The sequence below is a fragment of the Aquarana catesbeiana genome, linkage group LG05, assembly GCF_042186555.1.
Source record: "Aquarana catesbeiana isolate 2022-GZ linkage group LG05, ASM4218655v1, whole genome shotgun sequence".
NCBI classification, from domain to species: Eukaryota; Metazoa; Chordata; class Amphibia; order Anura; family Ranidae; genus Aquarana; species Aquarana catesbeiana.
In genome coordinates this window covers 466,883,152-467,027,330 of record NC_133328.1, presented here as the reverse complement: position 1 = coordinate 467,027,330, position 144,179 = coordinate 466,883,152, and the positions used below count along the sequence as shown (strand labels likewise).

General features: G+C 42.3%; 1 protein-coding gene across 1 annotated transcript; it reads left to right on the top strand.

Moving 5' to 3' along the window:
* Window positions 1-23,002: 23,002 nt before the first annotated feature.
* Window positions 23,003-132,065, top strand: EMILIN2 (elastin microfibril interfacer 2). Its single transcript, XM_073631429.1, has 9 exons — window positions 23,003-23,707; window positions 29,199-29,321; window positions 94,992-95,164; window positions 99,558-101,435; window positions 105,887-106,273; window positions 109,591-109,620; window positions 113,265-113,300; window positions 115,029-115,154; window positions 131,267-132,065. Exons 1-9 carry the CDS (start codon window positions 23,577-23,579, stop codon window positions 131,602-131,604), a joined length of 3,222 nt encoding a protein of 1,073 aa, XP_073487530.1. The 5' UTR covers window positions 23,003-23,576; the 3' UTR covers window positions 131,605-132,065.
* The last annotated feature ends 12,114 nt before the right edge of the window (window positions 132,066-144,179 follow it).

Sequence of the window (144,179 nt, the reverse complement as noted above, 5' to 3'; positions counted from 1 at the left end):
CTGGTGATCAGACCAGTAACACATTTCCTAGGGTCTCCATTCGATTGCAGAAGCAACAGAGACGATGTTGGACAGCAGCATTGTTAATCTATGTAGACTGTAGTGTAATGCCACGTACACACGATCGGAATTTCTGTCAGAAAAACTTGGGTGGTTTTTCCGATGGAATTCCGCTCAAGCTTGCCTTGCATACACAAGGCCACACAAAAGTTCTCCGAACTTTCGACCGTCAAGAACGCGGTGACGTACAACACTACGACGAGCCGAGAAAATGAAGTTCAATGCTTCCGAGCATGCCTCAAATTGTTTCCGAGCATGCGTGATTTTTTTGCGCTTCCGAATTGCATACAGACGAACGCATTTTCGGATAGGAACTTTTGTTCGACTGAAAAATAGAGAACATGCTCTCAATCTTTTGCTGGCTGGAATTCCAGCAGCAAAAGACAGATGGAGCATATACATGGTCGTATTTTCTGTCAAAAGCTCTCATCTGAGTTTTGCTGGCGGCATTTACGATCGTGCGTACGCGGCATTAGATGCACTAGCAGAATTACATGGACTTGACTAACAAACTGAAGCTGAACGCTAGCTAACACTTTTTTTTTTACATTTTTTTATTTAGCATAAAAAATAATTCACATACAAAATGGCAGCTAAGTGAAAAAAAAACCAAAAAAAAACATAAGAGCAAAATACATTTCACAGTGAACCAGGAAATTATCAAAATTCCCTTTCACTCCCACAAAGACCCCCCAACCCCAGAAAGACCAAGGCACGTACTATCTCCCCCTTGCGTGACACAACTATATACATGGGCAAGTGCAGATGGAGTATGTTGCTCTAAAACCCCATCCTTTACAACAGTGTGCAGTATTTTCACCCCCAAACTTCAGTTAGGGCCTTTTGAAAAAAAAAACTTATCTTATCTCCTCACCCCTTAACCATTCAGTGCTCCATATCCTCCTCCAGCGTATCCTTCGAGTCCACCCACCGAAACCACACCTTCCTAAACTTCTTGAGGGAACCCTGGGCCTCGTACGTCATACAATATAGTAGAATGTCAGCGTTTACTACCTTAAACTACATCCCTAACGTTAGTTGTTCCATATATATCCACCTCCTTGCTATGAGCTTCCGAACCCCAAAATAGAGAATCCTAAGGAATAATTTGGTATACACATCCAACTCCTCTTGGTCAAAAATTCCCAAGAGGCAATGCAAGGGGGGGCATATATAAGGAAGATCAAATTTGTCAGCTATAAATTCAGTCACCATAGACCATAAAGGCCTTATCTTGGTACACTCCCACACCATGTGAAGAAAAGTCCCTTCCGCCCCCAGGCATTTGTTGACAAGTTGTAGAGTCTCTCTTACGCATGCAAAATAATCTAACCAGTGTGTAATACATCTGATGGAGGTACCTAAGCTGAATCAGTTCCGTTGAAGATATGACAGAGGTAAGGTAAGTATCCAGGACCTCCTGCCACAACTCTTCTGACAACTCCAGTGCAAAAGCTGTCCATCAGGACATTGCCCTGCCTATCAACCCAGGATCTCCAGGCCCCACCGCTAGATAATATTTGGAAATTTTCTTGGCTGGATCAGGGTCCAACAGAGCAGTCTCCAGAGAGGTATTTTGAACCTGAACCTCTCCACTACCAAACTGCGCTACTGCCACATTATTATTATTATTATTATACAGGATCTATATAGCGCCGACAGTTTACGCAGCGCTTTACAACATTAGGGCAGACAGTACAAGTACAATACAATTCAATACAGGAGGAATCAGAGGGCCCTGCTCGTGAGACCTTACAATCTAGGAGGGAGGGTCAAGTTATACAAAAGGGTAATAGCTGTGGGGGATGAGCTAATGGAGAAAATAGTGCAGTTGTTAGATGGAGGCAGGATAGGCTTCTCTGAAGAGGAAAGTTTTCAGGGATCGCCTAAAAGTGGATAAATTTGGAGACAGTCTGACAGATTGGGGTAGGGAATTCCAGAGGATGGGCGAGGCTCGGGAGAAGTCCTGGAGGCGGATATGGGAGGAGGTGATGAGGGAGCTAGAGAGCAGGAGATCTTGGGAGGAACGGAGATGGCGTTTAGGTTGGTATTTTGAGACTAAGTTAGTGATGTAGCTGGGGGCACAGTTGTGGATGGCTTTGTAACTTATTGTTAGTATTTTGAATTTAATTCGTCGGGCGAGTGGTAGCCAATGGAGGGATTGGCAGAGAGGGGTAGCAGACACTGAGCGGTTTGTAAGGTGGATGAGTCTGGCAGCAGCATTCATGATGGACTGAAGGGGGGATAGTCTATTTAAAGGTAAGCCAATGAGGAGGGAGTTGCAGTAGTCAAGGCGAGAGATAACCAGGGAGTGAATCAGGAGCTTTGTGGTTTCACTGGTTAGAAAGGGACGTAGTTTAGAGATGTTGCGGAGGTTGAGGCGGCAAGCTTTGGAAAGTGATTGGATGTGGGGCTGAAAGGAGAGTTCAGAATCTAGGATAACACCTAGCACCCTGACATGTGGGGACGGGTGGATGGTTTTGCCATTGCTCTTCACAGAGAAGCCAGGGGAAGAGGCACACGGGGGAGGAAATATTATAAGCTCGGTTTTGGACAAGTTGAGTTTGAGGAAGTGGTGTGACATCCATACAGATATGTCGGTTAGTAAGTTAGTGATGCGTGAGGAGACTGATGGAGTGAGTTGAGGGGTGGAGAGATAACTTTGTGTGTCATCAGCATAGAAATGATATTGAAAGCCGTGAGAGGCTATTAGCTGACCCAGGGAAGAGGTGTAGATTGAAAATAAAAGAGGTCCAAGAACAGAACCTTGGGGGACCCCGACAGAGAAGGGAAGAGGAGTGGAGGAAGTAGAATTGTAAGTGACACTGAAGGTGCGTTGGGATAGGTAGGATGAGAGCCACTGAAGAGCACAGTCACGGAGACTGAGGGAGTAAAGTTTTTCGAGGAGGAGGGGGTGGTCAACCGTGTCAAAGGCAGCTGAATGATCCAGAAGTAGGAGTACAGAATAGTGTCCGTTGGTTTTTGCAGTTAGTAGGTCATTAGTGAGTTTTAAAAGAGCAGTTTCTGTGGAGTGTTGAGGGCGAAATCCAGATTGAAGGGGATCAAGAAGGTTGTTTTTAATGAGGTGGTCACTCAGTTGGTTGTAAACCAGGCGTTCAAGGAGTTTAGAGGAAAAGAGCAAGGAGATAGGGCGTAGGTTGTTAAGATTGGTAGGGTCCAAGGACGGCTTTTTGAGAATGGGAGTGACCAGTGCATGTTTTAGAGCATCGGGGAAGACGCCAGAGGTGAGGGAGGGATTGAAGATGTGGGTTAGAGAGTGTAGGATGGGATCAGAGGGTGACCGTAGCATTTGAGAGAGAATAGGGTCCAGGGGACAGGTGGTTAGGTGGGCGATAGAAAGGAGTTTAGCAACTTCGTCTGGAGTAGTAGATTTGAATAGGGGGAGTGTCAGTTGTATCTGTTGACATGGGGTCTTAGCTGGGGGAGATACCTGTAGAGTGGAGATTTCATCACGGATTGTATCAATCTTGTTTTTGAAGTGATTAGCAATTTCCTGGGCAGTGAGTAAGTCAGTGGGGGGAGGCGGTGGAGGACAAAGTAGAGAGTTGAAGGTAGAGAAGAGTTTACGGGGATTGGATGAGAAGGTGTTAATAAGAGTTGTAAAATAAGTTTGCTTGGCAGTGTGGAGGAAAGAATAGTATTTTTGGAGGGCAGATTTGTATTGGTTGAAGTCTTTGAGAGACTTAGGCTTGTGCCACAGACGCTCAAGAGCGGGACTACGTTTTTTGAGAATTTTAGTGTCATCTGTTTGCCAGGGTTGTAGGGGTCGAGGCCTGATTCTGCGTGTAGTGAAGGGAGCGAGCTTGTCCAGGGTGGAGGACAGAGATTTATTGTAGATGGACATGGCTTGGTTGGGGCAGGACAGGGGAGAGATTTTGTCATAGAGGTGGTCGGTAGCAGAATAGAGGAGAGAGGAGTTGAAGTTGCAAAAGTTTCTACGGGTGATGGTTAGGTGAATGGAGGGAAAGGTGGTGGAAGACAGGGGGAGAGAGAAACTAATAAGGTGGTGGTCGGAGAGAGGAAAAGGATGCAGCATTGTTAATCTATGTAGACTGTAGTGTAATGCCACGTACACACGATCGGAATTTCCGTCAGAAAAACTTGGGTGGTTTTTCCGATGGAATTCCGCTCAAGCTTGCCTTGCATACACAAGGCCACACAAAAGTTCTCCGAACTTTCGACCGTCAAGAACGCGGTGACGTACAACACTACGACGAGCCGAGAAAATGAAGTTCAATGCTTCCGAGTGGATAGGAACTTTTGTTCGACTGAAAAATAGAGAACATGCTCTCAATCTTTTGCTGGCTGGAATTCCGCCAGCAAAAGACAGATGGAGCATATACATGGTCGTATTTTCTGTCAAAAGCTCTCATCGGAGTTTTGCTGGCGGCATTTCCGAACGTGCGTACGCGGCATTAGATGCACTAGCAGAATTACATGGACTTGACTAGGAAACTGAAGCTGAACGCTAGCTTTTTTTTTTTTATTTAGCATAAAAAATAATTCACATACAAAATGGCAGCTAAGTGAAAAAAAAAACAAAAAAAAACATAAGAGCAAAATACATTTCACAGTGAACCAGGAAATTATCAAAATTCCCTTTCACTCCCACAAAGACCCCCCAACCCCAGAAAGACCAAGGCACGTACTATCTCCCCCTTGCGTGACACAACTATATACATGGGCAAGTGCAGATGGAGTATGTTGCTCTAAAACCCCATCCTTTACAACAGTGTGCAGTATTTTCACCCCCAAACTTCAGTTAGGGCCTTTTGAAAAAAAAAACTTTATCTTATCTCCTCACCCCTTAACCATTCAGTGCTCCATATCCTCCTCCAGCGTATCCTTCGAGTCCACCCACCGAAACCACACCTTCCTAAACTTCTTGAGGGAACCCTGGGCCTCGTACGTCATACAATATAGTAGAATGTCAGCGTTTACTACCTTAAACTACATCCCTAACGTTACTTGTTCCATATATATCCACCTCCTTGCTATGAGCTTCCGAACCCCAAAATAGAGAATCCTAAGGAATAAGTTGGTATACACATCCAACTCCTCTTGGTCAAAAATTCCCAAGAGGCAATGCAAGGGGGGGCATATATTAGGAAGATCAAATTTGTCAGCTATAAATTCAGTCACCATAGACCATAAAGGCCTTATCTTGGTACACTCCCACACCATGTGAAGAAAAGTCCCTTCCACCCCCAGGCATTTGTTGACAAGTTGTAGAGTCTCTCTTACGCATGCAAAATAATCTAACCAGTGTGTAATACCTCTGATGGAGGTACCTAAGCTGAATCAGTTCCGTTGAAGATATGACAGAGGTAAGGTAAGTATCCAGGACCTCCTGCCACAACTCTTCTGACAACTCCAGTGCAAAAGCTGTCCATCAGGACATTGCCCTGCCTATCAACCCAGGATCTCCAGGCCCCACCGCTAGATAATATTTGGAAATTTTCTTGGCTGGATCAGGGTCCAACAGAGCAGTCTCCAGCAGAGGTATTTTGAACCTGAACCTCTCCACTACCAAACTGCGCTACTGCCACATGATACAGCTGAGCTTATCTGAAGTGCCAAGTCCTGGGCTACCCCAAACTGTTACCCTAGTTGATCAAAGGTGCATATCTTACCTTCCTGGTATATATGATTTACCCCAAATTTGGCCCACACATAGCCATCCTCTAGTTTAAAGAACTCTGTCAGAGACCTATTACACCATAGTAGACTATTAAGTGAGAGCCTCAAGGGCGCATATATGAAAAATCCTACCAAGGAGTGGCATCACAGAGCCCACCCTCCTACCCAGGACACCTCTTCTATTCACCATATTTAAAAGGGTCTCCTGTGACGTGACCACCGCAGTTTCCAGCAACGTTGTTGCATTGGGAATCTGGGGGGAAAATCACCAGTGTAGGAAAGACAATTGGGAGGCAAAATAATAGGAACGTGTCAGGGCTGGGCTCAGCCCTTCCTTCTCTGAGCTGGCCGCTCAGCTGTCGGCTAATTGCCAGCTCCCATCTCTCTCCACAGTTACCCAGCTGTTGTTGATTCTGCTCGTCAGTTCTGCCTACTTGAAGTCGTCCAGCTCACTTGATCTCTGCCTTCGCCTTTTCAACATCACAGAGGCTTTCTCCTGCGTTCCTGTTGAAGACTTACTCGGTTGACGGTCCTTCTGGCTCCTGATCCTGCTTGCTGTACTACTACGTTTATCTCTGGCTCTCTGACATTTTCTTGGCTGACTACCTGATCCAATTACTGAACTCTGGCTTGTTTTGACTACGCTTACTCTGTTTACCTTATTATTATTATTATTAAACACGTGTGATCTAACTATACTTCTGTCTTGGCCTGATTCATGGTTCCTGATAGTAGGCGAAGGCCATTAATTCAGAAGATACAGTTAATCCACTTGTTGGTAATATTTTTTCCAGATTGGATGAGCAAGATCACCGCATGGATCAGTCTGCCATAGCGTTACAAACGCTCCTGACTCACGCGGCTCACCTGGAAACTCCCACTGTGGCTGCTCCGGTACAACCTGAGTTGCAGGCCTTCCCTGCTGCTGCGCCAGTCTCTGTGCAGGCACCCGCCTCGAGTATTACCTCTATAAGATGTATGTCTGGTTCCACTCCGCTTCCCTAGCGATTTGGGGGCGATCCAGTTCAATGCAGAGGGTTTCTCAACCAGGTTGAGATATACTTTGAGATGCTGCCCCAGGCGTTTCCCACGGACAGAAGCAAAGTAGGTTTCGTGATATCTTTGCTTTCTGAGAGAGCCTTGGCAAACCCTCTATGGGAGACGCAAAAACCTGTTGTCTTGAGTTACCCTGACTTTGTGGCCTCCTTTAAAAGTGTATTTGACGTTCCCGCACGCTCCGCTTCTGCTGCCAAGTGCCTCATGTCCATCAAACAGAGTACGAGAACTGTTGCCGACTACGCCATTGAATTGAAATACTCTGGCAGCAGAGGTTGCTTGGAACAATGAGGCCCTTGTGGCTGCTTTTTCTCATGGTCTCTCAGATTCCATCAAGGATGATATAGCAGCCCGAGATATACCCACTGAGCTGGAAAGGTTCATCCTCATTGACTCCAGACTCAGAAAGACTCTCTTTTAAGGAGCCATTGCGGAAGCCTCCTGTACGTTTGCCTCTGAGCTTTGCAGTCCCACCCGTGCCTCCCTCACCTCCCATGCCTCCTGGTACCGAGTCGGTCCGTGAAGATGAACCCATGCACTTGGGCTTCACGCGTCTCTCTGCGGATGAGAGAGCCATTAGAAGGAGGGAGAGATTGTGCCTTTATTGTGGCCAGGCAGGTCACTTTTTGAAGTCTTGTCCTACCCGTCCAGGGAACGCCCGAACCTTGAGGGCCTGTCATGGACAGACCTTAGGTGGCGTTGTTTCGTCCCCAGTTATCCAGAAGGATAAGCCCCTGGTTTCAGTCATCCTTTCTTGGGCTGAGTGGTCCATCAAGATACAGGCTCTAATCGACTCTGGGGCTGCAGGCCTATTCATTGATGCTGCCTTTGTATCGCAGCACTCGATTCCTCTGCAGTTGCGTGATGCTCCACTTGCCATTGAGGCTCTTGACGGGAGACCTCTACAGCCTGCCCATGTAACTCATGACACGGTTCCATTGCTCTTCACCATGAGATAATCCAATTCCAAGTTATTTCCTCACCTAGGTTTCCGCTGGTTATTGGTTATCCTTGGTTACAGAGGCACAACCCCTTATTTGATTGGCTCCGTGCTGAGGTTCTCTCCTGGTCACCACAATGCAGTGAGACATGCTTCCAGAAGGTAGCCAAGGTCCTGTGCACCTCTTCACTCTCCTCCCTGCTGGAGGAGTACCGCGATTTTAGCGATGTCTTTGACAAAGGTCAAGCCAGTAGTTTGCCTCCACACCGGCCTTATGATTGTGCAATTGACCTGCAACCTGGTGCCATACCCCCTTGTGGCCGAGTTTACCCTTTGACGGTCTTGGAGGATAAGGCCATGGAGGAGAGTGTTGCAGACGCACTTTCTCAAGGTTTCATCCGCAAATCCTCGTTTCCTGCTGGTGCTGGTTTCTTCTTTGTGAAGAAGAAGAGCGGTGAACTGAGACCTTGTATTGATTATAGGGGTCTCAATCGTTTCACGATTAAGAATGCCTACCCGATTCCGTTGATTACAGAGTTATTTGACCGTCTCAAGGGAGCAACGGTTTTCACGAAGCTTGATTTGAGAGGGGCATACAATCTTGTGCGGATTAAGGAGGGCGACGAGTGGAAAACTGCGTTTAATACCAGAACAGGCCGTTATGAGTACCTCGTAATGCCTTTTGGCCTTTGTTACGCCCCGGCAGTTTTCCAGGAATTTATTAACGATGTCCTCCGAGATTTGTTGCAGTTATGTGTGGTGGTTTAGCTTGATGATATCCTCATATTTTCCAAATCCCTGGAGAGCCACCACACAGATGTCTGTCGTGTGCTTCAGAAACTAAGAGAGAACATTCTCTATTGTAAACTGGAGAAGTGCGAGTTCCATCGTGAACAGGTTAAATTCCTGGGCTATGTCATTTCCACTGCTTGTTTTTCGATGGACCCAGAGAAACGTTCGGCAGTGTTACAGTGGCCCCGACCCGTGGGTTTACGTCCTCTGCAGTGTTTCCTGGGCTTTGATAACTATTATCAGAAGTTTATTCGTAACTTCTCGTCTCTGGTCAAGCCCCTGACTGATATGAACAGAAAGGACAGTAACCCACAAATTTGGTCTCCGGAGTCCATTAAGGCCTTTGAGAGTCTCAAGGCTGTCTTTGTTTCTGCTCCTGTGTTGGCACATCCTGATCTAACGTTGCCTTTTATCCTAGAAGTTGATGCTTCTGAGACTGGAGTTGGCGCCCGTCTGTCTCAACGTCCTAATCTCACATTCTTGTCTGAGGCTAAGCACCTCTCTCCCAGAAGGGTGTGATGGGCTCTTTTCTTGTCGAGTTTTAATTACATTGTCTTATTCTTACCCGGTACTAAGAGTGTAAGGGCTGACGCCTTGTCACGACAATTTTCCTCCACTTCCAAGTTGGAGTTGGTTCCAGTTCCTGTGATTCCTCCTGATCGTATTCTGGCTACGGTTCGCACCAGTCTTACTTCTCCTTTGGGTGACAAAATTCTTGCTGCTCTGGTCCATGCTCCTCCTGAGAAACCTTGTGTCCGCAGCTTTGTCCCAGAGAGTCTCCGTACTGCCGTGCTCCAGATTTACCATTCTCCCAAGGCAGCTGGCCACAATGGGAAGAATTAACTCGTTTGGGCCATTTCCCAACAATTCTGGTGGCCTAGTCTATGGGCTGATGTAACTGCCTTCATAGCTGCCTGTTCCATGTGTGCTCAGAGTAAGACTCCATGACACCTTCCAGTGGGCCTCCTACAACCCATACCCAATGGAGAGAGGCCCTAGACCCACCTGTCTATGGATTTCATTGTGGAGTTACCCAACTTCCAAGGCAACACTGTTATCCTTATGGTGGTTGACCGGTTCTCAAAGATGTGTCATTGTATTTCACTTAAGAAGCTGCCCACTTCTAAGGAACTGGCTCCCATTTTTGCTCAGGAGATCTTTTGCTTACATGGGCTACCCAAGGTGATTGTCTCAGACAGGGGTAGTCAGTTTGTCTCCCGGTTCTGGCGAGCCTTTTGTGCACAGTTGGGAATTCAGCTTGCTTTCTCCTCTGCGCATCAACCGCAGTCTAATGGGGCCGCAGAACGAGCCAATCAGTCCTTGGAGCAATTCTTACGTTGCTGTATTTCTGACCATCATAACAACTGGTCAGACCTATTACCATGGGCAGAGTTTTCTCACAACAGTGCCTTGAATTTTGCTTCCCTCCTTGTATGTGCATCTCAAATCTGTTTCATGTCTCCTTATTGAAACCTTTGGTCTGCAATCGCTTTACCACCTCGGTGCCACGTCCTATACTGGTTGAGAACCATGAGGAGTATGAAGTACAATCCATTGTTAACTCCCGTAGGTTCCATGGGCGCATACAGTACCTGGTACATTGGAAGGGGTACGGTCCGGAGGAACGCACTTGGCTCTCATCCTCGGACGTACATGCCCCTGTCCTTCTCCCTGATTTCCATAGACGTTTTCCCCTCAAGCCCGGTGGTCCTCTGAGGGGGAGGGGTCGTTGAGGAGGGGGTACTGTCAGGGCTGGGATCAGCCCTTCCTTCTCTGAGCTGGCCACTCAGCTGTCGGCTAATTGCCAGCTCCCATCTCTCTCTCCACAGTTACCCAGCTGTTGTTGATTCTTCTTGTCAGTCCTGCCTACTTAAAGTCGTCCAGCTCACTTGATCTCTGCCTTCACCTTTTTCAACATCACAGAGACTTTCTCCTGCGTTCCTGTTGAAGACTTGCTCGGCTGACGGTCCTTTTGGCTCCTGATCCTGGTTGCTGTGCTACTACGTTTATCTCTGGCTCTCTGACATTTGCTTGGCTGACTACCCGATCCGGTTACTGAACTCTGGCTTGTTTTGACTACGCTTACTCTTATTATTATTATTATTATTATTATTATTATTATTAAACAAGTGTGATTTAACTATACTACTGTCTCGGTCTGAATTATGGTTCCTGATAGAACGTAAGTCCAGGAGGGCTAATCCTCCCATATTAATGGGCACCAGCTAAAACTTTTTAGGCAGCTGCAGCAAAAGTTTTTTTTTTCCTTTTGGAATAAAGGTTTTACATGTAGCACAGACCCCAGATCGGGCTGGCTGTTTGGTCCCGTGTTCAATTCCCTAATAGGAACATGGCAGCCAGTCACATGGTAGTTCACAGTCACTGGATACTGCACCACCTCCTGCTAGTACCAGCCAGGCTCTGTACTTGGTGCTTGCAGCCTGAATCCCCTGTAGAGCTTTCTGCACTGCTTCAGGATGATCTAGCCGAGGGTCCCCAAGCCCTAACTGGAGCTGGGATCCCAAAAAAGGATTTCTTCAGTGCTGCAGATGGTGCCTCAGCCCTCAGGCTGGGTCTTATTTCCGTAGAAAAAAGAATGTCTAGGCCCCTCCCAGCCCTTTACTGGTCACTCACTCTCCTGACCAGGGATTGGCTGGAAGGGCATAATAATGCAGGCCAGGGTTAAATCTCCCGCCCACTACATCCTAACATTCAATGGGATGCAAGGGAAAGTAGGTGAGCCTGCACCAGCAGAACCCAGAACAGAAACAAACAAAAGATCACTGCTCTCCATGGCTACAGGGAGGCCAAAAACTAAATTTACTTGATCTTTTTTTCTCTCTTCGCACACTTCTTCTTTTCACATTCACTTTTCCACCTGCAGTTTGGCATTGGGCTCTAGCTACTTCCCACAATATAGAGCATTTATAGTACACCCAATATATATATTTTTAGACATGAAGCCCACTCATACCACTACCTGGATTTCTGCCTTTTGTTTTTCCTGGGGATGATGTTTTGTGCACCCAGTTCCTCTCCTGTGGGCTCCCTCCACAGCTCCCGGTACAGAGAATTTGGACAGCCTCTGATTCCTTATCCCCCATTTTCCAGACTTATCATGATGTAAGTACTCAGAGGGATGAGCAACTCTCCCCTTTTCTCTTGTACACATACTCCCCGTTAAGGGGAATAACTTTTGACTATACTGGTCTACTCATGTTTTGTTGTTTTTTTATAGAGTTGCATGCATCTGCCCCTGAAGAGTGGTATTATCCATGAAACGCGTCAGTCTTTTAGGATGCATTCTCATGCATTCTGATAAGAACCTACATAGACTCATTATCTACAACCAAATGATCATACTGTGTTTCTTACCATTAATTACACTGCATAGTGCCATTTAGATGACGTGTACATATATGAATCTGCTTTAATTCATCTTATCCATATTAAATCTTTTGTCAATTTTATATGCCGTCCCTTTGATATGTATATATAATGTATTCATGAGGTCAATACCATGTATGTGTGTGTGTGTATACATATTAAACCTTTTTTACTATGTGCATCATTGTTATGTATTGTCAGACGCAATATGCCAATTAAATATACTTTTTAATTATCTCTCCCCCACAAATCAATAGCCTCATTTAAAATCCCACCTTCCTTTTTCTCATTGTTAGGGCTTACATACACTTAAAGCAGTACTTTTCTCCCGACCCACTTTCTAGCATTCCATTCCTACCTCTCCTCTCTCATAATTGAAATGTATTTATACCTTTTTTTGGGGAACACATCCTCATACTTCCTGGGTTCTCACCTGAGAATGATGTATCAGTTGTACCCGCAGCCTCCTGGATACTTACAGTATGTTGCACATCCCTAGAGGCCTCAGTATACTCCACAGCAAACAGGAGGTCAGTTTTTCCTCCCTGGTTCTTGCAGCCAGCCCCCTGGTGATATGCCATGGCATCTGTGTATCATCAGGGTGCTGGCTGCAGAGACAGCAGAGAAGAGTGAGCAGCAGCAGAGTGCGTTCTTTGTGGCTAACCCTGCAAAAAAAAAAAGTAACGGGGTGGGGGGGTTAAAGTTCCTCTTTAAAACGGAACTCTGGAAAAACCAAAAGTCTTCCCTAGCAGTGCAAACCAAAACTTTTTTTTATTTTAATTTTTGGTAGGGTAGAGAGTAGGACACCAGTCAGGTATTTATTCCTGTCTGTGCCCCAAATAGGTATATTTACCCTCTCTGTCCTGTTTATTCAAGATGTCATCACTGAGAGTGAATGTAAAAGAAAAAATATCTGGATTGTCCCCAGAACAGTAATAGCAGGGAAATCTTCCAGTGCAAACACATTAGTTCTGGGGACAACCAGGGATTCCCTCACTTTGGAGTGATTTCTTCTCACTTTTTGTTTTGGATATGGGACAGTAAGTGAATTCCAATCGCTTTAGACTCAGTTTAGATCATATTCAATCAAACTGCGGATGGAAAATTATCAGTTGTTTTGCACAGATTTGCAGCGCATGCTTTGGTCATAAATACGATTGTATTTCGATCAATCAGATTACAAGATCGCACAGTAAAAATAGAGATGTCATTGATAACTTACAATGGTATCTTCCAGCTATTGACTAAGGGAAGGGTAATCTCCCCAATGGGACAGGTGGCCAAAAAAAACCTGACCGGGGGTTATAATCCTCTATTATGCTTTCCAAAATGTTAAAAATAAAAAAGAGCCTTGCCCTTAGTTCTACTAAGCTTTCTCAACCTTTTTATCCCTGAGGAACCCTTGAAATAATTTTCAGTTTCCCTGCTATAAAAAGATTATACGTATAGCTCATGGCACATTAGTGTGATCATTAAGTTGGAGAACATTTGAAAGTGGCGTACCCTAACGTATTTGTCCAAAACAGATCGTTTTTATTACCAACCCCAACAAAATGATTTTCAGTAATGTTTTTGAAATGAATAGTAACTGCAGAAAAGAAAGGCAGACCATAAAAATTGCGGTGTGCTCTAACAGTAGTGGTCAATGTAGAATTGACCCCCTCATACTGGTGCTCAGTGGAAAATTGCTCCCTTGCCTTGGAGGTCAGTGAAAATGGAATATCAATTCACTATTGTTTTCTGATCAAGGAACACCTAGCCACCTCAGGTGGAATCCTGGTTGAGAATCACTGGTCTAAGGAGACCAGGTACAGCAGTTTTACTTACCTAAACCTCCACTCCTGCAGACCTTTCTCTAAGGTCCTCTGATGGTAAAACTGATGTTGCATTGTAGGTGAGGGCACGAAGGGACAGTCCACTGCCAGAGGAGCGGACCAGGTAAATAAAAGTGTTCTTACCATCCCATAGACTTGACCGATTGTCTGATTTTCCACGAATGTGTGTATCATCATGTAATCCAAAATGATTATTAATAAAGGAAAAATAAAAAAGCTATCATATGACAAATGCAAACATAAATACATACTAGCGTCTTCCGGGTCATTCTTTGCTTTTGACCATGCACAGTATTTTCTATTCGATTATTTCCATACAACTGTACACATTTAGCGAAAAACAGACGATTTGTTCACGTGTGAGAACCCTGTGTATGGCCCTAAAGGAGAAGTATAGCCAAAGCTATCCTATGTATCACAGGCGTGCAGTTAATTCTGCATTCCTGTGACCCGTTTTCAGCTAACAGTGGACTGAAATCACAGAGCCGGTCCAGGCTCTGAAAATAGTCGGGATCCACCTAGAACCGCCACCTGCCTCAGCCTCTTAGCGATCCACCCAGAGTCTGAGCCAGCCCCACCCACCCCCTTTACAGCTCAGAGCTCCAGTGAATGCTGGAGAGGAGATCAGAGAGCCTTTGACTGACAGGCATGGCTCTCTGCTCAGAGCGGAGGGGGAGAACTGAGCAATCAGCAGTGTATGATTGCTCAGTTCTCGCTACAGAGTAGGGATGCCGAACACCCCCCAGTTCGGTTCACACCAGAACATACGAACAGGCAAAAAGTTCTAGCGACCCTGTGAACACTATTAAAGTATATTCGACACGAACATGAAAAATCAAAAGTGCTCATTCTAAAGGCTTATATGCAAGTTATTGCCATAAAAAGTGTATGGGGACTGCCCTAGGGGACATGTATCATTGCAAAAAAAAGTTTTTAAAATTACCTTTTTTTCAGGAGCAGTGATTTTAATAATGCTTGAAGTGAAACAATAAAAATTAAATAATCCTTTAAATATCGTGCTTGGGGGGTCCCCTTAGTCTGCCTGTAAAGTGGCGCATCTGTGTGATGTGTAGAACAATGCCGCAGCAAAATGACATTTCAAAAGGAAAAAATGTAATTTAAACTTGCACACGGCTGTAATGTATTGTCGGCTCCCGCCAATATAGATAAGAAATCAGGGAAGAAAACGCCGTGCAGTCCCCCCCCCCTCCTGAACCATACTAGGCCACATGCCCTCCACCAATGGCCAGGGTTGTTGGGAAGAGGCTCTTGTCCCCATCAACATGGGGACAAGGTGCTTTGGGGGCACCCCAAAGCACCCTCCCTATGTTGAGGGCAAGTGGCCTGGTATGGTTCAGGAGGGGGGGGGGGGGGCACTTGCTTGCCCCCCCCCTTTTCCTGGCCTACCAGGCTGCTTGCTTGGATAAGGGTCTGGTATAGATTTTAAGGGGGACCCCGCGCCAATTTTTAAAAAAATGTTGGCGTGGAGTTTCACTTAAAATCTATGCCAGACCCGAAGGGCCTGGTATGGATTTTGGTGGGGTCCCCTTGCAGTTTTAAAAACAAATTTTGCAATGGAGTTCCCCTTAAAATCTATACCAGACCCAAAGGCCCTTTTTTTTTCTTAATTCTTTCCTCTTAACCACTTCAATACATTGTATTATATACCGTACATTGACTGCACTGTATACATATATGTATATATATATATATATATATATATATATATATGCATGACTGCCTGCACTGTATATATAGTCCACGCTGAATGCACTATATATGTATATATACTACACTGTATATACAGTATCTCACGAATGTGAGTACACCCCTCACATCTTTGTAAATATCTTATACTATCTTTTCATGTGACAGCACTGAAGAAATGACACTTTGCTACAATGTGTACAGCTTGTATAACAGTGTAAATTTGCTGTTCCCTCAAAATAACTCAAAAAACAGCCATTAATGTCTAAACTGCTGGCAACAAAAGTGAGTACACACCTAAGCGAAAATGTTCAAATTGGACCCAAAGTGTCAATATTTTGTGTGGCCGCCATTATTTTCCAGCACTGCCTTAACCCTCTTGGGCATGGAGTTCACCAGAGCTTCACAGGTTGCCACTGGAGTCCTCTTCCACTCCTCCATGACGACATCACGGACCTGGTGGATGTTAGAGACCTTGCGCTCCTCCACCTTCCGTTTGAGGATGCCCCACAGATGCTCAATAGGGTTTAGGTCTGGAGACATGCTTGGTCAGTCCATCACCTTTACCCTCAGCTTCTTTTGCAAGGCAGTGGTCGTCTTGGAGGTGTGTTTGGGTTCGTTATCATGTTGGAATACTGCCCTGTGGCCCAGTCTCCGAATGGAGGAGATCATGCTCTGCCTCAGTATGTCACAGTACATGTTGGCATTCATGGTTCCCTCAATGAACTGTATCTCCCCAGTGCCGGCAGCACTAATGCAGCCTCAGACCATGACACTGCCACCACCATGCTTGACTGTAGGCAAGACATACTTGTCTTTGTACTCCTCACCTGGTTGCCGCCACACACGCTTGATACCATCTGAACCAAATAAGTTTATCTTGGTCTCATGAGACCATAGGACATGATTCCAGTAATCCATGTCCTTAGTCTGCTTGTCTTCAGCAAACTGTTTGTGGGCTTTCTGGTGTATCATCTTCAGAAGAGGCTTCCTTCTGGGACGACAGCCATGCAGACCAATTTGATGCAGTATCCGGGTATGGTCTGAGTACTGACAGGCTAACCCCCACCCCTTCAACCTCTGCAGCAATGCTTGCAGCACCCATACATCTATTTCCCAAAGACAACCTCTGGATATGACGCTGAGCACGTGCACTCAACCTCTTTGGTCGGCCATGGGGAGGCCTGTTCTGAGTGGAACCTGTCCTGTTAAACCGTTCTATAGTCTTGGCCACCTTGCTTCAGCTTAGTTTCAGGGTCTTGGCAATCTTCCTGTAGCCTAGGCCAACTTTATGTAGAGCAACAATTCTTTTTTTCAGATCCTCAGAGAGTTCTTTGCCATGAGGTACCATGTTGAACACTTCCAGTGACCAATATGGGAGAATGAGAGTGATAACACCAAATTTAACACACCTGCTCCTCATTCACACCTGAGACCTTGTAACACTAACGAGTCACATGACACCGAGGAGGGAAAATGGCTAATTGGGCCCAATTTGGATGGTGTCAGTGTGTTTTTTTATTTTATTTTTTAAATATTTTTACAATTTAACCATAGTTACATAGTAGGTGAGGTTGAAAAAAGACACAAGTCCATCAAGTCCAACCTATGTGTGTGATTATGTGTCAGTATTGCATTGTATATCCCTGTATGTTGTGGTCATTCAGGTGCTTATCTAATAGTTTCTTGAAGCTATCAATGCTCCCCGCTGAGACCACCGCCTGTGGAAGGGAATTCCACATCCTTGCCGCTCTTACAGTAAAGAACCCTCTACGTAGTTTAAGATTAAACCTCTTTTCTTCTAATTTTAATGAGTGGCCACGAGTCTTGGTAAACTCTCTTCTGCGAAAAAGTTTTATCCCTATTGAGGGGTCACCAGTCCGGTATTTGTAAATTGAAATCATATCCCCTCTCAAGCGTCTCTTCTCCAGAGAGAATAAGTTCAGTGCTCGCAACCTTTCCTCATAACTAAGATCCTCCAGACCCTTTATTAGCTTTGTTGCCCTTCTTTGAACTCGCTCCATTTCCAGTACATCCTTCCTGAGGACTGGTGCCCAGAACTGGACCGCATACTCTAGGTGCGGCCGGACCAGAGTTTTGTAGAGCGGGAGAATTATCGTTTTATCTCTGGAGTTGATCCCCCTTTTAATGCATGCCAATATTCTGTTTGCTTTGTTAGCAGCAGCTTGGCATTGCCTGCCATTGCTGAGCCTATCATCCACTAGGACCCCCAGGTCCTTTTCCATCCTAGATTCCCCCAGAGGTTCTCCCCCCAGCGTATAGAATGCATTCATATTTTTGCCACCCAAATGCATTATTTTACATTTTTCTACATTGAACCTCATTTGCCATGTAGTCGCCCACCCCATTAATTTGTTCAGGTCTTTTTGCAAGGTTTCCACGTCCTGCGGAGAAGTTATTGCCCTGCTTAGCTTAGTATCATCTGCAAATACAGAGATTGAACTGTTTATCCCATCCTCCAGATCGTTTATGAACAAATTAAATAGGATTGGTCCCAGCACAGAACCCTGGGGCACCCCACTACCCACCCCTGACCATTCTGAGTACTCCCCATTTATCACCACCCTCTGAACTCGCCCTTGTAGCCAGTTTTCAATCCATGTACTCACCCTATGGTCCATGCCAACAGACCTTATTTTGTACAGTAAACGTTTATGGGGAACTGTGTCAAATGCTTTTGCAAAATCCAGATACACCACGTCTACAGGCCTTCCTTTATCTAGATGGCAACTCACCTCCTCATAGAAGGTTAATAGATTGGTTTGGCAAGAACGATTCTTCATGAATCCATGCTGATTACTGCTAATGATATCGTACGTATTACTAAAATCCTGTATATAGTCCCTTATCATCCCCTCCAAGAGTTTACATACTATCGATGTTAGGCTAACTGGTCTGTAATTCCCAGGGATGTATTTTGGGCCCTTTTTAAATATAGGTGCTACATTGGCTTTTCTCCAATCAGCTGGTACCATTCCAGTCAGTAGACTATCTGTAAAAATTAGGAACAACGGTCTGGCAATCACTTGACTGAGTTCCCTAAGTACCCTCGGATGCAAGCCATCTGGTCCCGGTGATTTATTAATGTTAAGTTTCTCAAGTCTAATTTTAATTCCGTCCTCTGTTAACCATGTAGGTGCTTCCTGTGTTGTGTCATGAGGATAAACACTGCAGTTTTGGTTACTGAAGCCCCCCGATTCACTCGTGAAGACTGAGGAGAAGAATAAATTCAATACCTTCGCCATCTCCCCATCCTTTGTAACCAGATGTCCTTCCTCATTCTTTATGGGGCCAATATGGTCTGTCCTCCCTTTTTTACTGTTTACATACTTAAAGAATTTCTTGGGATTTTTTTTGCTCTCCTCCGCTATGTGTCTTTCATGTTCTATCTTAGCTGTCCTAATTGCACGCTTACATTTCTTATTGCATTCTTTATAAAGTCTGAATGCTGAGGATGATCCCTCAACCTTGTATTTTTTGAAGGCCTTCTCCTTTGCTTTTATATGCATTTTTACATTGGAGTTAAGCCATCCAGGACTTTTGTTCGCTCTTTTAAATTTATTACCCAATGGGATACATTGGCTAATGCCCTTATTTAATATGCTCTTAAAGCAAACCCATCTCTCCTCCGTATTCTTTGTTTCTAATATTTTATCCCAGTTTATGCCTTTTAGCAAGGTTTGTAGTTTAGGGAAGTTGGCTCTTTTGAAATTCAGTGTCTTTGTATTCCCTTTATGTTTCCTATTTGTGTGATTTATACTGAAACTAATTGACCTGTGATCACTGTTACCTAAATTGCCCCGCATTTCCACATCCGTGATCAGGTCTGTATTGTTGGTAATCAGTAGATCCAGTAATGTTTTATTTCTAGTTGGTGCGTCTACCATCTGACCCATAAAATTGTCCTGCAAGACATTAAGGAACTGGCGAGCCTTAAATGAATGTGCGGTTCCCTCCGCCCAGTCTATGTCTGGATAATTAAAATCCCCCATTATGATAACACTTCCCATTCTTGCTGCTAATCCAATTTGTGATAGGAGATCCGTCTCCACTTCCTCCCTCAGGTTTGGGGGCCTATAGCATACTCCCAGTATTATTTTCCCCTTAGCTTTATCCCTTTGGAGCTCTACCCATAAGGATTCCACCTCCTCTCTAGCTCCCTCAGTGATGTCATCTCTCACATTCACTTGTACATTATTCTTGATATATAGGCATACCCCTCCCCCTTTTTTACCCTCTCTATCCTTGCGGTATAGGGTATACCCTTGAATGTTTGCCAGCCAATCATGAGAGCTGTTGAACCAGGTCTCTGAAATTCCCACAAAATCCAAATCCTCCTCGTACAACAGTATCTCTAGTTCACCCATCTTCACCCAACCTTTTCAATATTTATTCATTACAATTCTTTATTTTTTATTTGTATTAGCCCTGTTGGGGGGTGGCTTTGGTGAGATATCAGGGGTCTTAACAGACCCCTGACATCTCCCTTTTGAGACAAGAAAAGGGAATGAGGACTCAGATTCCACCGGTCCCTTTCTCAGCAGCCTCTGCTGCACTGAATATGAATGGAAGGTGTAAACACAGTTTACGATGCTCAGTGACAGTTATGAATGAACAGAGTCAGTGATCACTGACTCTGTTCATTCAGAAAAGGAAGGAGCCGGCTCCTTCCTCCGCTCTCCATCCTGACAGATCGAAGACAGAGGGGGACTGAGGAACATGGAGGGGGACTGGAGCATGGAGGGGGACCAAGGCATAGAGGGGGATCAGAAGAGCACAGAGGGGGACTGGAGAAGCACAGTGGGGGACTGGAGCTACAGTGACCACGTGTCCCGGATTGCCCGGGACAGTCCCGAATTTTGCAGGTCTGTCCCGGGTACCTTCATTCCAGGACAATACAGTGTCCCGGAATAAAACTGACACAGCCACCCCCCGGGCCAATCTGATGCCCCCAAAAAAGGCCACCACATGACCCCTTTACTCACTGACAGTACTTGGCCTGGCCGGGAATGTCTGGAGGAGCACAATCCCCGCCCCTGCTTGTGATTGGAGAAATTATAAATCCCACCTCGTGTCTAATCACTGTGCTGTGATTCATTACAGCACAAGCTGATTTTTTGGAAGTGGAGGGGGGGGATGTCCCTGACTGGCAGTTTGGAAATGTGGTCACCCTAACTGGAGCACGGAGAGGGACCGGAGCATGGAGGGAAATCGGAGGAGCACGGAGGGGGACCGGAGCATGGAGGGGGACCGGAGCACGGAGAGGGATCGGAGCACGGAGGGGAATCGGAGCACGGAGGGGAATCGGAGGAGCATGGAGGGGGACCGGAGCATAGAGGGGAACCGGAGCATAGAGGGGGACTGGAGCATGGAGGGGGGATTGGAGGAGGATATGGGGGACAGTCAGGGGTGATCAGTGTGGTGCAGGGGGGAAGTTACAATCACCGATCCCCCTGTATAAATTTCAATAAAGCAGCTGAGAGCCGCGGGAAGTAGAGGAGAAGAAGCAGTTGTCATCTGCTTTAGAGCCCTTGCACACTGGGGCGGTTTGCAGGCACTATTGCGCTAATAATAGCGCCTGCAAACCGCCCCGAAAGTGCCGCTGCTGTCATCCCAGTGTGAAAGCCCCGAGGTCTTGCACACTGGAGCGATGCGCTGGCAGGACGGTAAAAAAAAGTCCTGCCAGCAGCATCTTCCGAGCAGTGAAGGAGCGGTGTGTATACCGCTCCTTTACCGCTCCTGCCCATTGAAATCAATGGGACGGCGCGGCTATACCGCCGGCAATGCGCCTCTGCAGAGGCGCTTTGCGGTGGTATTTAGCCCTTTCTCGGCCGCTAGCGGGGGGTAAAACCGCCCCGCTATCGGCCGCATACCGACGGTAAGACGCCGCTAATAATAGCGGCGTTTTACCGCCGACGCCGCCCCCCGCCCCAGTGTGCAAGGGCTCTTATTGAAATGTCTACAGGGAGATTGGTGATTGAAATCCCCCCCCCCCCCCACACACCCATCAGAGCACTTGCCTGAGCACTGATACTCGGGCAAATGGTCGGTATCGGCACCAACACCGATACTAGTATCGGTATCGGTGCAACCCTAATATTAATACACTGCCTAGACTGTAAATATATTCTACACTGACTGCACTGTATATATATATATATATATATATATATACACACATTAAACTGCCTGCATGCCACTAACCTGCCTAATCTAGCTCAAGTTCTCTCAATCTCCACATTATCACACTACATACGGCTTCTGTGTAAGCAGCCTTATATAGTGTGGGGTGTGGACTTAGCCTCCTGAGCCATGATTGGCCAATCATGGCTCTCACAGCAGATCGTGCTGTGATTGCCCAAAGCATGCAGGTCAGGTGCATGCTTTGGCCAATCAGCAGCCGTCAATGCACTGCGATCTCGCAGTGCATTATGGGGTGCCCCGCGGTGCTTGAATTTGCCGCAAATGCCCCATATGTTAACTTGTTCTGTGAACAAACGAACAGCGGATGTTCGAGTCGAAGTTACGTTAGACTCGAACATCCAGACCATCCCTACTACAGAGCTGGCAGGGGACAGATGCAACTGCGGATCGATGCTACATTCACGTACGTGAGTATAACTTTTTTTTTTTTTAAACCCAATACTTCTCTTTTAGCTGGTCATAGTACATTCGAAGAAGCAGGTTGGAAAAGTTTTCTAGAAGGAACACATTTTTAACAGTGTATGTGGTTTTCGTTTAGTGAAGTCCATTCATTCCAAAATCAAATGTTAAAAGCAAACAAAATCTTTTGAACAACAAACATTATGAGAATTTTCCTAAGGCCGACCATAGACGGTTCAAATATCAGTTGGTTCAGCAGGAACTGGCCGGTATTAGACCCGTGTATGGGCAGGCTGAATGTACCAAGTTGATCTATCAACTTGGGTACAACCAGCCTGCCAGATTTACTTACTAATCACTGACTTCTCTCAGCAGGGACAGCTCCCCCCTGCATTGGGAGAATACAATGTCTGGGCAGAATGGATTCCGCTGTCAGCACTGTCTGTGTTGATGGGGGAATTGTGCACACTTCTTTCCTAAAATTTGCACCGTCTATGGCCAGCCTTACTTAAAGTGATTCTAAAGACTGAAGGTAAAAAAACCTTCTTCTTAATACTTACCTGAGCTTCCTCTCAATCCAGTGATGTGCAGGGCATCGGTTCTCCAGGGACTCTCCCTCCTCATTGGCTAAGACAGCAGCTGGGGCCATTGTCTCCAGCTGCTGTCAATCACAGCCAGTGAGCCAATGAGGAAAGAGGGGGCGGGGCTGAGCAAACAAAAATAAAAAAAACTACGGACACCAGTGGCGGAACTACTGGGGTCGCAAGACTGGGCTCTGGTGTTCCACCACTGTGGGAGGGAGGGAGGTGGCCCACTGCAGGACAGTAATAAAGGGTCCCATGACGGGATCAGTGGGAAGGCCTTCGTTATTTCTTGCTCCAGGCCCCTGAAGGTTCTAGTCACGCCTCTGCCTTGAAGTGCAGACACAGCCCCACACCAGAGGAAGGCTCTTTTGGCTTTCCCGGAGTTCAGTAATATTTTTTAGTACAAGTAAGAGAAGATTTCCATGACATGTACATACTTCTCACTTGGACTTTTCTAGCAACAGGCTCTGGGCCATCAATGACTTTGGCTGCAAAGCAAACCATTAGAGCTGGAACATCGGCCAAAGCTGCTCTAGTGAGCCTGTAAACTAACAGAAGCATCCAGACAAGGCAGGCTGGGATCGTCCTGAGAACATCCCTACATGGACAGACCTGGGCTCCCACCATCAGGGTGACAGCTCAGTACGAAGTTCCAGCAGTCCGGACTAGGACTTTCATCTAGGAGATATGACGTCATGAGGAGCGGAGTGGGAGGAGGAGGTGTGGAAGGGAAGGATGAAGCTTTGCTCGGGTCTACAGAAAAAGAAAGGATCTCCGCTAACAGGGAGGATCACATTCATTCCCCATCCCATCATTAGAGAGGAATCTGGCCGGGATCGGAGCTCTCCTCCTCTACACTCATCATCTTCTGCCCAGGATCGCTGATCGCAGCTTCTGGGGACAAGTTGGAAGTTGTGTGCGGACTGTGAGATGATGGGGCGTTCAGGGGAGCCTGCTGGAGTCAGTCTATGGACGGGGCTCCTTCTTCTCATCAGTGGAGGACTACTCATAGAAGGAACCCCACCACAGCTCACCTACCACCGCCCGGCACAGAGGGGCAAGTAAGTGCACTTAGGTGACCAACCTTCACCCCACACCGGGCACACATTGTTACCAACTCCGTCCACATGGAGCTTTGGTGGGAGAGTCCTATGATCCAAGCCTTCATCTGCTTCTCATTTTACCATTAGTGATAATAACTTTTCTGTGTTGGGGATCCTTCATTGTACCAGCCCAGAGTTTTCTTATTATCAGCTTATTTACTATTGTTATCAGCCTATTTCCTCTTCTTATTATCGAATTTCCTATTATCATTTCTTTTTTATTGTGATCATCTTGTTTACTGTTTTCTTATATATATATTTTTATATCTTTAACTTATTTCCTATTATCATCTTTTTCCTCTTATCATTTTTTTATTTTTTATTGTGATCATCTTATTTACTAATGTTTTCTTATAGTTTCCTATTGTTATTTCTTTCTTCTTGTGATCATCATCTCCATTGTGATTACTTTAGTTTCCAAAATATTTTACATCTCAGATTAGTTTATGAAGTCCAAGGATTGGTAAACCTCATGATGGCCATACATACCTTGATTTTATTATCCAGTCGATGCATGATGCAATCATATCAATCAACAATCAAACAGGCATAACTTCCCTTTCGATCGATTTAGACTTGATTTAGAGCAGATTCGATTGAGGATGGGAAAATTATCAATCGTTTTGCATCGAAGGGCAGCACTTGGTCACAATTACAATGGTATTTCGATCAATAAGAAAGTGAAAACAGAGATGCGATCAATAACTTACGATTGTACCTTCCAACTATTGATCGAAATCCACTACCCCAAGTGTGGCATATTGAACTAATGGGTGATTGACTATAGGTCATGTTATTTCTCATGGGAGAGATGGATTGAAGAGGGAGATCAACCATTTATTGAAACATGTATGGCCAGCATAATACACTGTAAGTAGCAACCCTATTATTTTTTTAATTTTTTTTTATTTAAGGTGACATTTAGCCCCCTTTCTCGCTGGTGCAATTTGTCATGTGATTATTCATGGGATTGCCCATTCTTTTGTAGTGATTTGACAGTTTCAAATTGCATGACAAGTCGCACCCCATTGTCCTCCATGGAACCGTTCTAATTGCTGTGACTCAGAAAAAGGTTCCTGCACTTCTTTTTGCCGATTTTCATTGCGACTTGCATACACTTCTGTTGTATGAAAGTTGCAAGCCACAATGATGTGGCTGAAGTAGCGTGATTTCAAAGCTGCCCGGTGTAAACAGGGGCTTACTGGTAATAAAATTCATATAATATCTCATCTAAAATTGTAAGGGCCCATTTACACCACATGCAGTGCAGTTCTTTTTTTCCTGCTTCAAAAACGCAAAGTAGGTTACATGGGTTCCAATGGCATTGTTCACACCAGTGCAGTACGTTTCAGTTCCAGGGAAAAAAGTACAACATGCTGCTTTTTTTTTTTTTTCCTGCACAGAACTGTACTGGAACGTAGTAAAATGCATCAAAAATGCATTGGACCCCAGTAAAGTGAAAAAAAGCATCTGGAAATGCATAAAAAAAAAAGCAGCAGAATGCGTTAAAAACGTGCATCCGGAATGGATTTGGAGGACATGTTTGAGGTGTGAACACCATTGTATGCTAGTTGCAAGTCAGTTTCCTGCACTCTCTGAAATTCCTATCCAGTAATGTCAATGAAGGCTGTAGGGAGCCTCTCCCCATCCTGACATGCCTGATAGCAAATAGACTGCACTCATCCACACAGCTAATGCAACACGTGAATATGTTCCCTTGTGACATGTATAGCGAGACGTATGTCACCAGCACACCAACGATCTCCAGAACAGGTCCAAAGCTTTATTCAGCAACATTTGGTCACATGCCTGATGAAGGGGTCCTGCGAGGCTCAGAAAATGTCGCTTTTGTAACTATGATGTGATCACCAGATAAAGCTTTGGACCTTTTCTGGAGATCCTTGGTGTGCGGGTGCCTACCTCCTAGCTTTGATTGTCTTTGGTCTCCAGCTAATGGTCGCTGCAACAACCACTTACATTCGCAGCCACTTTCAGGAACATGTGCGTTGGGAATATTGTGCTTTGACTTCTGACTTGTATGGATATTTTTACATATGTATCTGATGTTATTAATGATTTCGTTATTAAATTAGCTTTTGTAGATTTCTGTTTGCCCATTGAGTACAGCTGTTTATTTTAGTTCCCACTTTACATTCTTGTGCTGCCTTTAGTGCCTTTGGCAAAGGCTACAGCTATGTCACTGCTGTCATCCAGATAACTAAGAATCTGGTATGTATTGCCCTTTATGGGCTGCAGTCTGAGTCCCATACATTGCCTGCTAACATGGCATATTTTTGGAGCCGATGTAAATCAATGTTAGTGCGTAAAGGAAACCACTACTGAGAAAATACTTAGCTGCCGGGCTGTCATGCTGATCCAAAGGCTTCAGTACATTCGTTGAGGACGTTCTGTACATTTTTGCCAGCAGCTTTCAGATTCTGGATCAGTGTTTTAGACATTACCAAGGCCAAACAGCTAGGTAACCAGAATGTTTAAAAGGAGATAATGATTGGCAGTCTAGATATTTTTCCCAGAATGTAAACTGAAATCAAGCCCATTATATTACAGATTACCAATCCTTAAATGTGATGGCAGCATTTGTTTCCTTTTTTTAGGCTTTTTCCCTTTTTTCCACCTAGTGATCTGGGTGGAAAGTCTGTTATTTTTAATTTTCCTTTAAAAAGCTGTCCAAATAAATTGGCAGTTAGAGGGTTGAGACTAACCATTTAATAATGAAGGGGTACTTACAATGATCAGTTTTTATTCATTTATGTACAACCTTTATCCCAAAAGAAAAAAAGCTGTTGCTGTAGCTTCTTAAAAAGTGTTAGCTGAAGTTTGGCTTGTCCGTCTAAATCTGCTAGTACATCTATCATTACCTTCTCCCCAGACTGACAATTCATTCAGCTGTCCAAAGGTGTTTCCATTGTTCTTCCATCCAAAGTGGTGACACCCTAAAACAGGAAACGTGTTACTGGCCAGATTACTTGGTGAGCATATGGGGAAAAAATCCCTAAAAAAAAGAAAACTAATGCAGCCATCACATTTAGGTGGCTTTGTACCTTAATGTATCCCCTGCATTAAGGTAAAGAAAACTTCCACTAGCTGTTCCTTTCCCTCCCTCTCCCTAACCATTAACTCATCACCACTCTCGATCCAGAACTGTGTCCGTCTGCCGCAATGCTGCTCTCTCTTCCTTCTCTCACAGGAGATTCTGAGAGCAGCGGGAGCCACTGGCTCCTGCTGCTCTCAGTCAGATCCTATTAGAAAGTAGCGTGGGGGTGTGTGGCCAAGCCATGCTGTTTGTGTCTATGGATGCAAATTCTTCAGTTTCTGAGTGTGCCTGCACAACACACACCTTGCTATGGAGGCATATGCAGGAGAAGAAAAGCAGAGAGTGCCGGCAGGGGACTAGAGAAGATGAGACAAGGGGCTGCTCTGTGCAATATCCTTGGGACTCGGCTGATCACAGATCGAGTAAAGGGCCAATCACAGCAGGCCCTTTAACATGTGATCAGCTGTCAGCCAATGACAGCTGATCACGGATGTAAACAGAAGCCGGTTATGGCCTTTTTTTTCCCCCTCGCGCTGTCAGTGTGAAGAAAAGAAGAAAGCCATTAACTGGCTTCTGTTAGAGGGACATCGGTCCCACACAGTACACATCAGTGCCCTGCAATGCTGCTAATCATTGCCACCTATCAGTGCCCATCAGTGCTGCCAATCAGTGAATCATTAGTGCCACCTATCAGTGCCACCTCTTTGTGCCACATATCAGTGAAGCCTCATTAGTGCCGCCTCATCGTGACCTGATAAAAGTGTGTGGGCCACTCAGGCTCGATAGGGAGGGGTATGTGGACAGGGCAGCTGCTGCTAGAGTGCTGACAGAGTATAGAGCCCATCCTGGCTCCTGCAAAGGTTCAAGAAAGGAAGGGAAACCCCTGGAAGTTGCACATCTATGGTGTCCTACTGCAATAAATGGAGTGGCAGCCTCAGCCTGGACTCCGACCAGGCCACACCCCCAACACATTTCACTCCGTCCTCCTGGAGCTGGGTCATAGGGATAACACTGCCTCATCAGTGCTGACAATCAGTGTCATCTATCAGTGCCACCCATCAGTGCCCATTAGTGGCGCCTCATCAGCGCACATCAGTGAAGGAGAAAAATTACCTGTTTGCAAAATTTTCGGTCTTGTTTGTTTAGCAAAAAATAAAAAACCCAGTGGTGATTAAATACCACCAAAAGAACGCTGTATTTGTGCAAAGAAAATTATAAAAATGTCATATGGGTATAGTTTAGCATGGCCGCGCAATTATCATTCAAAGTGTGACAGCACTGAAAGCTGAGAATTGGCCTGGGCAGGAAGGGGGTATAAGTGCCCAGTAAGCAAGTGGTTAAGTAAAAGAAAATATATGAGCCTTTAAATATCAAGGATTGGTAAACTACAATATGTTACATTTTTGTTTCTGGGTTTATTACGGCTTTAAGACCTTTTGCATAGCAAGGGGAGATTAACCTCCCTCAGCTCCCCAATACTTCCAGAGATGTGCATGAGTGCCTTGGCTTCCCATGGACTCTCCCTGCTCATTGGCTGAGGCAGCAGGGGAAACCATTGGCGGCTGCCGCTGCTGTCAATCACAGACAATGAGGAGAGAGAGGGGCAGAGCCAAGCCGCTGCTCTGTTTTTTGAATGGACACTCAGAGCAGTGGCTCGGGAGAGAGCCTGCTTGGGTGCCACCATTGCAAGCTGCTTGTTCTGGGGGCACTCAGCAAGAGGGAGGGGCCAGGAGAAGAGGGGGATCGGGGGCTGCTCTGTGCAAAATCGCTGCACAGAACAGGTAAATAGAACATGCTTATTTCTTCCTTTCACAGGGTAGTTAGAATGGGATTGGGGGGGGGGGGGGGCAGAGCAGGTTTAGACATAGTTAGCAACAGCCTGGAATTCCACTTTAAAAGAAAGATGCAGGCATAAAAAACACACACAAATCTTAAGGTGTCTGTTTTGTAATAGATGATCTTCTGATTTCATTTATGAAATGTCAGTATATTCATCCTAATTATGTATGTATAGGTTTCCAACTTACCGTCTCAGTTGAGTAGCTCTTTCATATCAGTCATCCTCTCCAACTTTTGTTTTAGCATTTGCTACTTGAAACAACTCCATAATCACCGTACAAGTTGTGGAATCTCTGGGATGTTCTAGCTGTTTGCCTATTGTGTTCTTTTGTTATACAGTGAAGGGTTAGAAGTTCTTTTAGTACGTTAAGTAAAAGGGAAACAAAAGATGTGCTGTCATTTTACTGTAAATTCGAACCATTGTGTTAGAGAGTAAAGCAGAATAATGGACAATGTCAGCTCATCTTGCATATCACATTGAGTACTAATGAATAGTCCTGTGTATTGTCCTGTATAGTGATTGATCTGTCACTTATTGTGATTCTCCTTCTTTAGGAACTGGTGTGCGTACATCGTCAACAAGAATGTCAGCTGCACGGTCATGGAAGGGACTGAGAGTTTTATCCAGCCTCAGTACAAATGTGCCTGGAATCAGGTTCACTGTCAGCCAACATTAGCGTAAGTCATCTGGAAGTCGCTGTATAGAGAATTATAAGGCATTTTGATCACTGATAGTTTGGAAAATAATGCTGTAGTATAAATGATATGTTGCAGGAGATGCCACATGGGAGCTAAAGTGTGTGTGGTTTAAAAATTATCATAATTATGTAATAACTGTACTGTATCAGAAAAAGTTATTTAACTTTAATTCAACTTTTATTCTAGTTCTTCATACAGAGAACTGTACAGCGTGCACAATCCTATGCAGTCACTTCCCAGAGACCCATTGCCAATGCATAGTGCCAGCCATTGAGATGGATTAAAAGGTGCGGCTGTACCCGGTTATGTGCCAGGGGCTGCATAAAGCATGTGAACAGACATATGATTGGAAGGCAGATAATGTGTGTTTGGAGCATATATCTGAGTGGGTGATTTGCACAACCCAAAACTGCATAAAACCACATCTTCTTATTCGTCAAAATGAGTAGCTATACACGGCCACTTTGGGTCTTGGAAAAGTAATGGCACAGACTCTGCATGCTGTATGGATCCTGTACAGTCATGTGCACAAGCAAACAAAAATCTACTTTAAAATAAGAGATGGGGACATATTGGCCCATCCATGAGTGAGTAGCTGGAGCACTGGAATCTGGCGTGATTCTCATCTGATGGTGACCATATGCCTACCTCTGTTCACTGTCCTGCACATCATACTGTAAATAATCAAGCCTGTTTAAAGGGATACTTCCAACAAGTTGGAATATTACCTTGTGCTGTACTGACACCACCCCTGGAGGTGTATATTATCACCCCATAGGAGATCAGATATGCCCCGATTATTACATAGGGTGCTCAATATTGGGGGGCATCACTTGATCAGTTATCTATTCAAGAGCAACTGGTGTTAAAATATATTCTCCATCTAGAAAATATTAATTTCAAGTACTTACCATAATACAGCTTTAGTACAGATTTTTCTTTTTTTTAAACAATGTACAAATGCAGACATTTTCTTGTTATTGACATATACAAAGGAAGAATAAAATTTTCAATGGCCGGCAAATGACACCTGGCTCTTGCAGCTTTTTTAAAAAGAAAAATCCGTACATGAACCCCAAAGGTCCCCTAAAAACATAGTAGACCCCTAAGGGAGAGTGGTCCCTGTGCTTTCTTTTTTCTTTTTTTTTTAAAGAATGCCCATATTTAGGCAATGAGCTAACCCTCCATTCTCTGCCCATTTGTTTATTTGTCTGGGGATTCCCGGTGTCTTGCCGAATAAGTTTCCTCGGCGGATAAGTTCCCCCCCTGTACTGCGCAGGCGCAGCGCCTGCGCAGTACGAACTACTAACACCCGACAATCAGCTGTACACGGCGCCTGCGCTCTGGGTCCAGGTTCCTTCCCAACCATCCAAGTGGACCCAGAGGGGGAATCTAAAAGAGCCGAGCGAAGCGAGGCCGTTCCCGAAGCGTGGCGAGCGAAGCGAGCCCGCGAGGGGCCCTCTTACAGGCGCCGTGTACAGCTGATTTGGACCTATTCCCCTTCGGCTATTTCCGCCGGATCCTACTGCGCAGGCGCAGCGCCTGCGCAGTAGAGGGGGGTCCTTATCCGCCGAGCGGAACTTTCTCGGCAGAACACCAGCCATGTAAGTGAATGGATCGAATGGTTGGTAAGGACACAACAGGTGTGAGCAGCCGCTACTTCCTTACCAGCTATTGACTGCTAGGATAGTGGTGACCTCATTGCCCAAATATGGCGATGTGGCATAACTCGCTTCACTCGGACCAATTTCTGAACAGCCTGTGTTTGGTCGGAACTTACATTTGGACCAAACACTGAGTTCATCCCTAATACACAAGATGACACTAACTTATACCACACCTGCACTATGGTCACTGTTGACAAGTATTATGGTAAGTACCGGAAAGTAATATTTTCTAGATGGAGAATATATTTTAACACCAGTTGCTCTTGAACAGATAACTGATCAAGTGATGCCCCCCCAATATTAAGCACCCCCATGTAATAATCAGGCCATATCTGATTTTGACACCCCCCTGCCTATAAGCCAAGAAAATGGGCATTTTTAATTTGCCAAATTCTGCTCTCATGGATTTTAGTAGGGTTCAGCATCCAAACTTTTTTACCAAACCCTACTGGCCGGCTCCTATCGGATATGCATGCTGGAAAACCAGCAGCCAACAGACTCGGCCGACTCCCGATCAGTGTTATCAGCCAATGGTAGAGAACGCTGATTGGAATGTTCTGGCAGGGCTGCCCCCATCAGAACAAAACAGCTCAGCGGGGGAGAACGCTGGGCTAACCTCGCATGGTTAGTACAGTGGCTCCCGACCGGAGCTGTCAGTTTTTTTTCTGTGCAGTCCATGGGCGTTGCACACACAAAAAACTGTAGTGTGTACCAGGCTTTAGCCAAAATTTGATCCGTGTTTGGCAAGCTGACTTGCACATGCTCTCATTATCATTCCAAGCTGGCCGAGCCTGTTACAATCTAATTTACAGTATCCTTTATAATCCATAAAGGCTCCTTCAGATCAACCAAGCCATATAGTTGAGAGCCTGCCTAAACAAACCAATATATTTTAACCAGTCAGGTACACTATTGTATCACACAGTTGTTGGAGGATCTAAGGCTGGCCATAGACTGTTCAACTCTTGGCCGGTTCAGCAGGAACCAGCCGATATTTGAACCATGTATGGGCAGACTGAATGTCAAGTCGATTGATTGATTTAACTTGGGTACAACCAGCCTACCAGATTTACATGCAATAATCACGGTGTTCTCCTGGCGGGGACAGCTCCCCCCACCCCTGCTGGGAGAATTCAATAGCTCGGTGGAAGGGATTCCCCTGTCAACACTGTGGTTGCAGGAAAGAAATTCACTATGGCCGGCCTAATTTAATTTGTACAAACAGATCAGTGTATGGCTTTAAGAAGAATAGAAAATTATAATCATCACAATTCTCAGAATTGATAGCCTCTCCTGCTTATATCGGCCTTATTTTGGCAGTAGACGGTTTGAGATCCCTCATCTGTGGGAACAATTATGGTCTCCTCCCTAGGTGTGACTGATCCATGTGCAGATGCAGAGCACTCGCAATAAGAAATTTGTTACCCCCTCTCCATTAAAAAAAAAAGGGGACGATTTTCATGGGAATTGCAGACAATGCTGGTAAATCTTTATGTGTGATAATGAATGCTGCTGACACTTCAAAGACTCATTATTGGCTGTTGTCATCTAATACATGATCATTTATAGCAAGTGATGTTTGCGTTTGGAGTACAGCCTGGGGCTGTGTATGACTGAACTCTAGTGATACATCTCTACATGTGGAGATCACTGGAGAGATGTACTTTGAATACATTAACAGTTCTCTGGGGACTTTTGTCATTTCTTTTTCATACATCATGGGACACAGAGTTATGCCCTGTACACACAGTCGGACATTGATCGGACATTCCAACAACAAAATCCTAGGATTTTTTCTGACGGATGTTGGCTCAAACTTGTCTTGCATACACACGGTCGGACAAAGTTGTCGGAAAATCCGATCGTTCAGAACGTGGTGACGTAAAACACGTACGTCGGGACTATCAGTAGCCGATAGCTTTCGTCTCTTAATTTATTCTGAGCATGCGTGGCACTTTGTGCGTCGGATTTGTGTACACATGATCGGAATTTCCGACAACGGATTTTGTTGTTGGAAAATTTTATAGCCTGCTCTCAAACTTTGTGTGCCGGAAATTCCTATGGAAAATGTGTGATGGAGCCCCCACACGGTCAGAATTTCCGACAACAAGGTCCTATCACACATTTTCCGTCGGAAAATCCTATCGTGTGTACAGGGCATTAGGCTAATATTCATTACCTACTGGGTTATACGCCATCTCTAGGTGAATGGACACTGGTAGACAAAGTCTTAGACAGGAAGTGATCTCCTATATAACCATAGCTCCCAGCTGTCCCTGATTTCGAGGGACTGTCCCTGATTTGGAGTAATGTCCCTCTGTCCCTCTTTCCTCCTCATTTGTCCCTCATTTTGGTCTGATCTATATAGATGTATAAGAAATGCACTTTTTCTCTATCAAAAAGTGTTTCCCAGTGCTAAACCTTTCATCTGATTTCTAAATTGCTGCATTTGTAAATTCCAAAAGCCAATATAAAGGAATAATAGTGGTAAAAAAATCACTTGTGGATTTAATCAATCTTATATTCTGTACAACTCTCCTTTAAAGGGGCGTGGCAAGGGGTGTGTCCTATGCCTGAATACTTTTGCTGATAGGTGTCCCTCATTCCCATCCCATTTTTTACCAGTGTCTGCAAGGTGGATGGGCACGTTTTGTTTGAGCTTCCTGAGCTCCAGGTCTCTAGTCCCACAAACAGTTCTTAAATGTATCGAAGGATTGACCGATCGGATCCATTTGACACAGGCTCTATATGCTTAGATAAATGGTACCCGAGCCTTGCAAAGAAGACTCAAGATCCTTTTTTGCTTGTGTCTGGCTGTTTTTTACCTGTGTGATGGCACATGATGGTGCGCCGTTTCGCCTTGGTTCGCCATGGCGCACATATATTCGCAAAATCGCAGCTGTGTTCAGCAGTTTGTTCGACGGCCATGGAGCACGTGGCTTCACCATTGGCGTTGTGCGAACTCGGAGCTGTGCATGCGCTGTAGCCTAATCTGGACACATGGAGATTCACGTCATATGCGAATACAGCTGCACCATTTGCCGGGACCGTGCACGCATGCGCAGGACGTCCCGGCGTACAGCCAGTTTATTTAAGCTGTGTATGCAGTGCTTCCAGAAGGCAGCTGTGGGACACAGAGCAGGCTCAGAACCAGGCATTTGCAGCGGTTCATTTCTCCTTACCCGGTCACGTGAGTCACCAGGTGTTGCTTGGCAGGCTAAGATGCTTAGCAGGATTGTTGCATAGGGGCTTGGTGAGCCCCATCAAAGGGGTCTCCCTTCTGAGGTGTGTTAATACTACACCCAGGTACTCTCTTTTTGTGGCTTGTAAATGTCTTCAAAAAAGAGGAGCGGGACTAACACTACAGGAAATGGCACACCTATGTCGTCAGTAACTCCTGATGAAGCTAGTCATATCCCTAGTGTTGTATCCCCTGAAACACCAGAGGCTTCCGGGCAATCTGAGCTGCTGGGCCTATCTGGTATGGTGGCTACAGTCAACGCTGCTGCTTCACCCTTTATCACCAAGGATGAACTGTCCTCGGCCCTAGCTGAATTAGAGCACAGGATTGCTGGCATGATTGCCTCCATCCCGCAGGATGGCAAGAAGTGTGACAGACCCCCCCTCCCCTGAGCCTCCTAGTTTTGCGCAGGAATGGGTTGAGGCTGGGGAAGAGCTAAAAGCTCAGGATTCTGTGGAGGGCCTGGCGGATGAGTCTGCTTCTGAGCAATCTGGACGAGGGGATATCCAGTTGGTGTCTGACTCTCAGTCGCAGAGGCTTTTGATCCAGACTCTTACCAAGATAGTTCATTCTGCCTTTAAGTTGCCTCTTAAGTTGCCTCTTGCAGAGATTACTGACCCCCCCGATCCTCTTTGGGTTCCCTGGGGCCTCTTCAGGCCAGAAAGGTTTTTCCCTTACACCCACTGTTGGAACAGGCGGTGTATGCTGATTGGGAGCATCCTGACAGGATTTTTGTTCCTCCTAAGAGGTTTTCCCATTTATATCCCATGGATGAAAAATTCCTTACCTTAAAGGATTCAGTACAGCAAGTTTCTCGTTTGGCTCTCTTGTGTGTACATATGCGCAGACTTTTGTGGATTAAGAACTGGTCAGCCGAGCTTCCTTGTAAGAAGTTATTGTCAGGTTTCCCCTTTCTTGGAGAACGTTTGTTTATTGATGATTTGGACAAATATATCCAAAAGATTTCCGGAGGGAAGAGCTCTCTACTTCCTGTAAAGAGAAGCACCAGGCATCCCCCATTTTTAAAAACCTCAGGGACTGCTTCCTCAGGTGTCTCAGTGCTAAGGCAGTTCTGCCACCAACAGGGCGCTAGAGCCTGGGGCAAGCCGCAAGGCCAGGGCCAGAAAAAGCCCTGGGTCCAAAGCTCTTCTAAACCTGGCACCAAGCCCTCCTTTTGAGAAGACACCCCCCACTCTATCGGGTGGAGGGGAAGGCTGCTGTACTTTGCGGACCTTTGGAAAACAGTGGTTCAGGACGAGTGGGTCACCTCAACTATATCCTGCTTTTACAAGCTGGAGTTGCGGGGAGTTCCCCCCTCAAATGTTTCTAAGATTCAGCGTTCCCTCGGATCCTCCAAAAAGAAACTTGCTGTTTCATGCACTACATCATTTAGTGCATCAAGGAGTGATTGTACAGGTTCCTGTATCCGAAAGGGGCGCAGGGTTTTATTTGAACCTGTTTACGGTTCAAAAAACAAACGGGGACACAAGGCCCATTTTAGATCTAAGATCTGTGAAACCAGTATCTACTAATTCAGTCCTTTCGGATGGAGTCTGTCTGCTCAGTTGTAGCCTCGCTCGAGATGGGAGACTTTCTACCCTCCATCGATATAAAGGACCATGGGCGTCCGCAGGTAGTGGCAAGGGGGGTCAAGTGCCCCCCCGGAATCAGGGATTGGATCTTAAATTCATCACAGTTGCGTCGCTGTCATAGTGTGGGCAGCCAGCACCCGGGTGCCACCTGCCAGTGGGGTGACACCATCAAGGTGCTGTCAAGCCCCCCATCAGTGTAGTGTGACTTCGGCTCTTTTCCCTGCTCAGTGCAGCAGAGAACTCGGTGGCGCTGTAACAGCAGAAAGGCGAGCTGCAGGCTGTCAGGTTTCCCCCGCTCACCCCCCCTTTCTACTGTCAGGGAGAAGAGACAACAGCTCTCGCCAGTTCCCCGCCCAACTTCCTGCCCGCTCCGTTCCTTCCCTATTGGCCATAACTGAGGGCAAATCAAAAGAGAATAGGAGAGGAGAGCATCATGGGACATGTAGTCCCAAAGATTGGCGGCCCCATTTTCCACAGGGAGGAGGCTACTGCTCGATCAAGAGAGAGATTGAAAGACTGCAGCCTGGAAAAAAGCTGAGGGAGAGAGTGCTACAGGACAAAGAACGAGGAGTGTGCTGGGCAGAAGCCAGAGAGAGAGCCACACTGCCCAGCACCACCAGAGAGAGCAAGACTGAGCCACTACCAGGGTACAGACATGCTACACTACTGACCAGAGTCGCCCCTTGGGAACCCAAAGTGAGCGATCATCCAGCCGGAAGAATCAGCCATTATCCATTACTTATCCTAGGGACTATACTACGTCTGCAGTCTCTAACCATGATAAAGTGATAATGACATTGTCGAAAAGGGGAGCTGCATGGGTGACCCTAAAATGATGCCCTCGCGAAAAAAGTTCTGCGGACGCCCATGTAAAGGATGCGTATTTACACATACCTATCTTTCAGCCTCATCAGAGGTTCCTGCGATTTGCAGTAGAGGAAGGTCATTTTCAGTTTGTGGCTCTACCCTTAGGGCTTGCCACAGCTCCCCGGGTGTTCACAAAGGTCCTAGCACCAGTACTGGGTCTTTTAAGGGTCCAAGGGATCTTGGTGCTCGGGTATCTGGACAACCTCCTGCTTAGAGATCACTCACTACAGGCTCTAGAACAGAGCATAACCTGCACAGTGCGGTATTTGGAAAGCTTAGGCTGGGTCATAAATACTGAAAAATCAGCCTTGAGACCAGCTCAAAGTCTGAAGTATTAATGTCTGAACCTATATAGGGTCCAAGCAAGTAAGGATCAGGTGCGTCATATAAGGAGCACCAGACAACCCTCCATTCAGCTCTGTATGAGTCTTCTAGGAAGGATGGTGTCCTCCTTCGAGGCAGTGCCCTATGCTCAGTTCCATTCCAGGACTATACAACAAGACATGTTGTTGGCTTGGAACAGCAGAGGACAAGCCCTGGATTATCCAATGTTTTATTGAAGTAGGAACAGGGGTCAGTTTATATGGCCATAGTTATGTGTGTAGTAAGACTGATTTAGAATTTCAGCTAAGAATCATATTTCTTGTATTTCATGTTGAAGCTATTTGTGACTTCCCCATTACAGGAATCTGCTACATTCCTCTTTGTGTGCAAAAAGCTTGCTTGCTGACATCATTTAAGACAGATGAAGGAACCGCAATAGCATACTGCAGAGAAACGGAAGTTTAGTAAAAAAAGCTAAAAAGATATATTTTTTGCAGAAATAAAGGTAGCTGAGGTGACACCCTGGATACACCACTCCAGGGTAAAATGAGCTGCTGACCTCACAGACTCAGGCACAGAGACTGGTACTTGCATACATAATGGGACTACCTATTCAATGTGATCCGTTGAAAATCAGATAACCTTTTATAACCCTACTTATGCTCCCTATAAAACTTGGCTAACCATTCGGAGCTTTAGCGCCACCGATAAGCTGGTAAACCATACCCTGATCACCAACTCAAGTATTGCAGAGACAAGTTTTAATTATTTTCTGCTAATATTTTTACTCTTTTTGCATTCTTATTGTTACCATGGGCCAAGGGTCACTATCCCAGTGTTTTATAAGTTAATGAGAGACCCGGCTGGAGCTGACAATGGGGAATAATCTCGGTAGAAAAATGTTTTGTGCCTGCTAGTGAGGTCACCATAGAAAAGAAAAAAAAACAAAACTGTATGTTATCTAGTGATGCTTAATCTTGCTCATATTATTCGCTATGATTATGATCAAAGGGGGAATGAAGTAGGAACAGGGGTCAGTTTATATGGCCATAGTTATGTGTGTAGTAAGACTGATTTAGAATTTCAGCTAAGAATCATATTTCTTGTATTTCATGTTGAAGCTATTTATGACTTCCCCATTACAGGAATCTGCTACATTCCTCTTTCTGTGCAAAAAGCTTGCTTGCTGACATCATTTAAGACAGATGAAGGAACCGCAATAGCATACTGCAGAGAAACGGAAGTTTAGTAAAAAAAAAGCTAAAAATATATATTTTTTGCAGAACTTGTCTGATTTTAGGATGCATACGTTGAATTTTAAAAGGTTAGAATGTCTGGTATAAAGAAGTGTACCGCCTGTTCGCTTGTGACGTAATATGCTAAAAATTATATCTACACTGTATTCACTGTATCTGGAACTCTTGGCATATAGACGCTAGTCGGGTCAGGAGCTTCCATTCTTTTCTGGCCAGAAAGATGGAATAAAATCTCCCATACCAGAGTTCTTTGTCCAATAATGTCATTACCGATATTCTGCTACTTTATTTGGTGCATTTGGCCGTGAGGGGGGAATATCGGTGTGACCTGTTGAGGCAGGTGGCACTGTTTTCCACCAGACCTACAAGGAGTGGTCCGAGAGGCCAGCCCTGCGGGCTATATCGTAGTCTCAAAAGGCGCCTTCTAGAACTGTTATCTAGGAGACTGCGCTGTGTCCCATTTGGTGGCCTGCTGTGGACAACCTTGGTAGTGTCAAAAGGACCTGGGAATCTGAGAAATAGATAGCTGGAGCTCCAACGGGAACAGGTGAGAGTCTTTTTACTTCTGTTTTTGGATAACAGTCAGACAGCCAGACAGCCTCTCGATGGATCGAGAGAAGGGAAGCCTGATCACCTTCCGAGAGAGATGTCCGTTCAGATGATTGTGCATCTTTCGGACGAATCCTCAGTCAGTCAGTAATTTTTGGGTGGGAGTGTCTGGTATGATTGATGTGTGTATGAGACATCACTTTGTGGTGAAGTGACCGTGGTCCTCTTCTAAGTGCGGCTCCTGGCCGGGAGACCGCGCCCAGGCCACTGATCCTCAGCCAGCCAGTCAGGAGGAATATCCATCCAGATGATTGTGCATCTCTCGGATAAATCCTCAGACCAGCCAGTCAGGAGGAATATCCGTCCAGATGATTGTGCATCTCTCGGATAAATCCTCAGCCAGGCAGTCAGGAGGAATATCCGTCAGATGATTGTGCATCTCTAGGATAAATCCTCAGCCAGTCAGTCAGTCAGCTAGGAGAAAACGTCCGTCTGGATGATTGTGCATCCTTTGGACAAATGGGAGATAAAGACCTGCAGTGGATAGAAGTCACAAAAAGAGGAACAGTGTAGAATCATGGTTATGACAAGAGTAGTACCACTGACAAAACAAACAAAACACATATATTCTCAACCCGAAGAGACAGATCAGCCTTCCCCGTATGTAGATGAACGGACCTCAGATAGAGACAGGTCAGAGCCATGTCCAAATGCCCCGTCCAGTAAACAAGGGGACTCAAGTTGTTGTCCACCTACATCAGATTCAGCAAGTTTGTCAATGCCAAATCTCAGTAAATATACTCCGAACCGTAACACTCTGGGTATAGGCAGGACAGAAATAGGGAACTCAGTAGTAGTCAATGGGCTCCCCAATCAAGTGTCCACTTCCACTCCGAGAAATCCTGATGCAAACAGCCGGACCCTTGCCCCGTCTTTCAACATACCTCTGCAAATGCCCCTAAGAAAACAGGTGGTGGAGGAACATCGGATCCTAGTTTACACCCCTTTTTACCACAACAGATTTACTGAACTGGAAGATTCATAATCCTGCCTACTCTGAGAAGCCCCAAGCCATCACAGATTTGCTCCGTTCAATAACTCAGACCCATAACCCCACTTGGTCGGACTGCCAGCAACTTTTATTGACCCTTTTTAATACTGAGGAGAGACACAGAATTAACCAAGCAGTGCAGAAGTATAAAGGCAAAAGACCCTTCCTATTAGAAAGACTTTGTAGTTTGGGGGGGGGGCATCAAGTCCAACATCAGTTCCTGTACATGCCGGTTTCCCCTATTCCCTTGCTGGGCAGAGACTTACTTGCTAAACTCAGAGCATACATATACTTCCAATCTGACGGACAGGCTATCCTAAAATTGCCCCATCCCTTTGAAGCCCACATACTGCAAGACATCCCGGGACTATGGGCAGACGACAACCCACCAGGATTAGCCAGACACGTTCCCCCAATCCTTATTGTATTAAAATCAGGAGCCACTCCAGTCAACCTGAAACAGTACCTAGTCCCTCTAAAAGCCCTAATAGGAATACAAAAGTACTTAAACAAATTCCTACACTATGGAATTCTAAAACCCTGTCAGTCTCCCTGGAATACACCTCTACTCCCAGTACAGAAACCCGAAACAGCTCACTGTCGTCCTGTTCAAGACCTCAGAGCGGTCAATCAGGCTGTAATGACCATGCACCCAGCGGTCACTAATGAACTGTTACAATTACTGTGGGAGGCAGGTTATAAGGTGTCCCAGAGAAAGGTGCAATTTTGACAAGAGACTGTAAAGTACCTGGGATTCAGAATATCACAAGGACAGAGACAATTGGGAGAAGGCAGGAAAGAAGCTGATTGTCAAATTCCCACCCCGACTACCAGACGGCAAGTACGTGAATTCCTGGGGGGGGCAGGATTCTGCTGAATCTGGATACCGGACTTTGCCACAAAAGCCAGACCCCTCTATGAATCCACAAAGGGGGGGAGAAAAGGAACCCTTTCAATGGGGACAACAACAAAACAGAGCATTAAGGTCTCCCTAATGCAGGCTCCTGCGCTAGGCTTGCCAGATAGCCAAAAAGTCTTCTATTTGTATGTCAGTGAAAAACAAGGAATAGCAGTAGGAGTCCTGACACAATACTCTGGGTCGTGACAGCGCCCTGTAGCATACCTTTCAAAACAACTGGAAACTGTAGCTCAGGGATGACCATCCTGCCTGCAGGGCATCACAGCAACAGCCCTCCTTGTGGCCGAAGCTGACAAGTTGTCATTGGGTCAGGAGACTTATGTCCGAGTCCCACACCAAGTACAGGCATTAATGGATTACAAGGGAAATCACTGGTTTACTAACAGTCGAATGGTTAAATATCATCTATGCTGTGTGAAAATCCTCATATCCACTTAGAGACTGTAAACACTTTAAACCCAGCCACTCTGCTCCCCACCTCACAGGAACCCCTAACTCATGACTGTCTCCAGCTAATGGATATGCAAGCCGACCAGCTTGAAAGACAGACCCTTGGAAAATCCAAACTTTGAGTACTTTACTGACGGAAGCAGTTTTATAAAAGATATTTATCCCCAGATATGGAATCCCCCTTCGCCATAGGCTCAGACAATGGCCCTGACTTTGTCCACAAGTGCTTCCAGGAATTAGCAACAGCACTTAAGATTACTTGGAAACTACACACTGCATATAGGCCCCAAAGCTCTGGAAAAGTTGAACGAATGAACCGCATGCTTAAGTCACAACTGGCCAAGCTCTGTCAGGAAACCCAAATGAAATGGACCTTGATGTTGCCCATTACTTTACTGAGAATTCGGAGTACCCCAACAAAGAGGACAAATCTGTCCCCTTTAAGGTACTGTATGGTAGGCCCCCACCCATCATTAGAGGGATAAGAGGAGACCTACAGAGACTTGGGGAGAGTAAGCAAGACATAAGGAAATGGGTTCAAGAGAAACTGCCCGTAAGCTTGTCGAACCCAGTACACCCCTTTAAACCAGGAGACACAGTGTGGGTAAAGGAGTGGAACTTAACCCCACTAGGGCCAAAATGGAGGGGTCCTTACACTGTTCTGCTATCTACCCCAACAGCCATAAAGGTAGCTGAGGTGACACCCTGGATACACCACTCCAGGGTAAAATGAGCTGCTGACCTCACAGACTCAGGCACAGAGACTGGTACTTGCATACATAATGGGACTACCTATTCAATGTGATCCGTTGAAAATCAGATAACCTGTTATAACCCTACTTATGCTCCCTATAAAACTTGGCTAACCATTCGGAGCTTTAGCGCCACCGGTAAGCTGGTAAACCATACCCTGATCACCAACTCAAGTATTGCAGAGACAAGTTTTAATTATTTTCTGATTCTCCCTATAGTGTATGGAGTGCTAATATTTTTACTCTTTTTGCATTCTTATTGTTACCATGGGCCAAGGGTCACTATCCCAGTGTTTTATAAGTTAATGAGAGACCCGGCTGGAGCTGACAATGGGGAATAATCTCGGTAGAAGAATGTTTTGTGCCTGCTAGTGAGGTCACCATAGAAAAGAAAAAAAAACAAAACTGTATGTTATCTAGTGATGCTTAATCTCGCTCATATTAATCGCTATGATTATGATCAAAGGGGGGGAATGAAGTAGGAACAGGGGTCAGTTTATATGGCCATAGTTATGTGTGTAATAAGACTGATTTAGAATTTCAGCTAAGAATCATATTTCTTGTATTTCATGTTGAAGCTATTTGTGACTTCCCCATTACAGGAATCTGCTACATTCCTCTTTCTGTGCAAAAAGCTTGCTTGCTGACATCATTTAAGACAGATGAAGGAACCGCAATAGCATACTGCAGAGAAACGGAAGTTTAGTAAAAAAAAAGCTAAAAATATATATTTTTTGCAGAACTTGTCTGATTTTAGGATGCATACGTTGATTTTTAAAAGGTTAGAATGTCTGGTTTAAAGAAGTGTACCGCCTGTTCGCTTGTGACGTAATATGCTAAAAATTATATCTACACTGTATTTACTGTATCTGGAACTCTTGGCATGTAGACGCTAGTCGGGTCAGGAGCTTCCATTCTTTTCTGGCCAGAAAGATGGAATAAAATCTCCCATACCAGAGTTATTATCGCCTCTGGCACACTTAAGCCTAAACTGGTGTTTGCAGGATCAGAACCTGCAAAAGGGAAGATCCTTCCTCGTGGTAACTTGGAGACTACTGACCACAGATGCCAGTCTCTCAGGCTGGGGAGCGACCCTAGAGGGGCTCACAGCTTAGGGGAAATGTTCAAGGACAGAACAGATCCTGCCCGTCAACGTCCTGGAGTTACGGGCAGTATGTCTGGCCCTACGGTCCTGAACAGTGGAGCTTCAGGACTGCCCTATCAGGTTTCAGTCTGACAATTCCACTGCAGTGGCCTATATAAACCACCAAGATGGTACCAGGAGTCGTTCAGCTCTGAAGGAGGTGAACCACATACTAGCCTGGGCAGAGGGACATGTACCAATTTTATCGGCAGTCCATATCCCAGGAGTAGAGAACTGGAAGGCAAATTATCTCAGCCGCCAGCAGATCTGCCCAGGGGAATGGTCCCTACACCCAGGGGTGTTTCAGGAAATTTTCCAGCATTGGGGATGGCCAGAGGTCGACCTATTGGCAATCCAGGTTCAACAACAAGCTACAGCAGTTTGTGTCCCGAACAATGGATCCTCTGGCAATCGGAGCAGATGCTCTGGTAGTTCCATGGAGCCAGTACTCCCTTGGTTTATGCTCCCCCCCCCATCCCTCTCCTTCCACATTTGTTGCGCAGGATTCGGAGAGAGGGGGTTCCAGTCATTCTGGTGGCACCAGATTGTGAGACTGGCAATAGACGGGTCTTGGATGCTTCCACGCTGCCCCAATCTACTGTCTCAAGATCCTATATTCCACCCCAATTTACAGTCTCTAAATTTGACAGCATGGCTATCGAAGCCAGGGTGTTGAAGGACCGTGGCATCTCGGGACCAGTGGTGTCTACTCTAGTGAATGCTAGAAAAGCTGTCACTAGGAAGATCTATCATAAGGTCTGGAAGACTTTCTCTCTCTTCTCTCTTTTCTAAAGTCAGCTGTGGAAATCAGATTAGCTTTGAGTACAATCAGAAGTCAGATTGCGGCCCTGTCGGTATTTTTCCAAAGGCCTTTAGCTTCCCATTCGCTGGTCTGAACCTTTATGCAGGGGGCAACTTGTTTGCTTCCCCCCCCCCCATTAAGTCACCTATATGTCCTTGGGACTTGAACTTGGTGCTGTCTGTGTTACAGAAACAACCATTTGAGCCTATCAAGGAAATTCCATTAGACTTGCTGTCACGCAAGCTAGCCTTCCTGATGGCCATCACCTCAGCTAGAAGGGTGTCCGAGTTGGTGGCCCTTTCATGTAGTGAACCATACTTGATCCTTCACCATGACAGGGTCGTGTTACAACCAGTTCCATCCTTTTTGCCAAAAGTGTTGTCAGCCTTTCATTTAAATCAGGATATTATATTGCCTTCTTTTTTCTCTCGGCCTCGTTCGGCAGAAGAGAGACGACTGCATTCCTTGGACATTGTCCGGGCAGTCAAGGTTTATTTGTCTGGATCTGCAGAGATCCAAGGATCTGACTCATTTTTTGTTTTACCAAGAGGACCCAAGAAGGGGCAGGCAGCTTCCAAAGCTTCCATTGCCAATTGGGTCCGTCAATTGGTTATTCAGGCCTATGGTCTGAAACGTAAAGCTCCTCCCTTTAGGGTGAGAGCTCATTCTACCAGGGGTGTAGAAACCTTCTGGGCTTTTCGCCATCAGGTATCTGTGGCTCATATTTGTAATGCCGTGTACACACGGGCGGACTTTTCGGCATCAAAGGTCCGACGGTCTTTCCGACGGACTTTCGACGGACTTTCGAATGAACGGACTTGCCTACACACGATCACACCAAAGTCCGACGGATTCGTACGTGATGACGTACGACCGGACTAAAATAAGGAAGTTGATAGTCAGTAGCCAATAGCTGCCCTAGCGTCGGTTTTCGTCCGTTGGACTAGCATACAGACGAGCGGATTTTTCGACCGACCTCGAGGCCGTCGGAATGATTTGAAACATGTTACAAATCTAAAGTCTGTTTGATTTTCGACCGAAAAAGTCCGCTGCAGATCCGATGAAGCCCACACACGGTCGAATCCGTCGGATAAGTTTGGTCGAAAAGTCCGGCCGTGTGTACACGGCATAAGGCTGCTACCTGGTCTTCAGTGCATACGTTTACAAAATGTTATGTGGATGTTCGAGCAGCCGATGACTCGGCTTTTGGCCGCAGTGTACTGCGGGCTGCCGTATAAGGTCTGATGGCTATTGTTTGGCAGGGTGTCTCCCTCCCCTCAGGGCTATTGCTCTGGGACATCCCAGTAGAAAATGAATATTAACCTAACTCTGTGTCCCATGATGTATGAAAAAGAAAATAGGATTTTTTCATCATACTTACCTGTAAAATCCTTTTCTTTAAGTACATCATGGGACACAGAGACCCCTCTCCTCTTTTTTTTTTTTTTTTTTTTTTTTGAGGATTCAGTGCTTGCTACGAAACTGATGTACTTCCTGTATGGGAGGGGTTATATAGGGGATCACTTCCTGTCTAAGACTTTGTCTACCAGTGTCCATTCACCTAGAAATGGCGTATAACCCAGTAGGTAATGAATATTAGCCTAACTTTGTGTCCTATGATGTACTTAAAGAAAAGGACTTTACAGGTACAGTAAGTGTGACGAAAAAATCCTATTTTCCACATAATACTTGGTTTCAATGCAAACCAATTGCTGACTAAAAAGAGTAGAGGGGTTAAAAAGTGTATTGAAATCTGCTGTGAACATTGGCATGGACAGTCAACATGGGACTCAGGGGATGATCTGGGCCAAAAAAAATGTTTGAAAGTTGGCTCTAGTGTACATGTAAAAAGGTTCTGTTTTTCAATCCACCCCAGTCACTGTGGCATACTGCCTGGGGACCGCCAACAAGTATCTGATCTTTAGCCTTAAGGGGACTTGATTGCAGGTTGGTCAGATGACTTCTTTGTCCCTGGTGTGATGACCTATGTACGTCTAGTGACATCCTAATGTGGAGGAAGGTCAAAAGTACGGTGCTACCAGCAACTGTTGAGTTACCACGTCCAAACAGATACTTGCCTGTTAAATTGTATCCTCTCCATTATGGTAAATTGCTAGCAGGGTCATAGAAGTTTCTTCAGGAAACTCAATTGCCCCAATTAAACGCACAAATACATTTCTTCATAAGTTGTGGATCTTGTATAGATCGGTGTGCTAGTTGGTTGTAGTCATGATGAAGAGGGAGAGGCAAGTCAGTAAGCTTCTGTGCCCTGACTTATGAAATCTGTTCAGTCAGACAATTTTAGTCAGAAATGGTGTTCAGAAAGGGCTCAGTATTGTATTTTGACCAGCATTGTAACTATTTGCAGATGACATTGTTCTATATATACTGGTAAATAAAATGGGAATTAAATTGCATGCTTTTATGAATATGGAGACCACATGGCACATGCTAAAATCCTCCAAGATGTCTTTTTTAAAAGATCATGTAAAAATAAGCTTATGCGTTTCAACCCAAAAGGACCTTCATAATAGCTGAAATGCACACATGATGCTTGCCTTTTTTGTCATTTAATCTTTCAATAAAGAACATTGTAGTATTTTGACCTTGTGCTGGAACCTTTTCATGACTATTTTGGACTTTAATCCTAAAGAAGAGTGGAGTCGCCGCACTTCTGCAAAAGTAAAAGTTGCTGCTGTCAGCTTTACGCTGGCCATAGAGAGTTTGTAGAAATTCAAACCATGTATGGGCAGGCTAAATGTACCCAAGTTGATCGATCGATCAACTTTTGTGCAAACGGCCTATCAGATTTTACATGTGACTATTGCTAGCGGCTGTTATAGCTGCTAACAATAATCACTGTGTTCTCCTGATGGGGAACAACTCCCCCCGCCGGGAGAACATATGGGCTCCACGGGAGTTATTACCCCATCAACACTGACTGTGTTGATGGGGGAATCATGCAATTTTCTTTCCTGCAACTCGTGATTGCAGGAAAGAAAATTGTTCAGTCTATATTTTGCATCCAGTGTACAGGCAAGTGGACTGACCCTCTGCTCTCTAACGTGTTTTGCTCAAACAATGACCTAATTTTTTTAGTGGTGACTCTACAAATAAGTTCATTTCAGTAAAACGCATTAGAGGGCGGCTTCCTTTCTTCTCTTCAGGGTTTGTGTTTCAAGGGAATGATGGACTGATGGGTGAGCCAGCACCTGTAGTTGGGAGTGAGTGGGCAGATGATCAGTAGCATGTTGGATTACTTGTATTTTGAACATTACTTGCAGACAGAGGCTCTGTGACTGTATAAAGCATGTAATACCCTAACTTTTAACTGTATCTACTTTCAAGGATGTCATGATCAGGATTTAGAACTAGAGAATAAACCCTAAATAATGTTCTTATTTCAATGCCTTTGTTCCCAAAAAGCATAAAAAATGTGGGAGAGATGGGGCAGTCTGGCAAAGGCTGATTGCAACTTCTGTTTAAACCAAAGCAGTTTGAGGGTAGCCAGCCAACTATGCATTAACCTACATTCATGCACATTAAAATTCAACTTCATGTTAATTAGAGGAAATTGTTACTATTCAGTAGGATTAGCAAGCAATTCAACGACCAAAATCCAAATTTCTTATTAGAAGCGAACCTAATGGAATGACTACATTTAATGAACAGCAGCTAAGCCATGTGTTCGATGCATGGCAGAATTACAGTCCCTGACTATTTTTGTCCATTCAAATGCTTTTTGTTACAATGGTTTACATAACCATTTCCAGCTGCTGAAAATTAAAGCCGTGCAACATTGCTAGATATGATGTTATACATTGTAAGCTTTCCATAAATTTTATGATGATCACCAGATAATGACACAATGGATTTAGTATTGACAATGTTTATTTTTATGAACAGATTTTTGGAATGTATTAATTTGTCTAACAAACTGCCTGCACTACAAGATGCTAACTTTAAAACATTAAATATATAATGTCTTTTAAAAGACTAGATTAGAATCTGATTGGCTGATGTAGGGTAGTGCAGAGAGTACTGATGGGAGTAACCTTGAATAATAAGGACAGTTTCTGATTACTGCACTTATAGTGTATAAGGATTTTTATGATAGACCTAATAAACTTTCTATAAAGGTAAAGAGTAATCTCTCATTGCTGATGGTCACATGAGTCAGAATACTTGGTAAATGTATAGGAAGAGTCTAATTTTATATATATATATATATATATATGTACACATATATATGTATATATATGTAATATATATATATATATATATATATATATATATATATATATATATATATATATATATATTTTTTTTTTTACAGATTTGGATGGTTTAACTTGCCTTCTGTCCCCCCCATTGTAAATATATCACTCCACTTCTTGCCTGGTAGGCACAGCAGGAAGTTGGAGAAAATATCTCTAAAGTGAAGAAAATCCTCTCTTAGTTGTCACAGCATCAAGTCCTATGAGAAGACTTCCTTCTGTTTTGGTGTCAACAAATATGTACACATATGTAAGGTGGGGGTCCTTAAATTGTATGTTCCTTGGGGGCCTGATATAAAACACTGAGAACTGTTAGTGCTATATATATATATATGTGTATATATATATATATATATATATATATATATATATATATATATATATATATAATATAGCACTAAGTGTGGATCTCCCAAGCAGGACATATAGAGCAGTAGAAAATTAAAAGTCTTAATAACTATTATATTTAAAATGTTTTAGCTTTAGATATACTGAGATCTGCAGAATGAATAATGTTGCTGTCCATATACTGTCTGATTTACATTTTGTTAAAGTTTGATTCTATTTGAGTAGTTTCTCTGGCTGCAATTTGCGCATTTCTGTAATTGTATTTTGTATCTGTGAATCTTGAACTTCTGTTTTTTTCTGATACTTATTCTTTTATGTAACTGGTCACATTTTGCACATTAGTATATAACACGTGGCTGAAACAAGAATTCTTTATAAAGAAAAGCACGGTATTATCCCACGCCCTTACATGTATACTCCATTGCCTATTTAAAATGTAAATCAGCATCCATTGTCCCAGATAGCAGATGGACAATGCCTACTAGGGCACTGTTGATGGAAATAATATGGGCACAATGCTTAATCTCTCATTTATTGCTGTGTCTACACATATGCATGAGAAGTATGGTGGGTTTGGATGTTAGCTGAACTATAGAACAAAGGAGGAATGGTCAAATGTATTGCAATACCCTATATTGTAAATGTTGGCGCTATATAAGTCCTGTATAATAATAATAGTAGTAATAATTAGCGTTGATCATTTTAAATTTGGTTTCCTACTGTGCATGTGCGAATCGCGCTGCGCTTTCTCAATGGGCCGGCTGAGTTTGTCAAAACTAGGTACCCACAAGGTACCCAATGTGGCAGCGGGGGGGAGGTGGGGGGGCAGATAAGCAGAGCTTCCCCTTTTGGGTGAAGCTCCACTTCAAGTGGATTTTATTTCATTGAAAAAGTTTGTTAGTGCTGAGATCAAATGTTAAAGCGGTAATAAATCCAAAATCAAACATTTATTATCTTGCAGCGTACCAATTCTTAGATGTGATGACTGTATTTGTTTTCTTTTTTAGGCTTTCTTTCCTTTTATTTTCACCTGGTGATCTAGTAAGTCTGTTGTTTTTAAACAGAACAAGCAGTTTTTCAGTTGTAGCAGTTAGTGTTAAGACAACTATTTACTACCAACAGGGTTGCTGACAATGAACAGCTTTTATTTATTTATGTTAAACCTTTATCCCAGAAGGAGAAAAATGTTTGAAACTTCACATAAAGCGTTAGTTGGAGTTTGGCTTTAATTTGTTAGTGTATCTAATTCTGCTAGTGCATCTAACACTCCCCTCCCCCCAGACTGACAATGCTACAGTCCAGAGGTGTCTCTGCTGCTCCCTCATCCAGAGTATAGGCACCCGAATACAGGTGGTGTGTTACTGGCCAGATCACCAGGTGAAAATCCAGAGGAAAAATGCCTGAAAAAAGAAAACTAATGCAGCCACCACATCTAATGATTGGTAAGCTATACTATATTACTTTATAATATTTTTTTGGCTTGGGGTTTAACACTGCTTTAACATGCTTTAACACAACCACTCTGGAAGCAGCTATGTTGAATCATTTTCTGCAGTAAGCAGGCACAGAGCAGTGCGCAGAGGTCAGACTCTGCAGGTTTTAAATGATAGACTGCTCTATCCAAACGAGTCAGACATGGAAAGAAAAGGCACCAATTACAAATTTTCCACAATGAAGCTTTGAATCTTATTGATTAGATAGCTGCTTCTTTCATGAGGTTAGAAAGCAAATCCATTCAGATTGACGTTTGGTTGGTGCCATTGCTGACCTCTTTCTAAAAATGCCAATTCCTGACTATCATTTTGATACTATGGCTTCAGCTCCGAGAGCAGTGATGGCGAACCTTGGCACCCCAGATGTTTTGAAACTACATTTCCCATGATGCCCATGCACTCTGCAGTGTAGTTGAGCATCATGGGAAACGTAGTTCCAAAACATCTGGGGTGCCAAGGTTCACGATCACTGTCCTAGAGTTACTGACCCATAACAAATGTGCAGCTCTGGAATCCTGGCTTTACATGATGCATGCTTCTTTAAGGCCATTGAGTCAGCAAAACTATTAAATTAGTTTAACAGCCAGGCAGTTGGCATTCTTAAGTCAGTAACCTCTGTATTTCTCTCAACTTGACATTCCTTGAAGGTGCATTGAAGCACTATGTATGTTCCTAAACTGAATGCATGTATTTATTTTACTTTGTTTTATTTCCGGGCAGTTGTACTTTAAGATAAACGAAACGGTCTTTGTAACTTCGACATCTTTGCCATTTCTTGCTCACAAAAGCTGAAGCTGATTTGGAGACCTCTGCCATTCTCTGGTTCAGCTCGTTTATGCTTTCTCCTCGAGTTTGTTTCCCCCACACACAATTCAAGTTCTAGAGGTGCACACCACTTCCACGGGGCAAAATCTAATGTATTGTTGAGCACAGGAACCAGACACTTCACCAAAGATCTTCCTTCTAATATGCTTCGTCCCCTACTGGGCTTACTCATACAGCTGGGTGGAGTGTCCGTGCTTGTGCTGAACAATAAAGTTGATGTTACTTGGAAGCGGTGTGCGCAGCCCCAGAGCTTTGCTGAACCTTTGCCCTGTTTCTTGGATATTGAATTGGCACATAGGTTAACCAGTCACTTGTTGCATGGATTTGTTGTGTAAGACCTGTATAATCTTATTAAAATAATACATGAACGTTCTTTTAATCCATAAAAACAAAAAACAAAAGCTTGGTTTCATATTAAAATGTAGGTTTGTTAACTCAACACTTGTATTTAAAACTGATTTTAGATTATGCAAATGATTTGTTTAATACATTTCTATTTAAGGAGATTGTGTCTTCAGCCAATTTCCTCTCTTCTGCAATAAAAATAAGAACACAGGGTGTTGTTGATGATCCGGGAGTTGTCCTGGTAACTCAACATCTGTCCAGACTCAAATGAGGAGGCTGAGATAAAGTTGCTTATCCTAATCTTGCACTTTTTTCCCTTTTAGACAGATGTAGCATTGTTTTAAAAACTAAAAATAACACACTAATCTTCCATATGCATCTGTTTGCTAAGCATTGTAAAAAAAGTTATTAGCTGATGTATCTTTAAAGTAAATGTTATATTGTGCGGCAGAGGCACAGCTTCCACCGTAGTAGCACATATGGTAACCAGGAGCCTAGAAGAAAAACTCTAGTTATGCCAGTCTTTGAATACAAGGGGCAAAGCCCACAGACCCAGGGCTTCTGTTTATGATCTAGGCATAGCAGTAGTGCCATCATTGCAGCAGCAGAGTAAGGATCATGTGCTATCTGGCCCGGCCCAACCTTGTTCTAAACTTGACTTAGAGTAAAACCGTCATCCTTTTCAGCCTTCATAAGGCCGAAGAGCAGTCACCACAGAATATCTGCTATTACCTTAGTTAAAGGAGAAGTCCAGCCTGGGCTTGTTTGGCTGAGCTTCTCCTAAGGGTCACAGGAGTGCAACTTATTTTGCACTCCTCCTGTGACCCGTTTTCAGCAGAGAGCAGTCTGAAGTCCGCTCTCTGCTGATGTCACAAAGATCAGTCCAGGCACCACATCATCCCGACTCTGAAAGGCTGGATCCACCGGGTGCCTTGACTTATTTATTTCAGGTACTTATATAGCACTGTCAATTTACGCAGAGCTTTACATATACATTGTACATTCACATCAGTCCCTACCCACAAGGAGCTTACAATCTAAGGTCCCTAACTCACATTCATACATACATACTAGGGACAATTTAGACAGGATCCAATTAACCTACCAGCATGTCTTTGGAGTGTGGGAGGAAACCGGAGTACCTGGAGGAAACCCACGCAGGCACAGGGAGAACATGCAAACTCCAGGCAGGTAGTGTCGTGGTTGGGATTTGAACCAGTGACCCTTCTTACTGCTAGGTGAGAGTGCTACCCACTACACCACTGTGCCTCCAAATGATGGCCATGGCGGTTGGGTTCTATGCAGCGCAATAGCTTATTCATGGGCATCTCAGCCTCTCAGTGAGCTACTGAGACAGCCGCTCCCTGTCCCTACACAGATCAGCGCTCCAGTGAGCATGGAGGGGCAGAAAACCGAGCTATCGGCGATGTTCAATGGTTCAGTTCTCGGTGCATAGACACCGGGGGGCAGACTGATGCTGCATTCACCTAGGTAAGTATGATTGGGTAAAAAATTCCAAACTCGTATTTCTCTTTTAACATGAAAATTCTCCTCGGTTAGCCCTAGGATCTAATTTTTCCTTTGTTACCTACTATGTTTAGTTTTTCTATTGGCTGAACTAAATCAGTGATTGCGAACCTTGGCACCCCAGATGTTTTGGAACTACATTTCCCATGATGCTCATCTACACTGCAGAGTGCATGAGCATCATGAGAAATGTAGTTCCAAAGCATCGGGGGGGGTGCAAGGTTCTCCATCACTGAACTAGATGGACTTGTCTTTTTTTTTTTTTTTCTGAAACGGACAAACTATTTCATTTTTGTTCCTGACTTCTCTGATGCTTAAGGCAAACTCCAGCCTAAACTTTATGTAGATAAACTTGGAACAAGAAAATACTTCTGTCAAACCATTATTGTGGTCTGTACCATGCTGGGGATATTTCTCCTCATTGTCCTTCTGACAGCCTGGAAAAGCAGGACAAAAATGAGATGTGAGATTGTCACCAGAACAGTAAAACCCATACAGTTTAAATACCTTAAAGCGGAGCTCCAGTTGTTTTTGTGCTTATTAAAAGTCAGCAGCTACAAAAAGTTTAACTGCTGACTTTTAATAAACACACGCTCACCTGTCCCAAGATCCAGCGATGCGGTCGCCCAAACCATCGCTTCTCTCCCCGGCGCCAGCATTTCAACTGTGGGCACCTGGCTGTAACAGTTTGTGGCTTCACGGCTGGGTGCACACTGCGCATGCGCGAGTCACGCTGTGCCTCCCCGAATGGTCGGACAGTCTTTTGGGACCTGTGACATGTGTCTCAGAAGACTGCATGGAGGCAGGGGTTGAGAAGAACTTCTGCTCGGATTGCCTAGGTGATCCAAGCAGGAGTGAGAGCGGGTACCTGTCAAAACTAAGTATCCACCCCCCCCCCCCCAAAAAAAATGACATGCCGAATGTGGCATAGGTGGGGGGGGGGACTGCTTAAAGCAAAACTTCCACTTTTGGCTGGAGCTCCGCTTTAAAGCAGACCTTGCCAAAAATTTAGTTTTCCTCCCCAGAACCCCCCCCCCCCATATATAAAACATTTTATTATTCTTATTTTTGCCTAATCCAGCCTATTCCTTCCTGGCTCCATTCTCGCCTAGGTGAGAATAATATGTCCTATTCCTGCAGTCCCCAGGGATATTCCCTTCACATGTCTCAGGAGGCTGCAGGGAAAGGGACATACAGTAGCTGTAGGGTGGACCTGGCACAAAATCATTCATCGGGTTGCTGGCTGCAACAACCAGGAAAAGACAGGCGGCTCCCGATGGTATAGGGAAGGGAAGATGGAGATACTAGACGTGGCCTGTGGCAGCAGATTGCTGCAGGGAAACACTGAATTCCTTGGGGGGGGGGGGGGGGTGCTATGAGCATTCTCTTTACAGAGGTTCTAACCCTTCCATTCTTTACTGCAAAGTGTGTTTTGTTGCAGTCTATGTCTTTACTAGAGATATTTATTATCACTCCCTGCCCCAAAGGATATGTATTATATGCATTTTGTATTAAGGCTACTTGTACATTTGTACATGACCCATCTCCCATTTTGTATTAAGGCTACTTGTACATTTGTACATGACCCATCTCCTTCAGTTGATTGAGTAGGAGGGAATACATAGAGCTAAACATCCTCCTTTTTATACTCCCCAACTATAACAGTTTTTGTTTTCCTCCAAATTTAACATTTCCATTTCCATTTTCCATGTACTGGAAACTCTGTACTCTGGGCATTGCATCTGCTTAAGAAACTACTTTGAAGGCAGTGTGTGTTGTTTACTGGCTCCATTTTCTTTAATATACAAAAGCAGAAATCTAATTCTTCAATATACAAAGATCTATTGTGTGTATCGCGTCCATTTTTCCATTACTTGTCCTTTTTGCATATTCACTGGGTCTTTTTGACCAGCATGTTCGTAATGTTATATAACTCTTCTTTAGATCCTAGCCCAGAATGTTGTATGTGTTGGCATTTGACGCACTTAGATTTGAAGTGTGTTGGGTAAGATTTGGCCACTGACACCTTGTTGGAAGGTTCAGAATTTCACACTGCTTCAGCAAGTTTTTGGAAGCTGCCATCTCAAACAGCTACTAGAATTGGATTTCCTAAAGGAATATTTAATCCACTCAAATGTGTTTTATGTAATGTGATTACTAAATTGTACATTTAAAGTGCCTTGAAAAAGTATTCATACCCCTTGAAATTTTCCACATTTTGTCATGTTACAAGCAAAAACGTAAATGTATTTTATTGGGATTTTATATGATGGACCAACATAAAGTGGCACATAATATTGAAGGGGAAGGAAAACAATAAATTGTTTTCCAAATATTTTACAAATACATATGTGAAAAGTGTGGCGTGCATTTGTATTCAGTCAATACTTTGTAGAACCACCTTTCGCTGCAATTACAGCTGCAAGTCTTTTTTGGGTATGTCTCTACCAGCTTTGCAGATCTAGAGAGTGAAATATTTGCCCATTCTTCTTTGCAAAATAGCTCAAGCTCTGTCAGATTATATGAAGAGCATCTGTGAACAGCAATTTTTAAGTCTTGCCACAGATTCTCAATTGGATTTAAGTCTGGATTTTGACTGGGCCATTCTAAAACAAGAATATGCTTTAATCTAAACCATTCCATTGTAGCTCTGGCTGTATGTTTAGGGTCGTTGTCCTGCTGCAGGGTAAACCTCCGCCCCAGTCTCAAGTCTTTTGCAGACTCTAAAGCCGCGTACACACGAGCGGAATGTCCGACAAAAAAAAGTCAGGCGGAAGCTTTTTTTTATCGTCTATTCCGATTGTGTGGAATTTTTTTTTTTTCGAAAATTCTGATGGACCTAGAAATGGAACGTGTTCTAAATATTTCCGACGGAACCAATTCCTATTGGGAAAACCGCTCGTCTGTATGCAGTTCTGACGGACCAAAAACGACGCATGCTCTGAAGCAAGTACGAGACGGAAGCTATTGGCTACTGGCTATTGCACTTCCTTTTTCTAGTCCCGTTGTACACGTTGTACGTCACCGCGTTCTGGACGGTCGGGCTTTGGTTTGACCGTGTGTAGGCAAGACCGCTTGAATGGAATTCTGTCGGAGTTCCATCGGAGAAACCTTTGGCGTTTATTCCAACGGCAAAACCGGTCGTGTGTACGCGGCATAACAGGCTTTCTTCTAAGATTGCCCTGTATTTGGCTCCATCCATCTTCCCATTAACTCTGACTAGCTTCCCTGTCCCTGCTGAAGAAAAGCATCCCCACAACATGATGCTGCAACCATCATGTTTCGCAGTGGGGATGGTGTGTTCAGGGTGATGTGCAGTGTTAGTTTTCTGCCTCACATAGCTTTTTGCTTTTAGGTCAAAATTCAATTTTGGTCTCATCTGATCAGAGCACCTTCTTCCTCGTTTGCTGTATCCCCCACATAGCTTTTTGCAAACTGTAAACAAGACTTCTTATGGCTTTCTTTCAGCAATGGCTTTCTTTTTGCCACTCTTAAATAAAGGCCAGATTTGTGGAGTGCACGACTAAACGTTGTCCTGTGGACAGATTCTCCCACCTGAGCTGTGCATCTCTGCAGCTCCTCCAGAATTACCATGGGCTTTTTTAGTTGATCTCTGATTTAATGCTCTGCTTGCCCGACCTGTCAGTTTAGGTGGACGGCCATGTCTTGTTAGGCTTGCATTTGTGCCATACCCTTTTTCAATTTTTGGATGATGGATTGGACAGTGCTCCATAAGATGTTCATAGCTTGGGATATTGTTTTATAACCTAATTCTGCTTTAAATTTCACAACTTTATCCCTGACCTGTCTGGTGTTTTCCTTGACCTTCATGATGCTGTTTGTTCACTATTGTTCTCTAACAAACCTCTGAGGGCTTCACAGAACAGCTGTATTTATACTGCGTTAAAATTACACACAGGTGTGCTCTTTTTACTAATTAGGTGACTTCTGAAGGCAATTGGTTCCACTAGATTTTAGTTAGAGGTATCGGAGTAAAGGGGGTTGAACACAAATGCACACCACACTTTTAACATATTTATTTGTAAAAAATGTTTAAAACCATTTATCATTTTCCTTCCACTTCACAATCATGTGCCACTTTGTGTTGGTCTATCACATAAAATCCCAATAAAATACATTTATGTTTTTGGTTGTAACATGTCAAAATGTGGAAAATTTTCAAGGGGTGTGAATACTTTTTCAAGGCACTGTATAATCATGGTGTATGGTTTATTTTTTAATTTAAGCATTATGGACTTGCAACTTTCATGAAGGTACTATCCTCTTTGCCACCATGTTGAAATTTTTTTTCCCACCAATTTTATATTTTAGCAATAACTACTAAAGCTATTTCCATCAATAACTTTCCATTTCGTACTTAATTTTAAGTGCCCTGTGAGACTTTATGTATATGTTCTATTTTACGTTACTTGCTTTTTTTTCCCACCAAATTACTGAGAATATAATAGCATTTTTATGTTTTGCACTAAGCAAGTGCTGGCTTTAACTGCGGTCCCCTCAAATAGTATACCTCTCTTTAATATAAGATTTATTAGATATATGTGTTTCATAAAGTACTACTGTTTAAAGTGGAAACATGACTTAGTAGTTTAGTAACTTCAAAGCCTATGTAAGTATCTGTTTTTCTTACTGGCAATTACAAATTACTGCTTGTGTTCTCAGGTTTCTTGTCTATCTAATGCCCTGCTGTGTTTATAAGGTGTTTTCACAATCTAATGGCTAAGCTGTCACATTTATTGTTACTAAAATTCCTTTTATGTTGAGTAGATGTATGGCTTGTTGTGGAATACATTTACTGCTGGGTTTTTTTTTACATCTTTTTCTAAGGTGTTGAAGAGCATCTGGCACTCTTAGAAGATGGTGGCATACTGTAATTCTAGAATGAATATTAATAAAACACTGTCAGGGATGTGAAAAAAGTCCACTAAAGATGTTTCTGTGAGTAGGAAGTGGTGAGTTATGTACAACTGACCTTTGTGCCCCAGTTCTATTGATCCTCCCTCCTAAAGCCCTATGCACTTGTAGGTTTCGCTATACTCCACCTGTCTCAAGAAGTAAACTATGTTGTGACTTTGCCCACAATCTTTTCTATATCAAAGGGAATGGTTCACAATTTTTAGACAAATATGTAAAGTTATCATTTTGTTGTAAATAATCTTCAAGCTTAAATGCATTATTCTTGAGGTAGTCCACCAGTTGTAAAAAATAAAAAAACAGCTCTGGCAGCAGTGCTTACTTCTTATTTGATGCTGCTTCCTGTAGACTCGTCTACTTTATGGTCCAGTGGGGGTTCTCTGTTGGGTTAAATGATGCCAACCCACTTCCTATGAGTGCAGAGAATTGTGGGTCCACTCACCTGAAGGGTATCTCTACAGCACCCTGCATTAAATATATACTAATTCAGGGAACACCTCTGATGTCATCACATCCAACACCCCCTACATCATTAAGGACCACCCTGCAACAGAGAAGAGGCAAAGAGAACCCTACATGTTGCTTTAATTTTCTGAAGACTTTCGAAAAAAAATAAGTACAATAAAATGGAAAATTGTGTGGCAGGGCTCACTAGGTGGGAGAGGTAGGACAGTTGGTCATATTTATTTATTACAGGTACTTGTATAGTGCCGTCAATTTATACATATATTAGACATTTACGTCAGTCCTTGCCCTTTAAGAAGCTTACAATCTAAGGTTCCTAACTCTCAATCCTACATATTAGTCCCAATTTAGACAGGAGCCAATTAACCTACCAGCATGTCCTTGGAGTGTGGGAGGAAACACACACAGGCACAGGGAGAACAAGCAAACTACGCGGAGGTAGTGCAGTGGTTGGGATTCAAATCGATAACCCTAGTGCTGCTAGGCAGAAGTGCTAACCACTGTGCTATAACAATATTACCTGAAGTGTTTCTATAGTTGGAAAGTTCTCTTTCTTTTTTTTTTTTTTTTTACCCACTACTTGTTCTGGACACACCAGCCTCCGCCGAACTTACACTTACCTAAGTCCTCTCACAATCCAGCGCTGTTCCACTTGCAGCACCTCTGCTTTCTCTTCCTGCTCTCACAGAAGGCTTTGAGAGTAGCAGGAGCTGTAGGTCTGCTGCTTTCAGCCAAATCCTGTGAGAAGGAAGTGAGGGTTGTAGCCAAGTCTGTGTATCTATGGGTTCACACAGCCCTGCTTGGGAGGGTTCCCTCATGGGACATCCACGAGAGCGAACAAGGAGCACTGGTGGGGGACTCCAGAAGAGGAGGTAAGGGACCGCTCTGTGTAAAATCCTTGGTCAGAGCAGCTAAGTATAACCTCTTTGATATCATTTTAACTCAACTTTTAATCTTAACTTTACTGCAAGGTCTATGCTTATGTGTTCTTGTACAATAGTGTTAGTGGTAATGAAGGTAGTTAATGGTGGAACATCGTGATAGGGAATAAAGGGGGTTGTTTACTAAAATTGGAGAGTGCAAAATCTGGTGCAGCTCTGCAAAGAAACCAATTAGCTTCTAAGTTTTAATGCCAAAAATGAATTGAACAAGCTGATGTTAGAAGCTGATTGTCTACCGTGTACAGCTGCACCAGATTTTGCTCTCTCAAGTTTTAGTAAATAACCCCCAAAGTGACACAGAAACTAGCAGATTCCTAATGAAAATGTTTCATATGGACATTTGCTGCCTGTGCCGGGCTGTGCGTTTAAAGCGAAACCCATCCATAAACAGTTTCATTTCCAGCACGTGCCGGAAATGTAATCCCATTGGTTGTGCTCTCAACCAAACTGTCAACCATCCAACGGCTGGTGTCATAACTGATCACATGTGCAGCATCATGACAGTTGTAGATTAAACAGAGGCAAAGATGGCAGCTTCCTTGGCTGAAAACGATATGAGGGTTTACTTACGCTTTAAAGCCCATTTGAGGCCACTTAAATACTGTAGATATGCAGTCAGACAGATATTTCTCTATCAAGCTCCATTTATAGTCTTACCTTTACTTTCCTGTTACAACCGTTATGCAGGACATCTAAATAAGACTGTGCAGTCCAACAGACACCAGAGTCAGACTCAGTGCTATCAGTAATCAGCACTCCGTAACAAAATTGGTCTGACACACCATCTTTACTGTCTCTGCAATACAGGTCCATAGCTCCCAACTGTCGTTGATTTTGAGGTACTGTCCCTGATTTGGAAGTCCCTCTGTCCCTCTTTCCTCCTCATTTGTCCCTCATTTTGGTCTGATCTATATAGTTGTATATAAAATTCACATTTTATCCAGTTTCTAAATTGCTACAAGGAACAGTAGTTGTAAAAAAAGCACTGGATTTATCTAATAATTCTTTTTTGTATAATTTTGTATAATTCTTACTTGCCGACCGCCCACAGTACATATATGTCATTACTTTGACGTTAAATACTGGGGTTATGGCAGCAGCTAGCTGCCATAACCCCAGTATCATTTTAAACTGTGGATGATTCGGCGTCTAATAAAAGTGGTCCTGGCAGCGGATTTGCCACAAGATCACTTTTATATGGGGTGGGAGAGGCAAGATAGTCCTCACTCGACTCTATGCCCTTGGAGGACCATCACTTTCATCTTCCAGCCTTTAAAGGGATGATTTTTTTTATCTCTTAAAGGCAACATTACAATTTTTTTCTTTTTTTTGCTTTTAAGTGTAAATGTGAGATCTGAGGTCTTTTTGACCCCAGATCTCACAATAAAGAGGACCTGTCCTGCTTATTTCTATTGCAAGGGATCACATTTTTTTTTTTTAAAGGGACAGTGTAAAAATAAAATAAAAAAAAAAGATTTAAAGAGCCCCATCCCTCCGAGATCGCACGCAGAAGCGAACGCATACGTAAGTTGCACCCACTTATGTAAGCGGTGTTCAAACCACACATGGTAGGTGTCGCTGCATTCATTAGAGCGAGAACAATCATTCTAGCACTAGACCTCCTTTCTAAACAGGTAACCTATAAAAAAATTTAAAGTGTCCCCTATGGAGATTTTTAAGTACCGTAGTTTGTCGCCATTCCATGAGCATGCGCAATTGTGAAGCATGACATGTTGGGTATCTATTTACTCACAAAAAAAATTGGACTAACTGTCTTTTGTTTTTGTTTTTATTCAAAAAAAGTGTATTTTTTCCCAAAAAAATCAGTTTGTAAGACCGGTGAGCAAATACGGTGTGACATAATATATTGCACCGCCATTTTATTCTCTAGGTTCTCCACTAAAAAATATACATATAATGTGTCGGGGTTCTAAGTAATTTTCTAGCAGAAAATACTAATTTAAACTTGTAAACAAAAAGTTCCAAAAAAGGCCTGGTCTTAAAGTGGTTTATAGGCGTGAGGGGGGGGTGTCCTATGCCTAAATATGTTTGCTAATAGGCGTCTCTCATTCCCATTTCAAAAAAGTTTGGAGGTATGCAAGTCTGTGTGAGCACGCTTGTGATGAAGGATGTGGCAGTTACTCAGCTCTGCCAGTGGCACTGCAGAGGAGCACAGGAAGAATTTTTACCAAGAGAAAATACATTTTTGGGCGTTTCCATAGAAAAATGTGTCACAAAACATAACATACATGGGGAAGGGCAATGGGGGTGGCCAGGACTATAAAGAGTTAAAGTTGTGGGTTGTAATGTAATATTCAAAAGTTTTAAGGTCCACAAGTATTCTAGTTTGTCAGTTTTCATGAAATTCCAAACCCAGGAAAAAATAATTATTTAAAAATTGGTAACTAAATTGATCTACGGCGTATTTTGTCTGAAATGGAAATTGTGATGTAGAAACTATAATCTCAGTCTTCTCTCGCTCTTTTCCTGTACTCTTTTACCTTGTCAGTGATGGATGAATTCCTGTGGTGACAGTCTCCCCGTAGACATTCTCACAATGACATAGTAGTGGTTTGTGAACCTGATACAGTGATATAGTTTTGCAGCTTAGCAACCATTTAGTAACAGCTCATCAGTTATAAAAATAGCTGTGTGATACAAACTCATGCTGGCTTTTTAAAAAAAATCTTTTTTTTAAGTTACTTTTAAGATATAAGTGTGCAGGAAAATACATGGCGTCCAGTTATAACATTAGTTTTTACATTTGGCTGGTCTGTGTGGATCAGTGCCGCCATCCAGGGCACAATTTGTCAAGAGACACTGCAGGTCTGATTCCAGTTGAGTTGCCATTTCCAAAGTTTCTTTCCTGGTCATCAGCTGTCCACTGTTGCAGCATTAGCTATTCACCATTGCAGCAGTTACTTTGCTGTTAAATCTGCAACACTACATTGCAAGCTTTTTATAGGGAAACTATAAGAATTTATAGTTAGGATATTATTATTATTTACTGTAAAATGGTTTCTTATGTGACTTTTTCAAATTGTTAATGACTTTATTTAATGACTGTTCAATATGTTGATTATTGTATTTCAGAAACAGATTAGAAAATGGCTGTCAATCTGTTAGGGCTCTTTAAGACAGGTGGTAAGCTTTTCAGAGAGCAGTATACCAATGGCTGGCATGCGTTCAGGAGGCACTATCTGCCACCACCTAATGCCTATTTTTTTTTTTTTGCCGAATTACAATTTTACATTGCAGGACAGCACCACCACTGCGAGCCAAGTGTTTGACTGTTTGTTCTGTATGTGGATGATGGCACTGTAATTTATTTTAAAGTGGTTCTAAAGTCAGAAGGTTTTTTTTACCCTTAAAGCATTTCTTGCATTAATGTAGAACTAAGGTCAAAAACTAAAAATCAATGTGTGAAGAAACTAAGTAGGATGTAAAATATGTCTGTCTTTGTTTGTCATGTAAATGCAGGTACATAGAGAAATGTATCTGCTCCCCCTCCAGCTTGTCAGCTTCCTTTGTTGTGGAGACACCGTAGCTTCCTCATTTTCCAAATGGTTCTGTTGTCCCCTTTTGCGTTACGCCGTTATTTAAGAGACTACAGCGCGGCAGCGCAACGTCATTAGGAGGTGTTGCTTCCTTTCCTTAGAAAGCCCCAGCGTGACGCTCATCTTAGAAGACACGCCAAGGCTCTGCCCATTTTCCTCACATTCAGTCCTCCTATGCCTTGCCCATGATCTGCCTTTGCCACTATTCTCTGCCTGTTGAATCATGGGAACTGTAGTTCACTGTGGGAGACGCAGAGCTAGCATAGTGTAAGGCAAGGGTCCCATCATGCCTAGCCATGTCTGTGATGTGTAGTTCCGCAACAGCTGGAGGGCTGTAGTTTGAGGATCCCTGGTGTAAGGCAATGACATGATAGCTCTGCAAAAGTCCTCCCACCATCACAATCAGAATCCAGTGGCACGGGTCCAGAAGGGGGTTAGAACCAGCAATTGCAGGTGATTGCTGAGGTAATCATAATTTTAGTTATGGTATTTATTAATATGTGCTGTTTTCATGAGCTTTCTTAAGGGTTCACACAAATTATATAGGATGCCTTTAGTTGTACTTTAAGATAAAAATGTTTTGGTCTTTGAAGTTGTTCACCTAAAGAGAGTGGTGGGTTGGCACTACCCAACCCCTGACTATACGATCTGGCAGCCCAACTGAAACACATTGCAAGAGCTATACCCCAGAACAATAAGAAACTAGAAGCCACCAATTTATATATTGCATTATGTGACAGGGGGAAATAATGTTGCTAGGAACCTGGAAGCCCTTAAGTATAGCAAGTCTAATAAAGTCTTCCCCACTTATGCCCTCATGCAGAAGGTCTGGAACAAGGTGCGGCAGTTGCAGGATGTGACAGGGTTTACTAAATATAGCCCTATATGGGGCAATAACTATTACAATGAGCTAAAAAAACTGCACTATGGGGCCAAATGGCAGCAATATGGTATCACACTACTGTCTCATATTTTTGAAAATGGTAAACTGTGTTCCTTCCACATCCTGCAAACCAGATTTCAACTTCCACGCTCTATGCAACTTTACTATATGCAACTACAACATGCAGTTAGGGCACAAACTAAGCAGGAGCCCTGGGTGCCATTTCCAACACTTATCTTTAATTATATGGCTGAAGTGGAAATTTATAAAGGTTTCATATCTAGAAGTTACTACATGCTGTTGCTAAGGCTTGCTGGGAACAGGATGTGGGAGCATTCGAGGATGAACAATGGGAGGTGGTTCTACAGGCAGTACAGATGTGTTCCCTTAATGCTGCACAGAGACTATCACAATTGTACATCATACTTGGGGCCGATCTCACGCCAACGAGGCTCTCAACATGGGGATGAGAGAGGACCCTATATGTTTTAGATGTTCCAGAGAACATGGTGATCCACCTACTGTGGAGATGCCCCAAGCTTCACCTTTACTGGGGGAAAGTTCTGGATACCCTAAATAGGGTGTTTCAGGTTATTATTATACAGGATCCTAAGTCTTGCCTTTTAGGTATTTTAGATAATATTCAGGTGGAAGAGGTCACCAAACAGGCCATAGCTTGGGCTTTGTTCCAGGCCAGAAACATCATCCTCAGGCATTGAAAATCTGTTGAACCCTCCTCTTAGAAAGAATGGGTCGCAGCAATGGGAGACACACTGCGTTTAGAAAAAGGTATATTCCAACAATGAGTATGTCCAAATAAATATCAGGCAGTATGGTGATCTTGGCTTGATACCCCAGGGTTATCACCGGTGGACTTAATTCTGGATAGCATTCTGTAACTGTAATGGTTTCCTGCTTTGATGGATTTAATGTGGTGCGTTTATATTCTGATGTTAAAAATACGATGGATGGGCTTACTATGTAATATCGAGACAGTATCGGTTTTGACACCAACGCCTTGATATGTTCGTGGTAATTTCTCTGGATTGGTTAAATTACTTGCATAACCTGTACTCGTTAATCTTTTCAATAAAGCATTTGTTGATTTTAATTTAAAAAAAAGTACCTTTTTTCCTAATTGATATACAACTGTCACATGACCTAGCTCTTTCCCAGCCTGTCTGTAGGGAAACAGAGGCAGGAGGAGCTTCTAATCCTCTGCTACTGATCACATGTTCAAATTTAAATAAAAAAACAGAATACAGAGTAAAACTAAATAATGAATATTAATAAACTGTTTTAAATTGTCATACAAATATATAATTTGAAATTTAAATCTTTATTATTTTTTTGACAATAACATGGTGTAGGTGGATTTCTGCCAGTTACAGGCTGCACTACGCCCCTCCAGCCTGTGTCTAAGAATAATAGGGAGGTAAAGCCTCCATCAATCGGGATGTAATATCATGCATTTGTGTTTAGCTGGTTATTGGGCATAGAGGGAAAGAGTGGGCTGTCATTTACCACTGTGTATACACCCACATGTGTGACTCTATAGTCACATGAGCTACTCAGATGTGAGGGAGGAAATACTCTCGACAAAAAATACATTGAAAACTGAGCATGTGCACTAACTGCCAACACTGCTCTGCAAAATCCCAAACTGCAGTGAGGACATGAACAGAAGGGGGAGACAGAGAACAGCAAGATCAACCGATTTTTTTTTTTTTTTTGCAAAATACAGAAAAGGAATCCCATAGTGACTGAGTGAGTATGAACAGCATGTAATAAACCATTTATTGGTTGAGTTTTTAATGATGTTGGTTTAATGACACTTTAAAGATGATCTGTACCCCCAGCTTCCCCCCCCCCCCACACTTTCTCTGCCTCCCACTTACCTCTTCAGTGTTATCCCTAATTCACATACTCACCTGCCCAGCAGATCTATCATTGCCCTACCATGATCCTCTGTGCCACATGCCTTCTCCCTCATCACCATTTTTGATACATCATCAGGTGCTGCCTGCCTCTTTCTGGTTCAAGTAGCCTGGCCCCCTGATGGTGCACCAAGCCTACCCTCCTCTGGCCACTAAGTGCAAACTGATGCTTCCTGGCATGTATGGCGTACATACACTATCCCAGGAGACTTCTGAGCAGTGGAGACATCATTCTTGTCTAAGCGAAAATTATGTCTGAGGAACTGGACAGGCAAAAAATGAAATTAAAAAGTAAACAAAAAATGTGATTTTAGATTGCGAAAGGAGGAGATCAGTGATGCTGAGTGCATCCGGGGGAGAAGATCCACTTTAAGAAATTGAGTCTGTGGTTTTGGTCTGTTAAGGTTATTCTGGCAAGAAAACTGGATAATAACTCACTTGGGGTTCCATGGGTTTTTACCCATAATAAGGTGGCATTTTGACAGTTGTGAAAATCATAAAAGAATAGAGACCACTGGAATAGGAATAAAAATGAATCCGGCATAAACAAAGCTAAGTAGCAGTAGTACTATTGGAAAGTACTCACTATGACTCAAAGTATAATGGCTATAATATACTTGGCTGTGACTTTTTACCTCTTTTCTAAATGCTAGCCGAAATGCTTTCTTGGTGAAAGAGAATGGCTCTTTGCTCTAAGTCTATCATTGTATAACCGATCCACATACCTCACTAGATGTGAGTGCTTTGTACAGTGGTAACAGTATTTACCACTTCTGTTTTTTTTTTCCTTTTTATACCCCTTATGGGCCAGAGCAATTTTTACATTTCCATTATGGGCCTGTTTATCTGGCAATTACTTAACCCCTTCATGGTGAAGGGTAAAACAAATCCTAATGCCTGAACACAATTTTTCAACTTTGACATGTGCTAGTAAAACTGTAAATATTATTGCAACTACGTACTCTGTGTATTCAGGTGAAATGTACCTTGTTTTTTTTTTTTATCGGGATAAATCAGGCTTTCATTTGATGGTAAATGATAATGGATTTCTCTTAATTTTTTTTTATAATGAAAGAAAAGCTGGCCTAAAATAGTAAAAATGTTTTTATTTTTTTTAAATTTAGTTGTATTTTTCTTGCTTTCTGGTTCCTGATCGTTATTATGGGACCTAGGTTCTCAATGAGGGAGTCTACCATAAGTTATCATATCACAGTGATCAGATGACCAAGAACCAGTCTTTCTGGGTCCCGATTGTTCGTATGAGACCTAGGTTCTCAGTGAGGGAGCCTACCATAACCTACCACCAAAAAAACAAAGCAAAATAGATTCTTGTTCCTGAGGATCGCAGCAATACCACATATGTGTGTGTTATTTGTTGTTTGTACCCATAGTACGGCCCAGAAACAATGGTGCGCATTTTTTTTCATCTTACCTAAAACACACTGAAACTGACGCTGATACTAATTTTAAAAATGTTTCAATTCTACCTAAAATATACTGACACTGACAATTGTGTAAAGGGGACAAACCCCATAAAATAGGACTTTCCAGGATGTATAGCTGACACTAATGAAGTTCATAACATAGCATGATAAACAGTAATGGATATTCCACATGCTTGAAGACAGTTCACAATGGTATTTCTTATTGATATGAACTGTCTTCAAGCATGTGGAATATCAAATTACTGTTTATCATGCTATGTTATGAACTTCATTATGAGATATGAATATTTTTGTATGTGATTTTATCATCTTTTTCTAATAAACCATTTTAATAGTCATTGTGTGTTCACCTCAGTGTCAGCGATACATCCTGGAAAGTCCTATTTTGTGTTTTTTTTTTCCCCTTTACACAATTATTAGAGGTCAGGATGTGGTAGCTGTCCCTAGAACTGGCAACATTTATCTTTTACTATACTGACACTGACCTTTGACCCTAACTCTTTTTGACCCTTTTTATTTTTTCTATTTTTTAAATTTTTTTTTAATACACTTTTGTTGGTTTTACTTTTTTTTCAGCAAGGGGAGAAGGATGCAATGTTTCTTTCTCTCCATTCAGAGGAGAAAACACGCACACAGAGGGACAGGCTTTAAATTGATTGATTACAGTGATAGCCAATCAGCGGCTATCACAGCGATCAGGTGACCGAGCACCGGGCTTTCTCGTTCCCGATCGTTACTATGGGACCTAGGCTGTCAGGGAGAACCTGAACCCCGTGCTGGGAGCCAGTGCGCTGTACAGGCGGTGGCAAGGGTTTAAGAAAACTACCTAACACACACTGTTCTTTTGACAATATTGTGGGGATATCCTAAAGATAGAATTCTGATGTGCCTCCAAACGACAAACGTTGGTGTGGGTGAGTGATTAATTTACCTGTTGTAGACAGGTACATCACTTTGTGGCACACACCGAGTGCGGAGGTGCACTGAGACCAGAGTATCTATATGGATACCCCCAGTCCTCAGTGAAGCCATGCTTTCTCCTGCTGCTGCAACTGTCACACAGACAGAGGAGTGGCAGAAAGTTTTATACTGGGGGTGAAGCCTGATGGGGAGTCGCACGCTAATTCCCCATTAGGCCTGCTCCACTTGTTGTTGGCAGTGGGTGTATCCCAAGCCGATAACAGCCTGCTATTTGCTATAGAATCCACCCACTGTCAATCACTAGGACAGAGCAGACCTTATGGAGAACTAGTGTTTCCGATTCCCTGTCAGGCTCCGCCCACTGCAGTGCTACTAGATGTCAGCTGTGAAGCTGACGGCATCCTTAACTATTGACCAGGAGGGGGTAGCAGCAGCAAATATGCCACATTACTACAGTGCGTACAGGGACAGGCAGCCAGGCACTCTACATTTTAAGTATGTATCTCTTAAAGGCTAGGTTCACCTTTTTTAAAAAATATAATTGACATTTATTACAATTTTTTTTCAGGAAAAAAAGTGTCCATTTGTTTGTTTATTTTTATAGGAGCCTGTATTGCACAGTGGAGCACAAGTGCAATGTCAGGCTCTTGCAAACTCTTCCTCCAGCAATCTATCTGTACCTCTGTACAGGCTGTCAGTTGTAGAGTAGGAGGAAGATTCAATGGACTACGAGAACGGTGAGGGATTTCCTCTCACTTCCTGTTTTGGCTATGGGACAGCACATAATAGCAAATCTCCCCAATAAGACACAGATGGAAAAATAAAACTGACAGGGCTTATAACTGTCCCTTACTCCATCCAAAATGAACAAAAAAGTTTTGCCTATAGTTCTAGTTTCAGTTCTAAGTTCTGAACTTCCTTCAAGGGTTCTTTCACATCAGATACAATTGAAAACATATGCAATATTGTTTATGTTGAAACACATTGCCATGCATTTTCAATTGCATTGCAGTTGGTTTCGTCAGGTCTCCATGCAATTGGCCTGAAGTGTTAATTTCTGTTTAATGCACCAAGAACTGCGGCATACAGTATATATTCAGATCAACTTGCACAGGTTGGCTTTGGTGAGAACAGGCCCCGCTGACATGAATGGATTTTGAAAAGTACAACATTGTTTCTCTGCATCACAAAATGGAACTAACTACATGGAACTGTATCTGGTGGGAATCCTACTGAAAGGTATTATTTCTTGCTATAAACTCCACTATTAGATATGGTAATAAAGGCAAAGTATGTTATCCCCCTTTTGTGTAAAGCAGTGAACTGGATGAATTCCTACTGTATGGTGGAACACAGCAAATGATTGTGATGTAATGCAATCTGCAGCAGTTCCCCTGTGTGTGGGTATCATTGCTAGAAATATGTAAGCTGTTATATGTGAATTCCTTCCCAACACTGTAACAAGAGTGTCAAGCTGAGTTTTTGGAGTGATGCATGTAAGAAATAAATGTGTAAAAACAAGGAACAATTGTGTTTAGGTGTTCTATAAATTTTTATTTTTTCTTTAATGACTTGTACTTTTTCAAATACTTAAAGTGGTTCTAAAGGCAGAAGGTTTTTTATCGTAATGCATTCTATGCATTACGATAAAAAACCTTCTGTGTGCAGCAGCCCCCCTGAGTCCACCTAATACCTAAGCCCATCTCTATCCAGGGATTTTGCACGAGAGACTCGGCTGTCCGGGACTCTCCTACCTGTTTGGTTAAAGCACATAACGGCACCATTGGCTCCCACTGCTGTCAAAGTCAGTGAGCCAATGAGGAGAAAGAGGGGGTGGGGCCAGGCCGCAGCTTAATATCTGAATGGTTACACAGAGCAGCGGCTCGGGTGCCTCCATAGCAAGCTGCCTGCTGTGGGGGAACTTGGCGGGAGGGAGGGGCCAGGAGCACTGTCAAGGGACCCGAGAAGAGGAGGATCTGGGCTGCTCTGTGCAAAACTACTACACATGTTTGTTATTTTAAAATTTAAAGGGGTTGTAAAGGCTGAAGGTTTTTTATCTTAATGCATTCTATTCATTAAGATAAAAAGCCTTATGTGTGCAGCCCCCCCTAATGCTTACCTGAGGTCCCTCTCTGTCCAGTGATGTCCACGAGTCCCTTGGCCGTCCGAGATTCTCCTTCCTGATTGACCGAGACACAGCAGGGCGCCATTGGCTCCTGCTGCTGTAAATCAAAGTCAGCTAGCCAATTATGGTAGAGAGGGGGCAGGGTTGGGTCGGGTTCCATGTCTGGATGGACACAGGGAGCTGTGACGGCTCATGTGCCCCCCATAGCAAGCTGCTTACTGTGGGGGCACTGAACAGGAGGGAGGGGCCAGGATCACAGAAGCGGGACTCGAGAAGAGGAGGATAGAGGCTGCTCTGTGCAAATCGACTGCAACAGAGCAGGTAAGTATAACATGTTTGTTGTTTTTATAGGGAAAAAAAAGAGACTTTACAGTCACTTTTAAAAAAACAAGGCTTTAGTATCGCTTTAATCATTATGACTTAGCCAGGAATGTAGCATTTTCAGAAGGAGGCTTGCAATGGCAGCCTGCATACATAAAGTGCAACAGTTTTAAAGTAAACCCGTCACACTGTCCTCTCTTACTTCCCAAGCATTCCTATTGGTCAGTACTGCCTTCCATTATTTTAAAGAACCAATAGGCAAGTTTAGAAGGCAGGATGTGAGGGAAACTCAACTTATGCAGAAATTATTTAAATACTAATCGAGTATTCCATTACATCTACTTAACATTTTGATATGCAATTCTCATTAAAGATAACCTCCTACGTATCAATTTTTTCATCATATGCTATCTTTGAATTGGCTAGGATAACCAGTATACTTGCTCAGCATAGATGACTTTTGGCAAGAAGATTTTATAGAATAAAATATGACAAGAGTTTTTTTTAAGGTGAGGGAATAGTAAGGTCTTCTACAGTTATTACATATGATTTGTTGTATTCTCTAATTAACCTTCTGTCCTGGGATTAATATCTTTTTCTGTTAGAGCTTGATCACAACTGGCATGTTGACATGCATTTGCTGCATTTTAAAAATGTTATACAGTATTTATATAGTGCCGACAGATTTAAAGAGACAGACAGTACAGTTCTAAAACCATTCAAGACCCAAGGGTTAGGCTAGGCACACACAAAGTTTTTTTTTTTTTTCCATCAATCCAGTGGACTGAATGATTAAAAACTGAGAGGTCGCAATACTAACTAAGCAATTAATGTGGCAATCTCCCCCCGCTGTAGCTTTGTGTTCGGACAGGGGACTGGCCCTCCCTGCCAGAACACACTGATCTATTGGCTGCCAGCACTGATAGGATGCCTGTTTTCCAACATATCTCTTCGACTAAAGCAGGTCGTTAGCAGTGGCGGCCCATCCATTAGGGGTGCTTTCCCCCTAATCCATGCATCCAGGCCTTAATCTACATGCTAGACGCATGGATTTCAATGGGTTTTTTTTTCTTTTAAGCACATAATTAGATGATTAAGGCTGTAATTGTCTTCAAAAAAGGATGGGCTTGGGGCACTGTGCCCTGAGCCCACCCAGATGTGGGACAATAGGAATTAAAATTCGCTATTGTCTTCATGATTCTCCTCCCAGCCAATCAGGAAGCGATTCTTAAAACCGATTGGCCGAGAGGAGAAGCGATCGTATTGGCCGCCGAGGGAAGGAGGAGGGAAGCCACTGACACAGGGTGAAGCCACCGAGGAGGAAGCGGCCACCATGGAGGAGGAGGAGACGCACGAAAAAGGAGCCAAAGCTAATAGGATGGGGTAAGTGGGGGGACAAGCGACCGATTGACTGACCGACCGGGGGGGCAGCGTTGGGTATCTTGTTTGCTGCCTCCCCCCAAAAATATACAGCACCAGCTGCCACTGGTTGTTAGACCAACTTCTGTTGGAAGTACAGCTGCACACACTGACCAAATGTCAGCCGATTCCTGTTGAACCAGCGGATACCCACCAATATTTGGCCGTGTGTCCTTAGAGCTCTGCTTGTGAGAGTTTACAATCCAATCACCAAAGAATGAACAAGAGAAAAATACGTTGTCTGCTACTACAGACAAAATTGCTAAACTCCTTTCTAACGCCCACCTAACCACCTGCCCCCTGGACCCTATTCCCTCTCAAATACTAGGGTCACCCTCTGACTCAATCCTACACTCTCAAACCCACATCTTCAATCTCCCCCTCACCTCTGGCATTTTCCCCAGTGCTCTAAAACGTGCACTGGTCACCCCCATACTTAAAAAGCCGTCCTTGGACCCTACCAATCTTAACAACCTACGACCTATCTCCTTGTTCCTCTTTTCCTCTAAACTCCTTGAACGCCTGGTTTACAACCAACTGAGTGACCACCTCATTAAGAATAACCTTCTTGATCCCCTTCAATCTGGATTTTGCCCTCAACACTCCACAGAAACTGCTCTTTTAAAACTCACAAATGACCTACTAACTGCAAAAACCAATGGACACTATTCTGTACTCCTACTTCTGGACCTTTCAGCTGCCTTTGACACGGTTGACCACCCCCTCCTCCTCAAAAAACTTTACTCCATTGGTCTCAGTGACTGTGCTCTTCAGTGGCTCTCATCCTACCTATCCAAATGCACCTTCAGTGTCGCTTACAATTCTACTTCCTCCACTCCTCTTCCCTTCTCTGTCGGGGTCCCCCAAGGTTCTGTTCTTGGACCGCTTTTATTTTCAATCTACACCTCTTCCCTGGGTCCGATGATAGCCTCTCATGGCTTTCAATATCATTTCTACGCTGACAACGCACAAATCTATCTCTCCACCCCTCAACTCACTCCATCAGCCTCCTCACGCATCACTAACTTACTAACAGACATATCTGTATGGATGTCACACCACTTCCTCAAACTCAACTTGTCCAAAACCGAGCCCCTAATATTTCCTCCCCACATGCCTCTTCCCCTGACTTATCTGTCAAGAGCAATGGCACAACCATCCACCCATCCCCACATGTCAGCATGCTAGGTGTTATCCTGGACTCTGAACTCTCCTTTCGGCACCACATCCAATCACTTTCCAAATCTTGGTGCCTCAACCTCCGCAACATCTCTAAACTACGTCCCTTTCTAACCAATAAAACCACAAAACTCCTGATTCACTCCCTGGTTGTCTCTCGCCTTGACTACTGCAACTCCCTCCTCATTGGCTTACTTTTAAATAGACTATCCCCCCTTCAGTCCATCATGAATGCTGCTAATAAAATATAAAAGTGTGGCGCTAATTATTACATATCAAATGAATATACAGTGAGTATAGATCAGATATTACGGTATAAACCGAATAAATACGTGAATATATAAATTAGTAAATATATAGTGGCAATCAATATACATGTATTGAACAAAATATATGGAAAACGTGAAGTATAAAGTCCCAATATATGTGCAAACAAACAAAAAAAGTCTGTAATAATGGTGAAAAGATAATGATAGCCAGGTATCTCCTGAGCATGCAGGGGGATGGTTCAGAGCCGGCACCTTGGCATATGAATAGACCGTAGAGAAACCGGAAGTGCACAGAGGATTGATGTCGGTGTCAGGACCATCACCAGAAACCAGGGAGGCTTACCAGAAAATATGGCCTGAAATGGCATATGCCAAACAGGTCAAAAAAGCTTGAAGACCACCAGGTCTAGGCACATAATCTGGCCGGATGTCATCAAGAAGGGAGGGAAGAGGATCAGCACGACTTCCTCAGCAGTGGATGCACCATGAACCAGATAATTAGTATGGATAGCATGTGAGGGAAAAAAAAAACTCACATAGCGTGATAACGTTTGAACTTGGATTTATTAAAAATAAAGAGAAAACAAACTCACATTTTTAGAAGATAAAAACAGCATGTAATCTTGTAGCGGTAGTTATGAGGGGTCCACCCGACATGTTTCAACTAAAAAAGTCATCATCTGGGGTGTGGACCCCCCCATACCACCGCTCTATATATAGATAAATGTTGGGTGATGACCCCCACTGGGAATGACCGAAACCGGAAGTGCTTCTGACAACTTCAATTTCCGGTTCAAGGGGTATAAATGTTCCCAAATCAAACAAAATATATGATCAAGCTATTTTTAATCAAAACAAATTAGATCCGTGAAAATATTGGTTTGATGTAAAAAAGATAGGGGACAGCAGAGTTAGAATGGCTTGGATTAGGGCCGGTATATGACCCGGAACCAAGCCTCACTCTCGATTTATCCAAGGCAAGTGGGCGGAATGATGACACCACGCTCCGCCTCCTGAGACGAGCCACGCTGTCGCGCTGCGCGATGACGTCATACGCGGAACGCGGCAGCGTCGGCATGCGCTCCACGTCGGTCTCACCAAGCCTCTCTTTGGGGACGCTTGTAAGTGAATGGGGAACGGTCATAACTCCCCCGGAGGTGGAGCTTTACTAGGATACAGGACCGGAAACGCCACCAAAGTGTCAGCAAAGGCGGCCACATACAGAAAAAAGTGTATGATAAGTGAATAAAGGCTGAATAATTTGAAAATAAAAAATTAGAAATGTTTCCGAAGAAATCAATGGAGTATAAATATAAGTATGTTGGAAACCGGGACGTGTTTAACATAAATGAATATGAAAGTAGAATCTACCGGACATCACCAGTAGGGGGCACCAAACAATTCAGAGCATACTTAGATACATATATAAGATAAAATAGTAGGGGAATATAGTAACCAAGGAAACATAATGTAGTATATTGGATCGTACATATTCCTTTGTAGAAAAATTATTTTAAATTTACAAAATACAACTTAAAATGTTTAAAAAAATATTTAATAATATTAAAAATATTGAAAAAGAGAGAACAGAAATACAAGCATGGCTATGCTTGGTTGATGAAAGAGTTGATGTCCCATTCAACGTTAATACCTTGCGGAAAATGGGACCCCAACTCGTATATCCAATATGTCTCCAAACGGGAGACGCCCCTAAGTGTCGACCCCCCCCGCCAAGGGGCCGTGTATTTGTCTATGATAAGAAACTGAGTACCCTCAGGGTTTCTATCATGACATTCCCTGTAATGCCTAGGGACCGTATGTTTGGTACTACCTGCTTTAATTAAATTAATATGTTCCGAGACGCGTACCGTAAAGGATCTAATAGTACGGCCGACATACTGTTTCCTGCAGGGGCAGGTTAACAAGTATACGATCCCTGTGGTTGCACATGTGCTAAATTGTTTTATTGCGTACGTGCGACCAGTTACGGTAGAGGAAAAATTGTGGCTGACCCTTCTCCCACAAGTGTTATGCTGGCAAACCAAACATCTTTTACAAGGGTGAAATCCCGTCCAATTATGAAAGAAAGATGGTTTCTTTGGTGGGTCAATGACGTTAGGGGCCAACTTGTTCCTAAGGGATGGAACGCCTCTAAAGACAACCTTGGGGGTCTCGGGTAATAGTGGTCCTAGTATTTTGTCTGTTCTGAGAACATCCCAATGGTGTTCAAAAATCCTTTTGATATGCTTGTGTTGCATAGAAAAGGACGTCAGAAATGACCATTTGAAATCATCATTGGGGTGTTTAGGTCTATCTTGTAGTAGTGTCTGACGATCCACCTTATAGGCATTTTCAATTTCCCTATTTAGATCGGGAAGATTGTATCCCTTTTCCAAAAACCGATCCCTCAGCATCGTAGCCTGAACCATGAAGGTATCGTGGTCGGTGCAATTCCTGCGTAACCTCAAGAATTGACTCCGGGGAACTGATCTTATCCAGGAGCTGTGATGGCAGCTATCGGTCGGTATATAGCCATTTCTGTCGGTGGATTTGAAATAAGTGCTAAATGTGAAACCACCCTCCTTTCTGTCAATGACCAGATCTAAGAAGTGGACAGAGGTAGTACTAGCCTCAAAGGACAGGGAAATACCCCTATCATTTATATTTAGAGATGCCATGAAGTTAACCAAATTATCATGGCTACCTGTCCATAGGAGGAAGATGTCGTCTATGTACCGGGCCCACAACAAAAGATGCGGGTTTCCCATGGCATAGACGACATCCTCCTCCCACTTGGCCATGAACAAGTTGGCCAAACTGGGGGCAAACTTTGCCCCCATTGCAACCCCCTTGTGTTGGCGATAGTAATTACCGTTAAACCAAAAGTAATTATGTTGCGTAGCAAATTCAATCAACTCCACAATAAAATTGATTTGGGGGGAAGCAAGAGTGACGTCTCTGTTCAGAAAGTGTTGTACAGCGTTCACACCTTGACGGTGCGGAATGCAGGTGTAGAGAGACGCCACGTCCGCAGTGGCCATAATAAGGTCACCGGAATAAGAGACATTGGATAGTTGTCTAATCACATCTTTTGTGTCCTTAAAGATAAGATGGCATTTTAAGTACAGACGGCTGGAGGAAAAAGTCTATGTACTTCCCAATTTTGGAGGTAACCGAGTCGATACCACTAATTATGGGACGACCTGGGGGGTGTAGAGGGTCTTTATGAACTTTGGGCAAATAATACATAACTGGAATGCGCGGGGCTAAGGGAACTAAAAAAGATCTCTCCTTATTATTTAAAATACGAGACTCGTAACCTTTATTTATTAATTTCTTCAATTCTCTCTTATACTCATGTGTGGGATTGTTTGGTAGTTCTATATAAGTTTCACGGTCTCCTAAGATGCGATACATTTCTTCATAATAATCAGTTTTATTTAGTAAAACAATGCCACCGCCCTTATCAGCGGGGCGGATGACCAAGTTCTTGTTATCACAGAGAGTTTTCAAGCCCGTTGGGGGCAAAGGATTGTGGAATTTATGTTTAAGTGGAATTTTCGCTAAGTCCCTTATCACCAATTCTTTAAATAGATTGATGGCTGGTGGAGGTTGTGTTGGGGGACAAAAAAGGGAGGGGTTTGATAAACCGGAATGTACCGTGCCGGACGTTGCTGCCCTGGCTATATTTCTGGTAGGGTTCGAAATAATGTATCTTTGAACATTGATTTTTCTAATAAATTTGTGAATGTCAATGAACGTAGTGAATTTGTTCAGTTTATGTGGGGGGGCAAACTTAAGCCCTTTATTCAAAACACTTTTCTCCTCCTGTGTGAGGACAGTATCACTCAAATTAAATACACCCTGACACATTATGTTCTTTTTCGTTTTCCGTCTTTGAACCCTCCGCCCTCCTCTGGTCCCTCTCTTGTTTCCGGACCTCTTTTTCTGTTCGGAGTGTCCTCGCGAAAACCCCGATTAGCCCGTGAGTTCGAATAGGGTTGTTTATAAGAGGGTGGATCATAGCCAGCATTGGGGAACGGACAGACATTTTCATTGTGGTAATCCCGTAGTGGGGAATATCTATTATAGGTAGAAATTGGTGGATGTCTATAGTATGGTGTGTTGGGGTAGTAAGGAGGGTGGCGATGAGGGGAATCATGGTAGCGGACCGGAGACTCACGATGATATGAGTTCTCACGTTCGCGGTATTGATATTCATAACCCTGTTGGTCACTCCGGTTGCCACCTCTTCCTCTGCCTCTAGAATGGTAACCTCTACCCCTGTGTTGGTTTCTGGGAGTATGGGGCTGTCGTCCCATGTGTTGAGGGGGACCACTATGGGGTCGTTCTTTATCTAAAACAGATTTGGGGCGAACCGAAGGTTCTATGAGGGGGGCAGTGGTGACCTCATTATTGGTGTCAGTCTCCATTGCGGTCTGTGAGGTAGACCCTACAATGGACTTCTGCCATCCAAAAACTTTTCCCGCCTTATAGTCCCCAATATCTCGGGAATATTTTTTATGTTTTTTAGTTTTTTGTTCCTTGTCCTCCTTTACAAGATGGGCCTGCAAATTGGAGGACAGAGTATTGTACTCAACAGAGTTTTTAAAGACGAGTAGTTTATCCTTTAGTTCCCTGACTTCCTGATCCAATTTAGAAAGACGGATACGCTTTCTATTGATAAGGAAATCTAGGAACTTGATCCCGGCATCATTAAAATATTTGAACCAGGAGTCGAGGTCCACCTCCCCCTGTTGGGGTGGGACGTCCCATCTGAGACTACGTGGGATCATACCCTCTGTTACGTATTGCTCTAAAAAGACCAAGTCCCATTGTAGATGAAGTTTAGAGACCATAACATTCTTTAGTCTCATAAATAGTCCACCAATTTCTGTGTCATTAGAGGTGGCAATGAATACACCTTCGGTATTGACTACCCGAGATGCACGGTACTCAAAAACATCCATGTTTATATGGAGAGATAAGCGCTGCAGCTATACTAGATGTCAATTAACAAAAAAATGGATAACCAGGGATTAAGTACAGCGCTACGCTGAAGGCAACGAACAGCAGCCAACACACCCGTAGACTCAGGATCAAAACTAACAATAAAATATAAAAGTGTGGCGCTAATTATTACATATCAAATGAATATACAGTGAGTATAGATCAGATATTACGGTATAAACCGAATAAATACGTGAATATATAAATTAGTAAATATATAGTGGCAATCAATATACATGTATTGAACAAAATATATGGAAAACGTGAAGTATAAAGTCCCAATATATGTGCAAACAAACAAAAAAAGTCTGTAATAATGGTGAAAAGATAATGATAGCCAGGTATCTCCTGAGCATGCAGGGGGATGGTTCAGAGCCGGCACCTTGGCATATGAATAGACCGTAGAGAAACCGGAAGTGCACAGAGGATTGATGTCGGTGTCAGGACCATCACCAGAAACCAGGGAGGCTTACCAGAAAATATGGCCTGAAATGGCATATGCCAAACAGGTCAAAAAAGCTTGAAGACCACCAGGTCTAGGCACATAATCTGGCCGGATGTCATCAAGAAGGGAGGGAAGAGGATCAGCACGACTTCCTCAGCAGTGGATGCACCATGAACCAGATAATTAGTATGGATAGCATGTGAGGGAAAAAAAAAACTCACATAGCGTGATAACGTTTGAACTTGGATTTATTAAAAATAAAGAGAAAACAAACTCACATTTTTAGAAGATAAAAACAGCATGTAATCTTGTAGCGGTAGTTATGAGGGGTCCACCCGACATGTTTCAACTAAAAAAGTCATCATCTGGGGTGTGGACCCCCCCATACCACCGCTCTATATATAGATAAATGTTGGGTGATGACCCCCACTGGGAATGACCGAAACCGGAAGTGCTTCTGACAACTTCAATTTCCGGTTCAAGGGGTATAAATGTTCCCAAATCAAACAAAATATATGATCAAGCTATTTTTAATCAAAACAAATTAGATCCGTGAAAATATTGGTTTGATGTAAAAAAGATAGGGGACAGCAGAGTTAGAATGGCTTGGATTAGGGCCGGTATATGACCCGGAACCAAGCCTCACTCTCGATTTATCCAAGGCAAGTGGGCGGAAGCGCAGTGATGACACCACGCTCCGCCTCCTGAGACGAGCCACGCTGTCGCGCTGCGCGATGACGTCATACGCGGAACGCGGCAGCGTCGGCATGCGCTCCACGTCGGTCTCACCAAGCCTCTCTTTGGGGACGCTTGTAAGTGAATGGGGAACGGTCATAACTCCCCCGGAGGTGGAGCTTTACTAGGATACAGGACCGGAAACGCCACCAAAGTGTCAGCAAAGGCGGCCACATACAGAAAAAAGTGTATGATAAGTGAATAAAGGCTGAATAATTTGAAAATAAAAAATTAGAAATGTTTCCGAAGAAATCAATGGAGTATAAATATAAGTATGTTGGAAACCGGGACGTGTTTAACATAAATGAATATGAAAGTAGAATCTACCGGACATCACCAGTAGGGGGCACCAAACAATTCAGAGCATACTTAGATACATATATAAGATAAAATAGTAGGGGAATATAGTAACCAAGGAAACATAATGTAGTATATTGGATCGTACATATTCCTTTGTAGAAAAATTATTTTAAATTTACAAAATACAACTTAAAATGTTTAAAAAAATATTTAATAATATTAAAAATATTGAAAAAGAGAGAACAGAAATACAAGCATGGCTATGCTTGGTTGATGAAAGAGTTGATGTCCCATTCAACGTTAATACCTTGCGGAAAATGGGACCCCAACTCGTATATCCAATATGTCTCCAAACGGGAGACGCCCCTAAGTGTCGACCCCCCCCGCCAAGGGGCCGTGTATTTGTCTATGATAAGAAACTGAGTACCCTCAGGGTTTCTATCATGACATTCCCTGTAATGCCTAGGGACCGTATGTTTGGTACTACCTGCTTTAATTAAATTAATATGTTCCGAGACGCGTACCGTAAAGGATCTAATAGTACGGCCGACATACTGTTTCCTGCAGGGGCAGGTTAACAAGTATACGATCCCTGTGGTTGCACATGTGCTAAATTGTTTTATTGCGTACGTGCGACCAGTTACGGTAGAGGAAAAATTGTGGCTGACCCTTCTTCCACAAGTGTTATGCTGGCAAACCAAACATCTTTTACAAGGGTGAAATCCCGTCCAATTATGAAAGAAAGATGGTTTCTTTGGTGGGTCAATGACGTTAGGGGCCAACTTGTTCCTAAGGGATGGAACGCCTCTAAAGACAACCTTGGGGGTCTCGGGTAATAGTGGTCCTAGTATTTTGTCTGTTCTGAGAACATCCCAATGGTGTTCAAAAATCCTTTTGATATGCTTGTGTTGCATAGAAAAGGACGTCAGAAATGACCATTTGAAATCATCATTGGGGTGTTTAGGTCTATCTTGTAGTAGTGTCTGACGATCCACCTTATAGGCATTTTCAATTTCCCTATTTAGATCGGGAAGATTGTATCCCTTTTCCAAAAACCGATCCCTCAGCATCGTAGCCTGAACCATGAAGGTATCGTGGTCGGTGCAATTCCTGCGTAACCTCAAGAATTGACTCCGGGGAACTGATCTTATCCAGGAGCTGTGATGGCAGCTATCGGTCGGTATATAGCCATTTCTGTCGGTGGATTTGAAATAAGTGCTAAATGTGAAACCACCCTCCTTTCTGTCAATGACCAGATCTAAGAAGTGGACAGAGGTAGTACTAGCCTCAAAGGACAGGGAAATACCCCTATCATTTATATTTAGAGATGCCATGAAGTTAACCAAATTATCATGGCTACCTGTCCATAGGAGGAAGATGTCGTCTATGTACCGGGCCCACAACAAAAGATGCGGGTTTCCCATGGCATAGACGACATCCTCCTCCCACTTGGCCATGAACAAGTTGGCCAAACTGGGGGCAAACTTTGCCCCCATAATCCCTGGTTATCCATCATGAATGCTGCTACCAGACTCATCCACGTTACAAACCGCACAGTGTCTGCTACCCCTCTCTGCCAATCCCTCCATTGGCTGCCACTTGCCCAACAAATTAAATTCAAAATATTAACAATAAGTTACAAAGCCATCCACAACTCTGCCCCCAGCTACATCACTAGCCTAGTCTTAAAATACCAACCTAACTCCTGCTCTCTAGCTCCCGCATCACCTCCTCCCATATCTGATTCCCCCCCTGTATTGAATTGTATTGTAATTGTACTGTCTGCTCAAATGTTGTAAAGCGCTGCATAAACTGTGGCGCTATATAAATCCTGTATAATAATAATAATAATAATAATAGGACCTATTTACACCTATGTCTGCATACACAATGCATTGGGGTTAATTCACTAGTAGAGTGGAGACTGCTTAAATAGGGAACTTGAATTCTTACTTTGAAAAGTGATTGTAAATAAGGTTAAATTGTGTTTACTTTGAATGCTTCAACATACGCAAGAGAAATGTAAAATAATTTTGATAGCACATGATTAGCTGATTAAAGTGAACACAACCTTTTTTTCTTTTTTTTTCCCTTGAGTTAATCAACACTGAAAAGTCCCATATTTGTCATCTTGAGTGCATTGACCCGCGCTTGGCAATTAAATTCACTTTAATTTTGTTTCCATGTGCCAAAACAACACTTGTGAATGCATACATTTCTGATGTGAAGTCAGCCTTCTGAAAGGTGATACTAGTGGAGGTTAGCCAGCTACTGGAGACCTGTAACATGATAATCTGAATCCTTGCACCATTTCCTCAATGTCCATAGTAGAAGGATTGTTGGAGTTTAGCACTGGCATCGGACTTTATGTCTAGGCTGCTTCAGGCAGTACAAAAAGAACAGTCCTAGTTGGACCCATAGTAACCTACGTATGGGGTTTTTCTGATACTAAGCAAGAGTGAGAATAGTGAGACCAAGAAGACTGATCAGTGCAACAGAGGGGCCTAAATGCAAAATATTTACTTACAATTCTCCTTCCACCCTATCCATCAAACCGCATATAACAAAACTGATATTGTGAAATATATTAAAAAAATAATTTAGAGGCGAGAAACTATGTACTATGCATTGAAAATTTAAGATCACCTTTAAGTCTTGACATTTTCCAAAGGTCAAGAATCTTCACTCAAACATATTTGTAAGAGAAATGGTTATTTTATTGGTAAAATGTTTATCCTTTATATCACATACAGCTGTATAAATAGAAAACACTATTCACAGGCAAATGATCAAAGCTATATAAGCACGGAATCTTTCGTCTGATAATCAGTGGTGTGTAAAGCATACATAAACACAATCAAAATAAAATAACAGAAAATCTGCAGTATTGCTAGGAGTTCTGTACAGTATTTCACAATAACTCATGAACACTACAGGTTAGATAAAACAAATCTACTCTCATGCAAGACATTACATTTAACCTATAGCTGGCCTTTATATATGAAGATGTTCCTTAAGCCTTTAACCACTTCAGGTCCACCCTATAGCAGTTTTACTGCTAAAGGACGGCATCTCTGCGCCGGATCACATGTTTGTATGTATTTATGTGTATGTATGAAATATATATATATATATATATATATATATATATATATATATATATATATATATATATATAAAATAAAAAATTACTCTTCCAGGTAGGGGTCGTGCTGTCCACCGCCACCCGCCGATCATCAGACCGAGAGCCCGAATGATGATCTGCCTATGTAAGCCAGCCAGATTGCCGATCTGACATGGGGTGAAGGGATGAAATCCGTGTCCCTGCAAAGGGAATATATTCCATCTCTTCTCCTAGTAAAAGCACCTCCCGCAGTACATATAAACAATGGTTAAGCGCACAGTTAACCCTTTGATTGCCCCTGATGTTAACCCCTTCCCAGCCAGTGTCATTTTTGGGAAAAAAGAACATAAATTTTATTTGGGTACAGCGTTGCACGACCGCGCAATTGTCAGGTAAAGTAACACAGTGCCATATTGCAAAAAATGTCCCGGTCATGAAGGAGGGTAAATCTTCTGGAAGTCAAGTGGTTAATAAATTGTACAAATAGACCTATCAGAATTAAAATAATGTGCCTTCACTGACATGACATACTATCCAAAATATTTTTAGAAACAATACAATTATGCCTCGTAGTAGTCACTATTTCATGAAGGCTTCAGTAAACCTCACCTTCTGGTTTGGTGTAATCATGGTCAGATTTATACTTTCTTTTGCCCTTTCCTATTGCAGTTGACTGAGTTGTGTGCACCCTGACTCCTCCTATCAGGTTTTCAAAGGGTAACCCTCAAAGGTATCTGCTTAAAGCATAAACGTGCAAGCTCCACTAAAACCTTCATACGTGGTTACCTATCACAGAACATCTTTTTTGTTTATATGGGCATTTTGAATGCCTTCTCATATCTATAACTAGCTTTAGAATTACACAATCATAATCACATATACAGAACATGCAGTGGTCAGATTAGAACCAAGTTGGTAGAACCATACTCAGTTATATTGCTACTTCTGTACCGATGCAACCAGAATCCTAAACATATTAATTGAGGCAGAATCAGAACTACGCTGGCACAGGAACAAAAACCAGTTGCAAAAGGCATAATTGGTAATGAAACCTTCAAGAACATTGAACTGTATATCAACCAGTGTGCCACTAAAGCAACTGCACAGGGAATGCAGGGACTGTAGCAGTGAAGGGGATTGGATTGCTTTGGTTGGCAGGAACGCAACCTTAAAACCTTTAGAATACATAAGGATGCATTGATGGCTGTCAGCAGCGGGATTGCTGGGTGCCACCACTGCTAGGTCTGCCAACCTAGACCGTGACCTATGTCTGCTATGGCGAAATCCAGCCCTGAGGACAGCTCAGGCTTCAGGAATGCCTGTCATGACTACTCGTATTTAGATAGTAGTCATGGGAATTTGCGGCTGACTAACTAGTTCACTTAAATAGGTATATCCATTACTGTTCTGCCCACATTGTTCTTACAGTTCTTTTGCATTTAAAGGAAACTTGTACAAATATAAATATGAAAATATGACACTACTGACCACTCTTTATGGACATGATAGTTCTCCAGCCTTCATATTGATCCAGTGGCTTTAATAATTCAGCCATTGACATGGAGGAAACATGCATATTGCGAATTCTGACTTTACTGGCTGCATGATTATGCCATTTAATGATTTAGAAAGTCCCTAACACTATAACTACACAATTAGCATTTTTTTATGGAGATCATCAATAGCAGCTTACGTATTTCTCTCATAATAGGTTTTTATTTAAATGTACACTGTATCATTGACCATTCAGAGCAAAGTAACAGTGTCTGTGTAAAGGCCACCCCCCTGACCACTTTATACTCTCATCTCCAATGTTCCCCCACTCTTCCTGCTATTTCATCTACCCTGTGCTTTAAAGTATGGCGGAGCATGGGACCTCCTCCCATGATGAAGTGCTCGGACATGATGGCAAATCACTAGGCCCAGGCACTGTCACCACGATGCCCATATACAATATCTAATGCATATTCAAATTGGTTCACAACACTGGATCATTTTGTGGCTGCAGTGGAGGAAGGAGTAGTTCCTGGAATACTATCTCTGGGTTGGGAAAGCCTTTACACAGGCACAGTGTTACTTTGCTCTGAATGGACAAGTTGACAGTGTCTCTTTAAAGCTAAACTTACAAGCTTCCAACCTGGTCCTGGGCTAGTCATAGGGTGCTTGGCATTTGGTTCCTGCTCAGTGATTGTCCAAAGCCATATCCAGTTGCCAGTTAGTTCTAGCTGTTGCTTGTCTTTGGAATTATCACTAACATTAAGAGGTAGTGGTTTATCTACTGACAAACAGCATCTTCACCTAGACCTGTAATAATGAGAATAAAAATGTTCAACTTTGTGATCATTAGAATGGTGAATTTTGGTGCAGCAGAAACTATTTGCAAAGCCTCTGTGCATTTAAATCAGTAATCCTTTGTTGAAAATGTGGCCCGCATAGCAGTCATGCCCACAAATTCCCAGTGCACTACAAGTCAGTGTAATATGAACTGACTACCACCATGATGCAGGTCAGATGTCATTTACAAAGGCTTTCTTATGAGAACAAAAAATGTGCTTCATGATCACACAAGTTTATTTCCAGCACACACAAAGTTAGATAACTGGCTATATAAAGACTAGGTTAATTCACTTCAAACTTATGTGTAAAAATAATAAAGGTGGAGGATGAACTGTTAGCCCACACTCCTAGCATTAAGTTTCTAGCCTGTCCGTAATGTATACTACCTAAAGCTAAATGAATTATATTACTGCTTTGGTCATGCAGTGACATGACCTGGAATAATTTACAGAATTCTCTTTCCAAGTCTCATTTCCTTTTCTAGACATTGGGGTCATCTTACACTGTGTTTCCAAATGATCTTAGATGGCCATCATCACTGAATCAGCCAAGTAGAACAAGGAATCCTGTGCGCCAACGAATGTGATCTCTGATTAATTGGATATACTTTTTTCCAAACACTACAGACTTAAGAAGGAAAATATATTCCAGATGTTAAACATTACCTAGGAATCATGGTATGACACAGCTACATTTCCCTGACAACACAATTTACATTCTCCTCAGGTCCATGAAACTGTTTTTTTTTTTAACCTTATATCAAAGTGTTTTGTTAAGTTATATTTAAAAAAATAAGTGGTCATAGATAAAATAACATTTTACAAAAATGATATTTGCATTTTAGGAAAGTCACATTTGAAACTTAAAGGAGAAGTACAGTCAAGGCTTGTTCGGCTGTACTACTCCTATTGATCACAGGAGCGCAGTTCATTCCGCACTTCTGTGATTCGTTTTCAGCAGACAGTGGGCTGAAGCCCTCTGTCGGCTGATGTCACAGAGCTTGTCCAGGCTTGCTTAAAGGAGTTGTAAACCTTTGTGTTTTTTTCACCTTAATGCATCCTATGCATTAACCCAAGAAAGGGTTATGCATTAACCCAAGAAAGGGTTAAAAACCACCGCGAAGCTCCTCTGCAGAGGCACTTTGCCGGCAGTATAGCCACGCTGTCCCATTGATTTCAATAGGCAGGAGTGGTGAAGGAGCGGTATATACTCAGCTCCTTCACCGATTCGAAGATACTGCTAGCAATACTTTTTTTCCCGTCCTGCTAGCACACCGCTCCAGTATGAAAGCCCTAGGGTTGGTTTGCAGGTGCTATTATTAGCGCAATAGCGCCTGCAAACCGCCCCAGTGTGAAAGGACCCTTAAGGAAAAGGGAATAACAGGCCCCTTACTAATCTTGCCCTGCTGCATAATAGCCTAGTGAAGAGTAACATATACATTACTGAGCAATATAGATAGCACTGGTTCAAACAGGTGGTTTGGGACCACCATGTAAAAAAGGACAACAGGATCTCTCTAGGCGATTACAACTAGGAACTAAATCATTCAGGGAAAACAGACTGAATCCTGGGTGTCCTGAGATGGAAGGGGGAAGTGGGAATGTAACAGGTCTATGTCCAATATTTTATGACAATGAACACTATACACCAGCCTGCCCCTGGGAATACGTACCTGTAGTACTGAGCCCATGTGTCTATTGTGGTTCATATACACTCACTGGGCACTTTATTAGGTACACCTTTCAAGTAGCGGTTTGGACCCCCTATTGCCTTCAGAACTGACTTAATTCTTCTTGGCATAGATTCAATAAGGTGTTGGAAACATTCCTCAGAGATTTTGGGCATATTGACATGAGAGCATCACACAGTTGCTGCAGATTTGTCGGCTACACATCCATGATACAAATCTCCCGTTCCACCACATCCCAAAGATGCTCTATTGGATTGAGACCTGGTGACTGTGGAGGCCACTGGAGTACAGTGACCTCATTGTCATGTTCAAGAAACCAGTTTGAGATGATTTGAGCTTTGTGACATGGTGCATTATCCTGCTGGAAGTAGCCATCAGAAGATGGGGACACTGTAGTCATAAAGGGATGGACATGGTCATCAACAATGCTTAGGTAGGCCGTGGCATTTAAACCATTCTCAATTGGTACTAAGGGGTCCAAAGTGTGCCAAGGAAATATCCTCCACACCATTACACCACCGCCACCAGCCTGAACCGTTGATACAAGGCAGGATGGATCCATGCTTTCATGGTGTTTACGCCAAATTCCGACCCTACCATCTGAATGTCGCAGCTGAAATCGAGACTCTTCAGACCAGGCATTGTTTTTCCATGCATTGAGTTGCTGCCATGTGATTGGCTGATTAGCAATTTGTACTACCAAGCAATTGAACAGGTGTACCCAATAAAGTGGCCAGTGAGTGTATATATAATAATAGTAATACATCTATAGAGCAGATAAACTTTTATGCAAAATTAGGAAACTGAGGGTGTGGAGAAGGATGTCATACAGGTTTTATACTGCTTAACATGCTGACAGACTAAATGTGAATGTGAACTTATACCTGTCAATTATATTCTCAATGTGCAAAGCATTTTGGCATCAGGTCAAGCTGTCCCCCTGGTTTAGGCCTGGACATATAACAAGCTCTAATTAGTGAGTAATTAGAATACACTAAAACAACTGGATTTCAGGCTGGAGTTGGGAACTTACAGGTACAAGGAAATGACCTCATTATGGAATTCCTCAAGAGTTCATCAAATCAATTGTTTTTAGTGCAGGCATGTTCACTGTGATAATTTGTGTTTGCTTTTTTTTTCAGTTTATTAGTTAGGGCTAAAGCCAACCCTTTTTATTTTTGGATAGAGTTTGTTGCTGTCTGTGTCTCTGCTGGGGACAGTCACCTTCTCTATTTGTCCTAGTGACTATGACCAATGATAGAAAGACAGACTGATAGAAAGTGATCTCTTTCCCATTTTTTTTTTTTAAGGAAAATTTTTGCAGATAAAAAAAAAAAAGAAAGAAAAAAGGTTGCTATGGACAGGACATCAGTTAAATGACTGCTGATGTCAAATCATCGACAAAATAAAATGAAAGATTAAAGCCCCCAATGAGAAAAAATGTCAGCAAAGGGGTTTAATTGGTCAAGAGCTAGCAATCAGAATTAAAGTACAGTTTCCCAAGTGACCCTAATATCACCCTATGCAGTTTATCAGCTTTCCCTACAACAGATTTAAAGTAATTTAACTCTGGCTGCTATATGCCACTCCTTTTATGTTGAGGGGCGGGTTTAATCAAAAATCCCCTATATTGGCCCTTCCAAGTCTGTTGGTCATGGATCAAAGGCCATGTATGCATCATGACTTTACTGGTTCCCATGCTGGGTGGCTGCCCTGCTGCATCCTGAACACAGGAGGTTGGCCACTGGGCATGGGTGCCATTCTGAGAATACTTTGCTTTACTTCAATGAATGCAAAGCATTCTTTGATTGGACACGGTGGAGACAAGCCTACCATGCCTCTTCATCTCAACTAATCAGAGAACACTTTGCATTTATTGAGAAAATGCAAAGCAATCTCTGACTGACACCCATGCCAGTGGCTGACTTCCTCTGTTTACAATGCCACAGGGCAGTCACTCATCATGAGATTCAGACGCTACTGGAGTAGTGGTGTCTACTGCAGTGATTTCTACTTTCTAGAGCAGGGATATGCAATGAATGGACCTCCAGCTGTTGCAAAACTACAAGTTCCATCATGCCTCTGCCTCTGGGTGTCATGCTTGTGGCCGTCAGTCTTGCTATGCCTCATGGGACTTGTAGTTCTGCAACAGCTGGAGGTCCGCTAATTGCATATCCCTGTTCTAGAGGCATCCTACAGGTATGGTATATGCAGAGTTACATTGGTCCTAGGTGTCTGCCTTAAGGCAGGGCTTTAAACATTTAAAAATTGTTTCAGAATTATTATAAAATAGAACACATAAACAATATTCTTGGAAAAAGATAAGGTGGATATTAGGACTAATGTATGATATAGAAACCAGGGGAAGAAGGAGTGGAGGGGTTGCCCACACCAATAAAATGTGTTTCAGCTGTCAATTTTCTAATGTCTTTCAGGCAGCTGTTTAGTTGCTACTGCAGCACATGCTTATTTTTCTTTTACTTTTTTACTACTTCACTACTTACCACTACTTCTGATATATCATAAATGTACGATTGTACGTTGTAGTATCTGAGTTCGCGAATTTCCTGTTATCTGTGTGGAGAACCAGTTGACGTTTTGCATACTTGTTTGCTCAGTCTCTTGGGTTTGGACTTTTCATACTTTTGGTTCCCGTAATAAGATTTCCATGTTTTCATTTCCTGCATGCTTTGGTTTTCAATGCACACAGTGATGCATGTTGTTTATATTCTATTACAATGGCAAAATTCACGTTACAACCTATTCCAACCCACAAATCTAAGACCTTGGGAAATGGCAATGCACAGGAATCCTCCAAGGAAGCATGTACATGTCAACAGAGACCCATCAGTCACCAAAATTACCAAAAAAAAGACAGCATAGAAAAACATATTGCTCTAACAAATAGGTTTTGGTTTTGTACATTTGATTTTAACTCACTAGGGGCCTCTTTTCACTTTTTAAAAACACATATTTTTCTTTCTTTTCTTCCCAGTTTACATGCAATTGCCTTTTTTATTTTATTTTGCTGGTCCATTGAAAACAATAAATATAATAAATATTTATCTTTTAAAAAATGGAGGGAGGGGGCTGCAGGCTACATTTGGCTAAATCCCACAGAACTGAATTGATTAAGCTGTACCATTAAATACAATAGTAAAGATTTTCCTTAGCTGATTCTGTGCAGTTTTTTTTCCACCAAACCACAGGCAACTGTAACAATGGAAACTGATCCTAAAAGGCTGTGCTTTGTAAAAGATCTTTACTAGACATCCACAGTAATGTATTCATTAAGGAAAATATGTCATTAATAAAGGAAGGGGGCAGCTATTGGGATCTGCCCTAATATTAGTTAACTGGTTGCCATGCTGATGTTCTGACTTTAATGCTTTCTAAAGTATTTTAATTTTCTGACACTTATTTTCAACATGCTCCTTCCGGGTCTGTAACGTAAAGTATTAAAGTAGAACTACGGACAAAAATGTTCTTTTTCATTTTGGATAGAGTAAGCGAGTGTTATATATAACCCCTGCCAGATCTTTTTCCGCCATCTGTGTCCCATTGCAGGGATTTTCCTTCACTTCCTGTCCCACAGCCAAACAGGAAGTGAGATAAAATCCCTGCAAATTAAGGGAATTCCTTGGGGACCCCCAGGTCACCAGAACTAGTGTCCCCATTGGAAGATTTTCTTTTACTTTAACTTTCAATGATCATGGTAAGCAGGACAAATAGAGAGGGTGAATCTCCTTAACGGGAGCACAGACAACAATAAAAACGGACAAGCAATCTAATTGTTCTTCATTCTATTCAAAACAAAAAAATAAATAAAAAAATTGCCTTTTTTTATATTTTAAAGCCAAACATAGCCAGACAACTAACGTTTTCAATAGAGCCCCAACAACGTAAGGTATGTATTTCCATCCCTATGGGACTTTAAGTAAAATTATGGCCCGGTGGGGTCACATATTTCCATCCCTATTGAGTCAAGAAAAGGGGGAACAAAGAAAGTGGGACTTTATATGAAGCACATGGAAATGAGACGATAATTAAGTGGAACAACAGAATTTTATTCATGTCACAATGTAAATGTACACATAATGTTGATACACAATAACAACAGTAATATGATGATAACAAAAGTGTCATGAATTAGAACCGCTAATGTCAGAGATAAAAAAGGTAAACATGGTAGTACATTATAGACAATAAAATGGTAACAATATCTCAATAAAGAGCGTGATAAATTCCATGATATATTCCAAAGTTCCACCCAAACATAATTGGATAAAATAATGGTTACTAGGTAAAACCTGCAGGACCTATGGCCTCACTGAACCTGTAGGGGTAATTATAGTATGTAGACTTGAAACAGGTGTAAATAGATGGAAACACGGCATCATGTAGCTCTACGCGTTTCGTGGCTGATACACCACTCGTCAGGAGCATGCGCATGGTAATCTAAGATAGAATTGATATAAAGATGATCAGTAATCATTATAACCATGAATAGGGGTGTGGTGACACATGAGTGCATACTTACTAATTAAGGTCCGCGGGCTAATGGTGCGGCGGCAAAGTGCCAAGGCATCCAGAAAGCCTCCAACCGGGAGCCGTAGTGGAAGGCCCACCAGCAGACAATCCACACAGGCCGCCCACAGGGCAAGCGCGGGACCCCGAGGGAACACTGTAAACAGGTGAAAGTGAATGAGTGGGATTGAAGGAGTGACATGCAATGACTGAGAGTGAAAGGATGAGGGGGAAAGGGGGGAGAAAGGGGGAAGATACCGTGCCAATGAAGGAGAATAGTGATGAGTTAAGACCGGCAGCGAGGCAAAAGCCACCCATAGAGGTGTGCACATGCGGTTGTGCCTATAAAGAAAAGAACCCACTGAAAACAAAGATAATTATTACAAATTATTTTTAAAAAAAAAAGCAATTTTTTTTCCTCAGTTTAGGCCGATATGTATTTTTCTACATATTTTTGGTAATAAAAATCGCAATAAACGTATATTGATTGGTTTGCGCAAAAGTTATAGCGCCTACAAAATAGGGTAAAGATTTATGGCATTTTTATTATTTTTTTTTGTTTCTACTAGTAATAGCGGTGATCAGTGATTTTTATCGAGACTGCTGCATTATGGCGGACAGATTGGACACTTTTTTGACACATTTTTGGGACCAGTGACAATTATACAGTGATCAGTGCTATAAAAATGTATTGATTACTTTGTAAATGTCGCTGGCAGGGAAGGGGTTAACACTAGGGGTGATCAAGGGGTTAATTGTGTTTCCTCGTGTGTGTTCTATTTGTAGGGGGCTGGGACTGACTAGAGGAGATGACAGATCGTTGTTCCTAGCTAGCAGGAACACACGATCTGTCTCTCCTCTCCTCACAGATCAGGGATTTGTGTGTTTACACACATACGTCTCTGTTCTGGCCCTCGTGCCCGTGATCGCCCGTGGCCGGCGGTCATTGCGACCGCCCGCATCGGCACCCCCTCAGTGCAGCGGGCGGGTGCCTGCAATCCCCGCTTAAAAGGACCAACGTACAGCGACGACTGTTCTCGGCAATATGCCGAACTGCCGCAGTATAATGATGGCGGCTGGTCGGCAAGCAGTTAAAGCAAACCCTATTAAACCAACTTCTATCTCTACCTTGTTCAGTTAAGCTTTGAAAATGGAAGATAGAAGCTGATGGTTGCATACATTGTTGCTCCAGATTCCGTCTGCTCCAGTTTTGACAAATTTCCCTAATTCTCTTTAGTGGTCCAGCTTCAAAATCAGAAGCCTTTGTTTGTTGCAACTTTCAATTGACTACTGCTTGATATAGCAACAATGTACACTTGTCAATTGTATATATACCAAATACTTTTTTTTTCTAGTTTTGAATGAGGGTTTAGGACTCCTGCCAGGTTTTTATTGCTGTCTCTTCCCCCCTGGGGAGATTCACTCTTTCTGTTTGTCCTGGTGACCATTGTCAGCCAGACACAAAGTAAGGGGATATCCAAAATATTTTATTTGAGGTGTTTGAGGTAAGAAAAATCTTACAATCCAGACCCCTGTTCTGGTGACAAGTGTCTGAGGGGTCTCACCTCACTTTAGAGAGATTTCCTCTCACTTCCTGTTGTGTCTCTGGGACAGTAAGTAAAAAGAAATCTTCCCAACAAGGCAGAGATGGTCGAGCGGCTGGGTTTTAATCCTTCTAAATCTAATATAAATTAAAAACTGGCTTTGCATAAGCTTTAAGGGTCCATGCACATTGGACTTAAAAAAAAATGCTGCTTCTACAGGAGTTTTGCGGTTTGCCTGTAGAAGCAGTTCAGTGTTATCCTATGTGTCCATGCACATTAGGACGTTTAGAGGCATTTTTTAATCTGTGTTCAGAGGCAGAAAAAAACCCTTCTGGTTTGCGTTTTTTAGAGGAGTTTTCTGGCAGAAAAAATGCTAAACACTCCTAAATGCTCCCAAACGCCTGTACAAAACAACTCCTATATGAGCATTTTTTTCTGCCAAAAGAACTGCCCTTTTTTAAGCCCAATGTGCATGGTTCCTAAAAGAAAAAAATTAGTACATTTCATTTATTTTAATGTGAGTTGCAACTTTTCCTCACATGTTGATGGGGAATGGGTCATTATGTGTACAGCAACTGCATACCTCAAAACTTTTGAACTTCAGAATGAGGAACACTTGAGGGAGGAAGTGATCTGTGGCGCTCGTAGCATGTTGCAGCAAAAGTGGGTATAGCCAAACTCTTGACAGTGGGAGGTGCTTAAGGGGAGTGGTTAAATAAAACCTGGAATCATTAAAAAATAAAGCTTCCCTTAAAAATGGTTTTGCACAAACTGTGAAATTGTGCATTTCACAAAGTATGGAAGGGCTCAGGGGTACGCTGCATACAGAGTGCAGGGTCCAGGGGTGCGCTGCGTGCAGGGTTCAGGGGTGCGCTGAATACAGAGTGCAGGGTTTAGGAGGTCATTATACACAGGGTGCAGGGTTCAGGAGGTCTTTATGCACAGGGTGCATGGTTCTGGAGAGCGCTAAATACAGAGTGCAGGGCTCCAGAGTGCGATAAGAACAGGTTGCATGGTTCTGGAGTTCATTACCTACAGAGTACATGGTTGTGGAGTGTGTTATGTGCAGCGTTCTGGAATGTGTTACGTGCAGTGTAGGGTTCAGGAGAGCACTAGTTACATAGTGCAGGGTTAAAGAGAGTGCTAGGTACAGAGTTTATCCATCCACATCTGACTACTGCACCCCTCCTCCACTATAACCTCTTCACACCCCCCCCCCAACACAATCCCCTCTCCACTGCCCTCATCTTTGCCCACCCCCCTTCCCCAAAGCTCCACCATCTTTCACATGGTTACCTTTCCAAAAGCACTTTTCTACAGCTTGCTCTACTACATACTGCAGACACAGCTTCCTTTTCAGTACACACTCATTTTCAGCTCCCAAACTTCCTGACCAGGTAAGAGATAGGGATCATTGTGCAGCTCACCAAGTGCTGCCGCTCCGTTCACCCTTGAACACATTGTACTCTGCCACCTGCACTTGTCCTGACTCCGAGTGCAGAGCGGGGAGGCTGTTGTAGGGGCCGTGGGAGAGCTGTTACTTTCACTTCAAATACAGTAGCCGACCTTCTGTGTTTACACGTGAAAGTGATGACCTGTGAGCATAGGGCTACCACCAGACTGAAAACAAATCCTTGGTATGTGAATGGACAGATGGAAACATAAGATTGTTAGAGATGAGGACAGGCTAAGGCGGATAGATTGGTGGAGGCAGTGTAAGGCAAGTGAGGCGACAGAGATATGAGTGCAATAGGGAGATATGGCAGATGCACGGAAGTTAGCATATAATGAACAGATGGGGTGGTGCAGGACAAAACCCCTTTATCTGGGACAATGGGAAAAAGGTGAAAATGTGAGAAAGTCCCCCCAATCTGGGACTGTTTGGGAGGTATGAAACTGGTGTCTGAAGCATAAAGAAATGGGAAATTTTTGCAGTTTAAAATAAAACTCAACCATGCATGAAAATTTTACATATCTGTGACCATATGTTGGATTTTGATATATATAAATGAATGTATATGTGTGGCATTTAGATCATGGTAATCTGCTAAATTAAATAAGTAAATTGTAGCTCTTTGTAGCTAACCCTATTTATATGTTTCACTTTTTAGGTATAAGGTAAGCTTCAGGCCGAGGTACGTAACATCCTATAAAGTGGTTACAGAGCTAGAGTGGAGGTGTTGCCCAGGTTTTAAGGGTCACGACTGCAATGATGCACCTGCAGACAAGTCAAAGCTGACTCCTATACAGACACCTCGACCGAGTGGGGGAAAGAAGGAAACAGGTGAGACTGAAGTTTTTTGGACTGCTATTTTCTAACCAGATTTAAAGGAAAACTGTCAGGACAGCACCTTTTGATGTACCGGATGCCCCCATAAATCTTTTTTCCTGCTCTAGTAACTGGCTGACTACACATATTAGCCATTTCCTACAAGAAAATGAACATCATTCATTTGTAAATGAATGTTGATGCAGTAGCATTTCTTATTATAACACTTATAATTGTTCAGGTGATATGATAAAGGCTGGTCCTCCCTTTACAAACCAATTAGAGAGAATGCTTTGAAGCATGTATCTGTTTCTTCACAACAAAGTCTACAAAAATGTCTACTAAATTCTTGCTATGTATGTAGTGCCCTAGGATGTTTTTTTTTTTTCCTCAACAAGTTAGGCGCCCATAGCCGGCACTTTCAAATGCTCAGCCAGCAATGGTAGTTCCTATATTTTTATCTTTCGTCACAGGTTCACTTCAGTAGGAGGGGCATGTAAATATTCATATTTCAAGTGGGACTAAAGCTTCCTCCCACCATCCCATCAGATAGCGTTTTCCTAAAATAAATAAATGAAAACTCTATACATTCCTTTTTTAACTGCAGTCTTCAGACTGGTTTAGTGATGTCATAAGTCTTTGTAAGTCTTCCTTGGTGGCAGAGGTGGGCTGCCCTTCTTCTTGGACTGAGCGGCATTCACGTTATAACTTTGAAGCACCACTTAATTCAGGAATCCTGTAAGCCCCCGCATGCATGGTGATTCCCCATCCTTCCTTTCCTCATCCTGGATCCAAAGGAACATGATCAAATTCTGCCAGACATCATTCAACGCAGAAGTTAAGCAGCACTGGACCTCAAAACAATAAGTCTATAGAGGACTGTGCTGGGGATATTGTGGTTATCTTAGTGAAAATGATGACAATTAGATCTTTTTAATATACAGTACTTAAATGGATGCAAGGCACTGAATAAAAAAAAAGTTTGGGTTGCAAAGAATTCCTGCGCCAGTAGCCCTGGTAAAACTGTGGAAGCACATAGCTGTTGTCTCTCTTGTAATGCAGAATCACTGCTTGGCTGCTATATACAAAAAACATATTTTTAATAGCCCAAAATTTGATTTAAAAAATAAAATGTATTGAGAACCTGTAAAATAAAGTCTTTAATGTTGTTATAAATTCTGAAAAACAAGGATGTGGTAAATTGTGCTTCAGTTACTCGCCCTGCATTTTATCAAAACTTTTCTAGGGCCCCAGCTATTCAATACAGCTGGCTCATTGTGGAAAGTTCCATGACAGCTAATAGCTTTCAATTAAGGCACACAAGATAGATCACATACTCTTGGGACACTTGTTACAGGGACCTGCCAAGCTTACTGATAGCACATTGTAATCATAATAAATGGGCAGATAATCCCTATTACAAATGTTTTTTCTTTTGTCAGAAAAAAATAATTTTGACAGCCCATTTAATGGTGGAAAAATATGAGTAGGAAGGATTTTTACTATAAAAAGGGAACATATTATATTTTTGCACCACACAAAAAATATCTCACTTAACAATATGGTATAGTCATGTACGTCATTTGTTGTGTTTCCTGTGTAACTGCTTTTGTGTTTTTGTTATTGCATAGCTAGTGTTTTCCCTGGTGCCCTGTCTTGCTACACTCTTCCAACTGTAATCTTACTCAGGAAATTCTTCCTTCCAAAAGTTTTGAAGGGGCTAAGCAAGAAGGGACTAGGATTAATTAGACTTGCCTACCTGAACCCTTTTTTACCTAAAATGTTTAGGAAATTCTCCCTGAAGTAACTTTTTTTTTTTACTTGCGGTTTTAGACAGACAGATGTAACTTGTATTGGGATTGAACTGATTATGATTTGTAAGATTTTGCTCATGCACACTTTAGGTAACACACAAAAATGTAAGTCTTGTGGGGTACAGTATATACACTACCGTCAAAAGTTTTAGAACCCACCAAAATTTTTTCAGTTTCTATTGAAATTTACGCAGTATAAAGTTTCAATATACTCTGAAAAGAAAGCATAGAATCATTAGACATAAAAAAGAAATGATGGAATCCTTTTCTTTAACAAATTGGAACCTACATTTTTGACTCATCAAAGTAGCCACCTTTTGCAGATATAACAGCCAAACACACTCGTGGCATTCTTTTTCTAAAACGGAAGGGTGAAAGAAAAGCTACCTGCAAGTGCAACACATTTGTGGGAACTTCTGCAACAGTGCTGGGAAGAACGTTCCAAACAATATTTAATATCTCTTTTAGAAAGGGCTGAATCGCTTTGATTTTACCTGCGATTATGTGTGAATGGAGCCTGAGTGGCTGTATTAACACAGTCTGTTTACCTTTTGTACCATTTCACATTATTCACTGGACTTGAACTGAACTTTTTATTAAACCGGAAAAATGGGGGTGTTGTAAAAGGTTTGACTGATAGAGTGTGTGTGTGTATATATGTGTGTGTGTGTGTGTATATACACACACTGTATCTCACAAAAGTGAGTACACCCCTCACATTTTTGTAAATATTTTATTATATCTTTTCTCTGGTGTGGGGCTGTGTCTGCACTTCAAGGCAGAGGCGTGACTAGAACCTTCAGGGCCCTGGAGCAAGAAATAATGAAGGCCTTCCCACTGATCCCGTCATGGGACCCTTTATTACTGTCCTGCAGTGGGCCACCTCCCTCCCCCCCACAGTGGTGCAACACCAGAGCTCAGTCGCAAGTGCGACCCCACCGCCACTGGTGTCAGTAGTTTTTTTTTATTTTTGTTTGCTCAGCCCCGATATATATATATATATATATATATGTGTGTGTGTGTGTGTGTGTGTGTGAGTACACCCCTCACATTTCTCTAAGTATTTTATTATATCTTTTCATGTGACAACACTGAAGAAATTACACTTTTCTACAATGTAAATTAATGAGTGTACAGCTTGTATAACAGTGTAAATTTGCTGTCCCCTCAAAATAACTCGACACAGCCATTAATGTCTAAATCGCTGGCAACAAAAGTAAGTACACCCCTAAGGGAAAAGGGGCCCAAAGTGTCAATATTTTGTGTGGCCACCATTATTTTCCAGCACTGCCTTAACCCTCTTGGGCATGGAGTTCACCAGAGCTTCACAGGTTGCCACTGGAGTCCTCTTCCACTCCAACATCATGGAGCTGGTGGATGTTAGAGACCTTGCACTCCTCCATCTTCCGTTTGAGGATGCCCCAAAGATGCTCAATAGGCTTTAGGTCTGGAGACATGCTTGGCCAGTCCATCTCTTTTACCCTCAGCTTCTTTAGCAAGGCAGTGGTTGTCTTGGAGGTGTGTTTGGGGTTGTTATGTTGGAATACTGCCCTGCGGCCCAGTCAGCAAAAGGAGAGGATCATGCTCTGCTTCAGTATGTCACAGTACATGTTGGCATTCATGGTTCCCTCAATGAACTGTAGCTCCCCAGTGCCAGCAGCACTCATGGAGCCCAAGACCATGACACTCCCACCACCATGCTTGATAGTAGGCAAGATACACTTGTTTTTGTACTCCTCACCTGGTTGCCGCCACATGCGCTTGATACCGTCTGAACCAAATAAGTTTATCTTGGTCTCATCAGACCACAGGACATGGTTCTAGTAATCCATGTCCTTAGTCTGCTTGTCTTCAGCAAACTGTTTGCGGGCTTTCTTGTGCATCATCTTTTCACTGTATGCCATTGAAATGAGACACATTTTGAACAAGGCTAACATGGACTTTGAAAACAAAATAATTGCTTGTGTGCCACTGTGCTAGTGGGGAACAGAGATACTTGTGGTACAGCGTCTTGCTTTTCCTCTATCAATGTTCAGCAGGTTTGTTCCAGTCTGCCAGGTGTAGCTTTTTTTACGACAATATGACACTTTTTCATGAAACTGCAGCATTTTTGTTTGCCGTTTCATCTTTTATAACTGTGTTGGAAAACAATTGGCGGAGAAGCACCAAAAAGTAACATGCATGGAAATGGTGTATCAAAAACATTACGTAACTTTTTTATAACTTCCCTTAAATGCACAGGTCAGTTCACCATTGTGTACCCTAGTCCCCCAAATACAACCCCCTTTTCAGCAGCTTCTTCTATCAGCAGTAAATTCTCATAAAAACCACATTACCATATAGAAAAGTTTAAGTTGCATACAGTGCAGATAGTTCTGTGCCACTAGACTCATTGCCATGCAAGAATATAGAGTGCTGTCTATATACTATGGTAATATGGATATTTTTGTCTCACTGTGGAAAAAATGATGGTTTTGTAAAAATGTAGTACCAATAGAATTTGATATTCCTACATAATAAACAAATATGTAAAGTTTTGTTTTTTGCAGTTTTAATTAAGCTTATATTAATTGCTATCTTTTTTCATTTTATAGACCCAAATGGACAACCACAAAAAGCTCAAGACTCCAAGCGAGAGTTTCAAGAATTGAATGAAGCACAAGAGAAAAAAATTCAGGGTCTTGAGGAAGAGGTACTTCGACTCACACAGACTATGATCGATCTACAAACGTCTGTGTCAGGAGTGAATGAAAACTTAAAGATAACTGTTCAGGAAGACGTCAGTAAGTTTTTAAATACATGGCTAAACAACTTGGCACCAACTGCTAGTGCCACCGGTGGCAAGACAGAATTCTATTTGCCTGGATTTTCTGGGAGTGCTGAGAGAGAGGACGGGACAAAAGATATCGTTTCTGAACTAACAACTGCCCGAAAAGAACTACAGACAAAGTCTGAGCAAATTGATGACCTGACCAGAAAAATCAATTTGTATGAGGAACGATTAATTGAACTAGAGAAAGTATCCCATGGACCAAAAGGGACAGCATCTAGTGTTAATGTGCATCAGGCAGACCTGGATGACAAACTAGAAGCCCTGAGAAATGAGATGATGGAGGGTATGGACCGAAAAATGGCTGATCTGAAGAACTCTTGCGAATATAAACTAATAAACATTCAACAGCAATGTGAAGAGAATGAGAATAGCTGTTCAGGAGTCAAAGAATTTGTTTTGGAAAAAGACACAGAACTGCGGAATCAAATAAACAAGTTGAAATCTCAAATGGACACTGCGCCAAATGGCAGTTCAGGTTGTTGTAAGAATGTTGATTTTGATGCCACTCTTAAGGATCTGAATAAAAAAGTTGAAAGAATTGCTGATGCTCATCGAGCCCTTAATTTCCGAATAGACAATGAAGTGCAGCGTCTTAATGTCCCACACCCAGACCAGTCATGGAATGAAAGATTAAATGACTTAGAGTTTAAAGTAAATGTCACAGAAAAAAATGCAGAGGAACACTGCTTTTACATTGAGGACACACTGAGAGGTTTAATCAATACTAGCACAGAAGATATGAGCAGTCTAATTGACCAAAAATTCCAACTGCTAGAGAATAGGCTGCATGAACTCAGCAATAATCAGGCTTCTTTTGATTCCAGTCATTCATTTTCCGGTACTGTCCTAGAAGACCTCGATGACTTAAAAGATACTGTAAAAAGGCTTGACACTGAGCTCAAAACAGCACTATTTGGCAAGAATGGTTACCTAAATAACAAGGAGGGTGATGGTAGTTATCAAGTCTTAGTTCAGACCCAGCTGAGCAATTCTGTTTTCTTAAAGTCACTGATTGATACAATGAATGAAAAATTTGAACATCTCCAGAACAAGACATTGGATATGGAAGCCATACATAGTGAACTTGGCCAGGTTAAATTTGACCTTTACAAAATTGAGGACAATGTTAATTTATTAAATGAAAGATTTAACTCAGTGGAAGACCAGTTGAATAATTTGGACTCTACTGTTAAGAACACTCAGCTTGGTCTTATTGCAAAAATAGATAATGTTACAAACCTTAACAATACTTCAGACACTTTTGTGAATGGCAAGTGTTGTGGTGACCTGCAAGACAAGTTTGAAGTATTAAAGCATAACCTAACTACTGACAAAGGCAAATGTACAGATAACACCCAGGGAATCCGAACAGAGATTGCTAATGTTGATGCTAGAGTTTCTAAGCTGGAAAGTGTGTGTGGAAAGCTGGATACAATTTCTGGTAGCCTGCAACGAATTAAAGATGGGCTTAACAAACATGTTACCAGTTTATGGAACTGTATACACAACATCAATGGGACAATAAAGTCACATTCCAAGGACATTTATGGTCTTAAGAATTCAGTCCAGGTGTTCCAAACTCAGATCACCAATATTGCTACTGATCTGCAGGATCTTATTAAGCATCAGCCTGGGAAAGGTAATGATTAGCGTCACGAATTCATGAAGGAACATATCATTTTATAATACTATTCATTTTTATATAATATATAATTTATATTATAAATTTTGGCTTTGGCTTATAATAACTATCATTTTGCCAGTATTGGGTCTAGTTTATAACATGCTCACTCTTTTAGAAAGAAATGTCTGGTTTGCCTGTTTTGTTAAACCTGTCTTCTACTGAAAGTTGTTAATGTTTGTACGAAAAAACCTTAAACTCGCTAATCCTTTTTTTACTGTGTGAACAAGGATTGGGATGCTCCTTCAGACCATTGTTTGAGTTGAATGATTATTAATCCCATCTTCAGTTATTGACTTTTTCTTCTAGTTCAAATAGATTATTAAGAAATTGGGAAGCAGAGAGGGCATTATTGACAAAAATTTTAGTTTTGGACCCAGTGAGGTGAGCAATACAGCTGTACATTCGTTATTTAACAATTCATGTGCTGCATTTTAAAAGGTAAAGTCACAATAAAACAAATTAAGTAACGGACAGACAACTAGGTTTACTTAGAATAACATTTAACTGATGGGTAGTTTTTTATTGTTCACTCTTTCTCAAAGTCTTTTCAATGATGCAACTCTATCGGAATTTTTTCCCGAACAGAGCAGCTGGCAGGAAGATAGAAGTAATTTTTTTTGTTTTGTTTCCGCCCAGTATTTTTTGTGCCTATTTATACAGGCTTGGAATTATACAGTACATTTTTTTATGTTGATGTGTAACTTAAAGTGGATGTAAACCTGAATTTTTTTTTTTTTATGTCATATTGTAGAGTATAAGATTTCCTATCATTTGAGCCCAGTCTTGCCACACAGATTTAATCCATCTCTGAGCAATCCCCTTTTATTGTTCAGTGAGATAAATCTTGACAAACAGAGAAAAACTTTGTCAAATACGCCCTCTTGCTGTGAGTGACAGGTGATTTACATATCTCGTGCACTAGCCTAAGAAACATGCATTATTTTTTTATTCCCTCCCACTCCTTTTTTCTGCTGCTCTGCCAGGATTGGATGTTCCACACCTCAGCATTATCTCAGCCCTGGCTGCAGACACTCCACTGGTCTGATGGGGGGGGGTGTTTTTGCTGCTGGACACAGCTTTATTACATTTATATATATATATACACTGTATATAGCTGTGTCCAGCAGCACTCCACCCCCCTCCATCCCCCCCGGTAAATGACATGTATAGCGGTCCTATCCTCTGCTCTCCATCCTGACAGAGCCCGCGGGAGAGGAGGGGAGTCGGCTGCGGGGGATAAGGGGGGGGGTGTGGAGGAGGAAGACACAGCGGGCGGATGAGGACAGGAGGGGGGCCAGAGAAGAAGGGGAAGTGGTGGTGGTTGAGAAAGAGAACACGTCAGATGCTGGAGGAAGAAGACACAAGGGACAGTCAGGGGTGATCGGTGCAGCGGAGGGACAGCCGTGAGCACCGATCTCCCTGCATGGCGTTTGATCAGCCACTTTTCCTTTTCTGCCTCCCGTGGCTTTCAGCGGAAAAGCCATTCAGGGGGATCCATACTCACAGCTGTCCCTGCCACACCAATCATCCCCGACTGTCACTGGACAGTGACACATGAAGTGACAGGAGCCATGAGCGCGCTCTTCTTCTCCTGTGCGTGCACTTTTTACTCCGGCCAGGCGCGAGTGTAGAGGTGGGCGGGGAGTCTGGTGATGTCATGACTCTGCCCACCGAGCACTGTACAACAGACCCGCCCACTGAACTTTGAGTTTTTGGGGGCTTCAAACAGCTAAAGGGGAAACATTTGAAAGGTAAGGATACATGCAGGAGGCATGTATATCCTTATACATCAGCACTATGCCATTACTTTAAAAAAGATGAGAGTGGGTTTACATCCACTTTAAATTACTATATACAGGTAAAAACCGATTTCCATGCATTATATATATTACAGTGGGGAAAATAATTATTTGATCCCTTGCAGATTTTGTAAGTTTGCCCACTTACAAAGAAATGAAGGGTCTATCTTTTTTATCATATGTGAATTTTAAATGATAGAGACAGAATATCAACCAAAGATCCAGAAAAAAACACATAAAACAAATTAAGTTGCAGTTCAGTGAGTAAAATAAGTATTTGATCCCCAAGCAAAACATGACTTGACCGTGGGGATGGTGTTCTTAGGGTCATAGTCAGCATTTTTCTTCCTCCAAACACGGTGAGTCGAGTTAATGCCAAAGAGCTCAATTTTGGTCTCGTCTGACCACAGCACTTTCTCCCAGTCCCTCTCTGAATCATTTAGATCATTTAGATGTACATGTGCCTTTTTGAGGAGAGGGATTCACCGTGTTTGGAGGAAGAAAAATGCTGACTATGACCCTAAGATCACCATCCCTACAGACAAGCACAGAGGTGGAAACATTATGCTTTGGAGCTGTTTCTCTGCTAAAGGTACAGACCAGCTTTGCCACATTGGGGGGCCAATGGATGGGGCCATGTATTGTAAAATCTTGGATGAGAACCTTCCTACCTCAGCCAGAACACTGAAGATGGGTCATGGATGGGTCTTTCAGCATGACAGTGACCCAAAACATACCGCCAAGGCAACAAAGGAGTGGCTCAAGAAGAAGCGCATTAAGGTCATGGAGTGGCCTAGCCAGTCTCTAGACCTTAATCCTATAGTAAATTTATGGAGGGAGCTGAAACTTAAAGTTGCCAATCAACAGCCAAGAAACCCTAAGGATTTAGAGAAGATCTGTAAAAAAGAGTGGACCAAAATCTCTGAGATGTGTGCAAACCTGGTCACTAACTACAAGAAACGTCTTACCTCTGTGCTTGCCAACAAGGGTTTCTCCACCAAGTACTAAGTCAGGTTTTACTTGAGGATCAAATACTTAATTTACTCACTGAACTGCAACTCAATTTATAAAATTTGTATCGTGTTTTTTCTGGATTTTTGGTTGATATTCTGTCTCCATCATTTAAAATATACCTATGATACAAATTATAGACACATCATTTCTTTGTAAGTGGGCAAACTTACAAAATGTGCAGGGTCCAATATAATTTTTTTCCCCACTGTATATACACTATATTACCAAAAGTATCGGGATGCCTCCCTTTACACGCACATGAACTTTAATGGCATCCCAGTCTAAGTTCGTAGGGTTCAATATTGAGTTGGCCCACCCTTTACAGCTATAACAGCTTTAACTCTTCTGGAAAGGCTGTTCACAAGGTTTAGGAGTGTGTTTATGGGAATTTTTGACCATTCTTCCAGAAGCGCATTTATGAGGTCAGGTACTGATGTGGACGAGAAGGCCCGGCTAACAGTCTCTGCTCTAATTAATCCCAAATGTGTTCTATCGGGGTGAGGTCAGTACTCTGTAGGCCATTCAAGTTCCTCCACCCCAAACTCGCTCATTCATGTCTTTTATGGACCTTGCTTTGTGCCCTGGTCCAAATCATTTGGTAGAAGGGGGATTATGGTGTCGGGTTGTTTTTCAGGGGTTGGGCTTGGCCCCTTAGTTCCAGTGAAGGGAACTCTTAAGGTGTCAGCATACCAAGACATTTTGGACAATTTCATGCTCCAAACTTTGTGGGAACAGTTTGGGGATGGCCCCTTCCTGTTCCAACATAACTGCCCACCAGTGCACAAAGCAAGGTCCCTAAAGGCATGGAAGAGCGAGTTTTGGAACAGTGCAGGGGGGCCAGGAGTGAACAGTGCAGGGGGGGCTTGGAAGGAACAGTATAGGTGATCCGGGAGGGAACCGTATCGGGGAGCCAGGAGAGAACAGCATAGGGGGGGCCGGGAGGGAACTGTACAGGGGAGCCAGGAGACAACAGTACGGGGGGCAGAAGAGAACATTATGGGGGGCATGAGGGAACTGTACAGGGGGTCCATGAGAGAAAAGTATAGGGGGGCCAGGAGGGAACAGTATAGTACAGGGGGGCCATAAGGGACACTATGTGGGGGCAGGAGGGAACTGCATAGTACAGTGGGCCAGGAGGGAACTGCATAGCACAGTGAGGCCAGGAGGGAACTGCATAGCACAGGGGGGCAGGGGGAAACTGGAGGGCACAATACTGGGATCGGTAGTAGTTTACCTCATGCAGATTAGTTCAGGTAAACTGCTAGATCATGATCGTATCTTGCACGCTGATTCCCACCCTCCCTCCTCTTCGTCGCACCCATGTGATGTCACACACAGGCTCCTGGGATGGACAGGAGGGGGGGCCGGCTGGGATAGGTGCAGGACAATGATGTCAGTTGTTTTTCTTTGTGCTCTGCAAGCCTGTCAGCGCTTTGGGGATGTGATCTACCATTCACCTGCTTGTGATGAACAGTGGTTAATGGTGGAACCCCTGTGGACCTCTTGCGGAACCCTAGGTTTCCACTGAACCCCAGTTGAGAAACACTGCTGTAAAGTATAGTAAAATAACAATATTTCTGTCCTTCTCCTTAGGTAAAGAACCAGAACAAACAACACAAGTTAAAGCTACACCGCCACCACCAAGAGTAACAGAGAAACCCAGAGTTCCACAGCGTCCAGTAATCCCCCAGGTGCCTGTCATACCTTCACTCCCTGAGCAACCCAAACGACCTATAGAACCACAACTACCTCAAAAACCAACTGACACAAAACCAAAGCCACCATCATCCAAACCAGAGCCACCAAGCCCAACTGGCTCTATTGTGATACCTCTTGTTCCTGGAAGAAATGGTGATATTATTATGGAACATGGTCAAGCTGGCCCTCCAGGAAGAATCATCCAGTCTGGATCGGGAAGACCTCAAGGTGCCGATGGACAGAAAGAAATGGAGATGTCTAAAGGCTTTGCTGGCGCACCTGGTAAGTTCTGTGTAAAATAGTCTTATGTTGTCAGTGAAAACACTTGGGACTGGTAAACATTTAAAACAGTTAAAGTAGTGCAATTAGGGGGAGAGCTTAGGGTTTGTACACCACCTTGATATGGGTAGTACTACATCAGCTGTTTTCCAACTGTGGATTTGCCAGCACATGATAATGTGTCAGTTGATTTTCTTCTTTGCTGATTGCTAAATGAAAGGATATCAAAATCCAAAAACAAGAACTAAATAATTACAGCTTACCAGTCCTCGGATGTGGTGGCTGCAACAGATTTTTTTATTTTTTTTATTTTTTATGGCTAAGCATATTTCTTGCAAGTAAGGAAAAATGTTTGTTGTTTTTTTCTAGAATTCCAGTGCCCCAGTAAATATTTGTGCACTGAACAGAAATCTCAAACAATGCTATCAGCTTTTCCAGCTATCTTCTGTGAACTGCAACCCCTCCTCATCATTAAATAGACATTAGGAGAGTTGAAGGTGTTCTTTAGTTCTGTCCTAAGGTGACAATGCTTCTTCATAGATGCAGCAAAGGTAGTCAAAGTTGTCACCCCCAGGACATGAAGGGTGTTACTGACCAGATCACAAGATAAAGATAAGATAAAAGAAGTAATCTTGGAAAAAAGAAAACCAATGCAGCCATCACATATAAGGACTGTATACTGCAGTATATCAAATTTAGGTTTTTGTGTTTAGATATGTTTAAACACATTTTTAAACCTTCCTTGACAGGGACAAATATATTAATTGTTGACAGCTGTTTGTAGAATGTTTGTCTAAAGAAAAAAAAGCTGAGAGTTATAGCAGTTGCTTGAAGCTTTTTAAAGGATAAGTTCAACTTTCATAACATGTTACATGTTAGATCCATATTCGGGGCGTAACATGTTATGAATGCACTGGCCCCTGCACCTCCCAGATCCTTGCTGTGCCAGCTAGTAGGGGTTCTTCTCCACCCGCTAGCTGTCAAAATTAAAAAATTTTTAAAAAGTCCACCCAGCCACATCACTCATTCACAGTGCTCTGTTAATGGAAAACTGCAAGGTTCAACAGCCTTTGTGGCTGTCGGCTTGTAGTTTTCAATGAACTACCACAGCGCTGTGGTAGTTCATTCATTCTTCCCATCAGCATGTATCGACTTCCTCATATGAGGTATGAACAAGCCAATAAACTGACAGATCTGCATGGCATCAGCGATCTGCTGAACTCTGGTGCAAAGCTTTACAAGCTCCTGCAACAAAAAATAATAAATGCACATTTTTTTACCTGCATTTATTATTTTTTTCTAAAAAGGTGAACTTATCCTTTAAATATTTGACTGTCTTTAAAAAGTTTTTAGCTTACAGGACTGCTTACCACCTTACAGATGTGCACCTGGCACTTTCCTCTTCCAACCAACAAGGGTCCTGCTGTAGTAACAAATTCTGGTCAAAGGGGATTGCAGCGTCAGTGCCCACTTCTGCTGAATTCTACACTGTGTGGTGTAGGGACAAAACACTTAGTTGCATAAGCCGTTTGACTAATTACAAATATTGTTTATACTGAGTATGCTAGGATTACATGCCCAGAATTGTTTTTGCACTATGAAGCTCTATTGTCTCAGTTCATAGGTGTTAGTCACAGAATATAAAGCTAAGTTATCCTTCACCCATTGTACAAATCAGTATTATGACAAAAGTAAATACACCTTAAAGACCCTGAGAATATAAGCACGTTAAATGACAGATACTTCTTTTTTAAAGGTGGGGGGTTAAAGTGCCACCAATTATTAAAGGATCATTGTTTTAAAGGGTTAGTTCATCTTTACAAAAAAAACTGCCTATGCAGCTAAAGCCTAGTACACACTGCTAGTTTTTTTCGATCAACCCAACGGGAATGAAAAGAAACTGACAGCTCAGGTCAGAGCAGCTGTACTAACAATCTACCCTGTTGTTATATTGTGTTCTGAAAGGGGGATTCCCCCCCCCCCAGCCAGGGCACTCCAGTCAGGACTCTCAGCCATTGGCTGGGAGTGCTAATCGGAAAGCAGTTGGCAGATCTTTTTCGCCCATGCCCCTTCGACAGAAGTTGGCCAAATGGCCAGCTTCTGTCCGACTGGCTGCACTACACACGGGCTGAATGTCAGCCAGTTTCTATTGAACTGGCCGATGCCACCCGACATTTGGCCCATGTGTACGGCGCTTAAGGGATGTTTACAGATAAAAACAAACTGTGTGGCTCTGACTATATTTGAATGAAGCCCTTGTTATAGGTGTAGGGTAGGTCATTCACATACCCCCTATACAAGCCTAAATAGAATGCTACGGAGACGTTGCTAAGTGAGGTTGCTGCTCACCTCCACCATCACAGGATTGAGCTTTTTCTCTGATAAGAAACCTGCTCTCCCTCTCTCCCATGATGAAGTAGCCCTGAGCTGAGGGTTTCAAAACTCAATGTGTGATTGAGTAGATGAGAAGTAATGACTAGGCCTCATCTAGCAACATCCTTGGAGTATTTCATTCGGGCTGCGAGATGTGCATAAATGGCTTATACCTATAGCATGGGCATTTTTCAACTTGAGTCAGAGCTGCACAGTGTGTTTTTATCTACATATGCAGTATTTTTTTTTTGAAAGGTGAACTAACCCTTTAAAGATAAAGAAATATCAAATAATATAAAAGTAAATGTAAGCAATCCCAGACATTAGTTGTTTTCCTTTATATAGTAAAAAAACAAACAAAAGGAAAAAAACAGTGGTATTGATCATTGGATACTTTCTCTTTCTGCTTATTCTTGTAAAGTAAAGAAAGAGAATTAACTTATTCAGGACAAAAGCTTTGTCCTGAATTAATCAGTTCTTCTCAAGCAGAACAACCCCAACATAAGTTATAATGGGTTAATATAAGAAGCTTCATAGCAAATCATAGAATGTCATGGAATAGCGCTATGTGTGAGTAATCAGAACCAAGTGTAGTAAACCTGTTTATCTACACATAAAGTTAAAGAGCATTGTGAAAGCCACATGTTTCTAAGTCCTGACATTGTTTATTAAGTAGCCTCTAAATGGTTGCATTCATCCAAGTAGCACAACAAACTTGAGCTATAAAAAATGATGTGCATGGATAACTTAAACTAAAGTTATAATACAATATACTATAACCCCATTGTTAGAGACAGATGTAGAGTCATAGTTCAGATTCTGTTCTGTGCGTGCTGCATACTAAGGCTTTTGTCCATAAAGATTTTTCCTTTTTTTTTCTTTAATACATGATCTGGTACAGTTGCTAGTAGTTTACTTTAGTTGTAACAAATGTCTTTGTTTTGCAGGCTACCCCAAGCCATCCAAAGAACCTAAAGGTAATTTCACCCTTTGGGTGAAGAGATTTACATTACAATAGCTTTATATTAAAATTGTCAGTCATCAGCATTAAGCGGACCATACATAGCAATCGCCAAATAATATTAAAGTGGATGTAAACGCTCACATATACCCAGTGAAGTGAACTGCTTCAGATTATACACAGAGATGAAAACCCTACATACGTTTTACATTCATATCTACGGTCTATAGCTTGCTATATTCTTTAGAAAGTTCAGATCGTGTTAGAATTTTCTCTTCCTGTTCAGCACCCGGAGTGAAGTCTTGGCATACACTGTGTGACAGCTGATTGGAGGAAAGGCAACCCCCCCTCCTTCTCCACATAGGCAGAGGAAGGAAGGAATGTTCTGTGAATAAACTAGCTCTCTGCTAATCTATTTAGAGCACCCACCCGGGCAAAAATTTCAAGCTGGATTTATCACGGTTGTAGGAGAACTTGTCAGAAGTTATCATGCTGATAACAGAAGAACCAAGCAGGAGAAAGACAGGGGACTTAGGGCTTTGGAGAGAGATAAGAAAACTCTACAGATACATGTGCCTAGGTCAAATTTCATGAATCAGGCTTACTTCCACTTTAACATGTTTTACAATCTCACTGTGAAAGGCAAGCAAATAGTTGGAGTGCCAATATCTGAAGCAAACACTACAGAAATCAACCAGGGTCGTATGACCCTTTGGTGCCTCATGGTATTATCTTTTGTAACTTGTGTTCATAATGCAAAATTTAAAGATAAAAACCTTAAAAAACAAAAAAGTACAGAAAAATATCTGTTGATGTGTCAAAAATAGAGTGTGTTCTTACCTTCCTCTTTCTCATGACAATACATATTTTTTCAGTTCTGAATTCCTCTTCTCATCTCACTGCCACCATCATCTTTATCTCTATAACTCCTCCTTGCATGCAGGCAAGACAGCACGGGGAGTTATCGGCTCTCAAAATTTTTGGCAAAGTCAATGGGTATTTTTTGCACTTAATAAACAGAACAAGTCATGTTCAATGGTATATATAGCAGACCAAAAGGGAGCAAGTAAGATATTGTATGTTCATTGTTGAGGTTTACATAAGGGATTCTTCTAGCAAAATTATACATTTTAAATTTAGACAATGTTGAACTAATAAAAAGCCAAACATGACATTAGATGACTTTTAAAAGTATTGGACAACACTTTACATCTATTCTCTTTAAGAATTTGGTCTTCCTGTGTTTAAAGCAGCCTTTTTCAACCAGGGTGCCTAAAAATTGATCAAAAAATTGTATACAAGCCAGCAGGTGTATCTAACCTGCCTATTAGTTACACAAAGCCACAGGTTTTCATTATGCACCATTACAACTTTCTAGACACTGGCATCCTAACAACCAATGACGTCATCAGTTGATAAGGAGGATGGCTGTGCCCTCCACAGCATCCTTGTTTGACCTTCCTCTGCCCCTCTCCCTCAGCACTGGGGTGACAATAGCTGACTGATGGAGAGAAATTGAGGAAGAAGAGAAACATTGGAATACTAGTCAGTACCAGTGTGCAAAAGTGTATTTGCTTTGGAAGAATAAATCACCTCCAACACCGAGTGTCCTGTGAATGTTGTTGCATTGTGTAAAGCTATTGGAATAGTTTTTACATTTTAGAATGGGGTGCCTCGAGATTGTCCAACATTTTGAAGGGTGCCGCTACTGAAAAAAGGTTGAGAAACACTGGTTTAAAGCACTAAACTGATACAGTTCTGTTCCTATCTAATTTTCAGATTTGCAGTAGCCCGCCTACCAATCAGAATGCCCAAATCTGACCAATTTTCATGTGTCTATGTAATAGTGAGCGTATCGCTCACTATTAGATTACAGCAATGGGACCATATTCTTACAGATAATTAAATATCCTTGGTATCCTAAATACTTTATCTTCAAGGTGATATAGTATCTGTTTGATGTGCTTGTTTATTGTGAGTGCATATCAATAACAGTGAAAAATGTGAAGAAAGTCTCAGACATTTAGAAGATAGATAAATATTAATCTAACTAATTTTATTCAATAAAGTATTCTTACAGTTCTTATTCATAAGTGCAGTACCCCAGAGCAACCAATCAGAATTCACTCTTCTTAAAGTCCAACTTCAGGGTCAACTCTCCCCCTCGCCCCCTTGAACCGATCACTGGGTTAAGAAAAAAATCAAAAACAAAAACCTGAAGCCCCATTTTTTACTTGGCCATGTGAGCATCCTTTGCCAAGTCCTCCTTCTTGCTATTTACTGTATTTCCTGGGTGGGTGCTTCTTCTGGGTGTTCATATCACTACCTGCTTGACATGAATAATTCTCACTGACTGACCTAACAGAGGAGTCCTCAAATGATCCAGAAGCAAACCAGCCAGTAAGGCTCGGTTCACACTACCGCAACTTGGGATCTGACTTGTCAGACCTCAAGTTGCCCCAAGTCGCTTGACATCAGAAATTCCATTGAAGTGAATGAGAGCCGTCTTAATGTACGCTATTAGAGTTGCTCCGACTTCAGAAAAGGTTCCTGTACTACTTCAAGGCTGCTTCTAGGCGACTTGTACCCATAGATTTCAATGGAAGTCGCCTCCAAGTCGGATCGTGGTCTATAGTGAAGTGACTTTACAGGAAAAGAAATTAGTTTACCCAAGCAAACCCCTCCCTCCCAGAGAGCTGATTATTCTGTGATTGGCCAAAGCCAAAGTTGCCTGTCCTGGAGGCGACTTGAAGTTGCGTTGTAAGTTGCTTAAAGTCGCGCTGAAGTCGCCTCCAAGTTGCCTTGCAAAGTCGCGCTGTAAGTCGTGTTGCCCCATTGTGAACCGAGCATAAGGGTTAATGTGGTGCTGGACTAGCAATCTGCACAGGTGGGGGAAGGAGGAGGGGAGAGGGGGCTTAGGTTAGTTTAACTGAATTGACCAGTTAGGCCCCTTTCACACTGGGGCGGTGGGTGCATCGGCGGTAAACCACCGCTATTTTTAGCTGCGCTTTACGGTCAATTCCACAGCGCTATTTGGCCGCTGGCGGGGTACTTTTACCCCCGGCCGAGAAAGGGAAAAAACCACCACTCCTTCACCGCTCCAAAGATGCTACTAGCAGGACTTTTTTTAGCATTCTGCCAGCGCACCGCTCCAGTGTGAAAGCCCTCGGGGCTTTCACACTGGGGAGACAGCAGCGGCTCTTTCAGGGCGCTTTGCTGGCACTATTTTTAGCGCTGTAGCGTCTGCAAAGCGCCCCAGTGTGAAAGGGGTCTTAAGGAAAAATACAAAAAAGGGATGAGTTAGAAAGGGATGGGAAGGAAGGATGGGGAAAATGTTTTTATTATACTTAAATGATTGAATTGGGATTTCTACAGAAATTCATATTGTTGGTCTATATCGCTCTTTATCACTTATATGATGTATTGTATTTTGACTATGTAATAAATTATCACTGCTCTGTATATCATTAGGATGTGAGTGAATATGTAAATTGGATTAGTTAATTGGAAATCCATTACTTTATTTCATGGGGCCAATATACTGTATCTAGTTAGATTTAAACTACAAATAAATGTTAAAAACAGTCAAATGAATGCAGATATTGGGTACCTTTTCATAACACCAAATAAAATATAATGACTTTTCTATTTATTTTTCAGCTCCTACAACAGTAGAAATCTTTCCAGAATCTATAGGTAATTTAATATTTATATACCGGTATATATTTTTTTAATTAAAAAAAAAGGTAGCAAGAATATTCTACATGGTGACTGTTTTGGAAACTTTGGTATTATCGAATGGATAAGCCCATCCTGTTGTAAATAGATATAATAAAAGACACATGAACTGTCAATATTTTTAAAAATCAGGTTTAGCCATATATTCTTGCCAGAATTTGACAGAGACACCTTCCTTCCTTCTGAACCTGAAGAAGACCTGATGGTATGCAAGTCAAAGCTCACCTCTTGGTGACCTTAGCAAATTTCCTTTTTTCAATGGAAATAATAAGGGAACAATAAAACTTAGCTCCTTTTAGAATACTAAAGCAAGGCAATAAAGTTTGCAAATATAACCTTTAATCTTTCCTTTTCTGCTTGATGTTAATAAAGCCATTTTCAGGTTCCTGTGAAGTTCTGTAAAAAACATGCTTTATTTTCCCCACAAGATTTACAGGTGTCCAAAGTGATGCCATTATGAGAAAATGATATACATTTTGTTTTAGTACAAAGATACCATTATTCTATAGAGCCAGTTTGGTTAAAGGGTTTGTTAACCCACATGATTTACTTTATATAATCCGCTCTGTCTTCTAATGTCCCCTTGTGTGTGTGCTGTATAAAAAAAAGCCGTATATACCTTATGTGTGAGCGCTTTTTGAAAGATTCTTTTTGGAATAGTTCTCAGCCGGACAAACAGGTACCCAGAAATGAGAAAGAATGAAACTAATAGTGAAGTACCATTAAAACGTTTTTTATTGCATAAGGGAATGGGTACTTACAAAAAGTAAGATCAAAACCGGCACAATCATGGAGTGGTATGTGTAAGAACGCCGTTCCTGGCGTGCGTTCCACTGGACCGGAAGTGACGTCAGTAATACCGGAAAATTATTAGTTCCATTCTTTCTCATTTCTGGGTACCTGTTTGTCCGGCTGAGAACTGTTCCAAAAAGAATCTTTGACCTGATGTACTGACACCAATCCACCATCCCTGGATATTACTATCAAGCTATAACTGACCTCCAGGCTAAAAAGCTGGGTGTCCTCTGGATCCGGTGAGTGGGGACACATGAGGGGGTGTTGTGTACACCTGAATATCTCTGAAGCATTTTGCATTTCCTTCACTTTGGATTGGAGCACTTTAGTCATGATTTTTGGACTTTGTTATGTTTAGTTTATTTTATATTTATTTGTTTTTTTCACTGTTAATATGTTTGGGGGGCTGTATTTATCTATTTACAATTTGCAAAGTGCAGTTGTGCCAGAGCTTAGTAAATGCGGTAAAGCTTCCCTTTGCAAAGAATATCCAGTCACATAGATGGCAAATAAAAAACTGCATTTTTTTCTTGCACATGATTGTATGATGGAAGTCAGCAGAGCTTCTGCTCATTTACTAAGCTCTGGAGCAGCTGCTCTTACAGAGTGCAAATGCACTTTGCACAGTGCACAGTCTATTTGCCTTTAGTAAATCAACCCCACTGTGTCATATAACACGCTTTAAAGAAGCAGGATCCATTTTTTTTTTCTTTTGGGTTAACATACGCTTCAAGTATTCTAGTCAATGAACAGTAGGGACCTATGGAATGTCAATTAATGACATTCAAGCATCACATTTTGGCATCATATAAATAATCTATTTTGAAATGTACAGTAATGAGAATTTGTTTGCGATCTTTGATCTGATTTTACATTTTTGATTTCTTCTAGGAGTTACTGCTATGGCAGCTCTAATATCATTTTCTGCTGGACTAACTAGACACTCTTTTGATGTGGGAATCATTCCCTTTAACCATGTGTTGGTTAATGATGTAGATCATTATAACCCTACTACAGGTAACATGCCCTAACTTGTGTTCCTACTGTATTTCTAACACATTTACTGAATAATGTATAGCAGATACAACCTTTTTACTACTATTTTCATTTTACTATATGATACAATTAAAAGAGAAGTTTGGGATTAAAAAGAAACAAACCTTTGTACTCACCATGGTGGATGCAGCACTGATCCGATGCTGCATCTGTCCCTCGCTGCCTCTACACCATGAACTAAGTGATCAAATATCTCTCAGTTCTCAGTCATCAGTGAGCACTGCCCCTCCAGTGCTCACTGGAGCACCAGGCTGTGGAAGGAGCAGGAGTGGCTGGCTCAGGCTCTCACTGCTGGTCCAAACATTTCGGTGGATCCCAATATTTAAGTCGGGATCTCTCCAGTGCCTGGACCAGCTGAGTGATGTCAGCCGGCAACTAGCTGTTTTTTAAATAGTATCTAAAGTAAAATGATTAGTTACTGTTCATATGCAAGTTGAAGTTTGGAAGTGCCTTAAATAATCTGTTCATATTTTGTGTCCCGTCATCATACAACTACTTTTTGCTTCCATTTTTATGATCTGGGCTCTTGAGCATGAAGCCATGACACCAAATTGCTCGATTGCCCTAGATTATGTCCATTTAAAAATCTGTATCAGCTAGTGAACTTTTATTACATTCTTATCATCTAGTAGTTTAGAAAATGAGTAAGTTGTCATTTATTGTATGTAGCTTTCTGGTTTATAATTGTTTATATGCTTTAAAGTGTATCTATAGCCAAACATTTCTTTTTCAGTTTGGAAAGAATAGGGTAGGGTTAGAGGGTGTGTCAGATTTACTGCTATCCACCTTTTTCTGGGACCGCCTTTTTCCCCAGACAGGAAGTAAAGGAACATCTGCAACAGGGAAATAAACAATACAAAGTTGACAGGATTTCTAGCCATTCCTTCCTAATTAAAATTAAAAAAAAAAATCTTTTGTCTGTGCTGTTGTTGCAAACTGTTTCACTTACTGTATGCTAAAAAAGTTGCAAGTAAGGAGAAATCTCTCTAATGGAGCCCCAGACAGCAGTAAAAAGTGATATGGGTTCTAATTCTTCTCTACCCTATCCAAAACTTTATAAAAAAAAACAAAAAACTTTAGTTATAGATACCCCTTAAATCTTACATTTGTAAAATTATCTGAGTTTGTACTAGTATGGTTGAGCTGTTATTTTACTTAGATGCTTTTTATTTTCTAGAAAGCCATATAGTTTCCAGGTGAAACCTATGAAGTGGTTAAAGGTATTTCTTATTGTGGTATATTTTATTGACGCTAAAGCTTGTTAACCATTACAAGTTTCCCCCCTTGTGTGGTTCAACATCAATCCTAACTAGCATTGGAGTTCTAGTAGCCAGAGAACACATGTAGCCTTTAATGTCACATTTATGGAACACATTAAGTCTATGGTTTCTGCCACATGTCTTTAATGACAACAACATGCAGCATGTGAGTGGTTAGGGGCTGCAGATAATCCTAACCATAAATCACCCCTTGGCTGCATTTTTTTGGGTCGGCATGCATTCATGTGTGTTTTAGATGTGACCTGTATTCAATGGTCTGTGTTCATATGAAAGTGTCTAATGGCAAAAGCATTTTAACGGGGTCTTGCATGCACATCCCGCAGTGTGAAGGGAATGTAAAATCTCTTATGGATCATAGAAGTTGTAACTTCACTAGGAGAACAAATAACCAACCCTTGCCTGTGGTTCTAAGTGTTACCATAGGGGCCTATCAGTGGGAGTATTTTCCTATACAGTCTATAAGAAACTAAGAAGTTTAAAAAAAAAAAAAAAAAAAAAGTATAAGTCATTCTTACCTCATCTGGTGATGGTGGGAGTTTACCATGCTGGAACACTTAAAACATTTTAGCATGAGTCATTGATTATGCCACTGCATTCCATCTGACTCTGCCGAAATACAGTATGTATAACAGGTCCCTTTTAAATAATTTAGAACACTGAATAAATGTGAATGACTCTTCTGTGGAGGAATAAACAGCACTGACAGTTGGAGGTTAAAAAATAATACACAATCTTATTTATTAAATAAAGTGAAATGTGCAGATATGATGTACAAAAGCCTTTATCCCGTAGCAACAAATTAGAAATAATCTCCTAAACTAGATTTGTACTCTGTAGAATTTATTAACATAATCTTACATCCCATGTGATAATGCTTTGACTTGGTAATAGACACATGTACTCTTTGCCAAGATGTGGGAGACAGGTGAGGGTTCCTCTTGCGCCCCATACCCCAAAGTACTTGTTTTTTTCTCAGGCAGAGGCACTGGATTGGGGATGCAGATAAACATGGTAAATTTAGGTGTAGGCACTTTAGGGTGCTTGCTAACAAGTTTCAGGGTGCGGTAACATTAATAAATGGAGTACAGGTTTACCTTAGTTGATTTGACTACAACAAACTAAAATCTGGTTACTGTAACTAACCACACTTTACATGGCATCAGTGTTTTTTGCACATGTAAACTTGGTGTGCTGTTCAAAGCTGGAAAACAACAGGTGTCCCTACCGGTATTCAGAAAGTGGGAATGGACGTCAGACACTAATTCAGAAGTGTGGGCATACATGGGATAAGAAGCTGCTCAAAACCTCTGTTACCAAGGTCCAGTAGACGGGGCAAAACATGTCAGGGAGCGTGGCCGGAGCAGCACTGGCTGAGGCCATACACTGCCATCTCCACATCTGAAGCACTGGGTCAGTTTGAGCGGTGCTTTTTGCACCACTTTATTTAATAAACCTAACATATTGATCAAGTTACTAATATTGCAAGATTCTGAAAGCTTTAGGGAATTCAATTATTTTTGAGGCACTGACCTAGAAAATGCATGCAGATCAGGAGTTCTGATTCTGGCTTTCTATACTTGTATGTTCTTACACTGTGACAGTGTATGAGAAGTCATGGATAGCCAAGCAACTAGAAGTTTTGGAAGGAGGTCAGAAATGGCAGCCTTTTGTATTTCTCTCTTTACTGGTATACATTAACCACCTCAATACAGGGCACTTACACCCCCTTCCTGCCCAGGCCATTTTTCAGCTTTCATACTTTGAATGACAATTGCGCAGTCAGGCTACACTGTAACCATGTGAAATTGTTATCATTTTCTTCACACAAATAGAGCTTTCTTTTGGTGGTATTTAATCAGTCCTAGGTTTTTTTTTTTTCATGAAAAAAAAAAAAAGACCAAAAAGTTTTTCTTAGTTTCTGTCAGTAAATTTTGTAAATAAGTAATTTTTCTCCTTCACTGATGGGCACTGATGAGGTGGCACTTATGGGCACTGATTAGGTGGCACTGATGAGGAGGCACAAATATGCCGCACTTATGGGCACTGATAGGTGGCACTGATATGTGCCACCCAGAACGTGAGTTGCATCGCTCAGCCGTCATTTGACGGTGGGCGGGCGGCAAGTAGTTAAAAGAAAAGTATGACCAAAGCTTTTTTGACCATACTTCTCCTGCAGGTCAAAAGGAGTTCACTTAGTTCTGACTCCTGGTTAAAGCCTGCTGTTGGCTAATGTCGCAGAGCTGGTCCAGGCTCTGCAGTGTCCCGACAATAATGTTGGGATCTGCCCAGATGCCTGACCGGCAGCTGGCTTGCCTCTGAGAGCCTGAGTAAGCCACTACCTCCACAGTCTGGGGGTGCCAGTGAGTGCTGGAGGGGCAGAGTAGTGCCTGACAATCAGAGCAGACCCAAGAACAGAGCAGTCAGATGATCACTCAATTCTCGGTATAGAGGTGGCAGGGACAGATACAGCATCGGTTCAATGCTGCATCTACTTTTTTTTTTTTTTTTAAACCCCACACTTCTATTTTAAAGTGAATCTGTGGCCAGGCTATAGACATTTAAATATTTCCATATTCTTAACCGTAAGCAGTCATTAACTTTAAGACATGTCCTCATTGCATACCTGCCAACTTTTAGTGATGGGAACGAGGGACACCTATTAGCGAAAGTGTGTAGGCATAGGACACACCCCTTAAAGGAGAATTATAGAAAAAAAATGATTAGTTAAACCCACAAGTGTGTGTGTGTGTGTGTGTTTTTAAACCACTACTATTCCTTGTATTGGCTCATGAAATGTACCAATGTAGAAATTTAGAAATTGGATAAAAGGTTTAGCCCTGGGAATGACTTTTTAAAAGATAAATAGTGCATTTTATATACAACTGCAGTGGAACCTTGGTTTACAAGTAAAGCGGTTAACGAGCATTTTGAAAGACTAGCAACTTTTTTTTTTTAAATCCTGACTCGGTTTGCGAGTGTTGTCTCGCAAAATGAGCAGGATTCAAGCCAATGGGGTGTGCAGTACCGCATTTGGCCAGAGGTGTGGTGGTGCCGGGGACACTCGGAATGGTTCGGAGCTGTTCAGAAATACTCGGAATCGTTCGTTTTTCCAAATTAGGGGCAGTCCCTCGAAATTAGGGACAGTTGGGAGCTAGGTAATTGACATATGTAGCTGCAGGCCCTATGGAGAAATGTATCCTCAAAAGATCTCACCATAAATATTCAAGTCATTCATACAGCAGCTCAGCTTTTCTTGCTCCCCCTCCCAGCAGTGACTCTGCAGCCATCTCTAATGTAAACACACAAGTGCTCTGGAGTGTTTTCAGAAATGCTGCCGTGAACTTTAAGAATGAATTGTTTTACAGTGTCTGCAGTTACAGTGGTCAGGAAGGGCATGTTTTAAAACTAATTTACTGAATCAGCTCAAAATACTTGAATGTCTGTAGCCTGGCCACTTTTCTAAGTGCATCGATCAGTTCTGTTTTATGGTCATCAAAATGTATTCTAGATTGAATTCTCTGTGTCTAGGTCAGAAACATGGAGCAGTAAGTCGCTAGTTCCCCATTTGAAGGGAATTCAACATTTGTAAAAATATATTCATGTGAAAAAAACACCTCGCTGATTAATGTGTATTGTTCCTTTTGGTTGATAGTTTTTGGTGTTTACATTTGTTTTGCAGCCAGGTGCTAGTAACGGGGTTATTTGCTGTTCAGAGACATTGGCTGGCTATTGCACCTCTTTCACCACCACTGCCTCCCAGTAGCAGTAGCAAGTTATTAATGCTGATGTTTTCATTTGTTTAGTAGATAAAGGTTTTTGTGAACTGTAAGCTAGGGGAAACTGGTCAGAGTGGTCAGAGGCACTGCTCAGTCTTTTATTTAGGGAAAATACAGAAACCTGTTGGCTTTTTTTAAACAGTATTATGCAGGACAGATGGCAAGCTGCATGTGCAAGGTGTTGGCTCATATTGCAACCCATTAAAAAATATCTGGTAAAGTGGGCATAGGACTGGGCACAATTAAAAAAAACAAAAAAACAAAAAACATATTAGTGGATTGCAATCCAGTGAGGTTCTTCCTAACGTCTTGTGCAATATGGATCTGCTACTCTGAAATCACAAGCAGTGTTATTAACTCTGCATTGTTCCCTCCTAGTGTTCTACAGAACACCTCCCTGCGACCTGGATGGGGTAACTGCGGACCTGGTGGGGGGATTTGTTTGCAGCCCCCCAAAAATTGGAGCACCAGCCGCCACTGCTTCTCATCCAGCACTCAGTGGAGCATTGGACAGGGGAGGTGCAGGCACAGCTGGCTCTCAGCCATGCACGGAGAGACAGACACAGCTGTTAGACAGGCAGCCTGGTGGATCCCGACAATATTGTCAGAATCCTTCCAGAGCCTGGAGCTGCTCTGCCATGTTAAATGATAGCTGGCAATAGCCCACTATTAGCCGACTCTGGGTCACAGGAGAGCAAAAGTAAGTGTACTCCTGTGACCCTCAAGAGAAGTATGATCAAAAAAGTTTTGGCAGTAGTAAATCCTGAAAAACAAAAATCTGGGCCCCCTGCAGGGTAATGGCATAAGGTGCTAGTATGCATCCCATACTAGCATGTTATGAAAGAATTACCTATGTAATGAAGCCCTCCAGCGGTGCAATGTCACTGTTCACAGGGTTTCCATCTTCACCCAGTCTTCCTTCTGGGTTCTGGCTGTTTGAATTCTTGAGCTGCAATGACGTCACTCCTGTGCATGCGCATGGGAGCCACAATTGCTGCACAGGAATCTGAAGGGACGGCATACTTGGCATAATTGATTAGGATGGTGGAGCAGTGAGAGAAAGCTCTGGTGCCAGGAAAATCAATAGTTTTCTAACCAGCTTGATCCTTTTGTTTTGCAAGAATGCCTGTTCAGGCTTATTGTGTGCTGCCCCATAGACATTGGATCATTGCCTGGTTGGCCAAACAAAGCAAGTTTGGGAGACTGTCATTTAATATCTTTGGGCATCTTAAATTTATGAGCATGCAGATGTCTTTTAGATTCATCTTTCTCCATCGTGTTTTTTTGCAAAGCAAGAATGTAAAGTGAGTTCAAATGCATAATATAGAGAAAGACGGCATAGAAAAGGCCCAGCTAAAACAAGGAAAACATCAGATAAAAGCTATGTACTTTTCTCAGTCATTCCTCTGTTCATTTAGTATAGCTGTGGTCACAGCTGTCAAAAGAACATTCTAGACACATTTCTTCTAATCTACTATTCATAAGTTCAAACACGCAGGCAAACCATGTGAGGTTCTGCCATCTTTAAAACACAGTATTGAAGGAGCAGTCACAAGATAAGACTCTAGACTCTGTTTTCCAATCAATTAAATCTTTGTATTATAGAAGTGATGAAACCGCTAACAGTTACACGGGTTGCAAAGATATGTGTGTTACTCATCTAGGGGAGACACTCTCAAAACAGCAACCCGTACATTTCTGTTTGTCTACATTTTTTTAAGGTGAATCTGTGCTTTTCCCATGCCCTTTATAGATACATACAGTTGTTCCATTCTTTTGCTGGAAGCAAAGGAAAGAACTATGTAAGGTATGAGTTGCCAGAGTTGTAGCTTACACAATGCTATGAACTCTGTGTGACAGTATTGTTTGGCCCAACACACAAAGTGAGTCACATACTTCTCCATACCTAAAAGTAGTGGGATGGGATGCTTTTATAAAGGACAGATTTCGGTATGATATCATTCATCCATTGTATAGATGTTGCAGCTCTTGTGTTGAATCTATGGCAGGCCATAGATGGTGAGATTTTCTTTCCTGCAATCACAAGTTTCGATTTCCCCCATCAACACAGACAGTGTTGATGGGGGAATCCCTTCTGCAGGGCTATTGTATTCTCTCAGCAGGGGTGGGGGGGACGGGACACTTAGCTGGGAGGACACCTTGATTATTGCTAGCCACTGGCAATAATCACGTTTCGAAAATCCAACATGCTGGTTGTACCCAAGTCAATCAATGGATCGACCTGGGTACATTCAGCCTGCCCATGGTTGGTCCCTGCTGAACCAGCCAAGATTTGAACCATCTATGGCCAGCTTAAATACAGTATTTATTTATTTATTTCAGGTACTTATATAGCGCTGTCAATTTACGCAGCGCTTTACATATACATTGTACATTCACATCAGTCCCTACCCACAAGGAGCTTACAATCTAAGGTCCCTAACTCACATTCATACATACTAGGGACAATTTAGACAGGATCCAATTAACCTACCAGCATGTCTTTGGAGTGTGGGAGGAAACCGGAGTACCCGGAGGAAACCCACGTAGGCACAGGGAGAACATGCAAACTCCAGGCATAAATGATGACCACCTATAAGTAAAGAAAGTAAAGATCTCTATGTAAGTCTACCTTGTATTGTATGGCCAATTATATGGCCTTCTTTATAACCAATGGCTTTTTGTTTTAATCTATGCCATTAGAATTCCTTTATACCTGGTGCTGGTTCAGTATTCAAATATATACATAAAATATCTCCTAACACTTTGTCAACAATCTACCTGTTAGCGTATTTCACTACACTTATCTATTATTTCAGGCCTATTATTGAGCCAAGACTACAAGTAACTCCAATATCTAGTACTGTCATCCTATATACAGTACATTTTCTCTTGCATCCATAAAATATTATACAGGGATTTTCCACACATGAATAAAACATCCATAATGAGGAAAACAGATCATGCTTAAATGTATTCCAAATGTATATTTTGAGAATTTGCGAACACTAAAATGTTGTTTAGAGCTCTTACATTAATAAAGTATTATAGGTTCTGGCATTATCCAATAGAAAATGCAGAATGCAGAACACAGAAATCTTTTGGTGAATTTTTGTATGTCTGGTTTAGGATTTTTCTTTCATAGATTGTTTAACCTAAAAGTCCTGCACTTGTATTAAAAGGGGAACAATAGTCTTTATAATGTTTTTTTGATATACATTCGAAAGTGATCAATCTAAAGTGGAACTTTAGTCAGTAAATTAAGTCCTGCTAGATCGCTTCAAGTTGGCCCCTTTTTGTAGGTTATAGCTACAGTATGTAAAACATAAAAAAAAAAAAATGTCCCTATACTGTTTAAAATCCAGTAATACACTGTCTCACCCTGTTCTGCACATGCTCAGTTGCTCTCCATTTTTAGGCACTGCTGAGTTTGCTAAAGCGGAGTTCCATCCAAAAGTGGAAGCTCCACTTATCTGCTTCCTCCCTCCTTCTCCAGTGCCACATTTGGCACCTTTTGGGGGGGGGGGGGGGGGGGCGGAGCTGATACCTGTCAAGTGCTCGCTCCCACTTACCTGTAAGGGCACCGTCATTTACGGTCCAATCCTCTTTCCTCCCCGCAGCCTTCTGAGAGACCCACACAGGTCCCAGAAGACAGCAAGACTATTCAGAAATCGCACAGCGATCCGCGCATGCGCAGTAGAAAATAGGCTGAAGGTTTTCAGACCTTTTTTGTAGGTTATTAGGGATTTCTGTCCCAAGGCACCACGCGTTACTTCCGCGGTTCCCTCCTCCTTCCACCTGTCACCTTCTGGGATCTGTGTGTGTCCCAGAAGACGACGGGACTATTCAGAAAGCACCACGCGACTTGTGCATGCACAGTAGGAAACAGGCTGTGAAGCCGCAAGGCTTCACTTCTTGTTTTTTTTTTTAGTAAAGGATGTCGGCGGCTGCACCCAAAGCCGATGGACGGGTCGGCTTTGGGTGCCAACATCGCGGGCTCCCTGGACAGGTAAATGTCCTTTTTATATTGACTACTTCAGTACCAGGCACTTTCACCCCCTTCCTGCCCAGTCCAATTTTCAGCTTTCAGCGCTGTCGCATTTTTAATGACAATTGCGCAGTCATGCAACACTGCACCCAAACAAAATTTGTATCATTTTTTTTCCCCACAAATAGAGCTTTCTTTTGGTGGTATTTAATCACCACTGGGGTTTTTATTTTTTGCGCTCCAAATAAAAAAAGAGCAAAAATTTTGAAAAAAAGTTTTTGTTACAAAACTTTGTAAATAAGTACATTTGCTCCTTCACTGATGAGCAGCGATGAGGCTGCACTGACGGGCACTGATGAGGCAGTACTAATTGGCACTGATGAGGTTGCACTGATGGGCACTGATGAGGCAGTACTAATTGGCACTGATGAGGTTGCACTGATGAGGCACTTATATGCAACACTGATGGGCACTGATAGGTGGCACTGGTGGACACACATAGGTGACACTGGTGGGTAGCACTGATAGATGGCACCGATGGGCAGCATTGACAGTCACTGATGGGTACAGAGTGCCAACCTAATGGGCACTGATTGGCATTCCTGGTGGGCTCATTTGGTGGTATCCAGTGGGCATTCCTGGTGGTCTCCAGTGGGCATCCTCGATGGGTCTGCACTGATAATCAATGCGCTGATTATCAGCGCAGACCCCCGTCAGGAGAGCAGTCAATCGACTCTCCTCTACTCGCGTCTGTCAGTGTGAGTAGAAGAAAAGCCAATAAATGGCTCTTCCTATTTTCACTGATCAGCTGTGATTGGACACGTTGGAGGCTCTTTACCAGAATCGGAGAATCGGCTGACACATCACACCACTGATCGGCGCGCGCTAGCAGCTTATCCTGCTGGACGTCATATGATGTCCAATCAGGATAATGCAACCACTTTTCGGCCGTCATTCTGCTATATGGCGGGTGGGAAGTGGTTAACAGTTAGCAGCTACAGTATTTGTAGCTGCTGACTTTTAATTTTTTTTAAATATAGCCTGGAACTCACATTAAAGAGGAATTGAACCCTTCTATCTTTTACAACCAAGAAAGCTGCTTCTGTTTGAACTGCAACTGCCATGGTGCTTTACATGTGATCAGTTAGGCCACTGGCCATTTGATGGTTTGGTTGAGGACACAATCAAATCAAACGGTTTTCTGAAACTGGTAAATGGGATTAGTCCCGCTTTATGATTTAGAGCTGGGTCTTTGGGCTTCAGCAAAACTGCAGCCTCCAGCAAGAAGAAATAGGATAACTGCTGGAGGCAATTTACAGCACACACTAATTTTGGTAGCATAATTATTAATGTAGAATGTATGTTCCTTGCTAAAGAACATTATTTTTTGTTAAGTTGTTATGGGTAAAGTTGCACTTTAACCTCCCTGGCGGTATGATTATTTCGGATTTTAGGTGCTGAAAGCGGTACAATTATTTTGCATGGAAATTTGGCGTTTTATATTGTAGGTCTGTAAATCTTAACAATAACACACTTAAATCTGTCCAAACCAGAGTCTAGTAGATATCCCGGGTATGATAAAGTTTGAAACACAAAAACATAAATTATAATATAATAAATAAAAATAAATAATTTAAAAAAATTTAAAAAAATAGTAATAAAATAAATTTCCCCACAATTCACTATCGCTCAATTCTGCAAGTGTTCTAATTTACTATCGCTGTTTTCTAGCTGGTCTAAAGCCACTTTTGACGTAAAGGGACACTTTTTGGTTGCTATGGACAATCTCCAGTTTCCAGGCAGAAAGAACAGTGTATATCATGTAAAACTGCATGCAGGGCATGGGCCAGAGCACTGGGGACAAAAGGGATGTGAAATCATTTCATACAGTACTGTAATCTGTAAGATTACAGTACTGTATGTGTTATGATTTTGACATTTTTTTTAATTTGCCGCCAGGCTCCGCCCCCGTGCGTCGCGCCGCTCGCAGGGAACAGAGCCTGGCACGGAGAGGCTTCGGAGGAGGACGGAGCCCTCGGACACTGCGGGGGACATCGCAGGATCCCGGGGACAAGGTAAGTAACGCCGCCCCAGGATCCTGCAATGCGATCCCGAGTGTGGCTCGGGGTTACCGCTAATGGTACTGAATTTTAACCCTGAGCCACACTCGGGAAAACCGCCAGGGAGGTTAAAGACCATGCATAACCAAAATATTTTTTATGTTTTGAATAGGGTGGGGTTAGTATTTCTGTCAAGTTTTAATGCTGTCTGTCTCCACTGGTAAGATTTTACCTTCTTCTTCCTGTTCAATTTGAACAAGGAGACCAAAGTGAGGAGAAAGTGGGAATATTTCAGTAGGGAAAAAGACCGCAAAAAAACAGATGGTAGCAAGTAAAAAAGCTAGCATGACCATCTGTGGAGATGTCCTTTAAAGTTTTATCCAAGTGACCGTGGTCAGACTCCTTATCCTTATACCAGAGTCAGTTGACAATGGGTTGTTGACAGCTGACTTGGCAGAGCTTGATCAAGATGAGAAAGGATCCTGACAATATCTTCGGGATCCAACAATATCTTCGGGATCCACCGCCTCCTCAACAAGTGAACACTGCACACTAGTGAACACTGCAGGGGCAGAGCTCGATGCAGAGACTTCCAGTCCCAGCCCAACATTGTGATGTGCCAGTAAGAAGGACCAGACAAGCTGTGATATGAACAGAAACCATTGGAGCTTTGCCTGAACATTCGTGCAGGATGGGGGGCACTGAAAGCTGCTCCAGGTATGTGCAGGCACCTGTAGGTATTCGCCTTTAGATACTTGTTCTTCAAACTTGTGAGCAGATTATTTTGAATCGTTAAAGTCAGTGGCGGCCGGTGGTAATTTTGTTTGGGGGGGGTGCAGCAAACAATACCGACACCCCCCCTCTGGTCGGTCGGGTCTGGAGGAGCACTTACCCCATTTATGGTGGGCAGCTATTCTCCCAGGCTTCACCGGCAGCTTCCCCTGCTCTCAACGGGCATTGCAGCAGCTTCCGTTTCCTCCCTCCTCCTCGGCAGCCAATTGGCACTTAGACCAGCTTTTGATTGGCCGGATTGAGGATCAGTGTTTCAATAGTGAATATTCATTCGCTGTTGTAACACCTGGGTGGGCTTGTGTCGTAATGCTCTGTGCCACGAGCCCGCCCTATTTTGAAGCCTATTATAGCCTCTGGCGCTAATCAGGTGCTTCAAAAAAACACCCCACGCCATTAATAGAGTGGCGGCACCCGGACACCCCTAATGGACGGGCTGTCACTGGTTAAAGTGATTTCAAGTTATGTGTTTAAAGTGATTCCAGAGGTTGTAATTTAAAAAAACAAAAACAAACATGTTATACTTACCTGCTCTGTGCAATGGTTTTGCACAGAGCAGCCCAGATTCTCTTCTTATTGGGTCCCTCTCTGCCACTCTGGCAGTCCTGACTCTGCCCCCCGAGAGTGCTCCAATAGCAAGCCTCTTACTCTTAGGGCACTCTAGCAGGCTCGCTCTCAAGCTCCTGCAATCTGGGCATGACTTGGCCCCCACCCTCCGTACTCTCTTCAATGGCCCACTGCTTGTGATTGACAGCAGAAGGAGCCAAAGGCTCCTGCTGCTCTGTGAACCAATGAGAGAGAGACATGGGAGAGTTGCTGCTCTCATGCACATTGCTGAATTGAGACGGGGCTTATGTAAGTACAGGGGGGGAGCCACCCAGAAGATTTTTTTACCTTAATGCAGAGAATGCATTTAAGGTTAAAAACTTTCTGCATTTAGAACCACTTGTATTTTGTTCTATCCGCGTTCCTGAAACTGTACTACTGTAAACTACTCCACCTAAAAATTGTATGCAAGAATGTTGGCCATATTCAGTTATATGGGTCACCTAAAGAGCACCCCCCACACAATACAGTTTGGAAGCATTCCTGCTGTCTTCCATGATCACATATGGACTTTATAAAGTAGATTTGGCAGAGATAACATCTGTAAACTATTTGGAAGCCCTGATTTGATGATTCATCATTTAATGTATTTGGAAACTTGAATTAAAACCATGATTTAATATAATATGTAGGCCTTACCTGACCTGGATTTTACAAAATAGTAACCCCTTCTAGCTCTTGGGAATAGCTCCACTTTAGAAGCCTTTCCTGATTTGTATTAACAGTTTTGTTGGACTAGCTTTATGTAAAAAAAAATGGTGCCAATAGTATACTGTATATTTATAAAATCTCTGACTGCTGTTTTTTCTGGTTTTGTGTTTATTACCCATTTAGGTTCATATAAGTATAATATCAGGCAGCAGTTCTCTCATGAATTTAGTGAATAGGAAGTTTATGGGATATAACAGAATGCAGCACCACACCTTCCTAGAATACCATCTTTATCTCACATATCTCCACTTTTGGGAATCCTTCTGAAACTTTTGTATTTATTTTTGAATGATATAGCAGATTCATTTTAAATAAACTGTAAATGTACAAAAATTTAATTATATTAATCTAGCAGTTTTTTTTTCATAATTTTGAGTGCTCAAAATATATAGGTAAATATACTGTATATGGTCATATAGTTTAGGTTAAGTTCTTCGTAATATCACAAAATATCACAAAATAGCTGACTTAACAACTGTTAAAACGTTTTTGTTCCAAAATCGATGGCCTTCTTAGTATCCATGACGTTTTTCTTTAAGTTTACTTTACTATTTTGACTTTCCCTGTTGCACATAATGTACAGTTAAAGTACTCCGGTTTTCCATGGAAAACTAACCAAAATTTCAGTCCTTCTAAAATGACCTGATAAAATGATGTGTAGTTAAATTCTATAATTTAGTCTTTAGTAAAATGTAGTGTTTTATTACTTTACCGCAGAACAGCTTTTATTCAGGAAACCTGATTCTTGGGATATAGCCATCTTTTATACTGTATATATCATAAGACATGAAATTAGTACCATGCACTTATGCACTGAGAAAGTAAGTGGAACAGTTTTCTTCCATCTAGATTTCAAACGGACCTCTAGGAAAGCGTTAAATATTGTTCTCTCACTAATGAATTGGCTATTATGTATTTTACTTTCCTCAGCGTATTAAAGCCCAGTTGAACTCAACCTAAAAATAGGCAGAAGCTTTTAACATTGTTCAAAAAGCTTCAAATTGCCAAATTCCCAGCAACCCGCAGAACCGGCTGCATGGAAGTATTGCTCTTCTTCTTTTTTTTTTTTTTTTTTTAATATATCTTTTTTTTATTCATACCACATTTTTTTCCATTTCATTTAAATAATATAGAGTTGGGTAAACTAAATAACTTGTAGGATTGTTTTCCCCTAGAGAAGGGTGGGTTTGTTATATGGCATTACTACTTTAAAGCTGTATTAAACCCAAAAGGCAAACATTTATTTTATTGCAGCTTACCACATCTTAGATGGTAATAGCTTTTTAGATGTCTTTTTTAGGCTTGCTTTCTTCTATTTTCATCTGGTGATCCAGCCAATAAGTCTGCTGTATTTCAAAAGAACAAGCTCTGTTCCAAATGTATTAGTTTAGAGGGATGATACAAACCATTTACCACTGACAGGGGTACTTAAAATATTGAACTCCTATTTTATTTATGTAAAACCTTCATCCCAAAAGGAAAAAGAAAGGTTTGCTTTAACTGATTATAAAGTGTTAGCTGGAGTTTGACTTCAATTTGTTAGTGTATTTAAATTTGCTAGTACATTTAATGCAGCCCTCCTCTCAGACTGACAGTACTGGTGTTTGCTGTGCCTCCTATGCTTATTCATATGATTCAATATGCAGTATTCTCTTTGCAAATTATTAATGTTTTTCTAGATAATATTGACAAAGTGCTTTTCAGGTACAATGAGTATGCAAATGCATTGTGTATGATTGTTTGATCAAAGAAACCGAAATTGAAAGCAATACAAAGGCCACTATGACTGAACACCTGGGAAAAAAGTCCAAGGATTTATAAAACGAAAAATGACTCACTATAAAGACTACTGAAGTGCAGAACTTCTTATTTTATTATCATCCCAATGGTCCCTGTAGGAGCCCGAGGCCCTGAGCAACTGCCCATTCTTCTTTTTTTTAATACTTTTATACTTTACCACTGACTATAAGCTTTCCCTGCTTTGTGTGTTCTAGAGCAGTATACACTGAAAATACAGCCCCAAGTGCTACATAAACTGTAGTTTCATGTGTAGCTAATTTTATGGGGTTATTTTCTCTTAAGGTTATTGAATTTAAGACCAAACATGGTACCTTGTGATTAATGATGATGTTTACAGTCCTCTTTACTTTCATTATTTTCCCCATGACGAAGTCCAGTGAGTAGGGCAAAATGCGTTGGACGGAGCTTCTACTCTTTTCATGAGGGTTTTGTGTGATGTGCGGCTCTCCTAGAGTTTTTTCTTTCCTCATTGACTTTCTTTTATTTTGTGCACTGTCTGCATGAAGTTTTTATATTCTTCCTTAAGCCCCATCCACATGATCAGAATATTGTACAAAAATGACCACTTTCAAAGCGATCGTACGATAATCTGATTGTTCGTACACAGCTTTTGTCTAAAATTTTCCGAAGGGACTGACATGAAAGTTTTTCTCGTACGATACCAGATTGTACGATTTTCATTTTATTCTGTACAGTTTTCATCCAAAAATACAATACAAGTACATTACATCACTTCCAAATTTGTATTCGGTCGTACGAGAGTTTTCATACTTTAGTAACCTATTCGTTTTCGATATGGAGGCTAGCAGCCTAAAGAAAAAAAAAAAAAGACCATCATTTATCTGATCTCCTTGTGTGAACTAGGTAATAAATTGTCTTGTAGACCTTGGGTCACATGCCCCCATCTGTGTACTTTTAGATAATTCGATTTTAATTCTTGTAAGAGTCACAAAATGCGTTCAGTGGTTCGATGCCTTTTATAAAGTGCAGTGGAAAGTTCTGGTGCTATGTAAATGAAAGATGATTGTAATTTGGAATTGATTGCTGTGTTTTTTTACTGCAGGAATCTTCACAGCTCCCATTGAGGGTAGATACTTGGTCACTGCGGTCCTCACTCCAGAGCAGGAAAATTACATAGAGGCTGTCCTGTCTGTGTCTAATGTCAGTGTGGCACAGTTGCATACATCTGGATACAAAAGAGAGCTTTTGGAATACAGCGACCTCAGACCGGGAAGACAAATTTGTGGTGGTGTGGGGACATTTAACCTCGTTCTGCACTTGAAGGCTGGAGATGAAGTCGGCATTGTCTTAACAGGAGGCAAGCTTGCCAGTTCAGACTCTGATGATATGTATTCTACATTTAGTGGTATCTTTTTATACCCATCTTCCTTTCAGAGATAGCTCTCTCCTCTCCAATGAAGAGACATTCAGAAAAGACATTCAATACAAATGAATTTGAAGTGTTAATATATACTATTTGCAAATAAGTACTTATTTTGTGAGTGAATGTATAATATATGCTCTACCTTCTGGTATTCATATAGTTCTAAAAAATGCTTTTGCAATGCTTTCAACACCTTTTTTATACAGAAAAATATTTTCTAAAAGTTTGTTCATAAGTCAACTTTGTGTACTGTTCTTAACTATTCTATGTTTTGTTTTTACCACTGAAAATATTGTTTTGCATGTTTTAGATTTTTTACTGTCCTTTTTTTACTCTCCTACTTTGGTATGCCAGGGTCCAGAAATATAATATTTAATATGGCTTTGCATGTTTTAGTTTGTCTATTTAAATGTGCTGCTCTGGAAAAAAGTTGTTTTTTTACAAAAATAAATCTTCACAAAGGCTACATACAAAACTATGCATACCTTTGTTAAGTGCCTTATGTCACTGCAGGGTGTCATGGGAAGCTGTAGAACCTACTGAGTACTAGAAGGTAAATTACCTGTGTGTAGGTCAGAAAATGCCAAGTTTATTTTCTTTTTCATAATGGTTTGCACATGAGGCTGAAGTTCCATGAAATGGTGTTCTTGTTAAAGAGTGTAGAAATGTTTTTTTTTTTTCCTTATCGTACTAACAGATTTTTTGGTATGACCAAACATGTGCTTTCAAAAAGGGATGTTTTATTAAAAATGTGGGGCTTCTATCAAATTCATGCATGGTGAAAGCCAGAGAATGCCTATGATTAAGGATTTTTTTTTCTGAGGTACATGTCATTTTTTCCAGGTTTTTCTTTATGGTTTTCTGTTTTTGGAAGTAAGATAAGCTGCTTGCTATATTTTAAACATATTGCCTCTTGAAGTGCTGTTCTGTTAAAACTGTACATTAAAGCTGAACTCCAGGCAAACGGCTAAATACACAGATGGAATATATATGGCTGCTGTTTTATCTGCCAAAGCATTTGTATTTCTGTCTATCCAGGTCTGGGATTTACACAGTGTGCCAGACAACACAGTCAGCTTGGTGACCTGACTTGTGCCTGTTAAAGTCAGAGCAGTACAGCTTAGTCACCTCCCTGCCCCTGGCCTGTGATTGGCCATGGCAGCAACAGTAGTACACTTAATTACGGAGAGTGGGGTACTGAATTCAGAGAAAATTCACAGAGGTCAGTGATATTTTTTTCCAGCGGAGATCTGAATCACGTGTTTGTGCAATGACTTAGATCCTTCACATCCCAGCCCCCCTTTCCTCTTATCGCAGTCCTATTCTTACATCAGTGTCCTCTGCCCCCCTGCACATCATCAGCCCCCCCTTCACATCAAGATCCCCTCTTTACATCACAGTCCCCTTTTACAATAGTGTCGTCAGACCCCCTTCACATCACAACCCCTTTCACTACAGTGGTGTCTGTTTATGAAGCAGTGAACAGTGGTGATCCCGAGGATCGCCACTGATTACAGTCCATAAATGGTTTATGAAACAGAGATAATCTGGGAGAACGTGTTTGAACATGTTCTCCCACCGATGATCTCCGCACACTGAGAATCCTCACGGTCAGTTTATGAAGCTGCGATCTCAGCACTTCACTGGCAATCTGAGTCGGAATTCACCCTCCCCGATTCACCAGCTCAGAGGTGGAGAATCGGGGAGTGAAGAGATAATCCCGGGGGAACTGAGGGGGAAGAAGAAAGTTTATTTTGTAGATCACTTCACTCCTCCAAAGGAGAAGCAATCTACAAAGCTTCATAAACTGGCACCCAGAGGAGAACAAACTCCTCTGAGAATGCCGGAGAATGAAGCAATTACATTTTTTCACTGTTTCATAAACGGACACCAGTGTCCTCAGCCCCCTTCACAATAGTGTTCTCTTCCTAACTTCACATCACACTCCACCACTTTCCTTCACAGCAGTGTTCTCAACCCCTCTTCACATCCTCACCCCCCCTTTCCCCAACGGTAGTGTCCTATGCCCCTTTTCACTTCACACACCCCCTTCACAGCAGTGTCCTCTGCCCCCTTCACATCATTTCCCTACAGTAGTGTTCTCAGCCGCCCCTTCACATAACCCCCCCCCCCCCCACAATAGTGTTCTCTTCCTACCTTCACATCACACTCCACCACTTTTCTTTTACAGCAGTGTTCTCAACCTCTCTTCACATCAATTCCCCCCCCCCCCATGGTAGTGTCCAATGCCACTTTTCACCTCACACACCCCCTTCACTGCAGTGTCCCCTGCCTCCTTCACATGATCTTCATATAGTAGTGGTCTCAGCCACCCCTTCACATCACCCCCCCCCCCAGTAGTGTTCTCTTAATACCTTCACATAACACTCCGCCACTTTCTTTCACAGTAGTGTTCTCAACCCCTTTTCACATGAATCCCCCCCCCCATGGTAGTGTCCAGTGCCACTTTTCACATCACACTCCACCACTTTTCCTTTACAGCAGTGTTCTCAACCCCTCTTCACACCAATTCCCCCTCATGGTAGTGTCCTGTGACCCTTTTCACATCACACACCCCCTTCACTGCAGTGTCCCCTGTCCCCTTCACATCTCCCTACAGCAGTGCTCTCAGCTACCCCTTCACATCACCCTCCCTCACAGTAGTTTTCACTCCCCCCTTCATATTACTGTCCTTAGCCCTCTCCTTCACGTCACCCCTTCCTTTCACAGTAGTGTTTTTAGCACCCCTTCACATCAACCCCCATCCTTCACACTAGTCTCCTCAGCCCCCCTTGACATTGCCCCCCCTTCACTGAAATTTTCTAAGCCCCTTCACTGTCCTACTTGACACAGATACACATGCGGGCAGCAGGAGGCACAGCTGATCTGGATGGAGGCTTTTAATGTTAACAGGCTGGTGATTGGTTGCTAAGACTGCCCTGCATCCTAGCAACCAAGCTCCTACTTCTTAACTTGGGCAGCTCCCACCCTTTGTCCAGAGCTGTCCTGCCTCCCACTGTCTGCTTTGCTGTAAGGATAGGGCTGAGGGGGAAGAACCAGCTCCTAAGTGGCATGACTGAGGCAGTCATCATGGGACAATTACTCAGTCCAGATCTGGACCGCGATCTGCCAATTAGTGATGCCTCACCTAGAGGTCTCTGAGTTTTAATCACGGACCTGAAATAAGCATGGGGGCAATGAGATAGGAACGCCTGATCTGCATAGCTATTCTAGATTAGTGCCCTAAATATTTGAATCCATTGGACTTGCACTACAGACCGGTAAATAGAATATTTATAATGTGAGGTGCGCAGTAGAATCCTTTAAACAGATTCACTCTGTGAAAGAGTAGTGTAGGTTTCCATGTTGTGGGCTGGACTATCTAACTCTCAAGAAACTGGTGACATTGCAGACATATGGCATGTGTTTCCAATCTCTGACCTGTAACTTATTTGTATTAAAAAAAAACCCATTGTATTAAGCTAGATTTTGAGCTTTTCACACGTTGTTCCGTTAATTTCAGTGACCCACTTCAGAAATTGCATAATCTGCAAAGAAGTGGTGCTTATAGCCGCATAATTTATTTTGAAACTGCAGTCAAATATAAATAACAATACATGCATTGTTCCTAAAAATAAATACACATTGATGTTCTCTTTAAGTTATAAGTCATTTGTTAATATTGATCAATTACCTGTTGATCCTGCCAGTTCCCCATTTAAGCAAGTCAGTGCTTAAGCAAGTTGACGACATGGTCTATCTGCTATTCCAATAAAGAAACCCTATCATCTGTGCAAGGACAGAAACAGATTGCTTGCGGTCACATGACCACACATTAAACATATAAAAAGGTACTGTGAAAATCGATTTGTATGTACAATAATGAAAACGATTATAAAACACTATTATAAGTGCCACTGGGACATTTTTGAGAGTAAGACACTCTACCTTCTTTAAGTTTAAACTATATAATTGAAATACACACAGGTCATTTATGCAGGGATTTTCTACCCATAACCAGATGTATGCAAACAAGGTCTGATATTACTTGTTCCTAATGAGAAGTTAAGCTCCAATATTTAAAACAGCAGCCTTGATAACTGTCTGCATTTTTTGTACTTGGATGTCAGGTACAGTTTAAACATTGTGCCAAGTCACAAGCAGTTTAATAAGTAAAATACAGATTTTACAATATCTATGCAAACTAGTTACTTTGTTGAAGAAAACAAAGTGGAAAAATTTATATCATCACCTGCAAATAACTACATATTACAAGTAGATTTGAACACGTAGACACTGTTATTTAGGAACCACCAAAATCGGACTATAAGGCCCCAGTCGTACCTGAATGTAGCGGTTTCAGGCAGAAAGTGGCGCGATTTTACCACTTTTTTTACGCAATTTTGTACAGGTCAAAAGGTCACCAATGTAAGAAGCAGAAAAAAACCCAAATCTGCCTAAAAAAAAGTTCCAGAACTTGTTTGAGCTTCAGGCGTTTTGGAGCTTCTGGTTTCAGGCATTTTGGAGTGGAGATGTGAACCATCTCCATAGAGAATAATTGATTTTTTCCACTCCAGCGTTTTGTAGCTTCAGGCTTCAAGCTACAAAATGCTCAGGTGTGAATGGGGCCTTAGGGTACTAAAGCAGACCTGCTTGTTGGTTTAATGGCCAGTCTGACACCAGCTTAGAAGCTGAATCCTGCTGGTCACCATCAGCCTTACTCAATACAAAGTGCAAGAAGCAAAGTACTTATTCCTAAAAGAGCATGATCTATGGAAAGGGCAGCAGGTGGTCTCTGTAATTTAATCACTTACCTCCTGTACCATACCTTCCTTTCCCAGATACAGGGTCCCAAAAAACTGTACTGGTAGTGCAGTGGTAGCATTAGCTGTACCTGCAATTTTTGTGATTGGAATTAGTTGTAGCAATGCAAGTTTTAGGGACTGCCATTTGTAGTGGCTAATTCCATTCATATACCAGAGACAGGAAGCAGCAAGTGCATTGACAGCAAGCAAACAGAAAAGCTGAGCTTCTGGCACAGTTTTTAGAAAGCTGTATTTCAACAGCTTGGGGATAAGTGAAATAAACATATTACACATCCCTCCCATTCTCCCTTCCAGAGATTTCTTGGAGATCTCCTTTTAGGACAGTAGCACACAGCAGGAAATTGGAAGTTATCTTGTAGAGGTCTGAGTAGAGTACATTTTTAACTGGCTGTTATGGGTTACTGCACAGAGAAGTATTTTGCACTTTTTTGTTTTAATTCCTTAAGATTTCAACTGGTTTACACAAATGTTAGAGAGAAATCCTTTTCAGAGCTTTGATGTAAAAATATGAGCATTTAACTTGTTATTTAATTAAGTTAGTTATTTACATTCTTAGTCATCATTGTAGGAAAAAACACACTTATTTTATCTGTTCCACAACTAGGGCCTGCCATTTGCTCTAATTTTGAGTAATTCACTCTTACAATTTTTATGAGTTAATTAACTGTAATGGGGACTTACATTTGAAACTATGTTGTCTGTATGATTTATTTCACATGGACGTGACATTTCTTATTCCCTCCTACAAACATGTGACCATTATGTAAAACGTGCTCTGTAATGTTAATCATTTACTGTATACAGATATCAATCATTACTGTAACTTGGACAGTCACTTTGTCCCGTGTATGAGCTTGATATTTTTAAAAGTTGACTTTATTTTACAAGATGTTGGTCATTTGGCTTTGAAAATTAATGATGACATTTGTTTTTAAAAATTTAGGATATGTTATTAAATTAATTATTCCGAAAATGAGTTGGCGAATAATTTGTTGTGCATCGTTAAGTATTTTCTCTGTGTATTTAGGTTACCCAGACTGATGCATTAATTACATAGTTTATGACTTGCAAACTATGGAACATTTAAAAAATGTGGAAAGGTTTTTGGAGAATAAATAGCTGGAGGTCTGATGCACCATATTTAAAGTGATAATAAACCCAGTGAAGTGACTAGCCTTAGGTGGTACACAACGATGAAGAAAATCCTACCAGTTGCACCTGCTTATCTGCCACCCCCTCCTCTCCACAGCCTTCTAAAATACCCAGATCTGATGGTATTTCTCAACTTTGGGATGCACAGTGATCTGATATGGCACACTGCAATGAGCAGAGAGCTAAGTGTAATCTGGCACCTGAGTGTAGTTAGTGGACACACCTTCCCCTGCAGTCTCAAAGGGAAACATCCGAGGCTGTCAGTCACCTGCTGTGTGCTGGGATGGGGATGGACAGTCACCATGGATTGTTATGTCAGGAAAAACTGTCAGAAGTGACTCATGCAGGGAGCAGAGGAAGGAGAGAGCTGTCAGGATTCACATTGCTAAGGAAAGTTCACTTTTGTATGAGAATATACTTTGTTCATTTTTTATTTCAGGGGTTTACAACCATGTTACATAGTAGGCAAGACTGAAAAAAGACAGTAGTCCATCCAGTTCAACTTGTGTAGGTGTACGTGTGTCAGTGTCTATAATATATTCCCATATCCCTGTATGTTGTGTTTTTTAAGATCTACATCCAAGAGTCTTTTAGAAAATATCCATACTCCCTGCATCCACCACCAATTGTGGGAGAGAGTTCCACATCCTTATTGCCCTGACAGTGAAGAACCCCTGCGCAGTTTAAGGTTAAACCGCTTCTCCTCCAGTCTCAATGTGTGGCCCTGTGTCCTCATACACTCCCTGGGACTGAATAGTTTTTTCTATGCTGGGATCCCCATTGAGGTATTTATAAATCGCTATCCCCCCTCAAGCGTGGCATCTCCAGCAAGAATAAATTTAATGTTTGCAGCCGGTCCTCGTAATTGAGGTCCTCCAGTCCTCTTATTAATTTTGCCCTTTGGACTCTCTCCAGCTCCAGCACATCCCTTTTGAGGACCGGTGACCAGAACTGGACAGAATACTCCAGATGTGGCCTAACCAGGGTTTTATAAAGTGGCAGAATTATAGTTTTATCCCTGGAGTATATACCTTTTTTTTATGCATGCTAAAATTCTGCCTGCTTTTGGTAGCTGCAGCTTGATATTGCATGCTATTACTTAATCTGCCATCTATTAGGACCCCTAGATCCTTCTCAATCCTTGATTTTCCCAGAGGTTTTCCACCAAGTGAATAATTAGCATTAATGTTTTTTGCCCCAAAGTGCATTACTTTACATTTCTCCACATTAAAATTTGCCATTTGTCTGCCCACTCCATTATTTTATTCAGGTCATTCGGCAAAATTTCTATGTCCTGATGTGAGTTTATTGCTCTACTTATTTTTGTGTCATCCGCAAAAACTGAGACTGAGCTATTCATTCCGTTCTCTATATAATTTATGATTAAATTAAATAGAATTGGTCCCTACACAGAACCCTGAGGTACTCCACTCACCACCCCAGACCAGTCTGAGTACATGTTAATAATCACCACCCTTTGGACATGTCCCTGTAACCAGTTTTTTACCCAAGCACAAAGCTTATGGTCCATACTTGCAGATCTCAGCTTGTATATTAAGCGTTTATGTATCAAATGCTTTTGCAAAATCCAGATACACTAAATCCACAGGCCTCCCCTATCTAGATGGCAGCTCACTTCCTCGTAGAATGTTACCAGATTGGTCTGGCAGGAACAAACTTTTGTAAATCCATGCTGATTACCGCTAATGATATTAATTTCTTCTGTAAATCTTTGGATATAGTCCCTAATCATTCCCCCCCCCCCCCCCCCCCCAATATTTACCCACTATTGATGTTAAGCTGACTGACCTATAATTCCCAGGAATATATGTCTGCCCTTTTTTGAATATTGGTACCACATCGGCTTTTCTCCAATCAGCTGGTTACCAATCCTGTCATTATGCTGTCCACAAAGATTAGGAACAATGGTCTGGCTATAACCTGACTGAGTTCTCTGAGGACTCTCGGGTGTAAGCCATGTGGTCCTGGCGATTAATTTGTGTTAAGTTTACCTTAGGTGCTATATACATCTGGCAATGTAAAAAAAAAAAATCTCTCCCTCCACACTTTAGAGATTGCAGATGGGACAATCCTACTGTGATAATTTGATAAAGAGTTTATCAGATTAAAAAAAAGATGCTATAAATCTACTTTCATTACTAGAGAAGTTCAAAGGGCTTCAGACCTTGTGGGAAACATATTTATCTCATTAGCATGTTAAGAATTTTTTTCTTTCTTCAAACACTTTAAAACATTCTCTTTATTTCTACCATTCAACAATAGGCATGCTTTTACTAGTCTATCCAGAGCAGCCCTCAGCTGTCACAGGTTGACTGCAATTCTAGCACAGATAGATTGCCAGTATTCTTGCATATAATGGACCAATGAATCAGAAAAGGGCTGGCGACTCGGATGCTCTTGAATAAAAGTCCTTTATTGGGTTACATGGGTACACGGGTACAGGCTATGCGTAGCCTGTACCCGTGTAACCCAATAAAGGACTTTTATTCAAGAGCATCCGAGTCGCCAGGCCTTTTATGATTCAAGTACTGCATTTTGGGGCCTGAACGTCCTGGCTAGAGCACCGGTTCACAGTTCATAGATCATCATATTGGCAGTGGAGCATGGGGTATCATTTTGCTTCTCATATAATGGACCAATACCTGTATTGAAATTGTGTGTATTACAAAGCTAATAAACCTATACAAAATCTGCAAAAAACATCTAGCATTTTTTTTCTGCCTCTAAATGGCCTTGCATGTTAGCCTATGTATACATGAAAAGATAAGCACTTTAAGGAATTTAGAGGCAGGGAAGTTTAGAGGCAGAAAAAACCCACAGCCAGTGTATCTATGAGCAGCATTGTCTTGGCACAAAAACACTTGGCATGTGGAAACACGTGTTGACGATGGCCACGTTGCGCTTCAGCATTAATTCCTTTTAATGGCCAGAATAAATTATTATTCTAGCCAATTAAATTAATTACTACCCAAGCACTTAAGGTGCCTAAAGGCATTGGAGGCATCAATCGTTTTTTTTTTTCTGCCAAAATGAGTTAGCAAAACGTCGAGTACTTGAGACTTTAGATGTTCCTAAAGGACATAGTTTATTGTAACACACTTTTTCACTTCAAGCTTCAGCTTCTTTTGCTGTCCTTTTACTTACCATGCTGAGATGTAGGTGCTGGCTTCTAACTCCTTTTCGCACAATCTCCCGGGTTCCTAGCTACACCCATGGGGTAAAAGTATCCGTGTTTTCTGACTTCACGGTTCCTCTCTGCAGCCAGATAGGAGGTTCAGTAGCGTGCAGATTCTATGGAAGACCCAGCTGCTGCAGAGAGCACTTCTCCAATATCTACCAGGATACTTTACTTCAAGTGGGATGGCCCTGTTTCTCCTGCCTCCCACCTGTGGTACCAAACCTGGGACTCATCCAGCCACTTGTCTGGGGTGAGATCCTTCCAGCTGTTTGCCTGATCAACCCAGATCAGCCTGAAATGTCACTGTGAAACATACGGTTGCAGAAGCTAAACGCAAATAGCTGTTTATGTACTTTACTGTTTATTAGTGGTCTACAATATCTGTGGCTACAGAGCCTCTGCTGTACCGCCACTTACTGTATGTCCTTATGTACAGCTTCACAATTGGTTTAATTGGTTTAATTGGTTTGCACTGGGCTTTTTGGCGTTGGGCCACATATTTGTGCACCTCCCTATGCACAGTTACTGGGGTCTCACCGAGAGCCCCAGGCCCGGTTCTGAATGAATGAATAACTTGTATAGCGCTAAATATGCGAACTAAATCGCCTCAAGGCACTTTTGCCGCCAGTGTCCGTCTGGGTCTTCAGAAGAGATGGACCTTGAGCTTCTTCCTGAAGGCCAGGTGGTTTTCTTCCGAGCGGATGTCTGTGGGTAGAGCGTTCCATAGCCATGGTCCTTGGACTGCGAACCTTTGTTCGCCTTTTAATTTATAAACGTGTCTTGGGGATGTGGAGGAGGTTCTGGTTAGTTGACCCAAGAATTTGTGACCTGGAGTGTAGTGCTTTATTTTGTCGCAGAGGTATTGCAGGGCTTTTCCTTGTGTACATTTGTGAGTGAGGCAGAAGGTCTTAAATGTAACCTGGTCCTTCATGGCTAGCCAATGGAGTGTCCTCAGGGATGGGGTGATTGATTCCCAGGGTTTTTTCCAGTTACCAGTCTGGCTGCTGTGTTCTGGATGATTTGTAGATGTGAAATTTGGTATTTTGGAAGTCCTAGGTAGAGGGAATTTGCGTAGTCGAGTCGGGAATTGATGATTGTTCCAACTACTGCTGCTGTATCTCCTTCTGGGATGAAGGGGGTGAGTCTACGCAATAGGCGAAGAAGGTAGTGGGATCCACTGACTACTGATCCTATTTGTGCATCCATCGTCATGTTTGAGTCAAAGATGACTCCAAGGCTTTTGGCTTTAGTGCTGGGGGTGATGGGTTGTCCAAGGATGGTGAATGGTGTGGCCATCATGCCAGGGTTTTTGTTTCGGTTTGCGTGGAGGAAGAGGAATTCTGTTTTGGATCCATTGAGTTTAAGGGAGCTCTCCGTCATCCAATCGTCGATCAATGAGAGACAGTTTTCCAGTGCCTGGTATGGTCTTTTTTGTTGGTGATGTGTAGGTAGAGATGGATGTTATCCGCATAGGAGTGATAAACTAGGTCCTGGTTGCTGATGATTTTGTGGAGTGGGCGGAGATAGATGTTAAAGAGCACGGATGACAGGGGTGATCCTTGAGGGACTCCGCATGTAATTTTTCAGAAGTGAAAGCTCCTAGTTTCATTTTCTGAGATCGGTTCTCTAGGAAGGATGCGAACCAGGGTAAGTCTGAGTCTGCAGCACCAGCTACTTCTGTGAGACGAGTGAGCAGGATTTTGTGGTCTACTGTGTCGAACACTGCACTGAGGTCCAGCAGCACCAGGAGACACGATTCTCCTTTATCTTCTGCTTTGAGAGTGTCATCCCAGATTTTGAGGAGTGCAATTTCTGTCCCGTGCCCAGGGTGGAAACCAGATTGTAGTGGGTCCAAGAGTTTATGGGTGTCCAGATGGAGTTGTAGCTGTTGTACTACTGCTTTCTCGATAATTTTGGAGATGGTGTTGAGGCCTGTGACAGGTCTGCAGTTGTTTGGGTCTTTGGGATTGAGGTTAGGCTTCTTTAAGAGGGGTTTGATTGTGCCTTGTTTGAGGGAGGTCGGGACGATTCCTTCTTTAAATGACTGGTTTATGAGGTATGTTATGATAAGTGCCAAGATGTCGGTACATTCTTTCAGAAGATTTGTGGGAATAATGTTGTTTGGCGATGTGCTGTCTCTGAGGTTTCTGATGATGGTTTTGGTGGTGTCAATGGTGATTTGGACCAGAGTAAATCTTGGAGGTTGTAGAATCTTTGTGTGGTTTTTGTCTTCTTGTTCTGGCCGAGTGGGGTTACTTGCTATGTTCTGCTGATTTCCCGAATGGTTGCGATTTTGTCAATGAAAAAATCAGATAACTCATTGCAGAATTGCAATGGGGGTTCATAGTCTGGGCGACTAGTTTGAAGAGTGCTCGAGGGCGGTTTATGCCTTTTGAGATGGTTTTGGAGAAATGTTCTTTTTTTGCTATGAAGATGGCTTTGTGGTATCTTGTGGTGAGTGATTTGTAATTTGTGTAGTTTTCCATTGTTGGGTTCCTTCTCCATGCTCCTTCAGCTCTTCTGCGTTTTTGTTTCAGTGATGTAAGAGAGTCATTGAACCAGCCCGAATTGTTTTTGTGGGTGGGTGCTCTGCGCATTGGTGCGACTATGTCTGCTGTCTGTAATAATGCTGTGTTAAGGGAGTTGAGCGTGTCTTCAGTTGAGTAGTTTTGGGTTAACACTGCTATTTTGATGGATAATGTAGTTTTGAAGAGTTGTGAGTATAGTTTCTTCTGTGATCTTGTCCAGTGTATTGTCGTTGAGTGTGTTGGTATTTGGTAAGTGATGTTTATTTTGAATTTGATAACGTGGTGGTCAGTCCAAGGCAATGGCATGTTATCAAGTGTGCTAATATCAATGTTTTGTTTGAAGATGAGGTCGAGGGTATGGCCCGAAGCCTGTGTGGGAGCATTTATCAGTTGCTGCAGACCTAGTGCTTCCAGTTGGTTGATGCAAGCGGTAGCGATGGAGTCCTGGGAGTAGTTTGCCCAGAGATTAAAGTCCACAAGTAGGAGAAGATTTTTGGTTTTCAAGGTGTATGTAGAGATGAATTTGATAAAAGGTGTAAGGAAGTGTGTCTTTGGTCCCGGTGGTCTAGCACAGTAGTATGTGAATGACCTGGGGTGTTGTTTGACATTGACGTGTGAGTGTTTCCATGAATGGCAGTGAGCTCTGTAAAGTTGTTTTTTTGAACGTGAGGTGAGATTTGTCGATCACTGCTAGGCTGTCACCTCTTTGACCGACTCACCGACTCAGTTAGGATGCGGTAGTTCTCAGGCACTACATCTGCTAGAATGGTGTTACAGTCAGGTGTTAACCAGCTTTCCGTGTTGAAGAGACAGTCTTTGTTGTGTTGAGTGATAAAATCATGAATTTCGTGTTTGTGCTTGACTGCTGATTAAGTGTTTGTCAGGGC

Bases quoted from the DNA above. Each gene is read 5' to 3' on its own strand.
- EMILIN2 (XM_073631429.1), top strand. From the start codon at position 23,577: ATGATGGGGCGTTCAGGGGAGCCTGCTGGAGTCAGTCTATGGACGGGG. The intron at 106,274-109,590 runs GTAAGTTCTGTG...TTTGTTTTGCAG, and splicing joins AGGCTTTGCTGGCGCACCTG to GCTACCCCAAGCCATCCAAA. The intron at 109,621-113,264 runs GTAATTTCACCC...TTTATTTTTCAG, and splicing joins GCCATCCAAAGAACCTAAAG to CTCCTACAACAGTAGAAATC.